At 47.7% G+C, this 135,787-nt stretch overlaps 1 protein-coding gene across 2 annotated transcripts; it reads left to right on the forward strand.

Annotated features, from left to right (window-relative positions):
- The first annotated feature begins 26,272 nt into the window (after positions 1-26,272).
- On the forward strand, positions 26,273-104,826 carry LOC144722955 (MOB kinase activator 2-like). 2 transcript variants are annotated; one of them, XM_078601404.1, is made up of 5 exons: positions 26,273-27,793; positions 79,753-79,904; positions 87,662-87,755; positions 99,098-99,225; positions 100,223-104,826. In XM_078601404.1, the coding sequence occupies exons 1-5, from the start codon at positions 27,756-27,758 to the stop codon at positions 100,483-100,485; spliced, it is 675 nt and encodes a 224-aa protein (XP_078457530.1). In that variant the 5' UTR covers positions 26,273-27,755; the 3' UTR covers positions 100,486-104,826. The 2 variants fall into 2 exon arrangements, with proteins under 2 accessions (XP_078457530.1, XP_078457531.1); XM_078601405.1 differs by lacking the exon at positions 26,273-27,793 and adding an exon at positions 46,974-47,660.
- The last annotated feature ends 30,961 nt before the right edge of the window (positions 104,827-135,787 follow it).

Consider the following 135,787-nt stretch of genomic DNA (forward strand, 5'->3'; position numbering starts at 1 on the left):
ACAACCCAAGCCTGGGTGAAGCCGGCGGTGAATGGATCCGTAAGGGTTGGCCTGGTTTTCCCAGATGTTGTTGACCCGTGAGATCCGGGAACTCTGCACGCAGCAAGGGTGGCACAGTCGGGTTTTTTACAATCGGGTTTAATTGTCTTTTTATATTAAACCCGATCATCTGAGATTGGGAGAAACACGGTTTAATTGGTTTTAATTGCAGAGCCGCACTTCTCAACGATGGGTTTCATCCATTCCAAGCGAAGGAACTCACTGGCGCCCACGATTGTGGAGAAGCTCGTGTTCATCAAGACCAACCTGCCCGCCGCATTCTACGACTACCCCGTGCCCGATGGCCCCGAGTACGATAGTAGCACCGACGAGGAAGCAGCCTAAGCCTTGGATCAGAGTTTCGTATTCATTAAACCAGGTTTTAATTACCCGAAATCTGGTTTAATTGTATTAAACAAAAAAACACGATGCTTGCCGCTGGAAAAATCGGGTTTTTTCCACCCATGGCTCGCAGGCGAATGGACAAGTAGAGCCTCAGCGATAAAGCAGATGACGAAAAGTGTGAACTCATTCAGTGCATTAATAGATACCGCGTCCCACATGAAACAAAGAAATGTAACAACCCAGTGGACATGGAACGTTGGCCCAGTTTTTTGCCTGCTTATTGGATAGAGATGATAATCGCAATCGAAGTAAAACAAATTACAGGGTCGAAGCAATGCTGACTTGATTACTGTACACTCGAGGTGAGCCAGATTTGTTCCACGTTATTTGTAAGATCTATATGTCATAGTAAGGCATGTGCACTGATTTGAAAACGTTCTGCTTGCGGTACATTCCTTATCGTGGTCTGTAATTATATTGCTGCTCTAAGAAGAAACTTTGGCCGTGAAGCCGCCACGCCCTTAACATCCAATGTCTCCAACACAACACTACCACTGTTGCATGCCCACTCCCCACTCCTTCCACCACCCCCACCACTACCACTGTTGCATGCCCACTCCCCACTCCTTCAACACCCCCACCACTACCACTGTTGCATGCCCACTCCCCACTCCTTCAACACCCCCACCACTACCACTGTTGCATGCCCACTCCCCACTCCTTCCAACACCCTCACCACTACCACTGTTGCATGTCCACTCCCCACTCCTCCACCACCCTCACCTCTACCACTGTTGCATGCTCCCCCCACTCCTTCAACACCCTCACCACTACCACTGTTGCATGCCCACTCCCCACTCCTTCCAACACCCTCACCACTACCACTGTTGCATGCCCACTCCCCACTCCTTCCAGCACCCTCGCCTCTACCATAAACAGCCCCACCATGTGTCTGGGGGGAGGTGATGCCTAAACAGGAGGCGGGGCCTATATAAGAAGGGGCGGTCCGATCAAGAAGAGGTGGGGCCTAAGGAGGAAAGAGCGGGGTCTAAGGAGAATGGTGGCCAGGCCTGCAGTCACGAAAGCTTTAAGTCATTATAGTAGTTAATTGGATTACCCTGTATTCGTGTTATAGAACCGCAATACGAAAACACGCGTAACAAAAAATCTAGGATCACCGCCTCTATGGTACAAAAAACCCCTGAATATATGGGAAAAAGAATATCACATTTACAGAATAGGGGGAGAACCGCTGGAATATTATGTAACTGACAAAAACCGGGACTTTAATGTCTTGGATTTTTCCCAGGTCAGCCAACTAAGACAATAGGACGTCCCTGGGAAAGACAGGACAGGTGGCAACCCTACACGACAACCGCCATTCGCCACTAAGTGGCGGTGACCTCACCACGCGGCGCTTGTGCCAGGCTAGATGCACCTTGATGCCAGGTTTAAGAAATGTCGAAGGTTCGCTGCTGGCAGGAGGTCACGGGACAGGCCCAGGCGCCGCATGGGTTGACCGAGATGATTGGCAGATGCAGCGCATAGCCTGGGTCACATTCACTGGAACGCCACACCCAATGACCCAGCGTCGTGGGGCTCAGTGGAGATTTGTGGACATCGAGTCCCTCCCCCCACCCCCAAAGTGGTTTCCCGCAGACAGTGAGTGGATGGCTTCACCACACTCACATTGTCACTCCCTCTCCACTTCTCCTTTCTCAGAACAATGGAGGAGGGGCGTCACTCATTGTCACAGTTTGCCTCCCGGCGGATGGTGGCCATGCACGCCCTGTAGTCCAGCGCCTTGGAGGCAGCAGCGAGGGTCGGAGGATCACACAAATGTTGCGAAACTCCCTTTCCGTGGGCGTCGAGCTCATGCCATACTCTGGCTTACGCTATCCACCTGTCCCATGTGTATGGGACAACATGTTGCTCCCCTAGCACACGTGGGTTTTCTCCAGGTGCACCGGTTTCTGACCATATATCACATTGCTTGACTGATAACACTATATCTTCTTGGTTCTTTCGGTAAAGTCACGTAGAATGGAAATAATAAAATAATAAAAATAAAACATAATTAAATAATTCTCACGACGTTTCGGCCACAACGCAAGCAGCCGTCCTCAGGTGTCGAGAAGACAGAGTCTGAAGACTCTGTCTTCTCGACAGACCTGTTCTCCACCTGAGGACGGCTGCTTGCGTTGTGGCCGAAACGTCGTGAGAATTAGTTAATTATTTTTATTGTTTTTATTTTATTATTTCCATTCTACGTGACTTTACCGAAAGAACCAAGAAGATGAATCCCTGCAGTCACGAAAGCTTTAAATCGAAATGATAACACTATATATATAGGACCGCAGAGCTTGGTGTGGGGGGATTTGCTCACCGCTTGACTGTGGTTTCTCCTCGCGCCTCTGAAACCGTTCTGTCTCAAGAGTGATCGGAAAACTGTCCAGCGGCGAGTTATAAGTTGCAACTGTTATGGTTATTGTATCTTTAGGCCAGACCGACGACTGTTTTGTCAGAAACAATTGACTGGGCTGTGCTGTGTGACCACCACAGCAACCGAGATTCATCCAATCTACTCAGATCTCGGAAGGTTTCAGCCTGGGTAGGGAGTTGATGGGCGGCCAGCATGCACGCAGGTGTTGTAAGCTGCTGTGGAGTTATGTTATCAGCAGAGGGCAGTGCAGGAAAATCCATGTTGGTACTGTACTGTACTTCGATGTTCCCACGTCTATGCCCCTTGCCTTCAACAACTGGCACTGACCAGCATGGTGAAGTATGGTCAACCAGCGCCCACGACCGGCACGGCGTGGGGAGACCTTCATCCAGCAGTGGATTGGCACAAGGGATGTACATGTACTGTATGTCATGTGCAGGAAGCAAGATGGGCCATGTATGGCATTGTGGGACCATGAGCTAGGACTTAAGGAGATCTTCATCCAGCTGTTGATAGATCACGGATGATGGTGGTCATGATGATGATTGTCCGTACTATTTATGCTTTTCCATTAAAAGGTTAATATTCTTACGGAGTTCTGCTTAGACCGCCCACTCACTTGGAAGGTGATTAGTTAAATTCCTGGTCCACGGTTGACTCAGCCCTTCATCATCATCAATCAATCATCCCTTCAGTGCTCACTAGGATTACATCAACAGTGGTCGTCGCGTGGAGAGACTCACCACGTCCATGGGAATGTGGCATTCCTACCATGTTCTGCGGCCGTCGGGAACGCTCTTCCTTCCGATATTAGGAAGCCACCGATGCACTTTTAAATCATCCAGATTGAAAACTAATTTATTTAGAAACTGCTTTTTGTGTTTAGTTTGTTGTCCTTCCCCCACAACTCTGATTCGCACGGTTGGCTACGCACAGTGTAAGTAAAGTTCGATATACCTACAGTACTGTACATACATTCGCTTTGAGCCAATCGACCTAAAATAATGATTATGCACTACATTGGTGGTGGTGTGGTCGGAATCATCACCGCCGGGTTGAAGACAAATGTGGCCGGGAGTGTTACTTTTGTCTTTGTTGGTGCCGCAGTGGTGCAACGGTTAGCACGCTGGTTCCATCTCCCGGCGTGGCAGTTCAAACAATGACATTTTGTTAAATTCCATCTGACCCCCAGCCCCCAACTTCTGTCCATCCAAGCAGTATAAACGTGTATACCACAGTTAATAAATCGGCAGGTGGCCATGAATGTGGGTACTCCCATTCTCCCCCAACACGTCTGGCCAGTGTGGAAGAGTAGGCCAAAAATACTCTCTCTAGAGGGGCTCTCTCGAGAGCTCCCTGGTATGCAGGAGGTCGTGGGGTCGATCCCTACCAAAACGCCTGCTGTATATTTGCATGTTGTATGTTTTCTATCCTTGTGGTCGCGTGGATTTTTCTGCGGGTCTTCCAGATTTTCCCTCCACATTTAGAATGAACATCACGCGTTTCAAGTATTTGGTTGCAATACATTTCACTTCGTTGGGCGATCGTTTGTGGCCAGGTCGCTTCTGAAAAAGGGGCTCTATAGCAGCTCAGTGAGGACTTACCTGGTAAAAGATTTTTTTTAAATGATTTAGTTTAAGCCAGCGGTCGTGTGAACAAGCACCTGCAGGGCTGCTCCTTTACCTAACACAGCCCCACCCATCGCTCATGATGTGTGCACGCAATGCCAACTCTGCCGCCTTAGGGTTTCCTGTACGCAAGTCACGCTGCGGAATTTGCTTCCTGGATAATTATATCGGCGAAGCAGACTTCCTCCTGAACGCCAGCTTACTTATGGTCACAAATAAAACGAAAGCCATGACAATGCCTGTATTTATATTGTCGTCGGTGTAGTCAATCAAGTAGTGCCATGGTTTCTCACTTCCCACTGGTGAAATCAAGTAAAGTATTGTATTGGAAAACACATTGTTGAGTTGCAGTAGTTAGTTGTATCAACTGTGTTATGCCATTAGAATACAAAATGGGAGATGGCCGGGTGACAGCAAATGTTGTCAGAGAACTTGAGCCACGACCGGCGAGATCTCAGTTTCAAGTCTGGGTAACCGCCCAGGATTAACACATTTGTCGGTTAAGTGAGTCGATGGCTTAAGCCCGGTCACCACTGACTGCACAATAAAATAAAGTATAAAATGTGGTTTTCGCATAGCTTATTCTGGGAAACAAAAACAAACACCACTTAAATTATTGAAGTCAATGAATTCAAGATTGAGTTTGTGTTGTATTTGACTGCGGTTCAATGAATAGCTCTGGAGCAGAGCATGTTACATGGTGCGCCACCTAGTGTAGAGAAGATGCAATTGAAAGAATGTGGGTACTTTAAGAAACGTTTTATTCTATAAACTGGATGCTGCTGTGAAATTTCTTGCTGCAAGCTTTCCGTACGAAATGTCTTAATTCTATGACATGACGAAGATAAAAGCAAGTGGAATGTAATGTCATTTTGACGGGGGAAAAATACCCAATAAGAGTTGTTATGTTTTGTATTATACATCATCTGAATTGTGTAGATGTAGAGACGTAAATAGCATCTCTATGGCGTGTACTCCGGCTACACCCACAACTTGGAACACATTCCTGCGGAGGGAGCTGGTAGGAACGTTGGGTTGCTCGGTCAATGGCCAGGGTCAACGGCGACGTGGTGTATTCCGCAAATATGCCCGACTGTGAGGGCGGGCACAAGCCGGCGTGAGTAAGTTAAACGTTGAGTTTTATAAGGGCACCACGGGGTGACCAGCCCCTCCCCACCCAGCCCCACCCCTCCCTCCCACCCCTCACCCAGATCCACCCCACCCACCCCCCACCCAGCCCCTCCCCACCCTCCACCCAGCCCCTCCCCACCCTCCACCAAGCCCCTCTCCACCTAGCCCCTCCCCACCCTCCCCACACAGCCCCTCCCCACCCTTCCCACCCAGCCCCTCCCCACCCAGCCCCACCCCCCCACCCAGCCCCTCCCCACCCAGCCCCTCCCCACCTTTCCCACCCAGCCCCTCCCCACCCTCCCCTCCCCACCCAGCCCCACCCCTCCCATTTTTGGATGCACGACGGACGGACGGACACAATAATCCCCTGTGGGCTGGTGTAACCAGGAGGTTCCTACCACTAAATGTGTACGCTTCTCTCTCTGGTGCAGGCGGAGACATGGTGGAGAAGCCGGCCCTAGAGAGAGCGGGGTCCCGTCGCAGAGAGAGAGCGAGGGGGGACGTTGCCGACACGGGGGTAGTGAAGGGGGCCTGGAAAAGGACACATGACGCTGGCCCCGGTTCCGTCGGGAGAGACCGAGCAGGGGGTCATGGCCGTACGGGCGGAGCGAGGCCACGGATTGAGAGGATCAGAGAGGGACGGGCGCGGAGTAATCGTGGGAGAGGGAACTTCACCGTGCAACGTCGTTTCATTCGGGTCTTTGGTCGTCGGGGAGGTAAGTTACATAGAGACCCGGTTGGGTTTAGGATAACCCAGAGTGTAGTTAGCCCTGTTAGTTGTTGATAAATCGTGGGTGCCTCCAGATCTGTGTGTGTGTGTGTGTCTCGTAAGTCACACTACATAGATATTACGCATGGTTGTCGTGGCGAATTGCGATGGTTGTTGTCGATATCGGTGTGTACTGTAGCATACTTTCGTAGTATTACAGGGATCAATCTTTGGAGGGAATGGCTCTGGCAATGGTGATGTGGAATGTAGCACTGCTGGCTGAATGCCCTGCAAAAAATTAGAGCAGTGAGACACTTGAGTTATGGCATATTGCAGCCTATAAGGCCACAAACAATGATAAGAATGGAGGCAATGTTCATGTAGAGGGAACTGAAGGGAAAGATATTTCGGAATTGACCACGTGCAAGAAAAACAGCGTTATTGATTGATGTTCTTTCTTTAACGGTGGCCCATTCATAAAAAAAACAAATACTTTGCTGATGGTATTCTTTTGAAACTTGCTAAGCATGCCTTGACTTATTATTTGGTTCTTTCGGTTAAGTCACGTCTAAAGATAAAATAATAAATTAAATTAAAGTATTCTATTATTTAATTTAATTTATTATTTTATCTTTAGACGTGACTTAACCGAAAGAACCAAATAATAATTCCTGCAGTCACGAAAGTTCTAAAATTAAGATCATGCCTTGACTGTTTAATCGGCTCACATGCTCCTCTTGCCAAAGGAAATATTCTGCCTCGTGATAATATCCTGCAGTATAGCTGTCGGTTGTGACTTCAGATTGCGGCGTGTGTTGTTCTGCACGATATCCAGCGCTGAAATTCAGTTCCTGCAGAAGCTCACAGCAGGTGGAGCGGACATCAGACATTATCCGGAACGACCACGCAGTAGAATAAAAACACATTCCTGCGGAGGGAGCTGGTAGGAACGTTGGGTTGATCTGTCAATGGCCAGGGTCAACGGCGGCGTGGTGTATTCCGCAAATATGCCCGACTGTGAGGGCGGACACAAGCCGGCGTGAGTAGGTTAAACGTTGAGTTTTATAAGGGCACCACGGGGTGACCAGCCCCACCCCACCCAGCCTCACCCCTTCCAACCCCCACCCAGCCCCACCCTCCCCACCCAGCCCCTCCACACCCAGCCACTCCCCACCCTCCCCTCTCCACCCAGCCCCATCCCTCCCATTTTTGGATGCACGACGGACGGACGGACACAATAATCCCCTGTGGGCTGGTGGAAAATATATCGTAGAGTTACACAGCAAAACAGTGAAAACCTTCGTAGTCATGGATGCTACAGTCTGTATCACCCCCATCAATTAGACGGTGGACTATTTCAATTCTCTACGACACTTTAATTGCTTGGTCGTTTTATGTCGCCCCCCCCAATCACTCCCCCCCCCGGTCACCCAGAATGTGAACAATATCATCAGGAAGCTAAGCAGGTTTGAGCCTGGATAGTGTTTGGATGGGTGACCCACTCGTGCCCAAACAGGTTGTCATAGGGCTTGTGGGGCTGCGTCGTGAGCATCAGAGAGGGAATATTAGCAAAAGCCATTGTTGTACTGTACTTCTATGCCCCAAAGTCTATGCTTCCCAACCACGAATTCGCAATTACCAGCGTGGTGTAGTATGATTATATAACCCCCAAATGACCCACATGGTGTGGAGAAGCCCTCCTCCAGCAGTGGATTGACAAAAAAGTGCTGTGTATGTATGTCGAGCTTCTTTCGTACCGTACGTCGCCAACCGTGATAATTGGAGGTGCTTACCACTGAACCACGCAAAATGGTTCAGTAGCAATCACGTTGACCTTCAGGCTGCCCAGCCAGTCAGATGTTTATGGTAATTATGATCATGAAGAGAACAATCGGTGGAGTAATAGCGCAGTGATTAACACGCTGTGCTAAGAACCCAGAAACATGAGTGCAATTATCATCCACAGTGGCCAGTGGTATATGAATCAGTCCTACCCCTACCCTTCACCACCCTGCACTGACCAGCGTGGTGAAATATGGTTTTAAAAAAACGCCCATAACTGACAAGGCTGTAAACTATGATTATTATAGGTATATACATGTTTGCTTGTGTATGTACTTTATAATCTACATCAGTAGTCCCAACCCTGTGATTCGGGGACCACCACTGATGGTACACAAAGCCATGTAAATTGGTCTGGAGAAAAACTGTTTGCAAACGCTACGATTTAGAGTCGTTTTGATTCAGAAATGTATGTAATTGGTGCATGGTATTCCGCAAACAGCCCCTCCACAGAATCTTGTGTTGTGTAGATGGGGAGGTGTGTTGTCTGCCAATTTACGAGGATAGTCTGCAAAATATTTCCTCCGGTCAATTAAAACATTGAGTTGCACTGGAGTGAACATGAGGATCACACTTTGTGCAGGAGAATCAACAGTGGCCGTCCTGTATGCGGACTGGCCCTATCGTAGGAATGTGAAATTCGTGTTTACTGGATCAGAATTGCCGAGAGAGGGTTGAGCAACGGCCCCGTTGCTGATGCATGAGGACAGGATTGCACTTTGATTGTGTGTAGCTGAACACATAAATGCATGACGCACAAGGTAGCATGCCTGTGACCACAGCGTTCCCGCCAAATCGCGTATTTTACATTTTGGGCTTTCTCGGTGCAGCTAAAGTTACAGTTAAATTGAGGCATGAATTTGCTTCCACACAATGCACTATGTTTGCAGGCGATTGAGGTTACGTAATGTTATTGGTACGTCGAACAGCACATAGTCCGTGTTCACGAATATCCACTAGGGAGCAGCATAGCGCCATGTGTTTTATCTGGCAGGAAACTTACGGTACTTTCACTCGGCAATGTTACAAAAACGTTGTTTTCTTAACAAGACAAGCCTCAACTGAGCCTAAAGACTCATTTGAGGCTGACTGAAATGTATGGCAAATATGTTGGTATTTTCTGTGCTTGAAAGAAACCCAGAGTGCTTGGAGGAAATGTATGCAAAAAGGTGCATACAACTCAAAATCGCATGCAGATATCTCAGAAACCTACTTCCTGTACTACCTCATTTAGATCTTATTTTGCCCTGCTCATTTCTGATGCATAAGGTGGCTACATCCCGGTGTCACCCACCAACCTTTATGTTTCAGAGGCAACCTTTCTTAGGATTCATTCTAGAATATATTATACATACATATATATTTAGTTTCACATACCAAATTGGATTGTCTCGCCGAATTAATTATGATCGTGCTATCAGGACTGCACATGAGGCTTGCTGGATACCGGCGTTTGCTGTGTAATATCTTGATACGACTAACTGGTCTTAATTATAATAGGTATTAGTTTAACGTTCTACTGACTAGAGTATGCATTGCTTTGTTGATGTTCTAAACTCAATGTCTCATAGTATATATGTGTTGGGCAGGGATGTAAATTTTTTTCATATGAAGCGCTCTGACATGCCTTTGTTAATGTGGCGTTCGCAAGATAAATAACGTCCGATTTATGTAGAAGCAAAACAATCATTAAAAAAATGGAATCCATTTAGATACATCATAGGCACTACAACACAACTCTACAGACCACACTATTTACTTTAGATCTGTGGGTGAAGTAAACTGTCAGCGATAAGCCTACTTAAAGGGAAAAATAAAATTGTCACTTTTTGGCTTTTTTTTGTAGAATTATTAGTGACCGAACTGAGACAGATCATGAACTCCCTCCACTTGATAAGGTTTACTCACGGGGAGCAGAAATCCAGATTAAAATTCAGGATTTTAAAGTAAAAAAGTGTCCCTCTGCACAAGTGATCAAGGTGTAGTGCTCATCTTCCCTTGGTTTTCCTCAACCAGTGGTGCATATTTTACGTTCTCATGACGAGTACCCATATGTCCATTGTATGGCGATTTTTGACTGCCCATAGAGTAATTTCATAGAGTAAACATGTGTTGAGTCGATACCTGCGCTGGTCTTGCTTCCATGACCTAACTATAATAATGTGAGTGGATGGCTTCAATCACAGCAACACTCAGCCTGATTAATTGCTCTCACACAGCTTCTGCAAAGCCATACGCAGCAAAGGCCTCTCCAGAATGAGGCTTTAGCCCCAGTTGTTGGAGACAGATGATATGGCTGCGGGCTGTTTTGATCAGAATGAGTCCAGAATAGATTCAAATTAGAGTAGAGTGAAATGCTAGCCTGGGTCAGCCTCCCCTGGCAATATTGCTTGAAACTGTAGCTGATCAACTATGTTGTAAAAAATATACACATAAATCCCGTGACATTGCATGTGTGCACATTATTAAAATATTGGAGTGGTGGATCGTCCGGACCGTTTTGGGTTTCTCAAACTCATTGCGGCAAGCCGTGGAGAAAATCAGTGCCACATGTACGTTCGTGGTGGGGGTGGGGGGTCAGATAAACCACAGGGCAGATTTGTACAGAAATTAAAAAACGGACAAAGATCCTTCGTGTAGCCGTTAACAGATTGTTGGGGCAGGTGCTGTCAGCGAGCACCTATGAAGGCCTGCATGGCGCACAAGGGGGGCGGTGTGTCCAGCACTGCGCCCGGCCACCTTTGGCTCCCCAGTTCTGACGTTTACGCACCGTGGCAAGTACTCGTTAAAGGTTGATTCAACATTTCGACATAAAGGAGCCCCAGAAATGGTTCAATTATCCACCACTGATGTTAGCCGTGACTGGGAATCGAACTTAGGACGCTGGGTGTATAGCACAGTGCACCAACCACGATGCCACCGCTCCACCATTTTTTCCACAACAATACAGACCACAGCAGCTTCTACACTCGCTTAGGCGTTCTGTAAGAGGTTACACATTCAGTGAAAGCACAACACAAACAGCACAGTCACCCAAACATATGCCCACATCTCAGTACTGTATTAGTGACAAGCTATCGATTATGTACTGTTCTTGTCAATCCACTGATGGATGAAAGCCTTCACAGACCGTGTCTATCATGAGGCTTGTTCAACCATTCTTCACCACACTGACCAATGTGGGTTAGTGAAGGGGGCACCTTGAACCGGTTCAGATATCACTTGCCATGGGCAAGAATCGAACCCAGGTACCCCGGGTTGGTTCGTAGTGCAGTGCACATATCACTGCACCACAGCTTCATCAGTATTCACATTTGTGCTTGTACATCACTCAGAGTGCACTTCCTTAATTTTGCATGAAATCATTCGCAATCACGTCAACATCAAATCAACACGTCTCATTGCTCATCGGAGCATTGGGCATTGCTCAGCCTGAGTCAGTGTGGGGATATTCCACATTGCTATGGAGGGGCAAGTCCTAGCAAATGTCAACTAGACATCTGTGAAAAAGAGCATATTAGCTCATCGGATTCCTCCAGTATAAAATACATATTCTGAAGAAAAAAATTAATCTGAAATATTTTGGCGGCCCAGCAGTCATCCCTTACTACCATTCCGTGACTAAAGTTAATTAATTGTATTACCCTGAATGTTTGTTTTTCTTGTGTACCTACTCCTGTTGAACTCCAGGCTCAAGACGTTGCTTTATCCTCTATGACCTCATGTGTTTCCCAGTTATGCCCCCTGCAAGATACATTCATTATTCAGCGAACCTGTTGTGCATTGTTTGTGCACCGCTCTTATTTACATTAAGCCCCACTTAAGGAGCTTCATATTATGAAATTAATATATCGGTTCATTTCACTAAATAAAGGGTGCCACGGTGGCGAGATGTTAACTACCTCGTCCAGTATACAGGAGGCACATGGGTTCGCTCCCGACCCTGATGTTTGTTTATTTGGAATTGGCATGTCTCTCTCTTCCCGTGGTTGCGTGGTTTTTTCTCCGGGTCCTCAAGTACACTGTACACATGTGGTGACATCGGGGATGTCATTGTATGGTGCCGGCCCGGGAGGGCCGTGGCGTGCGATGTTCCTACGTCGCAGACAGCACCGTGTGTGTTGCTGTGTGAGGCCGGCTTGCGCATAGCACACCCCCTAGGCGGGTGTAGTACCAGCCCTAGCGGGGCTTGGTGAGCGCTGGAACAGCGCGGGCACCACGCATAGCGCTTAGTGCGGGCTCCCACAAGGGGGAGAAGGAGAGTGTCAGCCCAGGGACAGGGTTGCCCCGGGCCATGGCACTCTGGTTGACCCCGTAGACACGTGATCTGGAGTGTCCACAGAGAAGGGCCCAGGTGGGGGGCTAGGGGGTGATCACGTGTCCAGGGAGAGCTCTGGAGGGGGGTCGAGAGGGAGCTAGAACGCTCGAGAAGGTGGGCGGGGCCGAGGGCGGAGCGGCCCCGACCCGGGAGGATATAAGGTGGGTCTCTGAGAGGGACCGGGGTCGCTGCATTCCACAAGCTGGAAGCTCCACATCTCCAAGCTGGAAGCTCTACGTCCTACGAGGCATCAACACGTGGTCGGGGACCTGAGTGTGGGTCTGACCCTTCGTAGCTGTAACTCCTACGTATAGTGTAGTTAGCCAGGTGGTCACCACCCCAGGCTGTATCTGGTGAAGGGGCAGTTACCCCTTTGTGTTAACGTGTTGATGTTACAATACAAGTGTTGCCTCTAAAGAGAGACGTCTGCAACTCAATTGGACCCACTACATATATATATTCTGTGCTTGCTGTATGCAGATATAACCAACACTTAATACATATAACGTTTTCTTCACTCTGGGGGAGAGCTAAAACAGCAAGAGGGTTCAGTTTACAAAATGCGCTCTCCACGATTGAGAGTGGCCCGTTTCGCGAGGAGCCATGGGGCGTGGACGGGAACACTGGTGGCACTAATTGCTCGGAAAAAATGCTGAATGCATAGTCGAGGACTGTTGGGACCACGCGTGCGTTTGTGTGTTGCGTGCACGTTGTGTTGTGTGCGTGGGTGTTGTGTGCGTTGTGTGGAGCGGTGGTGCAGCGGTTAGCGCGCGGCGCGCCACAAACCCAGCGACCCAATTTCGATTCCGTCTCGCAGCCAATATCGGTGACGGTGGTGGGTCGACTCAGCCTGAAATGAGTGCCTGGTGCGGTGTACTAAGCATCAGCACTGGGGAGATGAATGCGGCCTGGAATGGTGCAGACCACCACCCCCCCTCCACTCCCGTGTGCTGTGCCGATCTTAATAGGTGCTCGCTATCAGCACTTGCCCCCACAGTCTGTTTAAGGCTATATGGGTGGGGGGGGATCTTTGTCTTTGTGTGTGCGGTAGTGTTATGGTTAGCGCGCTGCGCTATGAATCAGGAGACCCGAGTTCGATTCCCACTCACGGACAACGCCAGTGACGATTATCTGAACTGGTCCTGGGCCTCTCCTCGGTTGACTCAGCCTCAAATGAGTACCTGGCGCGGTGCGTAAACATCGCCACCGGGGAGACAAAGGCGGTCGGGCATGGTGCTGGCCATTCACCCCCTCGTGTACTGTGCCGGTTTTCATAGGTACTCGCTAACACCACTTGCCCCAACAGTCTTTTAAGGCTATACGGGGGATCTTCATCTTTTGTGTGTATGTGCGTGGCTCCAGATAGGAAAAACTTCATCATTTGTGCTGCACTGCAGGCAATGGGCGATGGATATAGGAAACCCAAGTCTCAGCACCACCCATGCTGGCTTGTGGTCACGTTCCAAGGCGGTTCCTCCTCTTCCTCACAGAACAATACAAAAAAAAGATAAATGTCAAACCATCCGGTGGCATGTGCATGTAAAGCGTCTTTGTCAGTCCGGTGCTGATTGTTTCAGTTTCAGTTTATTTGGTATAGCCCTGTGAGCCATTCGGCTCTTGAATCGGGTGCAACCGCAACAAAACAAAAACATGAACAAGAAAACATCTTAAAGTGACTATGCGCAAACAGAAAAATCCAGGAAAAAACTGCAAAGTCTTCCAGAAAAAGCACCGTAAATCAACGCTGTGTGCAAAAATCCCAGTGGGATGCAAGTCAAACAACAACAACAACCACAAGACAACTTAGATTAAAGCCATCAGTCTAACTCCGTACTACAACAAACAAAACATGGCCAAACCAAAAAACTTTTCGAAATTACCAAAATGAAGCCATAAGCAATGTAACAGTGATCATAGGAACTGTGACTGAATTTTTACAATAAACGACATAAAAAACATTTACCACCAAACCCTGTAGCCATAGCTGGCTGCATGAGTCACTCCACAACAGCAGGAGCATCAGTAGGAGTATCAAGATTTTTCAGTGGACCTTTAAGATCAGCGCACTAAATCAAAACACAAGATCATACTTTGCAGCAGTCATACAAATGACAATGGGTAGAATTACAGTCCAACAAATGGATTGTGCCGAATCTTCACTAACCCCCAGCGCAGCCTATAATGACGTGTCATTGCACGGTGGTCGCTCATGCTGGCATTGCCAACTTTTCAAATGTGCTGAGGTGGGATATGATGCGCATCGCTCTGAGACGCCTCGTGTTATAGGAAGGGGCTATATATAGATAAAAAAAACATATCATTACGGACATGTTTAGCTTCCGAGGTTTGATGGAATTTAATACACTTACGGGTGATTTGAGAAAAACGCTAAAGCAGCCAGTTGAGGCTTACGTGAAACAACCGTGGCATGGTAAGCACCGCGTAATTGTGTGGCATCTCTCAGTGGATTGTGAAGAAATTGTGAAACAGTGAAGGCGTTTGTTTGTTTTTTAACCCTTGAAGTGAAACAGCTCCTCTCTTATGTCCATCATGAATGGCTTTCGCCTCCAACGGGAGGCGAAGGCAAAGCAGCAATCGTTGGGCGAACCACACCCTGCTAATGAGACTCGCAGAAGTCAAGACCTGTTTGAGTAAATGCTACTGTTTAAAGCAGTCGGTTTGGAAGACCAATTGTTTTAACGAATTTCAGTAAATGTTCCGGTTCTGGGTTGTATTTTGTCAATGGAACAGACACTTTAGCCGTTCAATTGATGTTAATTAATATACAGTGTGTTCTTAGTAACAAAGGTACTGTACCATGTTACTGCTGTGGCTCGATTGTTGGTACATTATGTTACTCAACAAATATATTTAGCCGCATTGTGGTTTGTCCTTGGAAAAAGCACCATAGGCATTTTCCCCTGGGTTAGAGTGGAACTAGTATTGATTACAATCTCCGTGTTATTTCATTATATTAATTATTTCACCATTATGGAATTATTTAATCAAATATAACTTCATTCTCGATAGCATAATGGCAAGAACATAGCACGCATGAGCATATAACAGTCATATAACCCAATACAAGTACATACACAACTTCACCTAAATAATTTATTTTAAGCTTTCGTGAGTGCAGGAATCCATAATCTTTAGTTCTTTCGGTAAAGTCACGTAGGTAGAAAAAAAATAGATCACGACGTTTCGATTGCAGGTGACTTTACCGAAAGAACCAAAGAGTATTCACCTAAATAGCACGATTTCCAAAACGAAACTGACCACTGCTTGCTGCCGAAAACCAATGTTTCAGCTTCTGCCATCTGAAGTCAAAGTCTTCTATCGTAACTACCATGATGGCTACTGGCTCCAATGAACTTCACTCGTTGATTCCTTCGCCCGTGTTGAGGCCTCGGCAGTCACGTGACGAGTGTGGGGGCAGTGGGTGCCTTGTCCACCCCGCCCACTTGTGGCAAAAGCTATGAGTTGGGGGTTTTTTTGACAACCACCGTGAATTCTGTTTTCAACAACAGTGTAAAATAAGTTTTTAAGTGTGTTGTTATTTTAAAGAACAACACACTTCGTCTTGGTTCTTTCGGTAAAGTCACGTATAATGGAAATAATAAAATAATAAAAATAAAACATAATTAAATTATTCTCACCATGCTTAATTATTTTAGCGAACATAATTAAGCATGGTGAGAATTATTTTATTATGTTTTATTTTTATTATTTTATTATTTCCATTATACGTGACTTTACCGAAATAACCAAGACGATGAATCCCTGCAGTCACGAAAGCTTTAAATCGAAAAAAAACAACACACTTATTTAACACGCGGTTTGGTTTTTTCAATGGAGATTATTAAAGATGTGATGAGGCAAAAGGAGCCGCGATACATAAAAACGTGGGTGCGACCGTGCGAGAAAAACAAAAGATTGGGGCCACACCTGACCGATCGCCGGACGCCTGAGCTCATAATGTCGTTACGACGCCACTGGGATTACCAGGCTGGTCGTTTCACCAACCATATACTGTGTTCGATGACCACACTGCAGGTCACGACACCGTTTCACCAACCATATACTGTGTTCGAGCACCACACTGCAGGTCACGACACTTCTCTGCTTCTCTTTTTCGCACTGCCCGACTTTGTTATTTTCTCTCGCTGTCTCTTTTCCCGAAGTGTTTTTTTAATAACCTTGCTGAATTAACTTAAATATTCACTCCGATAAATTGCCAACTTCAATGGTGCTGTCTGTTGCTCGCCGCTTGGTGTTTGTGCCTTTGGGCCTGCAATCAGCAACTGTGATTGAAAAGAATGTCCGCATATTTAGGGGCGTGCTGGATGTATGTATGTTGAACCATACTTTACCGTGCTTGTTAATGTGATTTGAAGCTTTCGTGAATGCAGGAATCCATACTATTTGGTTGTTTCGGTAAAGTCACGTAGATAGAAAATAAAATAAAACAAAGAATAACATATCAAGACGTTTCGATCGCAACACAATCAGTCGTTCTCAGGCGGAAAAAAATAATCCAGCAGTGGAACTGCTGAACCAGCGAGAGAGCTGTTACAACAAGGTTGTATATGTGGCGATAGGCAAGCAAGCGGGGTCTGAGCTGGAAAGGAATTCCATCCCCAGACGCTTGGTGTACGTGCTCCAGTTCACTGGCTAGGTGGTGTTGGTGGAGATACAGCGGGCCCTACGGTGTAGTGTTTTGATGAGGGAATTCTTCTGGGCCGGATGGTGGTGGGAGTCAGGCTTTAGATAGGAATCCGTGTGGGTGGCTTTCCTGTAGACGGAATGTCCCAACGAGCCATCAGGCCTCTTCTCGGTCAAAACATGCAGGATTGGTAGCTTGCCACCATTTTCCACTTCCATGGTGAATTGATGGATGGGTGTATGGAATTGATGTGCTTGAAAAACTGGTTCAGTGCTGGCTAGCCATGTGGCCAAATGACGAAAGTGTCATATACTTATCTCTTCCACAGGGAAGGGCGTAGGGTGGATGTCAGGATGGCATCTGTTTCAAATTTCTCCATGAAAACATTCGCTGCCACTGGTGATAAAAGATAACCCATAGGGGTACCTTCATTTTGTTTGTAGAATGTACCATTACAGATGAAGTAAGTGTTGGTAAGGCAGTGCCTCACCAAAGTTGCGACATCAGGATTCAGTCCCTGTTGGGCCAAGTCTTCAATGATTGCTATGGTGTCAGGTACAGAGAACAGAGAGACTACATCGAAGCTGACAAGCAAATCATCTGGAGAGAGTGAAATGTCCTTGATTAGAGAAACCAAGTGAGCTGAATTAAGTACTGCTGACGTGGTTTTGCCCGTGAATGGCGTAGGATGAATGTCAGGATGGCATCTGTTTCAAATTTCTCCATGAAAACATTCACTACCACTGGTGATAAGGGAGAACCCAGGACCGGATCAGATATCAATCGCTCACCATAACTGGAACTCAAACTTGGGATAGCAGTTTTATAGTGCATAGTACATCATGGTAATTGATTTAAAGAAACATTATTAACTGCATTATGGGAAGTCAACCAAAAGGCAACATTTCTCTGCTCAAACTAGTATTGTATGGATGTATGCTGAACTGCTTTCGCACCGTACGTAGCCAACCGTGGCAATCGGAGGTGCGGGGGAAGGACAACAGACTAAACACTTCATAATCAACGTTTTTGGGTTTAGATCGCGTTATTTATAAATGTGTCGTAACCCTCCACCACCCGACACGGCCAATCAGCAAAAAAGTGTCACGTTGACAAAAGACAAATAGTTCACTACTTTAGCCCACCGGTGTGTTGAAACGTGAAACCACAACATTTACAATTTGAGTTGTGGTTTCACGCTTCAACACACCGGTGGGCTAAAGCAGTGAACTGTTTGTCTTTTGTCAACGTTACACTTTTTTGCTGATTGGCCGTGTCGGGTGGTGGAGGGTTACGACACATTTATAAATAACGCGATCTAAACCCAAAAACGTTGATTATGAATAATATTGGTCGCGAAAGCCTACGTGTTAAACAGACTAAACACTCCAAGCAGTTCTAAAGAAATCGATTTTCAATCTAGTGGATTATCATCTCTGTGGGTCACCCAAAACAAGTGGTGGAAATTCCACATTCTGTTGCAGGGAGCCGTCTGTGACAACGTGTGACTTCATGGCGCATTGTGGAATTCGTTTTACTGAGCAAAGGTCTATGATTGTGACGATCACGAGGCTGAGTCGATCTTTGCCAGGATCTGAACTCACGGTCCTCACAGTTGAGGGCCTTGCGACTTTTCCCACTGTGCTATATCCAGGCCATCAATTCTTGAGGGAGCGCCCTAATTCCGGCATTCTCCTCGCGGTTCGTGGCTGTTTGAGGGCACGAATCTCAGCGAACTGGCCGTCTGTAACCGGAGAAGCCGACAGCTGGCAGCGGTAAGCAAATCTGACCCCAGTCAAAGTCACCCACACACGCGCAGACGAAGAGGCGGTATTCCTAAACACCGGCGTTTAGGGCCTCGTGTGGAACGTGCCGCGTCGGACGAGACGCACTAAGGTGGTGCCCGGAGTGGCGAAGTTAAAATCTTCATGGAAATTCGGTTTTCCGTTCGTTCTTTGTCTTATTTCATGCGATGTGCCAGAGGAAGGGTGTTGTTGCAAATCGAACGTTATTTTGTTAAGATAACATTGGTCGAGGAAAGAATGGTTTGTCTAAAGACCCCAGTCAGAGACTGGTCTGTGGGTGTGTTGTTAAAAAGTACCGAATCAGAGACGGGTCTGTCAGCCTGTTGTCTAAAGACACCGTCAGAGACGTATTTGTCAGTCTATTGTCGAGATACCCAATTAGAGACAAGTCTTGGCAGCCTGTTGTCTAAATAACTCATCAGAGACGAGTGAGGCAGTCTAATCTATGAAGGCCACATCAGACACCTGCCTATTGGCCTTTCATATGAGTCGATTGCGCGTGGCACGAGGTAGTGTCGACGATTGCAGGCTGAGATGAACCGATATGAAAAACCGCGCCGTTGCCACCTGCGAGTAGCTCTCAAAAAGAACGCGTGTTCTACGTACCGTTAAGGGTCGAGACATTCCTTACGTCCGTGGCAACTGCCCTGCCTTGCAGGAGGTGTGCACACGAGGGTTACAATTTACGCTCTGCTGTGAAGTGAACGCTCGGGAGTGTGTGTGGGATCTCACTTAGCGTGCGTGCAAATCTTCGTTCCAACTCGGCGAGAGAGGCAATGGCTGTCACTGTGTGTGCCTCTCTGATTTGTGATCGACAGGATGTTTATTCTATTTAGGCTGAGATTGTGGTTGTGTTTAATGGACACTCTGCTCCCGCCATGTGCAGTTTTCACCCACTGTCTCATGGTCGACACCACACACACACATAAATATAAGCGCACAGAGGCGGATATAGAAACTTCCCGAGTCGGGGGCATTTTGGAATGTCAAACTTTCGAAATAGGGCCCTACAATAATGAAAAACATTCAATTTATTTATTCTGGTAAATAGCAATACAATCTCCCCCCCCACTACCTACATCGCGAATTCACCACTGTTATCACCGCTACTTTGATCGCTTCAGGAATGAGACAGTTTGGCGCTTTGATGCAAGATCGTTATTATGCAGGTGAGACAGCCGGTAGAGATACACGTCTCTGCTATGATAGAAATTTCTCAAATTTGCAACGGATCGCAAAGCACGAGGGACACGGGGAGCAGTCGAGAATAACCACGAAAAGTGCAAATATGTGCAAAACCTGACAGAACGGCAAATGATATACAGCGGCGCTATCAAATGGCGAGATGCAACTTCACACAGTTTAATATGTCCATGTCAGAGATTGATATATTCCATTTTGCTGAAAGGCCCATCTCGCACGGACGATAAATGCCTGTAAACACTGTGTGTATGATTCACATGCTGCTGTGTCTACCTCGTGTAATGTGCGACTGTGGATGGAGGAGCGATGACATTACACATGTCAATTCCAACCATTTTGCCCAAAGGGCTCGAGCCATCAAGCGTTCAAATTATAGATCTTCATGATTCCTGAACCCAAACAATTGCAAGGATTCAAATGTTACCCTGAATAGGTGTTTCTATTTGATGTGCCATGCGTACACACTATGTAGTTACGTAGGTGTGAAGTCACGTTAATACTAACAGTATTTTTAAATACATTTTACATTCGTAGTTACATTTGGTAGTTAAATTGTCATCCAAGATGTCGCTGGGTGGCTCATGAATCGGAGCAATGAGACATTACTTCTGTGATCCTGGATTCACATCTGGGTTTCAGCCACCAGCAATGAAACCTAATATTCAAGTGTAACAGGTTTATGGTGATTTCTATGCCAAATACCTATACGTCAATTTGTTTATTTAATTTTTGTATGCATATAAATGTTTACCTGTGGCACAGCACGGGAAGGGAAGCAGAGTAAGTTGCACAAAAGGGCAGCAGACAGGGCAAGGTGACCAGGAAAGGGATTGCTGGGAAGGAAGTCCCTAAAGGCAGACGGAGAGGGCACTGCTCAAGATGAGCAGCAGGGAGAAAGAGGAAGGACTGGGCAGGAAGGGGAGAAGGGGGAGAAATAATGAGCGGGCCAAGATGTCGGGGATGAGATGGTGATGCGAGGAGGAAGGGAAGAGAGGGAGAGAGAAGCACGGAGCGATCAGGAAGCAGCGGCACCTCCACTTAGCACGGTTGGCTACGTACGGTGGGAAAGAAGTTCAACATTGATACATATAGTAGCGTCTGTTTTCACAGGGGGCGGGAAAAAGGGGGGTGGGGGGGTTCACAGTAAAGGGAGGCCACACATAAGTCACATAATTCATGGGAGCCTTGAGCTGATTTAGATATATAGATTTGGCTAAATGTTGTAACTGATCATTATAAAATACCAGTTTGACTGTCACAGGACAAACACATCTCTGCAACAGGGCATGGAGGAAACTGCGCCGCCCTCTGTGTCGACAGAAACAAAGGTCACTGGAAGGGAACTCAGAAGCAGTTCTATACACTCTACTTCCACGAGCCGTTCTCTAACACGCAGGCTGATGATGCACTGCTTCACGGGGGCTATGGATTGAACGTTTCATCTCGTAACAATCGGAACAGAATGTTGGGGGCGGGGGGAAGACATCATGAAACAATGCCGTCAAAAAAATGTCATCGAAGGTTTTTTTACGCGTTTTTTTTTATCCCACAAGGACTCTGCAGCGTTCATTCGCATGCCAGCAGAACCGAGCTGCGCTTACGAAATACGTTTTTTTTCTCTCCTTAAATATCAAACGATGTCGACTAAGCAGGCTGGCTCCGTCCAATGTTACCCTCGATCCCGACAGCCAAGGCTGCTGTTTACAAGGCGCGGGTATTCCTCCTCGCTGAGTGAGCCTCTTCAATGCGCGCATTCGCAACCTCCACCCCCCCTACCAAGAGCCCCCTGGCTCAAGCGAACCGAAAACATGTCGACATGATTTTTGGCACGGCCCATGTGGTTCATATTAAAAGTGACGCATTCAAGGGAGGAAAGCGAGTCCGCCGAGGGTGGGGGTGAAGGGGAAAGTGGTGGGGGGGCAGTGCCTTAGACCAATGAGCACCTCTATGCGTTTGCTCGAGTTACAATAACACAACACACTCACACGCCGATTGAGACAAAGGTCTTCCCTTCAGCACTATATTCACTGTACGGGCATCTGCTGTTGGCGAGCGCGTCTATGCGTTCAGGGCAGTTGGGCAGCGCGAGATAGAGTCGTGGTCTGGGCACCTCGCAGTTGTCCAGAGTTCGACCGCGTGTCCGCAAACAACAACGCGGACACGCCGGCCACTGCAATCTGAACCTAGGGCCGGGCCTCCCTCAAGCCAAGTCAGCCTGGAGCGATTACTCAGTGCCGCTCTTCCGCTGCTCCGTGTGCCATGCCGGCCTTCATCGGTGTTCACGAAGCACACACACACCCACACAAAAACAAAGGGCCCCCTTTGTGTAGCCTTTACAGACTGGGACAAGTGCTGTTAGAGAGCGCCTATGCACGGCGCGTTTTCCTCCACCTTTGTTTACAGACTGCACCAAGTGCGTATTTAAGGCTGAGTCGACCTAGAGGAGACACAGGGCCGGGTCAGACACTCGCCACCGTTATTGGACATGAGCGAGAATCGAACTCGGGTCGCCGTTGTTGGTAGCGTAAGTGCGCTAACCGTGGCACCACCGCGCAAACAGAGTTTGGGTACCGTCCCGAGCTTCTTGTTTGTGAGCGGGCGTTTGTTTTGCTGCGATGTGGAATGCGAATAAAGATCAGGACGCCTGTGAGTGGAAGGATTCAGTGTGGACTCTGCCTCGCACGTGGCCTCCCACACTCATGTGGCCCCATCTCCCCTTCCTCTATGCATGCCCTGCTCCCCCTCTCGTCCCCTCTCTCCCTTTACCCACTCATCTCTCTTCTCCTCTCTCCCTTTACCCACTCCCCACTCTTCCCCTCTCTCCCTTTACCCACTCCTCTCTCTTCTACTATCTCCCTAAACCTACTCCCCTGTCTTACCCCGTCAGTCCCTGCTGTTCCATGCTGAGCCGGATCGCTACGTTTTAGAGAAACCATCTGGGCCAAAGGCCCACGCAGACGTTCCTTCACACTTGGTAAACAAAAGTGGGGTTTTACTTGTGAAGATAATTTGAAAGAAATTACGTTATTGGCAAGAGCACTCCATATAAAATATGGGAACCCGATAAGTATGTGCACACTAATGTGTGGGTTGCTTTGCCCTCCACCGAGAAATTCTAGCGCCACTTCAAAACAATGATGATGATAACAGTTTTTATTGCGAGGATGAGAATGGTAATGATACCAATGATTGTTATGAGAATCAATGAAGATTATGGTTACAATGAAGGTAACGATGTCTGCTGCTGCATATGATGATGATCCACAAATCACCAATGCACCAACCCACACCAATCGTATCACTTGGCAATATGTTCCGGAGTTAAGTACCAATGTGGAGGTCTGCTAGCCACGTGAGGGTTTTAGGGGAGAGTTCGTCTGGTTTTGCTATTCCTCCGTTGAAGGAGTGCAGACTCCAGTGATTTACGACACGGTCCATCGTATGCGTTGCATTACCACAATCGAAACCACTGTGGCTTGTTTTTAATTAATGTGCCATTCATGAAGGAGATGTGGGCATTGCCCTGCTGCTGTTCTGATGCGGTTCATGGTTACACCGCCGGTGCCTTCGAGGTATCTCACAGCCGGGAGGTGTCATGTGTGGGTCTCGTGCGAGGTGTTTTTTGTTATTTCGAACGTCCGCATTTGTTCCACTCCGTTTGCTCGTGTTCTTTGGGATCTGGGTGAGATTCTAGCAAGGTGACAGTGCGATCCCAGAGAAGAGGATTGAGATTGGAGTCAGCGGCGAGGTACATTGTTGAGGTATTTGCTGATGATTGGTAGATGGTTGTTGTTGGCAAGAAAGCAATTGAACTCCCTTGCAGTTTGCCAATCTCTGTGGATATTCGGTGGTAGAACTTTCGGCAGAACAGGGAGCCCCAGGGGATTTGGTGTCGGTTTCAGTGTTCTGGTTACGATGCGCATCGCGTTATTTAATTGTGCATCCAGCAGTTTTGTGTACGATCTCCCGTAAAAAAGCTGGAGCGCAGTGACTCTTGCAACTGAGTAGATCAGCGATTGGGTGACAGTTCTCAGACCATCAGACTGAGATGCCCCAAGTGGTCATTCTGCTGCAGCAGGGCGACTCTTGATTTTGTCTTTTCACAGACCTGTTTTATGTGAGGCTTGAAGGTCAGGCGCTTCTCTTGACGATGGGATAATAAGTGCACTGGTCTGCCACGGAAGGACACATCAAGGGTGGGCAGATGCTGGACAATCGTTTTCGGTGGAAAGTGCTTGTGGTGGGTTTGGAGGAATTTGATCGGAGCCTCCAATAATTTGAGATCAACCGTTCTAGTATTGGCAATGTTCTCAAGGGTTATTGTCTCTGAAACATTGCTATTGGTTGGAAGACGGTAGCCTTCTAGAGATGGCCTGCCTGTTACGTGTTTTAATGTTACCTTAAATACGGCTAAATAGGTGAAAAGGACAAGCACATACTGCATCAGGCATCCGTTTAAGTGTATCAGAGCAGCTGTCACTGATGTTAGGGGCACTTACCTCTTACTGGTACAGTATCATCAATAGCAGACACAACGTCAGAGGTAGCAGCTGCAGTAACAGAAAAAAACATCACCATCGTCCTCATCATCATCAACAATGGCATGAATATAGTCGGCACCATCATCATTACCACAATCATCATCACAGGCTTCACCACAATCATTAAACATTCTTCGTCTTCATCATCATCTTCACCATCTTCATGTGTGCGTGTGCCTCCATTGTGACACTCGCTGCAAAGTGCAGACATTATTTGTTGCAAACATTATTTGTTGCATCGAATGGAGGTTCTCATAACAACACACAAATGGGTGCATTGCATGTACAAAAGCTCCCATTATTGGGAAACCACCAGTTCAGAAGAACTACAATGTGGATTTCCGACCTGCACAATTTTTTTTTTCCTGTCGTTGATGTGGGATTCCTCGTCATATGGAGTTGGAATTATTAGGCCGAGGCGTGACTCTGGGTGGAATGGATCGCCACACCCTCTTAGTACTCCCCGTGCCCAAGTCACATGCTGTGATCGTGATTGACAACAATTCCGCACGTTGGCAACACTCTAATCCTGCCCAATTGTTGGTCATTCCACCACACCTCGTGACAAGCGTAGTGACATAATGGGTGTGTCATTATTTTTGTGCGTGGAATCAGCCACCCCGTGAATTCCCAAATGTGGAAAGTTCCCCCATTTGATATGAAAACTATTCCGCCCAAAAAAACTGGCAGAATGACAGATACAAAAAAAATGGTACAGAAATCGAGCTCAGCCAGAGTTCATCCCTGTTCAAACGAGCATTGAGTTCGTCTACATTGGCTAAAGGTGGACATTCTTCATTCTCACGGCGGATGCTAATCTAACCATAGGACAACCACTATCGGCTTTCCACAAGATTAAACTTCTTTTAACAACCTCGAAGACATGATGCTCCGAGTCAACCCCAACTTTAATCCACGATTTTAACCCGCAAACCATCCAATTGTGAGTCGTTCACTCAGACCACAGCACCACCAGCTTTCTCAAATACAAAGATCCCCCGTTTGGGCAAATGACTGTGGGGGCAAATATTGTTCTTTTGAGCATCTTTGAAGACCAGTACGACACACGAGGGGTGGGGGGCGAGCACCACGCCCGAAGTGGCGATGTTTACACATCGCACCAAGTAATCATTTGAGGCCGAGTCAACCTAGGAGAGGCCCAGGACCGATTCAGATATTCGTCATTGTTGGTAGTGAGCGGGTAATCGAACTCGGGTCGCCAGGTTCGTAGCGCAGCGCGCTAACTTTGTACTACCGCTCCCAGGTACAATAACACAGACACACACGCAGATGTATATTATGGATGTGCCAGCATGCGGCAGAAGCAGCAGGGGCTGTTTTTAAAGCAGGAGTGCGGATGGGAGCGAGCGAGAAGGGAGGGAGAGAGGCTGGACTTTGTTGGCTCAGCCATGCTCAGTTTCCTGCGAAAATGTCCCGGAGACCAGGTCGCTTCCTGCGTGCGTTTCGGACGAGGCACGGCAATCCGGCATCACCCCCTCCTCCTCCTCCCCTCGTGCCTGCCTCTCTCCCTCCCTCCCTCCCGCCCCCCTTCCCTCCCAGCTGCTGCCCTCCACAGCCGCCTTCTCTGCACACACACGCTCACTCACACTCACGTCCAGCCTTTCAAAGATCCGAGACGCAGCAATCACCCGCGCGCGCTGGCTGACTGTGACTTCTTCGGGGTGAACTTTCTTGAGAACACACGAAGGAGTGGCATCGGCAGCAGCGGTACAAGGGAGCAGCAGCGGAGGTGACAGCATACGCCAAATGTGCAGCCTTAGTCTTTTTTTTTGCGTCGAATTTGTGTGGCTCTGAAATCGCCAGCGAGGGAGACGCGGGGAGAGGAAGGGGAGAGAGCGAGCGAGAGGAAGGGAGGGAGAGAGGCATTTGCTGCGGCTCGTGGTGCAGATGGCATTTTTCTAAATGTTTATGTTAAAAAAACGTTGCACGTTGCAAGCGGGTACAGTACGGTCTTCAAGTACGAATTAAAGCAATACTTTTCTCAAGCATCGCAGAGTGATATTTGTTAATGATAATAATGATCAGCACGTTAAGAATAGTTTTAATACAAAATTTGTATTGTAATTATATTCAGTGATTGCTTATCTTTTTTCATTAACAATAACAAGTGTTAACAATACTTTTATTTCCTTTGAATATATGTTAAACGAGTAATACATATATGTACAAATATTCCACATTTAAATTAAATGAGGAGAATACATTCATGATTTGGGAATATATATATTTCCATTTGTGCAAAATATTTAAAGCAATAGATTAAATAAATTCTGCAGAAATTTCCGTGACATTTTATTGCAAAGCCCAGTACAAATACGCTTTCAGCGAACATAAAACAGAGGCGAAAAATATTTAACCAATGCCAAACAAAAGTCTAATAAATAAATATTAATTACATACCAGTACCATAAACTGCAAATTTTTCATCTATTGAGCTGAACTCCGAATATAAACCACGTAAAAAAACGGATAATACACGAAGAATTGATTTGAAAGGAGTGTCGGCTTTGTGAAGAAATCCACGCTTGCCCAGCCATAGCTCTTTGGATAAAATCGTCTTGGCAGCACATCTCTCCACAGCTGAGCCGGCCAGCCAGCAAGCCTCTTAGTTGACCAGCCAGCCACACAGCCAGCCAGCAAGGCTCATAATTATCCGCCAACCAACCAGCCAGCCAATCAGCCAGTTACTTAAACAGTCAGCCACAGCCATTACAATTAATCACTCAGCCAGGCGGGCAGTTAGCCGAGCAAACATCCAGACATCCAGCTTATTATCCAGCTATTCGGCCAGACAGCGAATTATACAGCTAACCAGCCAAATCTGACCAGCCAAAAAGTCCACCGGCATTCCAGCCAGCGTAGCCAGCTAACCAAACGGGTGACCAGCCATCTGGTCAGCTAACCAAGCAGCAGCACACTGTTACCCTCAGCCAGTCGACTCGTCTGGGCGCCACCTCTCCGATTGGCGGCGCCAGTCAGGGTGGACGTGGTATTCTGTGCCTCGGTCGCCCATCCATCTGCAAACGTGTGCCCCAAACGCCTCCTGCGGGCCATTTGGGCCAGCATGCGTCTCAAGCGCAATGGATCGTACACGCTACACAGGTGAGCCCGACTTACAACTCCTCTATCCTGTGTGTTTGGGACACAGGGTGCTCCCTAATGGCACAAGAGCCTGTTTAAGTCGATATGGGGGGGATCGTTGTCCGCGTGACGCGATTGTGCTTGAAAGGGCTGCACCGTGATGTGTGTGTTTGGGGGGCGAGGTGGGGTGTGGTGTAGTGGTTAGCGACCCAAATTCGATTCCCGCTCACGACCAATAACCCTGGCGAATATTTGAATCGGTCTAGAGCCTCCCCTAGGTCGACTCAGCCTCAAATGAGTACCTGGGCTGTGCGTACACATCGCCACTGGGGAGACAAAGACGGCGGGGCGTGGTGCTGGCCACCCACCCCCTCGTGTGCCGTGCCGGCCTTCATAGGTGCTTGCTAACAACACTTGCCCCAACAGTCTGTTACAGGCTATACGGACGGATCATTGTCGTTGTGGGACACTGATGTGCTGGATAGCGCTGCAGGATGACCCATAACTGGCGAATACTTGAACCGATCTCGGGCTTCCCCTAGGTAGACTCAACCTTAAATGAGAGTACCTGGTGCGCTTTGTAAACATCAGCATTGGCGAGACAGGTGGCTGGGCGTGGTGCTGACCACCTACCCCCTCGCTACAGCACTTGCCCCCAACAAACTGTTGAAGGCTATACGGGGGATCTTTGTCTTTGTATACGGCGGAGAGCGGGTGGTACAGCGGTTTGGCCCTCTGCGCTTCGGAACCAGCCACCCAAATATCAGTGACGAATATCTGTAACGGTATTGGGTCTTCCCTAGGTCACCTCAGCCATAAAAATTAGTACCTGGTGCAGCATGTGAATTACGTTTGCCGGGTGTGTTGCGAGCCACAGCCGTTCATCATGCCTCGGGTCAGCCTTCAAAGGAGCTCGCTGACTGCACTTGTCCCAACAGGCTGCTGCATGTCTCTAAGGGGGATCTTTGTTATTTACAGTGATGAGGGTCTTTGTTTTAATGTTCAAAGTCGCTGACGCAAGGTCTAGACCTATTGTTACCAGAACACACTGGCTGTCAGCGCTGCAAAGGGCCTACGAATTAAATTGCAAGTGATGTTAATCCATAGACTTTCTCGACCAATACGATTCATAATTGCTTCATCTTGGGCGTGATCGTGCGGCTGAAATGTAACTGTTTTACAACAACCCTCCACCAAGTTTCAAGTTTCATTTATTAGGTATAGCCCTGTGAGCCATTCGGCTCTTGAATCGGGTGCAACCGCAACAAACAAAAAAACAAAAACATGAACATGCAAACAGAAAATCCAAGAAAAGACAGCAAAATATTGCAGAAAAAGCACCGTACACCAACACTGTGTGCAAAAATCCCAGTGGGATGCAAGTCAAACAACAACAACAAGACAACTTAGATTCACGCCATCAGTCTAACTCTGTACTACAACAAACAAACATGGCCAAACCGAAAAACGTTTCAAAAATCACCAAAATAAAGCCATAAAAGCTATGAAACAGTGATCAGCCGACAGCCAATCAAATCCAGTTGTCACGTGGGCAAATACGCCAGTTGATTAGTTTTTTTCAGCTGCAATTTATCACTAACGAAAGATGACACCTAAATATGTACACAAACGAATGTCATCTAGTAGACGTGTACCTCCGGATTAGGAAGCCACTGGAGCTATGCACTTTTAAATAAAGATTGAAGACTCGTTTTTTAAAACTGCTTTTTGTGTTTAGTTTGTTGTCCTTCCTCCGCACATCCGATTAGCACGGTTGGATACGTAGGGTGCGATAGAGGTTCAACATCCATACGCTCTGTGTCTCTGACTGTCATAAACGAATAGGAATGTTTCGTTAGGGTTAATGGACCGAGTGCAACTATTTGCGAAGTGAAACAGTGGTTGTCTTATGGAGTGGCTTGCTCCCGCCATTAGAATATGGAATTGCCGTCCACTGGCTCTGTGGCCATAGACATTGGATAAGCACCGGCCCACGCTCACTTGGGCAGCGAGACACTTTCAGTGTTTTCTTTCACGTTCTTTACTTAACCATTTGACATTCATTATCTGGATTGCCAAAACAAAGCATTTGAAGTTCATTGTCCCGGTGTGTTTATTTGACTCTTTGATATTCATTGTCTGATCAAAGGAATGTTTTTCTTTCCGTTTGACTACTTTAACCCGAAGTGTACCTTTTTTGCGAGTGAGTTTTTTCGCAACGCAGATGATCAATAATTATAATCAGACAAGGGTCCGTGTCATCAAGTTTATAATATAACTTACATTTGTTCTCTGGACTCTCTCTCGAAAAGGAGTTTCTGTGGCATCCATTCGAGCAGGCACACTATTTGACCGGTTTCAACTCCTTGAGCCCCATCGGCCGAGTGTGCTATTAAATTGTCCACACATAGCGACAGTCACGTTGTTGTGATGATTCGTAATTACTCTGCATTAATTTACAGCTCATTCTCAATCCATTGCTGGACGAAGGCCTCCTTGTGCCGTGTTGGTCATGGTGTTGTTTGACCATACTTCACCACATTGGTCATTGAGGGTTGGCGAATAAGGGGGGGGGGTGGGTGGCAGGACTGGTTCAGATATCACTCGCCACTAACATTAGCCTCGGCTAGGAGTTTAACCCATGTAGGCGGGTACATTGCGCAGTGCGCTACCCACCGCGCCAATTTTTTGACAGTTACAATATTATTTATCATTGTTACGGTATTTTAATACTATTTCAGTTGCGATTTGACAAGTAAAGCCTGTGGCCTGTTAGAATGACACAATTGTTTTATTTTGTGAGTGATGATTCGTGTCTTCTGGTCTTTAAAGTCCACTTTAACATTGGCAACTCACTTCGGTAATTTCATGCATAAATGATCAGACGGCCCTCGAGGGTGAGTGGTTCAGTGCTGGTTTATTTGGCTGGGGCATCTGATACTGTTGATCTCTATTGGTGTTTTATTTGGAGGTATGCAATGTTTATATTGACTGTGCCATTATTACTTAAGAATGTCACGTGATTCTTCAAGAATGTCATACGCAAAAAAAGCCCACCACGTTACTTTTGGTGTTTCATTTAATTTGGCTAAATTCCAGCTCTGAGAATGTAAAAATATTGGTTTGAATATCATGCATCAAACATTTCCATCACAATGGGGCACTTAGTTAATGTATGGCCCCTAGTGTGTAGATAAAAGGTCACTTGATCTGAAAATAAGTTCAATTTAAATTAGCTTCCATGGACCATTCTCCAACACACGAGGGGTTGCACTGCTCTCTGAGATTTCCAAATGGAGTCTTCATCTCGTGACGGGATGCCAATGGCACAGTTGTTGGAGGAAAATTGAGAAATGGACAAAACGTGCGATTCTTTCAGAGGTAGCGGTAAACTTTGTTTATACTCTCATTGCAAAATATGGTAGCTCACACAGCAGAGTTCCTTTTATAAGACGTGCTCGCATAGCAGTTAAACTTTGGCCCAGTGTCACGCAACGCAGCATCATACCCTTCTTAACCATAACCATTCGGAGGCGGTGGCAAATCCAGACGCGAATATTTGGAAGAGTCGAACGTTAAAACGGAACAAGACTGTCACGAAATGCGGGGATGCATTAACGTATAGACCCTATCTCAATCTTGGCTACTTGATGCCCTGGACTGTATTATAGAACATCTGCTGCACGGCAGTGATGTGCCACCACTCATAACACAGACACAATCCTGGTGAAAGCTCGCAGCCTCGTTGGGTTTAGCACAGGAATCACGAGGCTCCGTTGAAAGAGAGAATGTGAGAGCGTCTCCCCCATTCCACATCCTCCCACGAGCCCAAGGCAGCATTCACACGACTTCCCTGTGAAATATGTTACTGCCATTATGCACAAGGTCGGACAAGCTCTAACAAATAATGAAGTTTCGGGGAGGTTTTAAAATTCAGGAGGGGAGCGAGTGTAAATCCCTCGTCAATCTTCGAACCGCGCGGCAAAAGGCCGGGGACGACGCTATAAATTTGGCACCGTTGCACGTTGACATTGGCTGTGTGTCGGGTTACGAGAAGGTCATGCCGTGTGGAAGACGTGTCGCTGTGTTCCCTGAAGGCAGGAGCAAGCCAAGAACCGCTCTCACCAAGCGCTGAACGCCGGCTACGTTTCACGCCCCGTGTTCCGACCCTCTCTGCCGCGCAAATGAGAACGCTCCAAGCATGGCCCGTGCTAACTGTCCATTGTGCCGGAGTCCGCTTATGGGATAGAATATTTTAACACGTTCAGGGCCACGTGCATTATTGAGCAGGAAGACACCCTGACTTTGTGCGCATATTCAGGGCACTACTTTAACTAAAAACTTATTTCGCACCTTCGATTAGCACTGTTGGCTACGTATGGTGCGAAAGAAGGTCAACGTACATGCACACATACAAAGTCGATGTGCTTTTTATCGCTTAATAAGGATATAACGTGGCCACATTTTTCAAAGTATCTCAAAGCCCAAATGAGCATTGAGTTGTCACGTCTATACTGGCAGCCTGGAGCCATTGAATGAAAATTCCCCATTCCCATGGTGGAGCCATTCCCTCCAAATGGAGGACAGCTGTTACTAATTTTCGTTCTGCTGGGCCAAAGCTCAAGGGATAAGGTTTCAGGAAAGGGAATTACACCTTTGTTGGGTTAAAGTCAATAAGATCGTAGTTGTTTGCGTGTGGAAGTCTCACTAGCCCCGTTATTGCTACAGGAGGGTTCTGTTCGCCTGGTCCACCGTGCTGTGTTGAGTATTTTTCTGCGACTGAAATGGAAACTGGAGTAGCTGGAGAAAACCTATATAAACCAGGGGATAACTCAAACAAATTTGGAGACGAGCTCGCAAGCACACACACACAATAATAAGATGGCTTGTGTCCATAACCACGCACTTTCGATGGTATTGTCCAGCAGTGGATAGAGGACAGCTGATGGTGACAGCTGAATCAAATTCACGTGCTCTCATCTCACGCTCACGTTTACGACGCTCTTCGCCTGCGAGTGCAGCACGCAGAGGCGGGCAGCAACCCTCATTGAACATTAGAGACCAGAGCTCGCGGGTACGATGAGAATGTATTGAGGCGGGCACAGACAGCACAACACACAGTGGGGTTTGGTGTGGCCAGAAGAACAGGCGACCAGGAACCGGTATGCCGAGGGCAGGGGTCCGCAACTTGCGGCTCATGCGGTGGTGGCTCTTTGCAGAGGTGTGGACTCGAGTCATGTGACTTGGACTCGAGTCAGACTCGAGTCATGAATTTGATGACTTGCGACTCGACTTGGACTTGCATAACAATGACTTTGTCCCACCTATGAGATGTGGACTCGAGTCATGTGACTTGGACTCGAGTCAGACTCGAGTCATGAATTTGATGACTTGCGACTCGACTTGGACTTGCATAACAATGACTTTGTCCCACCTATGAGATGTGGACTCGAGTCATGTGACTTGGACTCGAGTCAGACTCGAGTCATGAATTTGATGACTTGCGACTCGACTTGGACTTGCATAACAATGACTTTGTCCCACCTATGAGATGTGGACTCGAGTCATGTGACTTGGACTCGAGTCAGACTCGAGTCATGAATTTGATGACTTGCGACTCGACTTGGACTTGCATAACAATGACTTTGTCCCACCTATGAGATGTGGACTCGAGTCATGTGACTTGGACTCGAGTCAGACTCGAGTCATGAATTTGATGACTTGCGACTCGACTTGGACTTGCATAACAATGACTTTGTCCCACCTATGAGATGTGGACTCGAGTCATGTGACTTGGACTCGAGTCAGACTCGAGTCATGAATTTGATGACTTGCGACTCGACTTGGACTTGCATAACAATGACTTTGTCCCACCTATGAGATGTGGACTCGAGTCATGTGACTTGGACTCGAGTCAGACTCGAGTCATGAATTTGATGACTTGCGACTCGACTTGGACTTGCATAACAATGACTTTGTCCCACCTATGAGATGTGGACTCGAGTCATGTGACTTGGACTCGAGTCAGACTCGAGTCATGAATTTGATGACTTGCGACTCGACTTGGACTTGCATAACAATGACTTTGTCCCACCTATGAGATGTGGACTCGAGTCATGTGACTTGGACTCGAGTCAGACTCGAGTCATGAATTTGATGACTTGCGACTCGACTTGGACTTGCATAACAATGACTTTGTCCCACCTATGAGATGTGGACTCGAGTCATGTGACTTGGACTCGAGTCAGACTCGAGTCATGAATTTGATGACTTGCGACTCGACTTGGACTTGCATAACAATGACTTTGTCCCACCTATGAGATGTGGACTCGAGTCATGTGACTTGGACTCGAGTCAGACTCGAGTCATGAATTTGATGACTTGCGACTCGACTTGGACTTGCATAACAATGACTTTGTCCCACCTATGAGATGTGGACTCGAGTCATGTGACTTGGACTCGAGTCAGACTCGAGTCATGAATTTGATGACTTGCGACTCGACTTGGACTTGCATAACAATGACTTTGTCCCACCTATGAGATGTGGACTCGAGTCATGTGACTTGGACTCGAGTCAGACTCGAGTCATGAATTTGATGACTTGCGACTCGACTTGGACTTGCATAACAATGACTTTGTCCCACCTATGAGATGTGGACTCGAGTCATGTGACTTGGACTCGAGTCAGACTCGAGTCATGAATTTGATGACTTGCGACTCGACTTGGACTTGCATAACAATGACTTTGTCCCACCTATGAGATGTGGACTCGAGTCATGTGACTTGGACTCGAGTCAGACTCGAGTCATGAATTTGATGACTTGCGACTCGACTTGGACTTGCATAACAATGACTTTGTCCCACCTATGAGATGTGGACTCGAGTCATGTGACTTGGACTCGAGTCAGACTCGAGTCATGAATTTGATGACTTGCGACTCGACTTGGACTTGCATAACAATGACTTTGTCCCACCTATGAGATGTGGACTCGAGTCATGTGACTTGGACTCGAGTCAGACTCGAGTCATGAATTTGATGACTTGCGACTCGACTTGGACTTGCATAACAATGACTTTGTCCCACCTATGAGATGTGGACTCGAGTCATGTGACTTGGACTCGAGTCAGACTCGAGTCATGAATTTGATGACTTGCGACTCGACTTGGACTTGCATAACAATGACTTTGTCCCACCTATGAGATGTGGACTCGAGTCATGTGACTTGGACTCGAGTCAGACTCGAGTCATGAATTTGATGACTTGCGACTCGACTTGGACTTGCATAACAATGACTTTGTCCCACCTATGAGATGTGGACTCGAGTCATGTGACTTGGACTCGAGTCAGACTCGAGTCATGAATTTGATGACTTGCGACTCGACTTGGACTTGCATAACAATGACTTTGTCCCACCTCTGGCTCTTTGTCTTCTCCCCTTGCGGCTCTTTTTGCTGCCCCCTTGTGGGCAGCCGTTTGAAAAAAAAAACTTAAATCTTGAAACATATTTTCACGTAAAGATAATCGATTAAATATGGCAGAGAATGAGGTCACATTGGAATCTCTTGGTGACGATAAAATGTACAAGTCACAAACTGTAGAATAATTAAGGGGGAGGAATTAACGAAAGAGACGCATTTGATTTTATCACAAATTGATTTATTGAAGTCAGAATGTGTTGTCGCTGTTGTCATCTGCTTTATACCCGATGCTGTGTTTGTATACAAGTCTCTCTGCGTGGCATGCGCGGCTCTAGAACTATTTTGGTCAAAGACAAAAATAAAATTAAAATGTCTCTTCTTCTTTGAAAGGTTGCCAACCCCTGGCCCAGGGAAAGCCCCAGAGGACTGATTCGAGATTCCAGCTTTCCACTGATGCTCTGCGTGGCCAGGGATTGAACCCGGGTTGTTGGGATTGTAGCGCGGTGCATGAACCGCCGTGCAAACTAATCCCCAACCAAACGCATACAACAGCCGCCATTCGCCACTAAGTGGCGGTGAAGTCACCATGGCGCTTGTGCCAGGCTACGTGCACGTTGATGCCACGTGAAGTGTCGAACGCCCGCCGGCAGGAGGTCACGGGGCAAACCCAGGTGCCATGGGTCGACTGACTAAGATGACTGACCGATGCATACATACATAACGCACACACACACACAGATAAAGACTCCTCCCTGAAGCCTTTACAGGCGGTTGGGGGTAAGTGCTGGCAGCGAGCACCAATAAAATTCAACACGGCACACGAGAGGGTTGCGTGCCCACCACCACCACCGCCAACCACGCCCGTGCCGCCTTTGTCTCCCCAGTGCTGATGTTGATACACCGCACTTGGCACCCATGCAAGGCGCCGAGCGAGAATCGAACTCTGGTCGCCCGCCAGGTTTCGTGGCGGGTTGTGCGCTCGCCGCTACGCCACCACTGCCCCCCAACCGCCCATACGCACGCACTCAAATCCACGACGGACGGCGCGCGTTTCAATGGCATGGGGACGAGGAATGCGCGACTTGTGTCCGCTGCTGTCGGGCGTTTATTTTTACGGATCGTGCCGACCTGGCCGACATGGAATTCACATTCCTGGTTATTTGCAGGCGTGAGGTCAGAAGCCTGGACATGGCACCCATCTGACGGGCATATCGCCTTTCTCGACGACGCGCGCATGGGATCCGTTGGGGGGGGGGGGTGATAGTGGGTGGGGGAAACAGCTGTCGCTGCTGAATGAGATGTAGGGTCTGTGTGCTTGCAGAGTTTTGTTTGGGGGAGGCCTGGTTGGTTTGGGGGTCTTGGAGCCCGTTACTCATTGCCAGCCCCCCCCCCGCGTCCAGCTCAGCCCCCTCCCCCTTCCCACAGTCGTATTATGGCTACTAGAGCGGCGTTCCGAACAAGAATGTGGGTCCTATTAAAGGAAGCAACTCCTCGGTCATATTCTCACCCGTTAGATGCTGCAAGAGGCTGTCATCGACCAATCTCAATCGACGAATCAATCAGAAAATATATATTTTTTGTTTAGAATACGGTCTAAGCTTGCAAATGCGGTTGGAAATGTAAATGGGGTGCTCCACGGTGGTGAGATGTTAACTACCTCGCCTGGTATGCAGGAGGCCGTGGGTTCGATGCCGACCCTGATGCATGTATATTTGGAGTTTGTGTGTCTCTCTCCCCGTAGTCGCGTGGATTTGTCTCCGGGTGCTTCAGTTTTCCCCTCCACATTTAGAATGATTTGGCTGCTTTAAATTTCCACATGATAACCCACATCTGTTGGAAGGTCGCTTCTGAAAAATAGCTATATTGCTCAGTGGGCCTTAACTGGTAAAAAGTTTAAAGTTTTTGGTTGAGGTAAATAATTGAGAAAAATTGCCACTTTTTAAATATTCGTTACTGAAGGAGGTGGCTGAGAGGTCGAAGCATTGACCGGGCAACGCCGAGATCCTGGGTTCAAGTTCGGTAACTCTCCCTGATGAAACTGGGTTCACGAGTTTGCCGAATTGATGATCTCAGTCTGGCCCCCAATGGCTGCGGTCGCTGCACACGCGCACAAATAAATAAATAAACCCCATCATATTAAATTTAGTTTTGCACTTGATTTTGGATAAATTCCAGCTCTGAGAATGAAACATATCAACTTGACTACCCATACGACGGTCTAATTGCAGAATGAAACGAATCATTTGCTGGTGCTGCATAATTGGCAGTTGTGCACAAGCACAAATAATAAAATACGACTCGACATACCCATCAATAGCACTGCCGAACAAGGATGAGCACGGTTGGCTACGTATGGTGCGAAAGAAGTTCAACGTCCACACAGAGGTGATGTAATGACCCATCATACATATGTGATGTAATCGCCCATCATGCGAAATAAGTTCAACATACATAGGTGAAGTAATCACCTATAATGCGAGAGAAGTTCAACATACATACATACATAGTTGATGTCATGACCCATCTTTGATATCCTATGAAGATGAGTCTTGCCCACAATGCCGTCCAGTATATTTGTGGGGGTGGGGGGGGGGGTTGTCCGTTTAAGGCCACGGTGTTATTGACGAAAGCGTTAAGTTGATAGTTGATTGCTGAATTGCGTGAGAAAGTGCGTCCCCTACTGTGCAAAGGACGCAACAAAACGTTTGCATGAATATTCAGAAAGAAGCCCTCTGAAAAAATGTGTCCGCGCATCAATCTCTGACAAGTAGTGTGTGGCGCGCTGTGAGATCTCTGAATCAATTACCCCACTCGATAGGGCAATTGCAGTGCATCGTATAGGGAAGACAACGAAATTAAAATATGCAACACTTACACGTATGGTACTGCAAATAATACACATTTAAAACAAAACTCACGAAAGCACAATCCAGCAACTTGGCACTGCAAGTCATAACACTGAAGGGTAATAGCAGCTGCGTTCTCGACAATTACTGCCATGCCTTATTTATAATAAGTATAATAAACAATAATGCATTTTCTGTATCTAGAAAAAAACCCAATGTCATTTATGCCGCCATATTATTTTCAAAAGCTTCCCCGCATTTTGGAGATTTGACCAATTCTTTTTTGGAAGGGTGCAAGACTCATTAAGTGCTGCTGCAGTATAATTGTGCATAACAAATTAATATACAAACAAGACGTCAACTTTTAGCCCATGCCAAAACAACATTTTGGTTCACCAGTTCATGGGCTTTCTGGAGCCCTCGGGTATTTGGTCTACCCTTCCACACTGACCACGCGTCTAGGAAGAGGTTGGAGTACACTGTTCCCCAAGCTACAATACCATGCTGATCGAGTCGAGCATAAACCATCACGTGAACTCCGCTCATCCTCGCAGCGGCTTTTAGCTAGCCATCGAACAAAGACGTTCACCGCATCGCGTGCTTTCAGACGCGCGTCTGCGGTCGTCTGAAATGCTCTTCCTTCCGATATTATAAAGCCACTTGAGCTATGCACTTTGAAATTATAGATTGAAAACGATATTCTTGGTTCTTTCGGTGAAGTCACGTAGAAGGGAAATCATAAAATAATGAAAATAAAACAATTAAATTCTCACGACGTGACTTTACCAAAAGAACCAAGAATATGAATCCCTGCAGTCACGAAAGCTTTCAATCGAGATTGAAAACTAATTTCTCTTCAGAACTAATTTTTGTGTTTAGTTTGTTGTACTTCTCTCACACCTCTGATTAGCATGCTTGGCTACGTACGGTGCAAAAGAAGTTCAACATACATACGTACATACCATAGAGCACGTGCCGATCGATTGTGTTGTACCCATGTACTGCATACTGCTGGGTGGACAGAAAGGAGTTGGGCGTCGATTTAAACAACAAAAAAATCTCTCCATTGTTTCAACTGCCGCTTCATAATATGAAATCTACTGGACATCTGTGGAAAAGAACTTCATAGCTCATCAGATTCTGCCAGCATGAATACATATTCTGATCCTGAAAAAAATATTAGAAATCGAACTGCGACAGCTGCTTTCGTTTCTCAGTTTAAAAAGGTACACGTTACGTCGCTTGCGATACATTTCTATATGTGCGGGAAACCGATAACCAGTTTTTACCAGTTTTCTTTGGTTAGCGGCAATGACAAAACAATGTTAACAACCCGAGTAAGTATACGTTTCAAACAACGAACAGAAATGTATACAAATGCACTCGGCCTTTGTGCACTATGCAAAAACCATCAGCGGTTCCTGAAGAAATACCCCGTGGTCCCCTTTGGCTTAGGTCACCATCAAATTAAACTCGAGGGAATTTTGACCAACTGATGGTTTAGTCACCGCTGCTCACCGCTGCAGAGTCTGCCGCTGGGAATCGCAACATGTGGATTCCCACTTGCACACCCAGGGGCCCATTAGCTTGGCTAATGCCAATAATAATCAAACCCATTGAAACAGAAACGTATTTCATACACTGCAGATGTGGTCCTTGGTAGGAATGCGGCGAGGGGTTTACTCTTAGATGCCACGGTGCGAGAGATGCCGTGATGGCGAGATGTTAACGACTTCGCCTGGTGTACAGGAGGTCGTGGGTTCCATCCGAACCGGTCGTGGGTTCCATCCGAACCGGTCGTGGGTTCGATCCCCACCCTAGCACCTGTATATTTGGAGTTTTCCTGTCCGCCCCGTGGTTGCGTGGATTTTTCTCCCCCCATATTTAGAAGCATGCGTTTAGGGTATTTGGCTGCTATAAATGTCCACGTGATAAGCCACTTCGTTGAGCGATCATTTGTGGCCAAGTCGCTTCTGAAAAAAGAGCTCCGGTCCCGTATATAGTTCGGTGGGCCCTCACCTGGTGAAGTAAAAAAAAGTGAATTTTAGTTTAGTGACCACAAGAGGGCGCGCGTGATCAGTTAGAGCCACGATGAAGAGCTCCCGTGTCACGGCGACTGTAAACAATTACAGGAGGCTGTATTACAAATTCCTTGCACTGGAAAGTGAATTTTATAAATAACCCGGTGGTATTTGTTGGCTGTGGCTCATGTATCACTGCAGTATTACGCTTAGCTGCGAGTTCAAATCTCGGTTGGCGATCAAATCAACTTGGATCGATTTGTGGGTGTCATCTGTTATCTTTATGGAGAAACTGTCAATTTACCATGGGAATGTGGAATTCCCAGCATTGGATGAGGGGTATCAACAGAGAAAAGCGCCAGTTAATAGCTCGTTTGAGCAGGTTCAGAGCAGCCAATGCTGAAGAGCATCCACAGTTCCTGTTTGAGCTCCAGGTTAGTTTGATTCATAGCATTTCTCTCTTTGGACACGTCTCGACCAGGTCAGGCTGGGACAAAAATTGAAGAGCGTGGAGTGATGAGTTTTTACAAATGACATTGAGACACAGAAAGAGGAGCACGTGGATTAGAGAACACACACAAGTTAGACATCGCATTGACTGTTCATTTAAATAAATAAAAAAGCAAGTTGGCTTAGGCAGGACATCACGAAGAAGGGATGATGGCTGGTGGTCGAGAATAATGACAGAGCGGCTGCCAAAGGAGAGATCGCGTTGTGAGAGTACGTTCCGCGACAAGAGATGGAGCGATGATTTCAGGTGGTGTGCAGGTGCTAAAGTGGATTGTTACATCACAGGGCTGTGTGAGAGATCGCGACAGCTTGGGAAGGAAATCTCAATTTCGGAGCTTTCGTGACTGCAGGAATAATTTTTTGGTTCTTTCGGTAAAGTCACATATAAAGATAAAATAATAAATTAAATAATAGCATACTACGACGTTTCGAATAATTCCTGCAGTCACCCCCCTCCCTCTCTCCGCCCCCACCCCCTCTCTATATTTAAGGCCTCGTCACAGAAACGACCTCTCTCTTTGTGCTGATACGTGTTCTCTCTCTCTCTGTGTCTTTGTGATGTATGTCTGCTTGTATGTCTGTCTATAGTTTTCTGGTTATATTTTTGTTGCTATTTCTTTTATACCTGATGAAGATTGCTTGTGTTGCAATCGAAACGTCGTAGTATGCTATTATTTAATTTATTAATTTATCTTTATACATGACTTTACCGAAAGAACCAAAGAATAGCTTGGGAAGGCTTTTACGCAGTCGTGAACTGATCGTAGCTGCTGCTGTTGATGTTGAAATGTCCAGTGTAATATAGTAGAACCCCTGTTAACGACTCATCGCTTAACGACGGGCCTCCATAGAGCCCAATGTGAAGTGTATAGTAGTGTAGTGTATAGTAGAGTAGTGTATAGTGTAGTGTATGTTAGTGTAGTGTATGGTAGTGTATAGTAGTGTAGTGTACAGTAGTGTAGTGTATAGTAGAGTAGTGTATAGTAGTGCAACCAAAATAATAAGAGGAGGCATTTTTTTCGAATTGGGTTAAAAAACAACACCCCCTCTCAATATTTCAAGATTCGCAACGCACTGTGGTGAACACGGGAGACGGTGGGCCCCTTAATCCATAACGTCACGATGCACTCGACTATGAATGTTTTAAAAGTAATTCTGACCCAGGAAATGTATTTCAAAGGGACATTCTTTAATTTTGATGTACTGTGTGAAAATATACGTACAGTGTGGTGTATTTCTCCTCTGAAGCGGTTGTTCCGCTCAGCTTGTTTTAGTTTCCCTGCTGGGTTTATTTTGCATTCCTTTGGGGTTTTTTTTTTACCCAGGTCACTCTTGCAAAATGAGAGGACAGTATATTAGGATCTCTCCAGTTCTCCGGGTTTAATCTAAAAAAATCTAACATTTTTGACTACTGTAACTGCAACAGCCAAACCACTCCCCAAAACAAGCATAGACACGAACACAGAGGTCAGCCGATACCTGTTTGACGGGGACCCAGATTAAGGGGAGAGGCGAGGCAGTAAATCCCCGTGCTCTGCGTGGAATGTATTCGGCACAATGCCGACCACGCTGCCTCCGCTTCCTTGCTCACAAAGGGGCAGGAACGGTGGTGAGCCCAAGCTGACCCCGTGGCCTTGCACACAACTTTTGAGCCACACTCGCTCCACGTGTGCACACCGCAGGGGGTCGTGTACCGCTGCGGCGACGGCGTCAGCATTCGTGGTCCGATGCCTGCGTACATGGTCACGTACGTACAGTCAGTGGCGGAGCATGGTTTGCCATGGGTCCCGGTCCAAGGAATTAAATGTTAGCCCTCCCCCCCCCCCATCATCTGCGATCCCTCGAGATCGAGTATGATGATCACCCATGCACAGCGATGATGGTCAGAGCTTGTGGCTGATAAGGCCAATCCTGGAACCACATTTCTTATTGCTGTCACTGCAACCTATACAAATTGACTAATCGTCGCTGACTGGGGACCACCCTCTGCCCCCCCCCCCCCCGTGCGGTCATAGACAGATCTAGAAGCTTTCTAAAGGGCAAACCATCTCAACATTTCCAGCATTCAAACAGGGCCCTACATTATATATTAGGTGGTGACCTTCATATTAGGCGGTGACCTTTGAAAATGTTGCCACACTCAAGCGGCACGCGGCCTCTGCAGCGGTTTCACTCTTATTAGAGGTCATCTAATACACGTGGACGATCACGAGTGAGTCAGTTCACTTGTTCTTACAAGGGTTAGAACACTTGAATTTGGGCACAGTTATAGCTGAGTGTATTGTTTACACTATACAATCCAAAAAAACTTTATTTACGCTTCCAAAAATGACGGTCGACAGGGCAGGGTCACAGCTTAAAGTCATACATGTATTTGTCTTGTATTAAAATACTGTATATGATCCCCCATCATCAGGGAACCAAGAAACCACCCTCCCAGGGAGTTTGAGACTGAAGCCCTGAGAAAGAACGGTAGTTTCCAACGTGTGAGCTGTGGTCTGCAAGGCGGTGGGTAGAACCGTCTTCACGAAACAATATTTTACTGCATGGATGTTGGTCCGTGGAAATATTGAGGGTTGACAGCGATCCTTAGACCCATAACCAAGTGGGGAAAGATTCCTACCTCCTGTTACTACAAAATAAAATATCTATTTAGGGCTGGTTGTTGTACTCGACATGAGATGCAAACAAAACAAATTCCTCTCTTTTCAAGTTTGGCACAGAGCTCATCTTCATTGGCAGCCCTGAACTAGATGTGGAAATTCAACATTCTCATGGCCATGCTCTCCGTGAAGGTGCCCACTGTTGATTTCCCAAATATAAGAGTTCAATGTACTCATTATTTCAATTGTGTTCACTTTTAACTTGGATTTGAATTCGCAACCTACCGCATTTGAGTCAAACAACCTTGATCAGTTGCTGTTGATCAGTATGTGCACTCCACTTGGCTTTGCTGGATAATACAGGCCCTGCCATCGTGCCCAGCTGGTTAAAATCCTTCACGTGAGCGTGCATTGCTTAATATCATTGTCTAAGGATACACGTGCATTTTTCATCCGATGTGAATTACAATGAGCCGTCAAGGGTAACAGCTTGTTTGCAGCAATACTGAACATGTGGATAATAGCAGCTATGTGGTTTGCTTCGGCTAGGTGGCCTCGGTTGGCATTTACGTGATCGCAGGTGGCGTGATCGCAGCTCAGCATGGCGATCTTGCCCGGCCTTCCCCTACCCACAAACCACCTCTCACACGGGACAGTGAACATATCAACTCCTGTGCAATCATCTTTCAATGGACGGAGCCTCGTTTAACAAGGGCTTTGCAGCGTGACCACGCCACCTGCTGTATTGTTTGCAACGATTTATCGCTGTAGAAAGGTGACCGCTTTGGCATACGGAGCCAACCGAATTCGCACGGTTGGCTGCGTAAGGTGCGACAGAAGTTAAACATACAAAAGGAATAATAGCAAAAGCAAGCCTTTCGGAAAATAAACAAGTCTGAACCGCTGCTGCTCGCTGGTGTAATGAGAAACGCAAGCGGATGTCTTTAGAAGGAACAGTAAATACACATATGTTCAATGGGCATTTACCGGTTTTTTGCTTAGAGCAGGGCCCCGTGGTTTAGAAGGAGTGCTCTTGTCAATAACATCTGGTAATTCAGCAGCATTTGTTTAATAATCCTGACTCTGCTGATGAGACTCAGAAGGTTGAAACCAGTCCAAAACATGCTTTTCTTCCTTTAATAAATGCCCGTTTGATCATTGCAGCGCGGAAAGCCAACAGGCTGATGGATTAAAACATAATTTGTATTTATTTTTCACGGACCGGCTTTGTGCTCGTACATATTTGTCCGCTGGGTTTATGGCAAAACAAATGTTCGCCGCCGAAATCCGAGCGCGTCGTTAGCCCGCGCGCTTTCCCCCCGCCGCCGCATTCCTGTGAAATGACTGACACCTGGTTGCACGTTCACAGCAGGATTTCGTGCTCCTGAAAGACAGCCAGGGATCGAGTCTGACAGTGGAATGCTCCCTGGAGGCAAGGGCTGTCTTTCTCTTCCTTTGCAGGATGCGCGGCAGTGGAAGTTCCTGGTTTATGCCGATGGCTAATTGTTTTGTGATTCCCTCTTTCATTCTTTGCATTACCCGCCAGGCAAACGGGAGAATGGTTGATCGCGGGAGAGAAGAATTTGGGTCAGAGCTTTTAATTCGCTGCTTGTGGCTGTAATGGAGAGGTCTTCGGCATGGTGACGGCTGGTGGAGGCTGCGTGGTGGCACGCAACTGCAGTTAATCTGGATTCGGATGGTCTTTCTTAATTTGGAGCTTTCGTGACTGCAGGGATTACTCTTTGGTTCTTTCGGTAAAGTCACGTATAAAGATAAAATAATAAATTAAATAATAGCATACTACGACGTTTCGATTGCAACACAAGCAATCATCATCAGGTATAAAAGAAATAGCAACAAGAATCTAACCAGAAAACTATAGACAGACATATAAGCAGACAGACATCACAAAGATACACAGAGAGAGAACACGCATCGGCACAAAGAGAGAGATCGTCTCTGTGACGAGGCCTTAAATAGAGAGAGGGGGGCGGGGGCGGAGAGAGGGAGGGGGCAAAGAAAAAATTAGCATGTCAATGAAGGGCAGAGCAAATCCCGCATGAGCGCTGCGGGATGGGCCTTTGTGACATCGGCTGAAGGAGGCGTGGTGGCGCATAGGGTGTTGGTAGTGGCTTGGAGTAAACGGGCATGTGGTGAGGATTCATGGGCTCGAACAAAGAACAATGCAGATGGTAATGAGCGGTGTCCGGTTACCGTGGGCAGGTAGGGAGATCGCGTCACCATGATAACGAATCGGATGATAGTTGGGTTGTGGAGACACGGAGCAGCTTTGGTTTGGAACTGCGCCCGTGCCAAGATGCAGTCCAATTGGCCGATACAAATTTAGTGGCCTGTGCACATTGGAGCACTTTGTGGCTGGAGGTTAAAAAAATGTAGTTCCAATGTCAGAAGAATGGCAGCAGCAAAGAAAAAACGAAGCGTTCTTAAAATGACATTTTAACCACATTCGGGTTTAATTGTATGCCCTTTGTTAATACGCTGCTGGATTAAATCTAATCAACGCCACGTCGATCACGGGGGCTATTCGACCACCATACTTCCCCATTCTGGCCAGTGTGGGTTGATACAGGGGAGGGGAAGAGGGCAATGCCAGTGCAGATGTCTCTAGAATGGACCAGGTATATTTACGCATACAGTTTCGCTGATGTGCACGTGTATTCTTACAAGTTAAAAGGAAGTGCCCAAATAATATAGTTTGGGTCCTGAGCCAGTGGTTTAAATTACACATTTGCATCATATTTACAGTATTTATGGCCAGGATATATTTTGGAAATCGCTATTGACTTCCCACGAAGTGTTACCTATGTTATCACCCCATAAGGATGATGGACAGTGAACTACAACCCGTAAATTATTGTGCGTTCATACACAAATAATGTGTCTCAATGTACATTTAAATGTGTATATAATATGTAATGTAGATGAGGGTGAATGCATGCAAGTTGGTGTATTGACACACCCTCGTTTGTCGAATTTAGTCATGGAAGATTAAACCGAGTATTTAGCAAAAATCGAGAACACTTTTTTCAACGATATTCCGGTCCATGTTACAAATACAACGCCTCGCATCGACGGCTCTCCGGGACAAACACACGAAGACATCGGATATGTGAACATCGATGTGCACGTGCATAGTGAGCGGAATAATTGGCCGGATATGCGACGTTATGCTTTAATGATTCACTTAAACCTGATGGTGCATCGTGTAAAGGGGCCGTCCATAAATGACGTCACGCACCTGGGGGGGGGGGGGGAGTCAGACATTTGTGACGATGTGTGACGAAGGGGGGGGGTGTTTGAGAAATGTGACGTCACATCAAAATGCGAAACTTTAAATAAATATAGACAACACGTTCTACTTAATTAAATAGACTTTTAAATAAATGTTTGCTCCTACAACATCAGAGTGCAGCGCCACATTAAATACGCACTACAATGACAATAGTTTAAAGCGATTTGAAGCATGTTTTATTTTCAAAATGGAAATATGGTTTTGGGGGGGGGCAGAGCTTTGTGACGTCATATTTGAGGGGGGGGTCTGACTTTTTGTGACGCCGTGTGACGAGGGGGGGGGGGTCAAAAATCGCGTGACGTCATTTGTGGACGGCCTCTCTGGCGAAAAGCGCCCAGCTCCGGGCAGACAAGAGAGAAAATACCCGCACAGACGGGGGGGGAGTGAGAGAGATTGGAGAGAGGTTTGCGATTGAATGAGAGGGAGGAGAGAGACAGAGAGAGAGGGGAGGGATTAAGGGAGGTCCACAGAGAGAGGTGGGTGGGTCTGTAACAGTACAGTGTTGTGCGTGTGTGTGTCTGCTGTCCACAATACGTTTCAGCGCGGTCTGTTCAAGACACTCACAGAGAGGCACTGAGTCAGACGGCTTCGGGAGAGGCCGCCGAGCGAGATATTGTGATTTTTAAAAAATCGGAGGGTTTCGCGTGAATTGATGCGTATTTAGCTCGTTGTTTCAAAGTAGACCGGGCTCGCCGGTAAGATAACTCAAATGAAAAGCCCCTAACGTTTATTTTTTTTTTAACATCTCGCAGCGAGGTTCATATTGAACACCGCTGAGTTGGTGGTGGGTGAGTGGGAGCTGGTGGGTGAGTGAGTGAGTTGGTGGTGGGTGAGTGGGTGGGTGAGTGGGTGAGTTGGTGGTGGGTGAGTGGGTGAGTTGGTGGGTGACTGGGTGGTGGGTGAGCTGGTGGTGTTCAACCGCACCGCGAGCCGAAGGACATCTCGGCAAGGGAGGAGAGAGAGAGGGCAAGAGAGAGCGAGAGGCTGCTCTGGAACTGCCTGTGCGGGGATTCTTACCCTCCCATGGCACGTGGACTGCTGTAGCCACACGCCACAGTAGTAGAGGCACTCGCGAACGAGAGCCGAGCAAGAAACGCCCGTGCAGCAGCAGCAGCAGCCAAGAGAGAGACAGACAGACAGCATGGTGCTCCAAGCCATGGGGAGGCTGTTCAGATGGTGAGTTGGATCACGGCAGAGGATGGAGGTCTTGTGTCCGCTGTTGTGCAGCCTTTGTGAGTAAGCGGTGTTGTGTCCGAGTGTGAATGTGTGCGCGCGCGTGTGTGTGTCTGTGTGTGTGTTTATCTGTGTGTGTGTCTGTTTATACGTGTGTTTATCTGTGTGTGTGTTTATCTGTGTGTGTTTATCCGTGTGTGTGTGTGTGTTTATTCGTGTGTGTGTGTGTTTATCCGTGTGTGTGTGTCTGTTTATCCGTGTGTGTTTATCTGTGTGTGTATCTGTGTGTCTGTTTATCCATGTGTGTGTATATCTGTGTGTGTTTATCTGTGTGTGTATATATGTGTGTGTCTGTTTATCTGTGTGTGTGTATATATCTGTGTGTGTGTGTATATATCTGTGTGTGTGTTTATCTGTGTGTGTGTTTATCTGTGTGTGTGTGTGTGTCTGTTTATCTGTGTGTCTGTGTGTGTGTCGATCTGTGTGTGTGTTTATCTGTGTGTGTGTTTATCCGTGTGCGTGTCTATGTGTGTGTGTCTATCTGTGTGTGTGTATCCGTGAGAGCGGCCTTCATAGGAGCTCGCAAACAGCACTTGCCCCAACAATCTGTTCAGGCTACACGGGGGATATTTGTCTTTGTGTCTCCCCACCACAGCTGACACCGGTGGCACACAACACAATATTTTTTAAAACGGTGGCGGTCAACCCCTAGGTCGGCTCGGCCATAAATGATCACCACCTAAGTTGAGATGTGTAACTATCAGCAGAGGAGTGACCAAGGCGGTGGGGAACAATGGTATTTTAGGAGTTGTATTGTTGTTGTTGTTTGCTTCTGATGGCTATGCTGTCCAGGTAATGTGTGAGCTGTGTGTGTCTGTGTTTTTTAAGGGCAGCTTATTTGATGTCCACGCGTGTTATGGATGTTTGCAAACACCCACTTTGCCCTACGGTTTATATAACGCGGGGATCTTCATGTGTCTGCATGTGTGTGATATTCTGTACGTGTGTGTATCATTTGTGGGGAGCGGTGGTGCAGCGGTTAGCGCGGTACGATACGAACCCGGCGACCCAAGTTCGAATCCCACCCACGACACGGCCAACACCGGTGACGATTGTCTGAACCGGTCATGGGTCTCCCCTAGGTCGACTCAGCCTCAAATGCATACCTGGTGCGGTGTGTAAACGTCGCCACTTGGGAGACAAAGGCGGTCGGGCGTGGTGCTGGCCACCCACCCCCCTTCATAGGTGCTACTCGCTAACAGCACTTGCCCCAACGGCATGTTAAGGCTATAAGGGGGATCTTTGTCTGTATAATTTGGGGAGCGGTGGTGCAGCGGTTAGCGCTCTGCGAAACGAAGCACGGCGGACCACGAGTTCGATTCCCGCTCACGTCCAATGTCATTGGCAACCCTGAACCGGCCCTGAACCCCACCCCCCTAGGTCAACTCGGCCTTAAATGAGTACCTAGTTGCGATGTGTCAAAATCAGCGTTGGGGATACAAAGGCGACCGGGCGTGGTGTTTGGTCACCCTGCGTGTGCCTTAATAGGTGCTCGCTAACAGCAACAGTCTGTTAAAGGCTGTACGGGGGGGGGGGGGGTCTTTGTCTTCTTGTTACTTTGCATGTCGTGTCTACGTCTGTGTATCAATAGGTTATCGCAAACAGGACGTGTGCTCTCCCTGTGTCGACCTACCTACCCATTCACCTGCAGAGTAAATGTCCTCATCTCACCTGTGGCTCCATACCCCCTGGTGTCGTTCCACACACAACCTACAGTGCTCACCTGCCTTCTCCTCACCTGCCCGTTCACATGGAGGCTGACGCTGAATATTTAATGGCTGGAAAGAATGCCTCGGTTTAAACTCAATTCACATGGAATGATGGATGGGATAGCCGCGACAAATTAGACAACAGCAACACACACTCCCCCATGCCTCCTCACACTCATCGTTCAGACAAATAGCATACATTTAAATGACAGGGTCGATTGCATATCTAGATAATCGATTCGATATTGCATTGTGATAGGGGCTCTGCATTGGTGAGCTGTTAAATCCCTCGCCTGGTATGCAGGAGGTTTGTGGATTCGATTCCGACCCTGACGCCTGCTGTATATTTGGAGTTTGCGTGTGTCTCTCTCTCTCTCTCCACGTTGGTCGCTTGGATTTGTCTCCGGTTTCTCAGGGTTTTTTCTTCCCCCCTCCACATTTAGAATCAACATCACGCGTTTGGAGTATTTTGCTGCTCAACATTTCCACGTGATGATGACAAGCCACTTTTGTTGAGCCATTGTTTTGTGGCCTGGACGCTTCTGAAAAAAATCCACGTAGCTCAGCGAACCTTACCTGGTAAAACAACAAAATAGTTTAGTTTTTAGTTTAGATACAATATTTGACGGGAAACATTTCATTTAAATTCTCCACATGTCTCCCACCAATCAATGGCATTTATCTCATCAGCCATGATCAATCCACTGCTGGGTGAAGGGCCCTGCCCAATCTCAATATTGTACACTACAGAGTTGTGCACCTTTCAAAACTGATTCGCTGTCTCTGATGTGCTCACAAGAGAGGATGGTGTTACCCTGTGCATTGTGCCGTATTACATTCTGTGCAATATACACGTCTTTCCCACTTTTCGGAGTATTTTTTGTCTTCGATATAGATTTTTTTTATAGCAAATACAGTTCTTGTGTATGTGTTGGACTATTAGAAGAACGACCACCAACCCCCCTCTCTCTGTTTCAAATGGAAAATATGCATCAACAAAGGGCTGCGTTTACACACAGCGGCAGCGTCTGTTTACCACGCAAGCCAATGAAGGCATCTGTTAACACACAAAGACAAAGGTCTCCCGTGTAGCCTTTATTGACTTATGGGGGCGTAGAGGGGGTGGAAGGAAGGGGATGTTAGCGAGCACCTATTAAGGCTGAATTGCGTGGTGCGCTGGTGTGGTCAGAAGCGCACCCGGGCCGTGTTTGTCTCCCTAAGGGATGTCTCGAACCGCTTCAATTGAATCACTCAAAATTGAGTTGAGTCGTCGTTTGGAATCGAACTCTGGTTAATGAGTTTGTGGCGCAGTGCGCTAACCACTGCGCCACCGCTCCGCGCACCCTCCACCTCACCCACACACGCACATGGATAGGGTTTTTACTATTATAATACTCGTCTTAGTAATTTGTTTATCTGTGTTGCGTGCGTCAGTTTGCTGTGATTACGACGCTTTAAGTGCAGGCAATCAGCATAAATGTCTCTTCTCTTAGCCAGGTGAGGGCCCGTTGACATTCATTATCTCTCGTTCAGTTGGGAACAAGAGGGCATGTAGGGGCCCTCAGTTGGTGCCTCAATCGTTTTGACTTTTTAAGTTGTTCTTTCGAAATTTGACATTTGAGACCAATAAACACCAGAACACAATGGCCAGCTTGCAGTAAAATGGCGAGTTCAGGTACACATCGCGTTGAGATTACAACTTCAGAACGTGTTTCTTCTGGACTTGGGGTTTTATTTTGTAGCTACAGTATATCATTTTGTGGGCGGTAAAAGTTATAATGGGACATGGATAAAAGTGAAACATTTTAATTGGTGAGACGAGTCATTTGCCCTGCTCATGATTGTAAAACAGTCCTCGCAAACAACAACAATCGCCATTCGTCACTAAGTGGCGGTGAGGTCACCACGGCGCTTGTGCCAGGCTATGTACACTTGAAGTCCTAGCAAAATGCACACACACGTGCGCACTGAAGAGTGGCTCTTTCCCTGGGTCTTAAATTTGCATCGCAGGGCATTCTGACCCAAACAAAACCCGGGTGGGGGGGAAGAGGGAGGCCTTCCCACAATCTCTTGCGCACAACATTTGCTTGACTCCAGCACTGTAGGTTCCTTCATCTTTCAACGGTGGGCGACTTTCCTGTCAATTGCCCCCACGCGGCCACAGTTCCATTGAAGCTCTGTAGCTGGGGACGTGACGCACGCTCCACGTTGGACGCACACGAATCTCATCAGATGATCGACGTGCACTGGATGAACGACGTGCACTCGGCACACCTCCAGGGAGATGGGAGGAATGCGTTTTTGAGAAAAGCTCTGTGTGGCTGCCTCCCATAACTACGTAAACACGAGCGGAGGCTTTGACTCTCAGATAAGCCTCCCAATTAGGATGCTGGTGGGTTATTTTTCTAGTGCACGTCGTAAGCATTGGTTTGGAGTCTTGCGTTGGCAAAAGTCGCTTTTTTCCTTGTCATTACATAAGTGACCCTTTTTCCCCACGTTTTTTATTTATTATCTTGGGTTTCTTTTCCCATGCACAGCAAAAAGAAATTGATTTCACCTCCCAACTAAAACTGGAGATAGTATATCTTTTGTTCCTTATTCAAGGAATTTGTGTGTTTTTCTTTAATCTAAAATTGGCATGCACACACTGTTCAGCTTCTCTTTCTCGCAAATTCCAAAAAGTAGACGCACTTAAAATTGTGCTCACAAAAAACCCGGCGTTACGACGCCTCCGCAGATCTATACAGTACATACAGACAAGCGCTTTGCAACCGGCGCAATGCTACATATGTATGTACGTTGAACTTCTTTCGCACCGTACGTAGCCAACCATGTTAATCCAATTTGCTACGGAAAAGAGCCAGCTGAAACGCCACCGTGTTTTCCGCAATTATGGAAAAGGAAAGAATACTGTTAGGTTTTTTCGGTAAAGTCACGTAGGTAAAAAATAAAATTAAAAGTTAATAAAAGTAATAATGGAAATAAAATAAAATAATAAATCACGATATATTTCGGAGGCAACACAAGTCTCCGTCATCAGGTGGGACCGTCACAGCTAAAATTACTGCATTACTGCATTTATTTCCATTATTACTTTTATTAACTTTTAATTTTATTTTTTACCTACGTGACTTTACCGAAAAAACCTAAGAGTATGAATCCTTGCAGTCATGAAAGCTTCGAGCACAGACGAACTCTCCTCCGTGCCGTTCAATGTCCGATCCAGCCCCTCTCCCCTCCCTAACCCCCAGCCCTCCCCTCTCCATTGGTCGCGACGACGCAGTACCAGCGGCAGACGGACGTTCGGTGTGCCGCGTAGATTGAGCGAGCTCGAAAGTGTGCCGTGGAGTGAACAATGCTTGCGAAGCGAGGGGCTGCTATGTAACAGCATTGTGTCTGTGTGACGTTTTTTTTAGGTTCAATATTACTTCGTCGTACACTATCAGTGATTACTAATGATGCCGCCGTGACGAGATATTTAACCACCTTGTCTGGTATACAGGAAGTCGTGAGTTCGATCCCGACTCTGACCCATGTGTATTTGGAGTTTGCATGTTCTCCCTGTGGTCGAGTGGATTTTTCTCCGGGTCCTCCAGTTTTTCCCTTCACATTTAGAATCGACGTGCGTTTAGAGTGTTTGGCTGCTATACATTTCCACGTAATAAGCCACTTCGTTGGGCTATCATTTGTGGCAATGTCACATCTAAAAAAAAAAGAGAGTGGGCCTTAGTTGGTAAAATAAAAATAGATTTAGTTTAGTTGAGTAAGTAGCCTTAGAACAGATGATGCTGCTTTTCATGCTTTCTGGACTTTGAGAATGCAATATTAATTTCGTTTCCTTATACTGTTCATTGACTAACTAGTTGGTGGGCCCTGATCCATTACTGCTAGAAAATCCACATTGCTCCAGCAGGGTCCACACAAGTAAAACAACACTTCTGTAATGTGCATGTCTTGTTCAGAAAATGAAAACAAAAGATCGGGTGGGTTCATTTCTGCAGTGGGTTCGTGACTTTATGTGGGGGGAAATTTTCTCGAACACTCATTAACCCAACTCCCTTTAAGAGCTCAGTAAATGTTTGAATGCCCCTGTGTTATGATTAACCTGACCGGCGGGGAGGCTTCTGAGGAACATGACAGGGTCCTTAATTTGCATGAAAGGTTATGAGTGGTGATGTTTATTTTGGTTGTTCGTTGTGTGTTTGTATGTGGCTGCTGATTTGTGTGGCCGAGCGGTTGTGTAGCGGATAGCGCACTACACTTTGCACTACGCTTTGCACTACGCTTTGAACCCGGCGTCCCCGAGTTCGATTCCAGATCACGCCACCAATACCAGTGACGATTATTTGAACCGGTCCTGGGCCTCCCCTAGGTCGACTCAGCTTCAAATGAGTACCTGCTGTGATGTGTAAACATCGCCAATGGGGAGACAAAGGCGGCCGGGCGTGGCGCTGCCCACCCACCCCCACGTGTGCCATGCCGGGGCGCGACGATTGCTGCGGTGTGATTCCAATCGAGTAATTTGCGGGCCATTTTCCGAATTTGGCAAATTTGGACCTTGACACTGGCACGCAATGGCCTGCTCGCTTCGAAAGGCGCCAGGGGGTATTTAACGTCCACTGAAGCGAACGGCGCACAGCAGCATTAACCAGGGCGGCCGCAGGGTATCGCACCGCGAACCCCCTGCAACCAGTGGTGAACGCGCGGCCTCGGCACATCGTAGCAACTCGCGAAATTTCCGGGCAGGTGAAAATGATGTCCACCTTGCGGTGAGACTGCAATGAATCATCCACGCGGGTGACAGCTGGCTCAGCATTGGTGTCCCATATGAATGAATGTGGAGGTGAAAAGTTTACTGAAAACAATGGGGCATGAGTCATAACAAATGGGTCGGTTGATGACTGATGACTTACGTCGCAGAGTTATTATATAGTATTATTATATATAGTATTATTATATATAGTATTATTATATATAGTATTATTATATATAGTATTATTTTAAAATCGGTGTCCCCATGTCCAAACGAGCGTTTAGGCAGTGCTCGCCTCCTCCATGGATGGTCCTAAGCAACTGGTGGCAATTCCACATTCGTGTGTCGAGGACCAGTATCTCCGTTGTTGAGAATAACCGCTGCTGACTTCATAGTAAAGAGTGCCGCCTCACAGGGTGGTTCTTATTTTACTGGCTGGGAGGGAATATGATGACAGTGGTGGTGACTGTTTCGGTGCTGATGATTATTTTGCTAATGATAGAAATAAATAAAAGGCTTTACCCTTCCTGGCACATATACAGGTGCTAAGATGTTCAAGCACCAAATGGTTTAGCACTGGCGAGACAAAGCAATGAAAGAGGCTCTCTCTGGTGGAGGCCAATCGGTTTCAAAACATATTTGTTTGCATGTTTTACAGCAAGTGTGTAAGGTTATTGCAGGCAGGTGTCTGTTTGGTGTTTGAACATCTAACGACCTGTGGAAATGCCATAAAGTTTATAGACTTTTTCTTTTTTTTAATCATCTTGATACTGCCCTGGCACAAAGAGTCCCTATAGACATTTTGCTGATGTTTATAAGAATAATGATAATCGCGATGGCTGGGATGATTTAACCCTAACCTAGATTCGAGCTCAGGCGTTCGAATCCATTTCTTCACTCATGAGTTAGAGCGTAATGCCAACTGTGTAATGCCAACTACGTATAGCCCTGGACGTGTATGTTTTTGTTCTGTCTTCAAATGACCACATACTGTCGTGTGCGTGTGCACATTGCCTATATTGTGGGAGCGGTAGTGTAGCGGTTAGCGCGCTTCGCTACGAACCCAGTGACCCGAGTTCGATCCCCACTCACGGTCAACACCGGTGACGGTTATCGGAACCGGTCCTGGGTCTCTCCTAGGTCGACTTAGCCTCAAATGAGTACCTGATGCGGTGTGTAAACATCACCACTTTGGGAGACAAGGACGGCCTGGTGTGGTGTTGGCCACCTTCCCTCTCGTGTGCTATGGCGGCCTTCATAGGTGCTCGCTAACAGCACTTTTCCCAACAGTCTGATGAGGCTATATGGGGGATCTTTATTTTGTCTATTTATTTTCAATGGTACACATTGGCGTGACCACCACAGCTGGGCTAATGGATTCTAATCCAATGAGGAAGCCTCACAAAGAATTAAAGGGATCTCTCCGGATTTGAGAGGTTCTTGATAAGTAGGATGTTCTCTCTTAGCTATGTGTGCTGCCCATTTTACGCACCAATCATTCAATGACTCGGAACTGGGGTTGGTGGGACACGTAAAGACGGGGCCAGATCGGCATTGCCCCCCCTTGAAAATTCAAATGGAGATAACACTTTGGGCCAAATTCACATCTTGACGCAATGGCAGAACGGTCACGCATCGGCGAGTTTTGCCAAAATTGTCCCATTTTTGACAACAACTATAGTTTAGAGTGGGTTCATCACGATGGAAATTGGGCCATGTACCTATTTTTGACGGTGTTATTTTTTATTACGACTAAATTGTGTTACAGAATTACAAAGGAGCAAGTACCAAATCATGCCTATGATGAATACTGTATAAGAGGAAGGCCATGGTCAGAAAAGTCAATCTGCACTACATGCAAAAGGCATAAGGCCAACAAGGGGATTTGATGGCTGGAATCGGTAAAACAGATGGACGAGTTAACCTTTCTCTTGTGTAAATACTGGACTGCATAATGGATGTGACCCTGGCTATAAAATGTCTGACCTCAGAAGGCTGATGTGTGACTAGCTTAGGAATTCCACGAGCCCTTGAGAGCCCCTTCCGTCTTTTATTTGTGTCTCTTTCCCCCCAATCCAATGCAGAGTGCGCTATCCGTGTTGTGTCGTGAAGCAAAGAAGCCGTTCGTAAACTCTTGCAGTGCATTCCAACACCCTGTGCTCGCGAGCAGTCCCACGGAAGTGGAATTCACAGAACTTCTTCTGAGACTCTTTCCAACGACCTCTTAGGGGGGGGAAGTATTTTCCCCAATGCCCTTCTACAGAGTAATGTTCGTCAACTTGGCAAACTTATATGTTTAACTCGCAGAGCTGAAATGCAGAGAAATTAAGCAAAAAACCAAATTTGGTGGGTTTTTTTGGGTGCATCACTGGTTAGGCGATCAACTTGAGGACCCTGCGTTTACTCGGAGGCTGCTGCCCAGATTTGAATGCAGGGTTTCAGCGGTGCCAGCTCAGCACACTGAGCTCTTAGCTCCAAGTTGCTCGACCACGACTGGTCCTCACGTGTCATCTTAAATGCAGCGCTGATTGAGTTCTTGTGTTACGCGATTAACAGTGAGCACATTAAGGTGTGATTTATTTAAACTAGTCTACAGACTTTTTTTGCAACGTTAGACGTAAAAAAATGAGCCCAATGAATAGCTCACATTTGTTTTGTTTTTTAAAGGAGTACATACAAGACAGTTTTACTGGTACGGTCATTACTTTCGTACATTTAATTAACTGTACATTAATACCCTTGAAAAAATATATTCACCCATTGTGGTGGTTACAAAGAATAATGCTTCGCCCCAAGGCTTGGCTTTGGCGGCCAGTGAGTGCGATATTTGTTGTCTGCTGACTGAACACTCAGCTCGGTCAGAAGGCCTTGAGTTCAAATCCCGGTCAGCGGGTCCACTCAGCCCATCATCCCTTCTTTCGAGGGTCAACAAATTGAGCAACTGTATATAACCACTCTGTGGGAAGTCTTAACGCTGGCCGTCCTTTGAAGGGATGAACCCTGTCATGGAATTGTGGGAAATTTCCACTGCTGTCTCAGCACCGCCATTGGAGATGGGTGTCGTGCCATTTATCACTTGAGCAGAGAGATAATTTCGTTTTCTTTAAAATGAAACAGACGGAGAAGGGAGGTTTGTGTGGAATGAAGAGGGCAATCTTCAAGGCCAGAAAGCCTGGATTTGCCTAGCTCTTATACATTGGAGCGTAGCATATGTACAAAAGCAATCTTTGTTAGCGGAATTTGATCTTTTTGGAGCAAACGCTGTTAGCGAGTACCAATTAAGGTCCACAAACACACAAAAAGGTGATTATGTCAATGTGGGTGGACTCCTGGGGCAAGTGCTGTTAGCGAGCGCCTACTGAGACTGCAAAGGGGGACGGGGGTGGTGAGGGGGGTGGCCAGCACCGTACTTGTCCTGCCACATTTGTCTCTCCAAGTGCTGACGTCAGCCACAATAAACACCGCATTAATATTAAGCTCGGTCAACCTAGTGGAGTCCCACACCAGATTCTGTTATGAGAGTGTCTGGAGATGGATGTGGATGCTGCAATTTAGATGTTACATAAATCTGAATTGTAATATACTGCATTGTATGATAGTTGATATGGATCTCATGATTTGTCTCCCTCGCGATTCAGTGAAGGTCCAGATTCAGGGGCACATTTTGATTCAAGGAAACTTTCTTTAGGTGGTGTTGAATGTAGCCAGCACCTATTAAGTCCTGCTCGACACACACCAACAAAGACAAAGATACCCCCCCCTATAGCTTGAATGACATTTGGGGCAAGTGATGTAATCGAGTACCTATGATGATCAACAAGGCACAAGAGGGGGTGGTGTGGCCATCGCCGCACCCGGCCACCATTGTCTCCCCAGAGCAGATGTTTACGCACCGCACCAGGTACTCATTTTAATCTGAGTCGACCTAGGGGAGGGCCCAGACCGGTTCAGATATTTGTCACTCATATTTGCTATGAGCGGGAATCTAACTCGAGTCGCCAGGTTAATAGAAAGGTGCGCTAACCACTGCACTACCGCTGTCCATACACATGCATAACACACACACAAACACACACGTGCAGGACACGCACGCATTCACATAAACAAGCGATCGTGGTATTTTTCTGCCTTTGAGGGTTTATAAAATAAAATCGAGCCGGGGCATTGGACCAGTCCAATTAGGGCCCTTTCTGGCCGCGGCGGCGAGGCTATGCTAACACGCGAGCGACCGGAGCGCGAGTTAGGCGCCAGGCATCCCGCGTCAGCTACGACTGAGCACGGCGGCGCGGCGCAATAAAAACACGGCGAGGCTGAGATTTGTCATATTTTTATTACCTCGGCATTTCGGTCCCGTCGTGTATAATTACGGAGGCGGGCGCGCATGGCGAGTAACTGAAGACGCTTCTCGTTTACCGCCCGACTGCGATTGTGGTTCACGCGGCAGACTGTGGCTCATTGCCTCCTTAAAGGCCGACGCTGCCAATTTTAACGAGTCTAGTTTTTATTTAGATTTGTCAGCCGCTAACGAATCTCCGGTGCTCCGTTTTAGAGTGCTCCGCTCGCAGTCGCAAGGGGTCGCAAGTTCAAATCCCAGCCAGGGGTCAACTCGGCCTATCTTCATAACCAAACCCCCAAGGGGTTGCCACATTGAGGGAAGGCAGCAGTGGTTGTGTCACAGTGGGGTGAGATTGACTCTCGTCAAGGAAATGTGGAATTTTCAAGGACGACGAAGCAGACCAGTGGCGACGACCCCTAACGCTCATTTGAACAGGGGAGACGCTTTACTGTTTTTTTTCTGCTTCGGAAATTAAACCCAGGGCTGCTTTGTTCATTCTCATCCGCTCCGTTTTGCCCTGTCCATCAGTGCGGGCTGGTGAGGGGAGCACATTAGACCAATGACTCGGAGTATAAATGTTTAGGAAACTGGACTGTGATCTCACTACCTGGCGGATGTGATGGGTTTTTTGAAGCGGCGGAGGTATAAGGTGATTATTGTAAATTTACAGCACAGCCGGACAGAACTCGTGAACGTTTTAGCTTGTAGGGTGAAATTGCACTTGCGCAGAATGTGGTTTCAGAGGGTTATGGGGAAAGTTTTTGGCAGAGCTTCTGCAACATTAAGCGCAGGGTTGTATTCTGGGCAACCTTTCTGCATGTCAATGCAGTTCAACTTACTTGCCTTTATTTAACCTCGTGAGAGACAAATCTCATTTAGCAAGTTTAACGTGTTCAACTATCGTTATTGTTTTTACCCTGTGAGTTGCCAGCGATGGTTTAATTCGAAACTCAGGAGAATAATGATTTTCCACTGGGGGTTTTATTCCCCCTAGGTAAGTCCAAATATCCCCCATATCCAAACGAAAATTGTGCAATGCTCAATTTCATTGCCTGCCTTAAGCCAGTGATGGTAAAATTCCCACATTCCTAGGGGGTGGGGGGGGGTCTTGTCTCTTCATAGGACAGCCACGATTGTTGAGCTTCTGCAAAGCGGTGCTCAACTTATTAATCCCAGAGTAATGATGGGGGGTGAGTCCGACCTCTATCAGGGATTTGAACTCCTGACCTTCCGATGTTGAGCTGAGCTCTGTGAGCACGGCAACACCGAGAAACAATTTATTATAGCTTGGTTGCAGCCCTTCCCTTCAAGATGACGATGTGACATGGAACTACGATATGCACTGCACAGCAAGCACTTACACACGCTTGTAAATTGAATGGTGATGTCATCTTGCAATGCAAAGCATGCTGGGTCTGCTATTAATTCCTCCGTAATTTTTTGATATTGGCAATACGTTTTTTTTTGCACCGACTGTACTTTATGAGTTTGAGAATAAGCCGTAAAATGTTCTGTCCAGCCGTTACAGTTCTCGTAAACAAACAATAAGGACGCCAAACCATGCATTTCCCGTACACTTTTGGTAATTCCCCTTAGAAACTGCCAGAGCGGCCATTATTGGAAATTGAGCCAATGCCCGATGAAAAGTGCTCTGGTGCTAGAAAGCAGGCTGGCTCCCAGACATTGTGTAAAATAACTATTTACCTTCTCATGTGTTTTTTTTATTCATTATCACGAGTCGTGGCTATGATTCGAATCGCAAATGAGTTAATTTGTTATTCGCGTTTTTACCACCTCATTTGTGTAATTTACCCACTTTCGTTTGCCCCAATAGCCTGCATGTCACATTGGCATTTGATTTGTGTGCAAGTTGTTTTAAGTCTGAAAAAAATCAATTCGTACACGTGTGATTCGATCGTGAGCTTTACATGACAATTTTCGTCGATGAATTGATGCATCACTACACCCTCTGGCCAGACATAACACCCAGCCAGCTACCATAGCAGCCACTTATATAACCCCCAGTGGTGTACAGTACCCCTAAAGCCCCAGTCGCGACACTGAACCTCGTCACCAACACTCTCCTGGCAGATCTGAGGTGAGGGGGGAGATGACCCCCTCCTTGAGACCTCGAAAATGTTTTTATTTTATAGATATTCACCAAAATAAATACATTAAAAATACTTATTTATTCATCTAAGGCCCTCTTTAAAAGGCTTCAAAATGCCGAGACGCGCCCTCCCAATGGGACCTTTCTCTTGGTTCCACCTCGTGTTTATAATGTACGCTGACCCATTTTTTTCGTTAATCTACTCGTGTATAAACCCGCCTCACTGCTGAACATTTGAAAGTGTATACGGTGTTGCCAAAAGTCAGTCGATGTTGTTTCCCACTCAAATGTACATGGAGCGCGGGGCATTTCCTGTTTATGGTTCTGAGAAAGTGGCACAAGTAGTGACAACTTAATTAATATAAACTGTTATCCGCACTTATCTGTGATTTTACCCACACCGAAAGCGACTTTCTAATACTCGCGATATTTCCACGGATGAGAGGAGTCGTCCTATTACCCGCAGGGCTATCCGCAAGTTGCAAGCGCTATGCCATTACTCCTATTATCCGTGATTTATTTTGGTCACGGATAAGAGCGAATCCCGACAAGTTCATCCTTTCACCCGCTTGGTTATTTGCGAGTAAAATCACGGATAACCCCGTGGATAATAGGATCCGCAACATTGGTCCTCCCCTATCAAAAAGAGTTGTCCTCCCGTGCAATACGGTTTTATACCCGGGCTGTAAGCTTCAACGTTGGGTGCAGCGTTAGAAAACCGAATGAGGGCCACCTTTAAAAAAAAAATCACTCTACGTGCCCTCTACAACAAAAGCTTTCTTCCACAGGCCAACTGCAAGTTTAAATTCATTGGCTGCCATTGATGGCAAGTTTAAATTCATTGGCCGCCTTTGTCTCTCGTTTAAAATTTCCCTCCGCTGGCCGTGCAGTTTGAGCGAGGCAGGGAGGGCAGGGGAGGCAGGGAGGGCCGTGTTGTTCTGGACGTGCCGCCGAACCCTACCACCTCCGGCCGGTAAATTGTAATGCAAATAATCTGGATGGGCGCCCGCCCATATCCGCCACATTAGGTTTTATGCCTTTATTGCTTTTACGCCTGAGAATAAAAAAAAGAGCCGCCTCCTTCCTCACCTGACAATAATTAAACAGCAGTGACTTTGCAAACACCTGGATATTTCTTCCATCTGGAGGGGGGGGGGGGCAGCTTTTTGTCGAGAGAGCGTGCAAGGGAACTTTGTTCCGTTGGTGATGAAGCGTGTTGATGGGTCTCTGTTTGCCTTGACTAATTGCACGGCGGCCTTTATTTAACCACGGGCGAGAGCACAGCGATTGTAGTCGTACGAAAACCCGCATCCAAGACAACGGGGGCTGCTGTTATTGCAAGTCATCATCCTCTGCTATGATCTCTCCACTGCTGGATGAAGTCGGACTCCCCCACCCCCAGCCGTCACCGTTGCCCCCAAATTCTGCGATGCAACAACCCCGCTAAGGTCTCGTTGCGCACGAGCTGATTTCATCGCTCCATCTCCCCCCGGTGGACGCATTTCACCCGTCATTATTTTATTATTTTTGTCGATCAATCATCACTCCTTCTAGCAACGTGTACTGCCCAAGCCCCCTTACTCTATCGTCGCGCTGTGCCATGGCATCTTTGGGTGCTTCTCTGGTTTTAGAACGCATGGCTCACAGACTTAACCTCTTTGAGTTCAAATCCATCATCCCTTTGAGGTCAATAAAAATGAGTAACGCTTTTGCGGCACTCATTTTGCTGGAAGTCGACAGTTATTTTAATTTGTTCCTTAAACGGACTGGTCCCTGCCACAGAAATGTAGAATTTCCACCACTGCCCCACGACCACCAATGGAAATGAGCATCTCTCAGTGCTTATTTGCGTCCAGGAACACTGTGGCCTTTTGGCTTGATCACTATGCTGTGCTTTTTAGATTAAAGTCAGCCACTCAGTTGTTGACATTGTGAAGAGCGCTGGCTTTATGGTACATGAAGCACTTTGGTAATTTTATCAGCATAAATTGCGCTTTCGTAGGGGAACAATCCTTCACGTTTTAATGAGCTCATATCCCTCGGTCGAATGGCATCATCGCGTCCATCGAAACCTAAATCTGCATGAGCATCGTTAAAACACGAACCACGAGTCCTTGATCATCTCAATCCGGATTCACATCTCTTTGTGTTTCGTTTGTTGTCCTTCCCCGCACCTCCGATTAGCACAGTTGGCTACGTACGATGCAAAAGAAGTTCAACAAACGTACATACATGATGACATGGACAGAACACTCCGCTCTCGGCCATTTGCCGCACTGCTGGCGATGGGAGGCATCAGTTTTGTTTTCACCAAAACTTGGCAGGAAGAAAGGTAACAGTGTAGCCTTACGAATGCTTTCTCATGCCGCTGCTGGCAGAAGGCGCCTCCGCTATAGAGAGCTCTGGAGAGCCTCTCTAGTGAAGGTTAGTTTGAGGTGGGAGTTACCCATACTTTATTTGTTCCACCACTTGCTGATTGACTGCGGTGAACCCATTTGTCTTGCTGGGTGGACAGGTAGGAGGGAGGGGAGGGATCTAAGAAACTTGCTCCATTGTTTCAACTGCCATGCCAGTAGATTTCAAACTAAGCCAGAGACCTCTGGATTGCAAGTCCATTTTGTTCACCATTTACAGCACTGTGGCAGCAGCACCCCGAGTCACACCCATAGTCATCTTTGATTGTAAATCGTCTGCTTGTGCATTTTGTAATTGTATTTTTCAAGTCTTCAGTTCGATGGATTTTTTAATCCGGTACTTTGCGATTGTTCAGTTTTTTTGTTCTTGTTCGCCGCGGCCGCTGATAAAAACGTCACCGGCGGCGTTTGGTAACGTGATCGGTGGTAAGGAGCCCGTGAGATGGAGGTCGCGCTGGTGCGGGGAAATCTGGTGGTGCGAGCGAGCGGTGAGCGAACGAGGAAGAACGTCGGATAAATTCTCAGCGGGAACCGCGCAGGTGAACCGCGCAGGTGAACCGCGTGGGTTACCGCTCTTCGTTTGTTGTTAGCAACGACGGGGTTCGGTTGATCGTTAGATGCGTTTAATGCGCTCCCCCTCTCTCGCTCGCATTCCTGTAAATACAAAACCACCGGATCGTTATGGCCACTTAAAAATATATATATGTTTTAGAGTGGCATACTTTGCTTTTCTCTTCTGCTGGGTGCGACGATCGCAAACCCGAGTTGGGCAAGTACCCATCTCGGCTCATCGTAGTAGAAGTTTCACATTTCACATTCTATCCGTAAGACAAACACTGTTGTCTTCCCAGTTTTACTCGAATTGTTAACCTCCTATAGGAGGATGATTGGCTGAGTTAATTGGGATTTTACCTCGTAACTTTGCAATTCCTTGTATGATTTTATTTAGATTTTATTCTCACAAAAAAGACAAGTGAAGACAAACAGTGCAAGTAAAAGAAGGTTAAATGGTGTGCAGGCACTGGAGGAGCCAGTGGGGGTGGTGGGGTGGCACGTGCCCTCCCAATGATCCGATCGAAATCCCTAATTTCGATCGGATCATTGGGGTTTATTAGTAATAAATCGGCATTTTGCGACCCCCACTGCCACTGTGTAGCATATTATTACGTGCCAGGGACTCTATGAGATGATAGGACAATAGTCTGCGTCCGTAATTGGCAATAAGTAACGGCAAAGCAGTTGTAAGTGACTCACAGAATTGTGCGCAGTTGCGTATACAGTCCACGACTTCCCTGAAGGCATTCACCTTCTTCGAACGCGATGCCAATCACACACGGTTCGAATTCGACCCTCGATCGATGGCTGCGCCATCGACGCACACGCGTCAAATAAAAGCAAGGGGCAAGTCCTTACTTACTAACAACTCCTATAATTTTTCATTGTTGGAGGGGTTGCCCTGCCTACCTGAAAATCCTGGCTCCGCCATTGTGTGCAAGTGAAGTTGGAAACCCAAGAGGGCTTTTATGAAAACCAGCAAAAAAAAAGAACAATATATACACAAAACAGATTGTTCAACTGTCGGGTTCCTTGTTGAGCTTATTTTACTGTGATTTTCATCCTTATAAGGTAATGCCGATTTCACATATTTATTATATTTGACACAAGATTACAAGGTTTCCATCCGAGAATGTGTTTTTATGCCGCCATGAGATTTTAAAGCAACGTTCACAAACAGCAGTGTCAGAAGAGTGCGATGTGAAATACCCACAATGCCATGCAAGGCTCCTGAGTTAACTCGCTCAGAAGTAATACTTTAACTCCTTTCAAGCCCTACAAAATAAATTATAGTATCTTCACATATTTTTACCTATATAATATCATCATCACTATTATCAGCAGCAGCAGCCATGATCATTCCACTGCTGGATGAAGATCTCCCCAAGTCGATGCCACCCTCAACGTTCTGGAACAAACCTGCGCAACGCAATGGGAGGGATTTTTATTTAAATGAACGTTTTTATAAAATCGGGAAATCACGGTTTTCTTTACCAGAGTGTGTAAGTGCATCATATATTTTTTTCATTTGTCAGTGCCATCTTCCTCCGTGCACAATGGATGCACAGTAAACAAATCTACACGTACAAATCGGAGCCCTTTGTCCTGCTGCTATAATCTCGTATGCAGGCAGATAAAGCCATCTACAGGAGTGTAGCTTTACGGGCTGTAGGAGAGAGAGAGGGCTGTTAGTGAGCACCTCTCTCCGTGGATTGAGCACACAAGAAGAGGGTGGTGGTGTGGCCAAACACCACGCCCCAATCGCCCTTTGGTTGCCTCATCCTTTGTTTGCAAGAGTACACCAAGCTATTCATTTAAATCTGAGTTGATCTATATGCGGAGGCAAAGGAGATGGGTCAGATAAAGCCTGCCACTGCTGTGTAAGGTTGAGAATTGAACCCAGGTTGCCAAGATCGTAATAGTTCAGTATGTGAACAACTGTCATTTCCCCCACCAACACACACACACAAGGGCAAATCATCCCACATTCACAATTACCATAGAGGTTTATTGGGCCAATCAATGTTAGTGGGCCCCTGCTCAGAACCTATACGTACACCAATAAATGTACACGGTACCGGTCATAGATTTATTGAGCGGTGGTAGACAGGTAGGCGGACTGAGACCTTTAATAAAACCCAGGTGAGGCTATAAGTGTTGTTTTTTTTCCCAAGCGAGACCTGGGGGCGGGATAGAGAATGGCTTTCGGCAAGAGCTGAGTGGGAGAAGAGAGGACCCTACTCGACAGGAATTTCGCTCGCTCACAGGTCACACACCGCCCAGCGTTCAGTGACGTTTGTAATTTTCCCGGCAGGAAAAGGGGACAAACGGACGGACGCAGGCGGCCGCGTTTCAAAAGTTGCACAGAAGCAGCAGCCACCGCTGCGAGCACCATTACGTCATGCACGTGTGGTCCACGGGGAGAATTCATTAGATCCGCTAAGCCGTGGAGAAGAGCGGGTGGGTGAGCGGAGGGTAGGGGGATTTTAATTAAAATGCAGCCGGTGGCAGGGTTGGTGGTGAGATCCATCCCAGCACCCCCCCCTCTCCCCACCCGCCCATCAGTGCCCCCCACCCGTCCTCGCCCCCTGCTGGGATTCGGACAAAGGACATGCGCTGGGGTTAGAGGTGGAAGCCAAGAAGAGGGGGGCGGCTCGGTGGGTGGGGTGGGGGGGTCTTAGTGGGGGGTGTGGGGGGGGTGTCTGTCAGCCAAGGGGACCGGAACAGCGGCCGTGTTGAGTTGCTTCCAAGCAGCTGGCGCGGTGTCGCGGCTTCAAACGCGCGTCGGGTGGATGCCGCGGCCATCTGCTGAGAGGGTCCGGGGCAGGAGAGGGGAGCAGAGACGGAGGACTGCGTCGGTCTCGGGGACGGGCGATGTACACACGGACGCAGCGGAGACACGAGCGTGTTTAGACGGAAGCACGGATGGGCAACCGTGCAAGCGGGTCCAGTTGGACATAGGGACAAGGGCAGGGGAGAACGTGAAGGGAGAGAGGTGGGCAGCGTAAACTCTCAGAATGAGACGCACAGACGTTCACGAGGTGTGCCTACAAAGGCACGGACACGTCGACACTGATCGACGCAGAGTCGTGAATGAAACGCGCAAGACCACTTCGGAGACACAAATAGGTGACATCATCATCATCGTCGTGCTTACGTGCACATTGTCCAATTGCAACACAAACCCAACAATGCATTTCGACATGGCTCAGCTCAAACAATTTGTCAGTTGTGTGCGAGTGAGAGAAAGAAAGGAAGAGCGAGCGTGAGAGAGAGAGAGACACACAGACAATGATGTACACAGAGCCATTGATGAGACGTTTTTGAGACTGAATGACACGTGCAGTGGACAAGTTGAGGACAATAAAGCAAAGTTACTCGGAGGCATTGGTGCATCGAGTGCAACTGATTTCAATGAAGCATTCACTTTAATTTTGACACTAACATTTGTGGTATTTTGCCCCGTAGGGGAATATAGGCAGACGGGAGGGAAACTTGAGTGTGACCAATTTGAAAGTGTAAAATTACACATTCCTATGGCGGGAGCCAGCGTGTGTACGTGTGTTGAACTTCTTTCGCACCGCACGACGTAGCCGGCCGTGCTAATCGGAGGTGTGTCCACAGGATAGCCACTGTTGACTGCCCACATTGTGTCATGCATTTTTTTTTTATCAACGGACGATGGGCAAAGTCAAGCCCCAAATTGCATTGGAACTCGTAACCCTCCGACTGTGAGCCATGTTGAGCTGTCTGAGCGCCGTGCAACCCACGGAGGCGGTCGTCACACTCCTGCACCGCGGTAACAATCCCCATCGCCCGGGTTTCACATGCCGTACGATTCACTGCCGACGTGCCCTCAGCGCGTGGTTAAATTAAAGGACACCTTTCAATTAGCCGAAGCAAACAGAAAGCCATCGCGAATGCTTCACCCCGTTTGAACCGCTCGCTCGCAACACCGGCCTGATCCAGGGCAGGAAGATTGGCATGTGTGAAAATGAAGTGAGGGAGAAGCGGGAGAGGAGGGGATCGGTGGCAGACGAAATGGCTTCAGGAGCGCAGACACAAGTCGATTTGCTTGGCCAGACACAAGGCGTGTCCTCCCCCAGGCACGCACGCACACACGCCACCGTCTCATTACAGGGGGCCCTTTCCCCAACAGCTGTAAGTGTCGCGTGGTTGTTGCCGGAGGGGAGGGCCCCCACGGTTGTTGCTGGGTGCCGGTGGTGGTGGTGGCCGTTGGCTTGCTTTGTGTGGTGGGTACGAAATCTGGCTTTTGGCTGCAGCCGCTCGTGGTGGCACTGGGGTTGTGCCACGAGCCACGCTTTGTTATGGAGATTTGGGAAAGAAGTGGCTTGCCGGACTGAAACAAAAAAAATAAAGGGAACAAGAATCTGGTTTTGCAAAAAAAATGCTTTTCTGGCTGGAACACGGCGAGCTTTCGGGCGAGCAGCTGGCGAAGAGTCGTTAATTTCGTTAGCGTGTTTAAATGTTTTTTTGTTCGTTAAAATAGTCGACGCGCGCGCTAATGTTTTGCGCGTGCACTTACTACAAAAAAAAGCACGCGATTCGCATTCTTTATTTGAGAGGGGGCAGAAATGCAAGCGAATGTATTTTTCGACTGTGTTTATCTCCATCTGAAATATCAGTCTTTTCGAGGAACCCGCATTGCCGAGGTGTCTTGCTTGTGTCGCTCTGCTGTGAAAAATAGCCATTGCCCAGAGAGCATTAGGAGGCAGATTCCCACTGTGGTGAAATCACGAAATACCGTCGCCTGGCTTTTGCCGATTTGCGCTGTTGTTAATAATGGGGGGACATTGGCAAAAAAATTAGCACAAAATATGAAGAAAATCGACTTTGAGTCAAAATAGAAAACCCGTTCTCCAGTTGAAGTATATTTTGTTCGTAACACAGTGGCTGTTAATGGCAATATGTTCATAAAGCAATGTTCAGCTTCTAAGAGAGGCTTACGGTATTAATTTGCACACTGCACTGAGAAAATCCGGTGACCTGAGTTGTCTTCCCGGCCACGGCTGACGTGAGTGAGCGGCGAGAGATATCTGAACCGGTTCTGCCGCTTCTGTCACCAATCTGCACTGACGGACATGGTGAAACATGGTGAAACATCAGTTTAACACGTAGACTTTCGCGACCAATGTTATTCATAATCAACGTTTTTGGGTTTAGATCACGTTATTTATAAATGTGTCGTAACCCTCCACCACCCGACACGGCCAATCAGTAAAAATGTGTCACGTTGACAATAGACAAATAGTTCACTGCTTTAGCCCACCGGTGTGTTGAAGCCACAACATTTACAATTTGAGTACGACGTTTCGCTGGTAATTGCATCCAGCATCATCGGGCAATTCGCCAGAATGGTGAGGCTCTGCTGTGTCTCCCGTTCTTATATAGAGCAGCAGCAGGGTGACGTCATTATTAACCCATTAACTCATCAGGTGCAAAGATTCAAGGGGGGAGTGATTGTAATTATATACTAGATTAGTAATCAGGCTATTGTTACGATGCGAGTTGTAGATTAGTAATCATTTGGAATGTGTTTTATTGTGATTATGCTACATTAGTAATCAGTTAGTGTTTGTTTCCCTTATAAGGAATTGTAATGTATCTTATTTAATAATACGCTTCCAGGCCGCACTAAACATGGTGAAATAATCTCCAAAACAAAAAGGTGTTGTTGGGAAGCAATTGTTTGGCGACGGCTCATCGCGTCGCTGCCTTCCCGCGTCCTTGTCTGTGGATCCTCCTCGCTCCTGTTGAGTCGTTCTCTCCCTACGAGAGTGAGCAAATGTGCACCTTGTTACAAAGTTGACATTATTGTCCATCAGTGGATTGACATTATGGAATGTATTATGATCGCCGCCGCGTTATTTTTGTACGTTGAGTGACTAGGCATTTTCGAAGCAGGGTTCATGCCATGGAGGCGATTGCAAAATCTCTCATGGCTGTTGACCCCTGTGTAAGTTCGGCGGGGTGTCCCGAGCGCACAATAGCAACCGCGCGTGTCTTTCGCGAGCGAAGGCATTCGGAGATTGCGTCTCGAGTCCTCTTAAAGATCATCTGCGTCACCCCGCCAGCCAGACACGTCGGCGCGTCTGGCTGGCGCGCCCCCCACGGCAATCTCGCCGGCACAAAGGTGCCGCCATTCGACAAAAAGCAGTTATCTATATGCCACGATCATCATTTTCTTGCTGCTGCTGTTATTTTCCCAGTTGTTTGACGATGGCGTCCAGTTTATCGAGAAGCCAGTCCTCTTCGAAAAATGCAGTGTTCTTCGTCGTCCGTTCCTGCCGCTTTAGAAACAAAATCAACGCTGGGAAATCGTTGGTGTGTGTGTCAAAGGTGCGTTTGAGGAATCTGTGGTTTTTAAAATGCACGATCTGCCGGAGATTGATCGCACACTGCTGTCACAACGCCAGCCAATAATATCTCTGCCAGAACTTTGATTGAAGTACAGCGTAAAGATTTTGGAGTCATTTATTTGGTGGAAACTGGGTTGGTGGATCTTGTACAGATGGAGCCAACCAGGACATAGGATACCTACCTATAGGGCAGCGATGTGGTGCCCGTGGGAAGGCGGCAGTAGGTCATCGACCTATATACGGGTGAAGTTTACGCACTATTTATGTGTAGGGCTTCCCTGGCTGCTCCACTTTCTTTCCACAAAAAAACAACCCTTATAACCTGGTCAGGCGTTCCCACTTAGTACAGTGTTTTGAAGTAAAAATATATCCATAATCATCAGCCATGGATGAAACCCTCCACTATTGCAATTCCTTTTAGAGGAGTCACATGCTAAGTGGCTGATTACTAATCTATTACATAATTGCAATACCCCCCCACCTCCGCCTCTGATCTCGAAACCTGATGGGGTTCAACAAAGATGACGCCATCCTGCACTATTTAAGACCTTAAGCAGGTGGATTGCTTCACGATTCTGGCAAATCGCCCGAAGATGCTGGATGTAATTGCCAGCGAAACGTCGTACTCAAATTCTAAATGTTGTGGATTCACTCTTCAAACACACCGGTGGGCAGAAGAAGTCACTAATTGGCATTTTGTTACCGTGACACATTTTTTACTGATTGACCACGTCGGGTGGTGGAGGGTTGAGACACATTTATAATAATGCGATCTCACCCAAAAACGTTGATTATGAACGCGTACAAAGTGGAAACGAAACTGCGAAGGGTTTCTTTTCTCCTTAGACGCATTCGAAGCAAATGCTCCACCTCGTAAGTGGGCATTCTGCATGTGTGTGTGTGTGCCTCCTGATAGCGCACCGCCACCCCTGCTGGTTCGCCTCTCTCGAACGTAGCAAATGAATGAGGGGATAAATCCCCATTGTACGGAGCGAGGTGGGGCCACATACATTTTATTTTGTTTTACAAAGAGCTGTTTTACAAAAGGGGTTGATCTCCCAACACTCCGCTCTGCTTTGCTGGATGATGAGGCCCTCCAGGGCCAATGTGCCCATGCAAGACTAAAACGTGTCTTGTATGCGGAGACGCAGGACGGAGTTCTGCTTATAAGTAATCTCATTATCTTGTGGTGGTGATGATCATGATGCTGCGTTGTTAGCACTGGTGCACAAGCACAATTAATAAAATAAAAAATAATTTATCAATAACGCTGTGACTTCCAAAAGAAAACTTATATAATAGGCGACGTTCCTGGAAATGGCCCTTCCCAGCACGTAGAGAGTCCAGAGAGACGGAGTTAAGAAGGGTTGGAGACTGCGGTTAACACCATGGGGCCTGATGAGAATTACATTTTAGAAATGCATTCTCATGACCAATTTTTAAATAGACTTATGAATAAATTTTGATTTAAAGCTTTCGTGACTGCAGGGATTCATATTCTTGGTTCTTTCGGGAAAGTCACGTAGAAGGGAAATAATATAATAATAGAAATATCAAACATTAATGTTTTATATTTCTATTATTTTATTAATGTTTTATATTTCTATTATTTTATTATGAATAGTTTACCTATTCCATTCTTTCAATAGATTAGTTCCCTGCTTACAAGTACTGTATAAGCTTTTACTCATAAAGGATTGGCGAAAGACTGCTTGGTTTATTCCACCCCTCTTAAAGGTCACCTTGAAATAGAGAAAAAAGGTGCAACCCCTAAAAAGGTTTATGTCTTCAGAATTTCCTTCTTCGGTGAACTTAGCAGCAGGAGCTTTTAAGCAAAGCAACTGGCGTACAAAACACCACGGTGCGTTGTTAATTTCACACAAGTTGTCGGACGGGTTTTAGCGCATGCAGGGCCAGTGTCAACAACGGTAACGACAATCTACTCTTGCAGGACGTGCGGATCAGTTTATTTTACTTTAGAAAAACGTGAAATGAAAGTGCCGTCGATGTCTTTTGGAACGTTTAAATATTTATTCGCCGAGAGTTGGGGGGAGGGGGGGGGAGTGCGTTCCGTCGTCGTCGTGTGCGGTGACTCACGCCCGTGACTCTCTGGGTGCCTGGGTTCAAGCCCCATCTGGGATGGACGTAAATTTGTCGTGACCCTAATGTGCGGTGAAAGGGCTTTGTGCGCAAGTGACATTTATGGCGTCGGCATAATCACTGACGACTCAAAAAATGGCAAAGTGTCGTCTCTCCGCTCGAACGAGCAATGGGTGCGGCGGTTATCTCAGTAGCAGAATCAAAACCCTTGGCGGAAACCTTTCCATATTTTTCACACATTGTACGTATGTATCATGCGTCTGATTCAACATGTGTATCGTGAACAATTACTGTAATCGAATCGTATTGAATCGATGTATTCTTACATCCCTACCTGGCTTCATCCACACATGGTGCAAGTCTTTCTTTTTTGTGACAGCCACTGTTGACTTTCCCCAAAGTGGAAGTCATTTACATCAACCCCAGTCTCGTGTTGCCACCTGTTCTGGAGTTTGACCAAGATTTATCATCTGTGTTCGGATGGCCAGAATTGATTTGTACCGAGTTCTGGTACAGGTATTGTGTTGAACTTCATTCCAGTACACTGCACGTTTTTATGATAGGCCTCGGCCGACTGAAAAGTATGTCCGGCTTGGGTCTGCGACAAAAGGTGACAATTCCAGATGGGCCGAGTCTCCCCCACGCCCGGCATCTGAACCCGCGGCCTCGCGATCGCGCGCGCCATCGCCCCAATGGCAAACTCTGCCGGACAACCTCGAGCGATGGGGCTAAACGCAAGTTGAGGTCCGATGGCTCTGGCTGTGGTGCCGTCTCCACCGGACGCGATCGCCCGTGCCCGCGTGTGCCCTGCCCGTCTTGCACTGTACATTCCGCTGAGATCCCAGAGCCGGGACTGGGCTGTCCTTTGTGTGCCCATCTGCCGGTAAGTGCGGTCATTCCCCTCATTCTTTTGTCTCAGGCCTGGGGGAGGGTGGGTCTCGAGAGGGAGAGGGAGGGAGCAGGTGTATGCGTCCGACCCGACAGGAGCGATGGGATTAACTGAGTCAGGGGTGCTGCGGAGATGGGAGCAGAGAAGTCCCATCTGAAAATGCTTTTCACAGTGGCCCGGGTGGCTCAGCAGGATAACACCGCCGTGTGTGTGGCTTGCGAGAGAGAGAGCACTGTCCGGCACTGCTGTGATTGTGAGTGGGGATAACCTGGATCCTCAAGGGTGGTGAGGCGATGGCCTCGGCTTGCTCAGCAATGACTCCAACAGAAGCCTCGACATTTTTGGCTTGCACCCAATTCAGCGAATTTCTACTCGGAGAATCGAAATTTTCATCTTGATCGATGGAATTTGGCAAACTGGACAATGGGTCACTTGAAAAGGTCTCAGTGGTAGTTCTGTGATATCTGCTTCCACGGACCACTCTCCGTTGCAATTAAACCTTTTGCAGCTGTTGTGTGCATTGTTACATCGCAAGATGTTGAAAGGTGGCAGCAGCTTTGGGAGGCCTTCATCCAGCAGTGGAGTGGCCATGGCTGATGATGGACGATTCTCTAAAAAATGTTGGCGGTGCTCTGTTGGGATTATCAATAGTCCATAGCCATCATGAATCCTGACACAAAGCCCCTTCTGGAGGGGTAATTTCCGTGGTGGATTGTATGGTTGGCAGATCGTGCCCCTCACATTAGCATGGGAAAGAGGAGTTTAACTGCAGTAATATGATTTGGTATTGATTTTTACTGAGAGTTTTGTATATTTATTCTGCTTTGACTTGGCCGTACGGTACTAAAGTGTTTTGAGCCAGGACATTCCATTTCACATTTATTCAGTGACAAGGTTACAGTGAAAACACCGAAGTCAAAATCCTTTTACGTAAGAAGGAGATTTTTGGGGGCGATCGTACACCCGTAATTATTATTCGCCAGCATTCCCAAGCCCTGCGTCATTGACTCTGAATTCATGAAGTCGATGGCAGCCCAACGCCTTCAGAGGGAGGAGGGGGGGGACAAATTGACAAAAACCTCAACAGTGATTCATTTCCTCGTCTGCGCCAACCGCCAGTGCGTGCGGCGTTTTTCTGGCCGGCCTCATTTGATTGCGACGCTTGACGCGTTTTAGTGGCCCGCAAAAGGTTTTTCTCGTCCCCATCGCTGCGGCAACAGGCCCAGGATGGTGACGGAGGTGGCGGACGGAGGTGGTTGTAATTGTAGTGGGTGGGGTGGTTGTGGTCGTGGTTTGGTATTTAGTTATTGCATTTGTTGTTGCTAGCTGACGTAGGGTGGTCTTTTTTTTACTGGTGCAATACTTCGTAAAAAATATACAGATTCTCCTTACTTATAATTTTTCAGTCGAGCAAGCCACGTCTTGCGATAACATCTCAAACAGAAACGCTCACTCGTGGCACCTCCACAGAACCGTCAACCCAGCGCCACCACGAACGTGGCAGCCACAATCGGATCTCATACCGTGGTGGCGGAATGTTAACTACCTCGCCTGGTATGCAGGAGGTCGTGGGTTCAATCCCGACCCTGACGATGCCTGTATATTCGGAGTTTGCATGTTTCTCTCCCCATGGTTGCATGGGTTTTTTTCCGGGTCCTCTGGGTTTTCCCTCAACATTTAGAAACACGCATTTCGATTATTTGGCTGCTATAAATTTCCACATGCTAAGCCACTACGTTGGGCTATCATTTGTGGCCAGATTGTTCCTGAAAAAGAGCTATATAGCTCAGTGGGCCTTAACCTGGTAAAATAAAAATAAAAGTTTAGTTTCGAAGTAGATTCGTGATTGTAGCTTTAAATAGGGTTACCTATTATAAGCAGCTAATGGTCAATTGGGACAGAATGTATCTGGTAGTGGAGTCACGGGCAAAAGTTACATTTCTCCTGCTCACACCTTTGTTGGTCGGCCCTGCATTGGTGGTGGAGATTACATATTCCCAAGCAGGAGGTCAGTATTGTCCATAGCTGCAACCACTACTGATTCAAAATAAAGTGCTACTCATTTTATTGGGGTCTTGGAAAAGTTTGATCGGCCGAGTCGACCCCCGATTGGGATTGTCATTTACTTGATACAGCTGTCGTGGCTGTGACGGTACCACCTGAAGACGGAAGCTTGTGTTGCCTCCGAAACGTCGTGATTTTTTATTTTTATTTTATTTTACTTTTTAATGTTTTTACCTACGTGACTTTACCGAAAAAACCTAAGGATATTGTCATTCGCAGTTTTCTGATCGCGAGTCGATTTGTCTTCATACTATTGCTGTTTTATCCGCAAAAAAATAACATGAATCGGAATCTTTATGTCGATTGGAGGAATCCGATGAGCTATGGAGCTCTTTTTCACAGATGTCCAGTATGGGCGGGTCAGCAATAATGCGTCGCACAAAGACGGTCACCCGCCATCGCGCGCTTTCAGATGTGCTTCCGCGGCCGTCTGGAACGCTCTTCCCTCCGATATTAGGAATCCACTGGAGCTACGCACTTTCAAATCATTGGGATTGAGAACTCATTTCTTGACAACTTCTTTTTATGGCATCATCACGTCCATTGAAACCTAAATCATCTGCATGATTATCGTTAAAACACGAACCACGATTCCTTGAGCATCTCAATCCAGATTCACATCTCTTTTGTGTTTCGTTTGTTGTCCTTCCCCGCACCTCCGATTAGCACAGTTGGCTACGTACGATGCAAAAGAAGTTCAACAAACGTACATACATGATGACATGGACAGAACACTCCGCTCTCGGCCATTTGCCGCACTGCTGGCGATGGGAGGCATCAGTTTTGTTTTCACCAAGACTTGGCAGGAAGAAAGGTAACAGTGTAGCTGTCAACATGCGTACATACATACGCATCGTAATGTCATCACGGACGGCGTCCCAGTGAAAAGTGTTTCTGGCTGGGGCAGCGCGGGCGAGCGGGGGTGCGGCATGGCCCCGGCGAGCGTGACCACCGCGCGCTCTTTCCTTTCGCAACGCCACCGCTCAGAATTTGCATCGCCTGACAAAGTCCACGACTTCCTCGCTGCACTTTGAAGTTTGCGGCCAGGTCAAAGGCGGCAATCTCCTTCCGGCTCTCGGGAGAGTGCGTGACAAGGTCTCTTACATGAAAAATAAGAATAGATTTGACCCTTTTTGCCAACAAAACAGGTGTTAAGATGTCCAGCCACCAAATAGAAACCTTTTTGCAAGGAATCATGTCTCTGTTAACCACACGTACTTGTGGTGAACATGCAAACAAACATGTTCTGATAATAACATGCGAATTGTCTTTGAAACTCATTGGCCTATACTCTTTGGTTCTTTTGGTCAAAGTCAATAAAATAAATTTTATTTCATACCTACGTCACTTTACCGAAAGAACCAAAGAGTATGCATTCCTGCAGTCACGAAAGCTTCAAATCAAGATTGATTGGCCTACACCAGAGTCAACAGGGTTCTTTAGGGTCGAGTCTCACCAGCGTCAGACCAGAGAACGCCAAAAGGTGAACAGCACAAGGACAATGCCACACGTATCGGAGCTTCTGTAGCACGCGGTGAGCAGCTACAAAATGGGACCTTTTTTTCAGTATCAAAGTATGAAAAAACAAGGATAAGTTTTACCTCTTACACTTTTGTATTCGGGTCGTAGCATGTGACGTTCCGCACGGTGCCGCGCGTTTCCTGCACCGCGTGCTTGGGAGCTTGTTCAGGAACTGGATTACGTCGGACACCAGCGGCGGCAGCAGTAGCAGCAGCAGGAACTATATCATCATCTTCTTGGTTCTTTCGGTAAAGTCACGTAGAAGGGAAATAATATTATTTAATAATATTATTTCCCTTCTACGTGACTTTCGGTAAAGTCACGTAGAAGGGAAATAATAATATACGTGACTTTACCGAAAGAACCAAGAAGATGAATCCCTGCAGTCACAAAAGCTTTAAATCGAAAAATTAAATCTATATCTTCTTGGTTTTTTCGGTAAAGTCACGTAGAAGGGAAGTAATAAAATAATAAAAATAAAACATAATAAAATGAAACAATTCTCACGACGTTTCGGCCACAACGCAAGCACCTGAGGACGGCTGCTTGCGTTGTGGCCGAAACGTCGTGAGAATTGTTTCATTTTATTTTTTATTTTTATTATTTTATTACTTCCCTTCTACGTGACTTTACCGAAAAAACCAAGAAGATGAATCCCTGCAGTCACGAAAGCTTTAAATCGAAAAATTAAAACTATATCATCGTTTCCTGAATAAGGTCCCAAGTACGTGGAGAAAAACATCGGGCATAACGCTCAACAACGTGCAATATAACACCGAAAACACATCGGAGAGCTACCCTACTCACCCGTTTATAAGGCACACTTCCCCCCCCCACCACTGCGTTTTTAAGAAAAAGTTGGGGGTGCGTTTGTTAATCTAATAGAGACACCTGTGTGTGTGTGAGACCAGATTAGAAGAGCATTATTAGCACCGGGCACAAATTCGGAGTGCGCCCTACTTTCCAGAGCGTCTTATCATGACGGAGAGTACAGTAGACTACAGTACAACCGGGACGCAGTGGGAACCGTTGCGGTTGAACCCCGGTCCACGTGGACCTGACCTCAGCCCTGCTGCTTTGCATTTGCCACTCTGCTGGGTTCACATGCAAATTGGACGGATCGTTATCTGGATCAGGGTTATGGTCAGGTGGTGTGTTGTGCACGTATCCTTTCTGCCGTGCTCTTTATTTAGGCAAAGGTCACAGTGACCCGCCCCCCCCATCCCCCCACCACCACCGCGCTGGAACGAGCGATGCGCACGCAAAATGAAACCGGAGCGCCCGGACTTTAAACTCGCGCGTATTATTTTTAACACGGATCAGCATCGCGTGTCCACATAGGAAGGATTCTGTATCCACGTGCAACGCTTGTTCCCTTTTTCGTGTGTAAAAAAGCGCCTCACTGAGTCTCGGGGGATATTTTTTTTCTGGAGGATCGTGCATCGAGATGTTTAGCTATCGTCTTGGCCACCGTCCACTGGTTGCTAGGTAGTGTTAACTAGAAGCTAGTTAGTGTTAACTAGAAGCAACGCTGCTAACCCAGAGGAGGGAAAGACCGCCCCTCATACCTCCCATAAGAAGCCACCCATAATTGTCCATCTGCTTAGATAACAAGAAGGGCCCTATTCATTGGGCTACCAAAGAAGCAGTGCATTCTGGGAGAAGTAAAAGGGGCGGCCATGGATTATTATGTTCGTAGAGCTGATAAGAGGAGTAATGGGATTGTGAAGATGGTGAAAGACATTGCAACACATTGATACATGCCTTGGCCTATCGCAACGGGATGATATAGTCACAGTTCATTGTTTATTCGAAAAATCCCGTTCACATACATGTCTGGGTAGCTCTTCTAATTTTGGGAGGACACTGGAGTACCCAGAGAAAGCCCTTGTGTACATTTCAATTCATTATCATCACTTAACAAAACTAAACGAAAAACTACTTAAAATTGTTGCGAGTCCTGTTTTGTCCTCCACATGTAGGATCAACGTGCATTCATAGTTTTTGGCTGCTGTAAATTTCCACGTGATAAGCCACTTCGTTGAACTATGATTTGTGGCCAGGTCACTTCTGAAAAAGAGCTACATAGCTCAGTGGGCCTGAGCTGGTAAAATCAAAAGTTTATAATTTATTTTGGCTGCCGCTCCGTTTGCGAGTTCTCGACCGATGGCCATCGATCCCCATCCAGCGACGCGTTCGCCCGCCCAAGCCCCTCGCGTGACCACGATCAACGTCGGTCCTCGCGAACCACCGCCCTGGGCACCGGAGTTACAATTGGGTGATGGCGGCGAGAGCTCCGCGGGGTTTCACGGTAAACGGGCGGAGGGGCGTCCGCTCGCGTTCCGCCGCCCCGCAACTGACTGCCGGCGTGATTTGTCTTCGCTTCGAGCGCAGGTTGAGTGCGGCGCGTGCAGAAAGCGCCGTCTCTCCGCGCGTCGTCGCGGCGGTCGGCTGGTGGTTAACGTTGCGTAAGCGTCCGCGTACGGGTATACGCACGCGCGCTACGTACGTCTGTTTGTGCGTATGTTGGAATTGTGATGCGCGCGCAAGTGAGTGTTGTTCTGTGCTCGCATCCGTCGGTGCTTGCTGAGCCTGTGTCTTGAATTTTCCATTGAATAAAGGAGATGTATGCATCGGCCGGTTGATGTTAGTTCCACCGGTGTCTTTGAGAAGGAAGCGAGGAGGTGCGATGGTGTTTGGGTCTCGAATTAGGTGTTTATTCTGGACGTCTGCGTTGCTCCGCTCTGTTTTTGTTGTGACAACAACGAGTCGCCTGTTGACGTTCGTGTGCCTCGCTGTAAACCGCACGTGTTCCTCCTCACCTCCTCTCGATGGGAGACGCCCTGTGGCGTGGTGGTCACGTGTGACTCGTGGCTAGGATGTGTCACCCTGGTGTGGAATTGCGTGTCCAGCGACTGGATAGAATCGGCGCTTTGTTTTCCAACGACCGCACCCCAATTCTAAACCTCGGAACATCTCCCGCGCTCTTAACGAGCGGTGGAGCGGCACTCACCTCCCCTGGGCCTCCCCTAGGTCGAATCAGCCTCAAATGAGTACCTGGTGCGGTGTGTAAACATCGCCACTGGAAAGACAAAGGCGGCCGGGCATGGTGCTGGCCACCCACCCCCTCGTGTGCCGTGCCGGCCTTCATAGGTGTGCGCTAACGGCACCGTTGTCTTCGTTTTTTGTCCGCTGCGCGAGCAGGAAAAGCAAGAAGGAGAAGGAGAAATCGTCGGAGACGAAGAAGCTCTACCTGGAGCTCGAGTACGCGCGCGCGCACGTCACCGACTGTGACTTCCGCTCGCTCGTGCGGCTCCCTCCAGCCATCGACCGCAACGAGTGGCTCGCCACCTACAGTGAGTGCCGCTCCGCCGGGTGGGGGGGGGGAGACACCGGGGGACCGGTGATGGAAGTGGTGATGGGGGGACGGTGATAGGAGCAGTGATGGGGGGCGCTGATAGTAGCGGTGATGAGGAACGGTGATAGGGGAGTGTTGATGGAAGCAGTGATGGGGGCGGTCAGGCCCTGAGAAGCGGTGTGGGACCTTTAGGAGCAGTGGGGAGTTTAAAGGACGTGAACTCAGATCGAGCATCGACATTGCCTTTGTGAATGTGGACACCCTGCTTGGTGCGGGTAAGATGATTAAATAACAGAATTATAAGTGTCACCGTATTTCGGTGAGCGTTGGACGGTGCCCATCTCTGTTTTCTGGTCACCTCGCAGCCCCCGACGGGATTGAGGGTGTCACAGAGCCATCGCGATCCACCGATCCTTGGCTCCCGAAGCGCCGCATCACAGGACATGCGCCGCATCACAGGACGTGCGCCGCCTCGCCCGGTGGTGGTGCAGGCGTCGGGGGCAGTGTGGGTGCGAAGGATGCTGCCGTGCATTGGGAGGGCAGTCGCCCTCCAAAAACAACAGAGGGCGGAGGAGTGACGCTCACAACAATAAAGCGGGGGCGCTGGGCGGCGAAAATGCAGAAAGTTGTCATCTCGGTCAGTCAACCCATGGCACTTGCTGGGTCTGTCTCGTGACCTCCTGTCAGCGAGACTTCAACACTTCACGTGGCCTCAAAAGTGCACCTGGCTTGGCACAGGCACCGTGGTGACGTGACCGCCACTTAGTGGCGAATGACGGGTGTTTGTTGTTGTTGTGGGTGTGCACCCTGTGATTTGTCGACATCACTGGCGCAAATCAAACTTCCACATTCCTGTGGCAAATGCCAGTCTCTCCCATGAGGCAAGTCTCTCCCATGAGGCCAGTCTATCCACATGACAAGCTATTGTTGACTTCCCGCAGAGTGGCTGTCATGTTTATCGTCGGGGAGGGACGTCGGTCATGGTCTCTGTCCACCCGTGTCCATTGGCCGTCCTGAGTCAATGGAGTAAATTCCACGTTCCTCAACGGCAGACGCCCGTCTATCCATGGCGTACGCATTGTTGACTTTGCGTGAAGTGATCCTCTTTTAATAAACCCAGAGGGCTTATCTTGATGATGAAGAACTTGGTTGAATTCCAAACGGAACGCAAAAGCTCCGTGCGAGTCCCGCGTTCTAACCACAGCGGCGCCGAGCTAAATGATAGAATTCTACACCGAGGAACACCAGCTGAAACTCTGCTCACCGCATCCATGGTGCAGTGTCCCTAAAGTCTCCCGTTGACTGCCTTGAGCATCTCCGATTAGGACGGTTGGCTACGTACGGTGCGAAAGAAGTTCAACATACACACGTCCCTCACGGGGTATCCCCCCCCAGGCATGCTCAGAGGGCCTGGGGAAGCATTGCACCACCACTCCTATGCTCGTTTAACTTTCCACCTACCTGTTGTAAAAGAGATAATGAATCTCTCTGGGCGTTCACCCGGTTTATCAGTCCCCCCAGGCTCGGCGCAAGACTTGTTGCTGCTGCTGTTGTTGTTGTTGCTGCTGCTGCTGGCCTTTGTTGTGTAATTGGTCGATCGTGACAAGGGGAGGGCTCGCCATTGAGTGGAAAATTACCGGAGCGCGCCGCTCTATAGAAACATGTCACAATGGCAAAAACATTTCACGGAATTAACAACCTTTTACGGAAACGCGATCCCAATATGTAAACACTGTTATATATAATGTATATAACAGTGACTGTTATATATAATGTATATAACAGTGACGGCCGCTGTGCAGTTTTTAGTTTAATTGTCTACTTCGTGTGCGTTATTATGTAAGTTGCCGACACAGTTTTGTAGGTTATGTAAGGTGCACGTTTTTGAATTTACATATAAAAAAGACTATCTTTTGTCGTGCCGATCCTTGCGTTCTCAGACACGCCATATTCCGCGGATTATAAGACGCACTATTTCCCACCCACCCCCACCGTGCTTTTTTAAGGAAAGGCCAGGAGACACGCGTCTTTGTAATCCGGAGAATCCGTTGCCGTGTCCGTGCGACGCGCGCTCATGGAGACATTCAGTGGCAGGCGAGGCGGCGACGCACGCACCTCACGAGCGAGAAGCGCCTGGGTTCCACTCGCGACTCGGGAGCCACTCCCCTCGTGCAGTTTGTTTGAGTTTGTGCGGTCTCTCCTCAGTTCTGCGTGGGTTTCCTCCGGCTTCTCTGATTTCTTCCGATGGCAAACAAAAAAAAAACACGCCATGTGACCCGGTGTTGGACGAACATCCCAATGTAGAAAAAGCATCTTCGGACTCGGCGTGGATTTTCTGGGTAAATAATTCATCATCATTATTATTGTAGGTTTCTGATAGCAGTTTGATCATTCTCCTTTCCTGCGCATGGGTTTCCTCCAGGCATCGCTTCCGATTAAAATCTCAAATGAACAGCAGTCCACTGTTTTAGTCACGCCCCATAAATATCTCTGAAATTCACCCCCGCATCTCCCACCTTGACTGAATATCAAAACTGAACATCATCCTGTAAAATATTGCTTTTCTTCAATACATCATCATCATCACTTCCAAAAAAACTATTCATTTAGGAACTGAACCAAACATCCCAAGCAGGGACCTCATAAAAGTAGGACTTTAGGTTGTCCTGGATAAATGGCCTTTCCTGGGCTTTTTAAGTGTTCATCAACGACTCGTATTAACATCATACATATCTAAGTCAGCTCACGCCTTCCGTAAATCACGTGACATCTGTGTGGCCACACCCACATGGAATCCCTCTCCCTGCCGCCTGCGAAAGCAAGACGCTGCTCCACGCCACTCAATTATGCTCGCTCCTTCTCTCCTCTCTTCCCTCATCCCCTCTAATCGTCGTCACCATCACCCTCTCATCCCGACATCTCGGCACGGTCATTCTTTCTCCCCCCATCCTACCCCTCCCTGCCCGCCGCTCCTTCTTTCTCCCTGCTGCGCATCTTGAGCCGTGCCTACTGTCTATCACAAGGCCCTCATGTAGCCTATCCCCAGCTCTACTGAACCTTTCATGGATCACGTTTTTCAATTCCTTTTCCCACTCTTTCTCTTCTCTCTTCCCTTTCCCGTTCCTTTGTCCATGCATTATATCCTACTCCCCGTGGTGAGCCACAGCTAAAAGGTTGTTTTTTTAATCACGAACATTAGAAAACAATTGCCTCGTTGGATGTAGTTTACAAACAAAAGGCTGAATTCGTTTTGCACGTGACGAAAAACATGGCTGTTTGACCCCAATGCGTTTCCTCCACCCTCCTTTGCAGGGCTGTTTTTTTTTTTTGCCCCAGGGGTGTCATTGTCATCAGAGTCACAAACTCGTGAGAATGTCTCTGAAGGAGAAGTGACTCGTTGAAGTGACTGGTTGAGACCGGCTCGTTTTACTCGGGTGTCCTCGCAAGGTGTCCAACTCTCCAGCGCCTATGGGCACGCAGTGACATTTCGGTTGTGCTGTGAGTGCCGTTCCAGCCTTCATAGGTGCTCACTATCAGCACTTGCCCCAACAGTCTGTTACAGGCTATACGGGGGGTCTTTGTGTTTGTGAGTCACAGTCGTTGTCTGTCTGAGTTCCTGTGGACGTGAATCTGCGATCTGTGAGTATGTGATTATTGAAGAGATTTTTGTCTTTGAATTTAGGTAATAATTCATATGCCTGTTTAGAAATCTGGTCACCAGAAGAAGAATGTCTCATGCCTCATAATCCAGAACACGTCTCCTCATCGGTAATACAGATTTGTCATATATCGCCACTAGGGAGACCAAGGTGGCTGGGCATGGTGTTGGCCACCCACCGGCTCGTGTACCGTGCCGGCCTTCATCGGTGCTCGCTCACAGCACTTGCCCCAACAGTCTGCAGTGTAGTGGTTGAGGTGAAACAGACAGTCCGGTAGTCCGAGGGCGCTGGTGCATGCCGAAGAGCGGTGCTGCACTGTTCTTTGAAGCCGTTTACCAGAGTTTTATTCGTGGCCATGGCCAACATATGCGCAGAGAAAATATGAACGGCCTTTCTTAGTGTGTCTGCGCCTAAATGTGTATGCCTTTGTGTGTGTTTGAGTCTGTGGGCATGTTTTCGGGTGTGTGTCTCTGTGTTTATGTAACTCAATGTGTTTGTCGAGTGTAGCGGTCAGCGTGCTGCGCTGCGAACCCAGCGACCAGAGTTCGATTGCCGCTCACGGCCAACACCGATGACAAATATCTGAACTGGTCCTGGGCCTCCCCTAGGTCGACTTGGCCTCAAATGAGTACCTAGTGCAGTGTGTAAACATCAGGACTGGGGAAACAAAAGCGGCCGGGCGTGGTTCTGGCCACCCACTCACTCATGTGCTGTGCCGGACTTAATATGTGCTTTCAAATAGCACTTGCCCCAAAAGTTTGTTTAGGCAATACATGAGACCTTTGTCTGTGGGTCTGTGAGCATGTCTTTTGGTGTGTCTCTATGTTTATGTATCTGAAAATGTGTGTGTGTATGTATGTATGGGTCTGCGGGCAATCCTGGGATATATTTGTGTCTCTGAATGTCTACGTATCTGAATGTCCGTGTCAGTGTGCGTGCGTCTGCTGTTTATGTCTGTTTGTGACCATACCTGCACGTGCGTGTGTTTGTGTCGTCGTACGTCTGTCTACGAAGCTACATTGGCGTGTGTGCCTGTGTCCGGAGTGTGCGTTCGTTGGTCATCTGCGGGCACACCTGCGCGTACGTTTGCGCCCGCATGCCTACTGGCCCGCACGACCTTTGCCCTCCACTCCCCCTATCCCATGCCAGCAATTTGTGTGCGGGCCTCCTGGACGGGCCGGGCCGAGCGACTTGGGTTTCGCCAAGAGAGAGTGCGCGCTGCATCCGCTCTCTGAGGCTCACCGGTGTCTGTGTCAATGGGGCGCCGTGGTGGCGAGATGTTAACTCCCTCGCCTGGTATACAAGGAGATCGTGGGTTCAATCCCGACCCTGACGCCTGCTGCATGTTCTCCCCGTGGTTGCGTGGATTTTTCTCCGGGTCCTTCCACATTTAGAATCAACATCGCGCGTTTGGAGTATTTGGCTGCTATACAATGCCGCGCAATGAGCCAGTTCGTTGGGCTATCATTTGTGACCAGGTCGCTCGTGAAAAAGAGCCTTACCTGGTAGAACGAAACATTGTTAATGGGGACTGCGCTACCACGACGGGGGCTCGGGTGACGTTTCGGCCGTCGCTCCGTGACTCCTTTTGTTGAGACTTCCGATTCCCGAGGCTGTCCTCCCCCCCTCCCCCTCCTGTTCTCCAACCGCTTCAGGGCCACGCTTTTACATTTGTTGGCTCTCCTTCCCGAAGCGGTGAGGTCAAACGTCCAAGGGATTCCATGCTCAATCGAGCATCATGGGGGCGGTGTTCATCTCCGGTTCACGGCCGCGGAGCCAGCAGTGGAATTCCACACTCTCCTGGCCGGGGTTGAGTCTGTCCGTAGGACAATCGCCGTAGATTTCACCAGAGATTGCTGCGAGTTCAAATCCCAATAAGTTCGAGTCGGCCACATCGGTTCTTTGGCCAATACATTTTGCACCGCTTTGTGGTAAATCAGTTGTGGTTGTCGAATGGAGAGACTGGCCCCCACCATTGTAATGTGGAAATTCCATCGCTGGTTCATGACCATCAATTGAGAAGAAGAACATCGCCCCAGCAGCTGCTCAGCGGGGAGTCACTCTGACTTCAGATCATTTCTTTTGTTTTGCTTGTAAAGCTTTAGTAAGTATTAAGACTTTGACATGAGGGTCTGGGCATTAGCATTTTTTGTCAGTTTAATTGTTGAATATTTGAACGTGTTGAATGAAAGTAGATTGCCTTGAGACTCCTCACACCTAAATGTGAAAACATTCAAACGCATGTAGCTCTTTGCCTGGTATGTTGAACTTCTTTTGCACCGTACACAGTCAACCGTGCCGAATTGGAGGTGCAATTATATAATTGATTTCACCTACAGGAGAACTCCCATCCGTAGTGATGGTGGGGGAACATTGCGGATAATAGGGCTAAAATGTCGCACGAATCCTCTTAACAGGTTAAGAAATTGCGGATAATAGAAAGCTCTCCCATGAAGCAAGATGCGATATTCTTCCAGATAATAGGAAAAATAAGGTTTACGGATAATAGGACTTTTTCCAGATCCTAAAGCTCCAGCGGATAATATGAGTCGTGAGTAATAGGATTACGAAGGAGAGGAGTCCTGTAAATCTATCTCAGGCGGACGTCAGGAGGCTTTTAGCGTCCCAGCGGTTGAGCGATTTGACTCGCGCGACAGCTCCATCTCTGGAGCGATCCACCAACCCCCTTGCCACGTCGAGGATTACAGGCGTGGTGGACTCGCCACCACAGCAGGTGTCGGTTATTTATACTCTGCAAATTGAGAAGCTTTGGGCAAATCCCAAAAGCCATTTGATTTAGAATGGTCTTTTTGTTTGACCCTGGAACAAGTAAATCCTTCTAATGCGCTCAACTCGGAGCGGCTAAACGATCCGAATAAAATAAACCTGAGCAGTGGGCAACGTGGCCCAGCGCGCTGGACGGTCCTTAATTTGGCTTAATCTCGCCGCCTGCCCGTTCTCAGGACATTTCCCGTCCGTGCGTGTAGGTTTTTTTCGTGGCTACGCATTGTCCACCCCCCTCTGCCCACCTCCGCCCCCCACCCCCTCCTCCTCCTCACCGAAAAGAGGGGCCAGAGCCAGCGAGTTAGCTACCCGGCACGCAAAGTGAAACGTCGGACATCGTTCCGAACAGCGCCACGGCAGGCACGGGCCGGAAACTTTTCGGAGAGCGGACGTTCCGTTTCGTTCGATGGCTTTGGAGTCCTCATCACCCCGGTGTGCAGTCTAAACTCGGGCAGATATGGGCGGCAGGATTTGTGAGATGTCACACGTACGTACGTATGAGGAAGTACGGTCAAATAGCCCCCAAAGGTGCGTATATGTTTTGGGGAGGGCTGGCTAAGGTGGTGGCTAGACATTGGTAATACAGCAAAATGCATTGTTGTACTCTACTTCTGTGCTCCACACATCTGTGCTGCCCGCTTCCTCAACCCGCACTGACCCGCAGTGGATTGAAAAAATGGATGTCCGTTTACACGCGCGCACGCACACACGCACACACACGCACGTTTATCCATCACGAATGTTAGAGCACCCGACTAATAAATCCCAGGTGGGGTCAACTCTGCTCTTCATCCCCTCCGGGGTTGATAAAGTGCGTGCCGGTTTTTGGAAACCCACGTGGTTGTGCTGTTCGGAGACTGGGCCCTGCCGTAATAATGTAGATTGGCGCACGCACGTCCGATTACCATGGTTGGCTTCGTACGGTCGGAAAGAGGTTCAACATACATACAGAGGCAAATATCCCCCGTATAGCCTGAACGAACTGTTGGGGTAAGTTCTGTTAGTGCGCACACGAAGGCCGGTCGGTGTCCAGCACCACGTCCAGCTGCCTTTGTCTCGTTAGTGGCGATGTTTACACACCGCACCAGATACTCATTTGAGGATGAATTGACCTAGGGGAGGACCAAGACCGGTTCAAATAATCATCATTGGTGATGGCCGTGAGCGAGAATGGAACTCGGGTCTTCGGATTCGTAGCGCAGCACGCTAACCGCTACACTACCGCGCATGCACGCATACACACCGGCCGTGTGCGGGAAGGCAGTGAATGACTGAACTGGGGGTTCACTTTCTTCGTGTCGTCCCATTGCAGCAACGACGTTCTTCAACCACGTCAACCTGCAGTACAGCACCGTGTCGGAGTTCTGCACCAGCACCTCCTGCCCATGCATGACCATCCCTGGCATGTGAGTAGCGTGTCCATGGTGCACCCAACTCATCCAGCACCCAACTCACCCAGCTCACCCAGCACTCATCTCGCCCAGCTCATGTATCATCAAACATTAATGGGACGTAATTTCTGCTCTCCTATTTTTTTTAATCTACATTCTTACACAATGACGATAATGTGCATTTTGAAGTGTAAGTCATACCCTACGATCTCAAACTGCTGCTTAACTATAATTATTTGATCATGGATGACACCTCTGGAAGGCGTGTAGTTTAATAACACATTAATATTTATTTCGCATCTATTCAGACAGATACGGGGGTGGGGGCATAAAAAAAGCACTCCTGTAATGGCGACGTAAACAGGTTGGATCTGATAAACACTTTCGTGTTTTTCTCTGAGTAATCTGTGCACGACTAAAATTAGAGGCGGCCTCAGCGTAGTTATGGGTCATTGCGAGGCTGCATACTTGAAATTGCGATGTTATGTTCACCCTGTTGTTGTCGTGTGCATCTGTTATGTTGACACACATGACGGGGGGCTTTTATTTGCTCTTTATCCACGGAGGTGGCAGATTTGCCAGGGTTCCATGAATTGAATCCCACCTCGTTCCACTCGTTATGCACGGACGTTATATAACAGTTCGTCATTAGTTACTGTTGGAATAGGTCGTGTAGGCATAATGCCAGTTTTCAACACTGGAGTTGAACAAATTATTTAGCGATGCTGCTTGCTGCGTTGGCAGTGGTGCACGAGCGCAAGTAACCGAATAAAGCTCAACACATTCATGATTACCACTGTGGCCTTAAAATTCAATCCATATCCATATCGAGCGTCCAGAGAGATAGTCTCCAACTCTTGTTATCCACTCTCTCTGGTCTCCATTGATGTGCCACGAGGAAGGGCTTCTGGCCAAAACGTCACCAATTTTATATTTGACATTTCATTGTGGTATCGAGGAATGTGTCGAGATGTTCGTGCAGTTGGCTTGGCATGAGCTCGTCGGGATACGGAGATTGGCCTATACAAAAGCGAGGCGCTTGGAAGATGAGAGACAGAAACGAGGTTACGTATTTTGTTTATGTAACGTGTTTGTGTGTGTGTGTGCACGCATGCCAGCACACTTTAAGTAGGCGTACACATTAATGGATTCCTTCGCGGCAACAACCTAGAATTTTCAAATCAGGAATTTCTGAAATGTAAGGCGTTAAATCCTGGTACATTATTTATTGCGTTGGCGTGTGTTGTGTTTCAAGTCCTTACAAAGGGCCTGAGATATGTATTGGCAATACAATTTCTCTTATTTTAATGTAAAAGTAATATTTTTGTACCAAAACATTTTTTTTAGCTTAACTTTTCTACTTTGTAAACCCATCAACAATGATAATTGGTTCTTTACCCTTCTATCTGGCAACAAAACTGACACCTTTTTACAAGGAGTCATGTTTGAATAGACCGCAATACCTGCAGTTTTGTTGCCAGATAGAAGGGTAAAGAACCAATTATCATATTTTTACTGGCAAATGAGGTTCCCATCAACAATGTTTAACATGGGGTACATGTATACTTAAAAACCTCACGCTTAATGAGTTAATTGGTGGATTAGTTTAATAATGCTATCTGATTAATTAACTAATCGATTATGCTACCAGTTATCTGTTCCAATACTTCACTATTCGGATTAACACGGAAATCGTTTAGGAAAAAAAAATACTCATCTCTTCCCGTGTGTGCCACTGGACGGGAGGTGGCACCGCCCGCATAACGCTCTGTGTGGCTTTGCCGGCGGTTTCCGGCCTTTCGCGAGGCAGCATGTGTGAGGCGGCGGTGGCCATCATTCGGAATCAAAATCTTTATTGAGGCTGGAGGGGGAATCTGATGAGCCGAGAAGCTCTTTTATTCACAGAGGTCCAGTTTGAGTGGGTCAGTGAGTGGGTGGGTCAGTGAGTGGGTGGGTCAGCCAGTCAGTGGGTCAGTGAGTCGGTGGGTCAGCCAGTAGGTGGGTCAGTGAGTCGATGGGTCAGCGAGTCGGTGGGTCAGTGAGTCGGTGGGTCAGCGAGTCGGTGGGTCAGCGAGTCGGTGGGTCAGCGAGTCGGTGGGTCAGCGAGTCGGTGGGTTAGCGAGTCGGTGGGTCAGCGAGTGGGTGGGTCAGTGAGTCGGTGGGTCAGCGAGTGGATGGGTCAGCGAGTCGGTGGGTCAGCGAGTGGGCGGGTCAGCGAGTGGGCGGGTCAGCGAGTCGGTGGGTCAGTGAGTCGGTGGGTCAGTGAGTCGGTGGGTCAGTGAGTCGGTGGGTCAGCGAGTGGGTGGGTCAGTGAGTGGGTGGGTCAGCGAGTGGGTGGGTCAGTGAGTCGGTGGGTCAGCGAGTGGGCGGGTCAGTGAGTGGGCGGGTCAGCGAGTGGGCGGGTCAACGAGTTACCACAGCGAACGACACAAAAGCAACGATAGCAATGCAAAATAGAGACAGAGGTAAGCAAGTCACTAAATATAAATAATTGTTTTTAAAATAATGTATTAATGAATGAGTTAATTTATAATATAGGTCTGATCGATCGAGCTTGGGTTAAGGCAGCATAAACGACAACAGAATAGTCCCAGACCACACCAAGATAACAACCACTCATCTCTCAATAAAATGGCACATTATCATTGAACTATCGATACGCAGGTAAGGATCAACGTTACAAATCAAATTGGCAAGCATGACTGTATCCAGCGCTAATTCTATTTTTTTAAAAGTAGGATTTACAAAGTTAAAGGTTGTTCCCAAAACGTTGGTGGCTGCAACGGCTGCAATTATCAAAAAGGAGTGCAGCAATGAAAAAATGTAGCCGATTACAATCTCTTTAAGTTATATAGACCACTTAATCCTCCACAGCTCGACCGCACCATTTTAATAAACCCGCCTCTATAACTCCCCTATGGCCACCTGCAATTACCGTGCATGCCGATTGTCAGTGGTGTTGCGCTGACGTAACGTTAAAAACGACGCGCTGCATTCAATGGCTGGCCACGCCTGCCAACACTTCACTCGCCAATTTTATACGGACAGGAATTAGAAAAAAATACTCGCCTTCATGGCCCTAAATTGTGATTGCGTTAAATAACAAAATAACACTCGATTATATTCATAACAACTCACTAAGTACGTCCTGTTAACGCTTAACTAGAATCACAATGGCATTAAAATCCCAGCTTCATTACAATACACCTCAACAAAAATTGCTGGCTTATTTTCACTAATTGCTCCATAGAGTCACCTTATGACACTCACCTAACCCTGCCTGTCACAACCAATCAACTAATTAATTATTAGATCCACTTGCATGATTGTACCGCATCTACCCAAGGACCCGGATCAGGAAGTGCTTTCACTTGAGATCTAAGCTGATAACCTGACGATGCCGGATGCAGTCTCCAGCGAAACGTCGCGCTCCCCTTTAAAATGTTGCGAGATTATTTTCCAGCAACAAACCGGCAGTGCTGCTAAAGCAGTAATTAATTAGGCCGCTTTTGATTCAAGTGACACTTTTTTTTTTATACTTTCTAAGCAATTTTTTTTCATCATGAAAAAAAACCCAGAATACAGTGGGAATTTCAACACGAGGGAAAAAAAACAACAGATAATGCGTAACAAGCCAGGGCGTAATGCACCCTCGACATTAGGGAACGAATAAACGAGGGCGTCCCGACTCGCGGTAGGGCTAACGATCGGGAGAAATGTACATAAGGGGAGGGGGGGGCGGAAGAAAATGGGAGACAGGGGATGAGTAATAATGTAACTGAACACAACCGAAAATAGAATAACATGAAAGCGATGTCCAAATTTGTCTTGTTATCTCGCAGGAGCAACGATTACCATGCGTTCAGGAGGGTAGCGCAGTACCCAGTCCACCCCATTTTACCGGATATTCATGCCGGGTTCCGCCACGTGAAACTTTTACCAATCGGCGGTGTCGGGTGGAGGAGGGTTTGCAAGACATTTCGTTTACACGACGACCTAAACCGAAAACCCAATTATGAATCACTTCGCTCACATTTGACTCCTTATGTATGAATGCACGCACCATTGAGAAAGATTATTCGTGCGAGTGCAACCGTCAAACTTAAAACCAGTGTCGCCAGATTACCGCCCAAATGTGTCCTTGTTCCGCCCTGGTAACATTCACTATCACATCTGTGCTGTACCGAACCGTGTGTATGTAGGCGAACGGTTTTTGTACGTTTCACTGTCTCGCTCGGACGCTTTCGTTTGATACGCGTAGTATCACGTCTTTGTTTTTGAGCCCTGAACCCCATCGTCTGCGAAAAGGATCGTCTTATTTTTTTGCGCGAAAAACATTCTCGCGGCACCGCGATCCGCGAGCGATGGACGTCAAAAAGCGCGGGCGGCTGCGGGAAAAGTAGCGGCGGCGCACCTGTCAGACGGCACATTCCGCCGTCTGAAAGTCATCACGCCGCACACAAAGGCACTCCCTTGTGTCGCTCGCCCTCTCTCCCCGTCGGGCCTACACTCGTGGGGGGGAGGGATGGGTGGCGTGCGGGTCACAGGTGATTCACGGAGAGAATCGGAAACCGCCGCCGCGTGAAAAAGCCACGTGCGCCTGCGGAGGCAGTGACGAGTTTGGCGGTAACGGCGAGCAGGGTTTTGCCCAGGGTGTGTGCGTGTAGGTAGGAGCTGTTAGTGGGGAGCGGTGGTGTAGCGGTTGTAGTACACGTGCGCGTATGTGTGTGTGTGAACGCCACAGTGAGGTATGTGTCTTTGTGTGTAATGCTGTGAGCGGTAGGTTTCACGTGCTGCATTATGAATCCAGCGGATCCGAGTTCGATTTCCGCTCACAGCCACCAATGCCGGTGACGATTATCTGAACCGGTCCTCCTCCTAGGTCGACTCGGCCTCAAATGAGTACCTGGTGTGGTGTGTAAACATCGTCACTCGGAATACAACGGCGATCGGGCGTGGTGTTGACCACCCATCCCCTCGTGTGCCGTGCCGGCCTTCATAGGTGCTCCCTCGCAGTACTTGCCACAAAAGTCCGTTAAGCCTGTATGGGGGATCTTTGTCTTTACTAAATTCAAAGTGGTTCTCTGTCCAAAAAATAACATCCGGCTTCTCATCAGTTTTTTTGTTCTACTTTATTTGTCAACGTCCGTGTCATGGCGGGTGATTTACAGTACACTCAATAGATGATCAGCAGAAGGGATGCGAATTTCCATTTAAAGCTTTCGTGACTGCAGGGATTCATCTTCTTGGTTCTTTTGGTAAAGTCACGTAGAATGGAAATAATAAAATAATACAAATAAAACAATGAAATATTTATTATGTAATAAAAATAAAACATAATAAAATATTTATTATGTTTTATTTTTATTATTTTATTATTTCTATTCTACGTAACTTTACCGAAAGAACCAAGAAGAAGAAGGGATGCGGTCGAACGCCCTGAGCAGAACCCTCCTGAAAATTAGCCTCAAGACTCGGGCCTCACCCTTCTGGGCAGAAGTCTCAAAGATGGCGTACCTCGTGATACGGTCGTGAATTATCACGGGCAAGACGCTTGTGAAACGCTTATCGACCGTCCCGTGGCGTTACGATTAGGTGGGATTAAGAACAACGTCTCCGTAAATGTTGGCCTCTGAAGTTCACGGTAAACTCCTGCGTGTCGGTATTTGTGCTGTAATTTCCCTGAGGGCCCTGACGTGCGTCCCACACAAAAAGGCTCGGTTCTCATTTTCACGAGCTTCTGTGAAATCGCTTAGCGCAAGGTGCGCCGTCAGCACTACCTCTTCGACTCCTAACCAGAAAAGTTGTTAAAATACGCGCACGGCATTTCCGCGCCCGTGACGAAATAACCCGGAATGCACCCAACCTCGTCGCATCTCGGAAGGTAACCAGGGTTTGAGCCTGGGTGGGTCGTGCTCGGACGGCTGGTCGCCAGGCGCTTAAAACGATAGGCGCAATAGTCGGCGTTGTGGGCAGTCGAGGGCAGAGCGGCAATATCAATTGTTGTGTTCACCAACCCGCGCTGACCAGCGTGGTGAAGTATGGTCAAATATCCTTCATGGCCCACAAGGCGTGGGGAGGACCCCTCATCCAGCAGCGGATTAACAAATCTGGCAGTTTATTTAATTTTACTAAAGTGCCTCGTGTTGCACAAGAAGCAAGTAATTCACATTCTGTTTTTTTTGGAGGGTGGGGGGGGGGAGTTTTTATTTTATGTTTTATTCATCGTACAGTAGTTGTCATGACTGCACTGTATTGTGGGAAGACCGCAGGGGGCATGAGACGAAAGGGAACATTTTTACGGGGAAATAAACTCCACCAAACGAGCTCCTTTTACCGGTAACGAGAATAAAATAGAAGAGCCGACGTTTGAGTGTTTGCGGAACACCCCTGCTGAATGGAAAAATACTGAATTAAAAGGGTGGTGAATTCACAGCAGTGAGCCCATATATCTAAATGTATTAGATTGGAATAGAAGGGTACTTTGTGGGGAGAGAAAAAAAAATACGTCGCCGTAATTCATGAGAAATGTTTAATATGCTAAGAGCCATAAAGGCCATCGTGGTCATGTTTGATGTTATGTGAATGATGCAATATAACATTAAATCATTTCTTATTATTATCTAAGTTTGTAAATCCACGCATTGTTGTTTTCTCATGCACACGTACAATAGAATGTATACGATCAACCAAAATAGTACGATTTGTCATAAGACCCTGCGATGATTCTTGCAGCATGGAGATCATGTGTGAATATACAACATTATTTTTGTATGAATAGAATACAGTCAGAAATAACGATCATGTATGCATGATGAACTTTCGCACCGTACGTAGCCAACCATGCATGCTAATCCTTTTTTCGTCCTTACCCCGCACCTTGGTTAGCACGGTTGGCTATGTATGGTGCGAAAGAAGTTCAACATACATAATCGGAGGGGCGGGTAAAGGGCTACAATTTAAATACCAAAAGACGCATGCAAAAAAAAGATAGGAATGCCCTTTGTTTTTAGACAGGAAAGAGCCTTACACAGTCCCAAGACTCCTTTTTTATTTATATCAGCAGATCACGAGGGCCCTGCATTGGGATATTTGGCCGATTTAATTAATGGGTGATTGGCATTTGGGGGAGAAACTGGAAGTCTCTGGAGAAACCCCCCCCCCCCCCCGCAGAGCTCCGCACAGACAGACAGATCTTAAGAACTCGCCGCTCCATCACCACCTCCTGGCCACCTCGCAGCACGAGCCTATATCACCTGCTATTCCCAAGCCGTCTCCCAACCAAATACTTACCGGGCTCAAAGCCTCACGGAGCTTACCGAGAGCCCGAGAACATGGCGCGCATTCAGGTGAAGTGCGCACAACTTCGCACGTTTGTACGTTTCACCAACGTAATTGCTCCCCATCATCGATTGAGCACTGAGCGGTGTGCATCTCAGGTGGCAGCCCGGAGCCAGTGGTGTAAATTCCACATTCCCTTGGTGGGGCCCAGTCTATTCATAGAACAGCCACTGTTGACTGCCGCATCTTTTTTCAACTACGGGATGATGATGATGAGCTTAGGCGGCCCCCCAATAAGGATCTCAACTCGTGGCGCTCAAAGCCCAGCACCAACCGGCCATGCTTATAAAAGCGTGTGTATGTTGAACTTCTTTCGTACCATACGTAGCCAACCAGGCTAATTGGAGGCGCGTGGGAAGGACGACAAGCGAAACACAAAAAGCGGTTCTGAAGAAGTGAGTTTTCAATCGAGGTGATCTAAACGTGCATAGGCTCCAGTGTGGCTTCCCAATATCGGAAGGAAGAGGGGTTCCAGGCATCTGCAGAAGTGCACCTGGAAGGGCGCGGTGGCAGTGAACGGCTTCGTTCGATGGCAGAGCCCAAAGCAGCTGTCGCTGCGAGGATGACCTTAGCTCACATAGTGGGTTTGTGCTCATTGACGAGATCAGCAAGGTAATCCAACTGGAAGCGACTAAATCCTAAATAAAATCCTTCTTGTCCAGACAACCCCACGCCCGTGTTATGGTCCCACCGTCGCAGAAGTGGGTGGACGTCCACTCTGGAACGAACCATTGCGTGCGAGGGGTGGGTGGACGTCGACACCAGGGAATCTGTGCCGGAGCTCAAGTTGTGGCCCACACTTCACTGGGACCTTAGCCCAGATCTGGGAAGCAAAGGCAGAAAGAAAGAAAAAAAACCTCACAAACCTGCTTTGTGCAACTTTAAAGGGCTATTTATACCACCGGGGTAACATATGGAGCACAGGCAGTGTTGTTCTTGCAGTTACTTGGCCCGCCAGTAGCTGATAATTGGTAATTCAAACAAGGCCCACGTACAAAAGGACCATTGTTTAATACTTGTGCTCATGAGTTGCATGGGTCTGTGTGTGCGTGTCCATGTATGTACTGTAGTTAGGGAGCGGTAGTGTAGTAGCGGTTAGCGCGCTGCACTACGAACCAGGCGACCCGAGGTCGATTCCCGCTCACGGCTATCACCGGTGACGATTATCAGAACTGGTCCTGGGCCTCACCTAGGTCCACTCAGCCTCAAATGAGTACCTGGTACAGTGTGCAAACATTGCCTCTGGAGAGACAAAGGTGGCCAGGCGTGGTGTTGGTCACCCATCCCCTTGTGTGCCGTGCTCACTAACAGCACTTGCCCTAACAGTCTGTCAAGGCTATACGGGGTATCTTTGTAGTTGTTAGCACGCAGCCTCTACAAACCCGGCTACCTCAGTCCACCTGAGTTCGATTCCCGCTCACGACCAAAAATCTGTGAGGAATATTTGAACTGGTCATGGACCTCCCCTGTATCGACTCAACCTGAAATGAGTACCAGGTGTGGTGTGTAAGTGGCACTATGGAGACAGCTGTGGGTGGTGCTGACCACACGATCACTGTTTAGGCCTTCATAAGTGCTCTCTAATAGCACTCGGCCCATCAGTCTGTTATGTCTTACCCTTAAGACACACGCGCACATGTACTTGTGTGCGCACGCGTGTGTGTGTGCATGGTGGCACAGCGGGGAGCGCAGGTGTTGCACCTGCTAGTCATCTCGGTCCATTAACTCGCATTTTGTGATTTGGTTTGAAAACCGTTAACTTTCTATAAATCTGTATTTATTTGCATAATTACAAAATCTAATTTTGCATTACGAAAAAAAAACATCCCCGTAGTGCACAGTCTACGGCAAGACTCGCACGAAGCAGCACCGCTGTCTAAACAGGGCCGCTGTATAAACTGTGGCCGCTGTCTTTGACCGTAACCAGACTCCCTTTGTTATCGAAGTCATTTGGCACGAGCACAAAGCCCCGCGGCCTATTTTTAGTGGCACGCGGCCTGCGCTATCAGGTGGCTGTCCTGTACGGCGCACCGCCTGACCCGGGCGGTCCAGCGAGCGCGCCGTGAGCAGGCGACGTGACACCGTCCAGAAAAGCGCGGAGTTTATCACGGGCGCGCGGACCTGCCTGTGTCCGTCACATCATCAATCCGTCATTCGGTCCGTCCGTCCATCGTTCTGCCGGCCCGTCCATCGGGGACGATTGTGCAGATGATTGTGATGGCAGCGCTTGCTTACGTGCGTGGACACGGCACAGCCCTTTTTTGAATCCGCCGCCGTTTGAGGGCCTCCCCATGCGGTACGGGGTCCTGGGAAGTTTTGTTGACCGTACTTCTCCGTGCCGGTCAGTGCGGGTTGCTGCAGCGTAGACGGGGGAGCGGAGAAGTACAACGGTGGAATTGGTTGCACTGGCCTCTGCTGCCCAGCTGATGGCTTCGCAACCGATGACAACCTCTCGTGCGTGGCCGTGACCGCCCATCTGACCACAGTGCAGGCCCAACCCTGCCTGCCGCGTTTCCTGAGATCTGATGAAATCGAGGTGCATTCCGGGCGATTTGCTCCGGCTCAGGGTGATTCACTGTCGCCGGAGGCCACTCGGTTTATAATTGCACGTGCATATGGACGCTCATGCGCAGCGACAGCAAGCCCCTGTTATTTTCAGGTAGAGGAGCAGACGTTTTGACTTGTGGCATTTTTTCCAGGCTGGGTAGACTGCGGGAGGCCACCTGAAGTGCTGGCAGGAAGCCAGAATACAGACCCAGGTGTTCGAGCTTAACCGACTGAGATGACGGGCAGATGCACCACCTGCACCCTTCCAATATGCCACCTTGCTATGCTTTAGCCACCTGGCACTCTGCCATTTTTGTGAGCATCGCTCGTCTTCCTGCAGTTTTTGTTTTTATGTGAGCGCAAGCTGCCTATAACTGCCCAGTACCGTCCTTCACAAGTCCCCGCCGCGGATGTAAATCTTGACACCGCTGGTTCCAGTCATTAAGTTTGCTCAGCTCCAAGTCCCCCTGCAACACATACCACTCTTATCTCTTTATCCAACGTTTGCGATGCTTAGTTAGCCCCCTCTATCTGGCCAGACACACAAGTGTTTGTTGAGCATTCATTAGTTTGGATTGCAGGCTACATGACCCAGCCAATGCATCCTAGCCTGATGGGACAATGTTTAGATATTTGAAGGATCTGTGAGATTTCTCGTACAGTTCAGCCCAGTTAAACCCAGGATTCCGGTGGTCAAGCCAGATAACTGCGGCAGGAGCAGCGGAGTGTATCGTCGCTGTGATGTCTCCTTTGTGCTTGTGGATCGGGGCATTGTGTCGTTATACGTTGCACGTCTGTTCTGGATGACCACAGTCACGTACTGGAGAGTTTTACATTTTCCATTTGTGCATGTAAATATATGTATGTTGAACTTCTTTCGAATGGTACATAACCAACCATGCTAATCAGAGGTGTATCAGGCATCCGCATCTGCCATGGTTTGCACGGATGCGGTTTATGTTGGACCACGAGCTTCGTGGTCCACCATAAGATCGACAGAAGTCAACAACCACACAAAGGGGGGTAAATCTTGACTTAAAGCTTTCGTGACTGCAGGAATTCATATTCTTGGGTCTTTGAGTAAAGTCACGTAGGTAGGTGCAAAGAAAATCATCAAAAATAACAAAAAACTACGACCTTTCGATCGCAACGCATGCGGTCGTTTTCCTGAAGACGACCGCTTGCGTTGCGATCGAAACGTCGTAGTTTTCTGTTATTTTTTATTATTTTCTTTGAACCTATCTACGTGACTTTACCGAAAGACCCAAGAATACACACAAAGGGGTGTTGCTGTTTAGTTTTTAACGACCAGGCTGAGACCCATCGCTCGAGAAACCTCCCCCCCGGGGGGGTCAGCTCAGTGTCTCTGACCCCGTGAGCCACGTGGCCAACCTCCCCGCCTCCCTCGATGGCGACGTCCTAACGGAGCGAGCCGCTGTCACCCCCCCTCCCCCGCCTCCCGACCGCAGGCAGCTGTACTGGCAGGAGGGCGAGCGTGGCAAGAAGCTCAAGTGCACGGGGCCGCAGTACGTGGACTACGTCATGTGCTACGTGCAGCGCCTCGTCACCGACGAAAAGATCTTCCCGACCAAATACGGTGAGACGCGCGTCGATCGTCGCGATTTTTCCCTTTCCCCGTTTGGCCTGGGTTTCCCACCGTAGCCGTCAATTCGACGGGGGGAAGTGATCGGCGTAGGCGTATTTCGCCTCCGGCTGCGCCGATGAAAATTCCGTGTGTGTGTGTCCCCCCCCCATCCCTCGGCTTTGTGAAGTTCGCTCGTTGCCAAAAAGTCGCGGTGTCCCCACCACGCGCGTCCGGTGGGCACTGCGGCGGCGCTTACATCCATTGCAGGCCTAAGGCAGTGGTGGAAATGTCGCTCTCTACAGGTTGGGGGCTATTCACTAGAACAACTTGCCACAAGGTGGTACTTATTTTACTCGACCCAGAGGGGATGATGGGGCCGAGTTGGCTGACCCCCTGACCGGGATTTGAACTCGCGCACTTTATATTGCTAGTCGGGAAGTTCGAAAACGCGGCGGCAACCGGCCTGAAGGCGTTCGTCGACAAGTAAAGGATAAACCTACCGAATCGCCGAGTAGCCAGTGAAGTCGACGACTCACTGACTAACCAATTGGACGGGGGTGGCGGCGTTGGCCCGAGTGGCAGCGCGTTCGCGGGGTTGTCGCAGAGGTTTCGTTGCTCGAGCCCAGCGGCCGCCCTGGTTAATCCCGCGGACCCGTTCACCAGAGATACGTGGCGACTGCTTCACAGCGGACGGTGACGTTGCCGTGTCGCCGTCCGAAACGGGAAGGCCCGTCACGGTCCTAATCTTGGCAGATTCGAAAATAACTCTCGGCTTTCGCCAATTGTGTCAGACTGCATGGCAACATCGCCACCCCCTAACCGGCCCTGCTGTGAAACCACTGCAGACTCGCCCTGCCTGCGAAAACACAGCGCCTTTGCCATCATCACCAAGCTGCTATAACAGTGGCGCGGCCACCGAACGTACCAACGATTCGATTCTAATCGATTACTCCCTCCCGTCCCCCGCCCGCCCCCCCCTCGTCCGCCCCCCACCTAATGCACCCGGCAGGCCGCGACTTCCCCAACTTCTTCAACTCGTACGTGCAGAAGATCTTCCGCTACCTGTTCCACGTGCTCGCCCACGTGTACTGGGTTCACTTCCGCGAGACGGTGGCGCTGGACGTGCACTCGCACCTCAACAGCCTCTACGCGCACCTCCTCACCTTCTGCGTGGAGTTCTCGCTGCTGCCGCCCGAGGAGCTGGCGCTCATGGCCGAGCTGAACGATGCGCTGCTGCCGGGGCCGCGTGCCCAGATCTCGCGCCGACGCTGACGCCGATAGCGACCGTGCGCGCGCGCGCGCGTCTGTCCGTTCGTGTTACGTTTTTTGCCCCGGCAGGGGAATCCAAACGGGACTGAAATCGTCTTGGCGATAGAATTGCGCGATGAGGAAGCTGACGTAAGTGAAGACGCAAGACGTAGGGAATATAGATGGCCCCGTGTTTTTTTTTTTTGGAAGATGTTGTTGGTGGTGGATGGCGCCTGCTACTGCTGCTGCTGCACTATTGTCGATTGAGGAAGTTTCATGGGATTTTAGCAGAATTCAGACGCACCGGTTCATCACGGTCATCGTCGCCATCATCATTATCGGCGTTAACGCAAAAGCCGTCTCGAGGATGTTACGGTGACTCGAAACGGACTTCTTCTCGTCTTGCTGTTTTGGGCACGTGCTGCCTTTTTATCTTTCTTTTTTTTTACTCTACAAGACAAAAAACATCAGTACAATTACTCGCTTTTCAGTGTATGGAACACGGGAGACGACTCCGAAAAGAAATCTGCTCCAGATTTGTTTCTGTCATTGCAAAATATGCAGCACAATTAAGGCTGGGGTGTTTTTTTTATATATTATTATCATAATAAAAATGCTTTTTTTTTCAACCTTGCAAAAAAAATCGTAACATGAGCAAAATCTTGGGTCTCCCGAGATGAGCTGTTATGCTTACTGTCATTTTTACCTCCTCAACGAAAAGGTCAATTGATAGTTGCGTACGCGTGTGTGTATGCGCGTGTGTGTGTGTTTATATGCGGTATATGTGTTCGTTCATTACTTCTTGGGGACCGGTGCTGCTTTCCCACTGTGGCCTTTGCTCGTTGCGCGACCTTGAAGCGGTCCAGTTCCGTGGGTAGTATATTGAGGAAAGTGACGAGCATGCTGTGTGCGAGTCGATTGGTGGTGTATTTGTGAGCGTTTAAACCTCTGCTGGTGGAACTAATTTAAACATTAAGGCACCTTTTAAAAAAAAGAAACGCAAAATATTTCCTGCAATTTTTTTTTTTGTGAAGCTGCTGCAAGGGTTAGCCATTCGAAATGGAAATAAAGTAATGTTGATATGCAATAGCTTTTTTTATTAATGTCAGTGGATTTCGTTGTGAGTTAATATTTACTTGAGAGGTATAGCCTGTATGTAATGTACATTTCTGTGGTGGTGTTTGCATACAAGTGGGCTGTCTTTAAATGTGTACAACATTCATTTAACAACAGCAGCAATGGTTTTTTTTTACTTCAGCTCATTATGTTAATCATGTATATTCAAATGTCAACGATGTTGTTAAACATTCTAAATTAGTTATCCACGAACGAGGCACCATGTTAGTTAGGTTTAATTTGGTTTGATAGTCGTCAGCATTCGCAAACTTTCTTAATTGTCTCTAAAGCAAGCATACTGTATTATCGTGCAGGAGTTACAATGTGTCGGGTTTTTCTGCGCCTTGTGCAGATGTCACCTATATTTAAAGCGGTGTTCAGAGCCCCATTGAGAACACGAGGAGACGTCTGTGAAATAGATTTGTTTCAAGAAGACCCTTTTTTGTAATTAAATTGGGGATTATGGAAGTGCCTTTTGCATCTTGAGTGTCGCATCTACTATGCAATTTTAAATGTTATTTAAGTAAAGTTCCCTGCTCAGTCAAGCATTGGGAGGTTTGCATTCAACACTCATCTCCATTGGTGGCCCGGAGCCATCGCTGGAAATTCCACATTATTCTCATTACGGGGGGGGGGGGGGCAATTTGCAATGGATATGAATGTCCTTTAGCAAAATGTTGACGTTGGATACCCTTTAAAAACAGATGGTGTCATCGAGCTCAGTAGATGCATTTCACTTATACTAACCCATATGTTGGAAAATGTTTAAATAGCTCAGATTAAAGGTTGGCACATTAATCATTTTAAATATCCATCCACAAAACTCATGTTCCGAATTTGGTCCTCGTTGTGATATTTGGCCATTGCCTACAATTCCAAGAGGTGACTACTCCAACTCTGCAACGACCTACTTGCCGTACTTCCTCGTGCATGTCCCTTAGGAAGTGGATGCCCCATGAATAGCACCGGTGGCGCTCAGCGCTTCAGAGTGATCCACCTGCCCCACCACTCCCAAGCTGCTTGGCCAGGCAGCTCTATCATTGGCACCACACTTTCAGTGGAGTGCATTAAACACATTTTATTTGAATGTTGTAAAATCCTGCAGGATCGTACGGGATGTTGTGAAGTCTATTACCGTATTCTCCGGAGTATAAGACACTCTGGAATAAAGTGATCTCAATCTGGTTGGCTACGTATGGCGGGAAGTGCTTCGTATAGTCCACAGAATACGCTAATATATTATGTAAGGTGGGTAGCCCATGCTTTGACATTGCCTATCAGGGTTGAGTCGCTTTGTTCCGTGTACGACGGTGCTTCGGTCGCGCCGCATGTTTTCGTAGAAAAATAGAACAGCAGCAGTGCTGCTTGCAGTCGTCGTTGATAATCGCTGTGCTGTCACTTGTTGCAGTGTGTGCACGGTCATTTGCTGAGCGGGCGTTATGAGCCTCATTCGCGTGCGAAGTCATCACGGATATTCAACCCCACCTCCGACCCCCACGGTGTTGTATGCAGTAACTTATGTGTGTGTGTGACTTAACGTTCCGCTTCTTCGACGGATTGTCTCACCTTCGGGGGTGGGGGTCACGGTTCGAATCAAGGTTAGACTGCTTTCTTTTCTTGTTCGTGACGGTCACATTTCCATAGAATCGACGCAGGAAAATAACATCGGATCCTGAACGTGCATGGTTCGTGCACGTACGTACGTGCGTGTCTGTCGTGGGTGTAAGATTCGGGTTTGAATCGATGGTGAATCGTTGCGTACCGAGTAACTCTAAAACAGAGAAACCCCCCTCTGATTCTGCATTCAATTCCTACTGGACGTTGTACGCCGTTTTTACGAAAGCCTTGCATTAACAATAATAATAATATATAATGTGACAGGTATTTTTTTTATGTTTTGCCAAAGGAGAATATGGGATCATTTTATACATTGTCAATAGTCGGTCTTATTTTTAATGGGTGGTTGTTGGTTATATTTTTTATGTTGTTTTGGGTGGGAAAAAAATCAAAAATGTATGACTTAAGAAAGCATAATCGTTTAAACCGCTACGCAAGTGCAGAAGTAAATGCTGAATGCAGTCGCGCGGCATTCGGTTCGTGTGAACCCAGTTCCCAGGATCTGCGTTCGTCAGGGGCAGTATATTTTAAGCGGACATTTGTACACCCAGACCAACGGTTTGCCTTGCAACTTGAAAAGAGTAGTGCCTCACTTTGTCACAAGACTCGTCCGATACAATCTGCAACTGTTCTTGGCATTAAACAAAATGAATTGCCTTTCCCGGTTAATAACAAAGTTGGCCCTTTTTCTATATATTGCTGCAATTTTTAGCATGTGCACAAACATTTAAAGTGTCATTTTTAGAAACGTATTTATCCACGTAAGGAATATTCTTTTAGTCGCTAATATAAGCAAACGCTATGTAATCGTATCTCTGGTAGATTTTTTTTTATTTATGTGCATCAATCCATAGCCGCATTTGAAAATGTCAGGTTTAAAAAACAAAAACAGTAGGACAGACAATATAATTGTATGCAAATGAGCAGGACAGCGGTAAGGAGTAGTAAAATGTAAACAGTGCATTTCAAAGGCTACGTCTTTTTCACACAGTGACCTTGCGTCTACTAGAGCTGGGCTTTACGATGATTGACGTGATCGATTGATCTATCGGTTCGTTTTCTCGACTAATTGGGAAAACACGAAAATAGTTGGTAACATCTAAGTTTTCCCCCCGCCTGTTCCCCACCTGTCAGCAGCTGATGGGCGAGGCTTGGTGACGTCATGGCCAGTGGCGTGACGTCACCAAGTGCCCTGTGGTGGTAGGGGTGGGGGGTTTCCCACCTTCGATGGAGGGGGTGGGAAGCCGAATGGGTGGGGTGGGGCAACCACCAAAGAGTGGTCGATTTGCGATCCCCAGACCTCATCGCTTCATTGGCCCAGTTCTTGGCTTGCGTCGCTGACATTAGCTCCCAAAATCACAGGTCAAAGGGCACGCCGTGGTCGCGTCACTTAGAATGGCTCGAGGGTCCCCGTGCGTCGTGGTGATGCCGCTCGTCGTCGTTATTCATTCTGCACGTACTCGGCGTTTCGAGTAATTCTGTCCGTCGTTTTTATCTATTTTCGATTTTTTTTGTTTGTTTTTATCTCTTATAAAATGTTTTTGTTTGTTTTGCGCTCTGAGGTGTGTGTGTGTGCATGGCAGCTAGCTGTGTCATGCGTGGAAACGGATCAATAAAAATTCAATGCGCTCACCTTGCAGTGCGTGGCTTGCGTTTGTCGGAGAACGTCTCCTCGAGAGGCAGAAGATCATCCCCCACGCTCCGTGCGCGAATTGAGCGTCGTTTGTGAAGAGGAGACGAGCTGGTTAAGAAGGATCTTTATTTTCAACGCCAACTCACACCACACTTTCACTCGTCATCAAAAACCGACCTCGGAACTCTCCAACTCCGCTCACTTTAATGTCCAGCCCTTTTATAATCATTCGTTTTCCTGCCCTTTTATAATAATTATAATTTTGCTTGCACTAATTCGATCAGTGTCCTCCACTCAATCGTCGGATTGCGTGTCGTGCACGGCAGTGCTCCCGTGACCCCTGACCCTTAACCCGTGTTTGCGTGTGAAGATGTCCGGAACATCCTCTACATTTGTATTTTGAAAAAAAAACTGGTCATTTGGTGATGTTTGCTTCCGCATTGGCAGCGGTGAACACGCGAGCTTGACAACGAAATTCGGTCCGTTCGTCGATAACAACACTGTGGGGGGCGAATAGGTGATGTTTCAAGCAATGGCCATTCGTATCGTAGCACCTACCTACATCTATGAAGAAGAGCCATTGCACGAAAGGTCACCTGTTATGTAAAAACAAAAATCTGTTTTAAGGCCACAGAGTCAATGACGAACGTGTTGAGGTCTTCCTTGTAATCTTGTTAACAGATTTTAATACAGTTGCAATGTCGCAAATTTCGACTCGGCGACAACAAAGGTAAAGGCGGCTATGTGACCAGGTCGGATGTGCAACCAGCCCTCGAGCATGCCAGTTGCACCGTGGTACACATTCAGCACTTTGTGTGGCTGGTTATTTGGTCAGGGTAGATGTGTAGTAGTCAGATATGCTGCGTTGTACTGTAACTTTTTACGGTGACTCGGTTGTCTGTGACTCAGTACAACAATAATAGGACCTTTATTGTTTTCAATTATGTCGTCTTTTATTATTGTTATGTCCCCAGTGTGCTTTGAGTTCATATTAATCTTCCTCATATTTATAATATGTAGTCGTAGGAGCTGGGATGTGCAACGCTCAGCCGAATAACTTTTTTTTCGGTTGTGCAGCTCGATCCGATAAAAAAATCACTCCGCTCGGGATTAAACCACGAGTGGCTGACGCCCAGACTTTCAACGCAGGATCGACTTCAGAGCTCTGACGCATCCATTATGAGCCTCCTTGGGCCACCCAGCCACCTCCGATAAAAACATTTCTTAATAGAGTCGACACGAAAAGTCACAATGACTTGGCCATAACAGCGATAGCATTGTCATGAAAAAAAATATGGTATCGGATTATCCTCATCAAAGCTGATACGTTGGGGTGATTGTAAGAACGTGTAATGTCTTGCGCTATGCAATCTCATGATAACTGCACCTAGGTCAGTTCAGCCTGAAATGGAACCCAATATTCACTGTGGTGAGAGGTAATTCATTCCTAAGAGCAGCACTGGGAACGGTGACGGCCTGGCGAAGACGACCGTGGTCACAGTTTTACCATCGACGTTTACCAAGAAACATCCACCACCAACATTCACTACCAACATGAGCCCAGTGCACCAACAAAAACATGGCCCCATTCTTACTCAAACGACCACTGGGCATTGCTCACTTATATCGGGGCCGTCCTAATCTACTGTGGTGAAAACACGTCCATCCATAATGTCCACAGCATATGACGATAGCAAATAATGTATCATCATCAGACATGATCTTTCCACTGCTGGATGAAAGCCTCCCCAATCCACCACCATCTGAAACTGAACTATTTTATTTTACCACGTAAGGCCCACTGAGGTTTATAGTTATTTTTCAGAAGCGACCTATCACAAATAATAGCTCAACGAAACGGTTCCTCATGTCGAAATGTGTCTCAACCAAATACTCTAAACGCATGATTCGAAATGTGGAGGGGAAAACAAGACAACAATCAACGTGCAAACTCCATATGTACAGGCGCCAGGGTCGGGATCAACAACAACAACCTCCATTCGCCACTAAGTGGCCGTGACGTCACCACGACGCTTGTGCCAGGCCATGTGCACATTGTGGCTACGTGAAGTGTCGAACTTCTGCTGGCAGGAGGTCACGTGGCAGACCCAGCAGGTGCCACGGGTCGACTGAGATGACTGGCTGATGCACCACCTGTGCCCCCTACTGTGCTAACTTGCTGTGCTTTAGTCACCCGGCGCTCCGCTCGTTGTTGTGAGCGTCGCTCCTCCGCCCTCCGTTGTTGCTGGAGGGCGACTGCCTCCAACTGCCCAGCAGCGTCCTTCACGAGCCTCCTCCACTGAGGCCGATCTTGACACCGCTGGTACCAGTCATCGGCAAGTCCACTCAGCTCCACGTCCTCCTGTACCACATCACTCCATCTCTTCTCTAGCCGGTGGTCATGGGTCCGGGATCGGACCGATGACCTCCTGCATACCAGGCGAGGGAGTTAACATCTCGCCACAGCGGCGCCCCATCTCAATCTCTCGATGCAACGATCCGTCTGAGCTCGTGCATACGAGCCGATCGCATCGCTCCCATATTCACGGCGGTCGTCCTCTTGGGCTGGAGAGAGGGCTCACGTTACCTGCGAAGAAGGATCAAGTGGGCTGAGGATGGTAGTCCTCTTAAGCGTACTCTTCCGTTCGGGAATGTGGACATTACACATAGCTACGGCGGGGAAAAGTCTATCCATAGGACAACCACTGTGGACTTCCTCACAAAGCGGTACTCATTTTATCGTACCTGTTGAGTCAACACTCCAGTGTTTGTAATGACAGCACTGTGTATAATACTGTCCAAAGAAAACTCTTAATGGGGATTTGAACTCGAAATCAATCTGCAATGCTATTGTGGTCGGAAGCAGTCATGCCCAATCTTGCGTTCGTCTGTGCTCCCTACCACACCTACCTACAGACCATATATTTTAAATAAGCGTACATTTTTCCCTACAATAATCTACATATTTACATACGTTACTGAGAAGTATAAACTAATTTAAGGCTTACTACATGTTAAAGTTGCATTAATATGTAATTAACAAATTAGATGTTTTAATTCACAATTAACAAACTTAATAACGAAGACTTAATCGTGTAGATATATTATACCGGTACCCAATATACTTTAGACTTGCGCAGTGATGATGATTGAATAACGATATTCATGATGATGGGGCACAGACAGTGCAGTAGTAACGACGTTATCAGCTCAGGGGGTGCGGCAATCGGTTCGGTGGGGCCCCCCAATATTTGATTTGTCTCGCACGGTGTCACCCAGTGGCTCGAATATATCGCGGCTCCCCTGGCCCAATCGTATCGTTACGCTCACGGTCTCGAACATTTGGTGCTGTAAGGGGAGCTCCGTCTTCGCAAAATGCAGCAAACTGCAGCTCCGTGGTGTGGTGGTTGTCGAGTAGGGCCTCAACTCGTAGCTTTGGCTACCGGGAGGGCAGGGAGGTGGAGGGGGCAAGGGACCCCCTGCCCCCACGCTAGTTACGCGACTGGCCACGGAATTTGCCAGCGCACTCACGCAGAGCAAACAGTGATTAGTAACCCCGCGTGACCACGCTCTGCGTGACGAGCGGAGTTCTGTACATTTGTCACATCTGGATTTGTCACGCGTATCCCTCGGGCGTGCGTGCATCACAGGCCCTGCGGAAATGCAAACTGCGGCTTTAGATTTGCTCACAAAGGGTCAAACAAATACCTCTTGCAAAAAACACCCTAATCAGCATACCGGTCAGGCAGCCAAGCATGCAAACCTGCACCGCATCCTGTTGTTTAAAAAAAAAAGTATATTCTATCGATCAAAGTGCTTCCTTGCTCGAGCAAATTTTGGATAAGGCAGTTCTAGTTTAGATTTGTACACGACTAAATAATGTCTAAGACATTCTCACTGGGAACTGAAAATCGGTGAAGAAACCAGTTGGACCCGGTTTCTCGCACGAGTCCACCATGTGCACGGTGGAAGATCAAATTTGGAGAAAGTAAAAAATATATATTTTGTTTTTTACCCTTTTATCTGGCAACAAAACTGACACCTTTTTTACAAGGAGTCATGTTTGCATTGACCACAATACCTGCAGTCGGAATGCAAACAAAAAACATAACTCTGATAATGTATGCACTGTCCTTGAAATTGATTGGTCCACACCCGAGACAGCTTTCCTTAGAGCCTCGTCTCACATGGTGTTGGACCAGATGACGCCAAAAGGCGCACAACTCAAAGACAATGCACCATCAGAGTATGAGAGCTCGGGGTAAGAATTTACACCATTGGAACCTCAGTTTTGTTGCCAGATAAAAGGGTAAACAAACTATTATCATATTTTGCTACTGGCAAATGAGGTTCCAATGGTATATATATATTTAGTTTAGGCTATTCCATCAACAGCAAGAAAATGGTCATCTTCATCATCGCCAGCGACGATCGATGCACTTCCTCCTGGATGAGGACGGCCCTCCCCAAGCCGCCACCGAAAGCTGTCATCGTCTTTCACGATCCTGCGATGACGACAACATTCGCCCAGCTGATTTCATCGCTCCATCTCCACTCGGGCTCGTTGTCAGATGTCAACAATTGTTTAGCGATCTTGCGAGCTTTGTTTCGCTTGATGATGCTCTGGTTACGATGGGGCACAGATTTGCACACCGATGGTGATGATGATTTGCGAGACAACTTGGCACACTTAATCGTGAACTAATTATTTCCACGTGACCTGTAGTTTATTTTTAACCGACAAACAGCGTGGAAACACCACCCAGAGACAAAGATCCCCCGTATAGCCTTTAACAGACTGTTGGGGCAAGTGCTGTTAACGAGCACCTTTGAAGACCGACACTTAACACGAGGGGGTGGGTGGCCAGCATCACGTCCGTCCGCCTTTATCTCCCTCACTCATTTGAGGTTGTGTCGACCTAGGGGACGCGCAGGACCGGTTCAGAAAATAATCGTAACTAGTATTGGCTGTGAGCGGGAATCAAACTCTGGTCGCGGGGTTCGTAGCGCAGCGCGCTAACCGCTGCACCACCGCTCCCCACGTAAGAGAGAAACACAGCCACATGATCCGCACAAACAAACGCGTCACGACTGAACGCTCAATTTATGCGTTGTCAAGGCTCGCACAGACGCGGATGGGACACTAGATAAGGGTTTGCGAGCTGAGAGTTAAACCCACGAAGGTGAATCGTGTTTGAGAAACCCAGACTTGATCGAGGAAGTGCTGAATATGTCGACGGACATTAACTCTGAAATGTCTCTCAAAGTCATGAATTAAGAAATGGCCCCAAAATAAAAAAAACAGCAAAAAATTGTATCACAGCAAAGAAAAATGTTTGGGATGTTTGGCCAATTTTTATGAATTTTTGATAAGTGAGAGGAAACCAAGCACCTGTAAAAAAAACTCATCACGCATACGAGGGGATAACACTCTAAGCTCTGTACAGATAGATTCAAGAATCCACTGATATATTGTCATCTCCTGGCCACCTCGCAGCTGAGGCCTGCAGCGCCTGGCATTCCAATGCAATCTCCCGGCCAAGTACTCACCAGGCGAAAATCAGCGTAGCTATAGAAACCTGTTGAGATCGGGCACATTCAGTCGTTTGATCTGTACTGTATTATCAAATGTCAAGAGGTTTATTCATATTGTAACGCAGGGTTTACACGAGTAAATAAGATAATCCACACCGTGAATTGAATACGTGAACTGGCTCAAACGGGTGGCTCAATAGTTGCAGCACTTGACTCACAAGCCGGAGGGTTCCAATTCCCAGTCGAAGGTCAACTCAGCCTTTTATGGCCCCACGGTCGATCTGCGATTATAAAGATCAGTACCATCTTGTGGGAAGGCAAGCATAGGTCGATGGGCGTAGATTGCCACCACTGGGATCACGGCTGCAAACGAAGATCGAGAAGGGGGAGAGACGCGTTGCCTCGAAGCGTGGAAATCCATGCGGCCTTAACCGTGCTTGCTCTGTGAATATTCATCCAGATTTAAGAATCAAAGTGCGTTTAGAGTATTTGGCTGCTATGAATTTCCACACGATAAGCCACTTCGTTGAGCTATCATTTGTGATAGCCAGGTCGCTTCTGAAAAATCGCTACATAGCTCAGTGGGCCTTACCTGACAAAATGTAATTAGATTACATCAGCATCACGTGGAGACTGTTTTGTCAGTCTCCACGTTTCGCCAGGTGAGTCCAGTGTCTCTTGGCCGACTGGACGGTGCCGTGCGATGGAGACGGTCGAAGGTTGTTTCCATTGCCCGAAATAAACACAAAGAGTGAGGTGGGGGGAGGTGCTTTGAAACGAGTAATAAGCACCAGACGTCGTTCACGTTGCGTGGCGCCACGGGGTTGGTGTGCGGGGTGGAGAGCGCATGGTTGGGTTGTAATCTGCTGCCCTCTGTTGCCCATGCAGCAACATCGTGACGCCAAAGCGTCTCCTCGCTCAATTGTCAACGAGTCGTTTCGTTTTAAAGAAGCACACGAGGGACCATTCGGCGGGGTGAAAAATCGCCACGAATATCACGGCACGAGGGAGGCCCTCGCCCAGGAGTGGCTCGACAAGAGGGCTCTACACAGTGGCGTAACCACGTAATCAGCTCAGGGGGTGCGGCAATCGATCACGTTGGGGCCACAATTTGTCTCGCACGGTGACACCGAGGCTAAAAATCGCGGCTCATCTTGCCTATAATTAATCAAATATTTTAATGAAAATTCATTTTAAGCGCATTTAAAATACGTGTTTATTCTTTAAGCTGTTGAAAACATCTCACGGTGGTTGTCTCGGAGGCCTCAACTCGTAGCTTTGGCCACCAGGGGGGGCAAGGCACCCCCCCTACCTGACCCCACGCTAGTTACGCTGCTGGCTCTAGATCTACAAGAGAGCCAGCCCATTGATACTCAAAGACTCCTCTGTTGAGACCAGGGATACAAATACACAGGAAATGAAAGGAAAGTGCAAAAAAAACAAATAATGTAAAAACAATGCAAAACTATGATGGCATTGGCAGCCCTGAGCAAGAAGTGGAGATTCCACATTCCCAGATGAGCACTGTTGACTTCCCACTAGGGGTCGGCACGGTTTGAACCGACTCAAACTGGTTTCAAATTGAGCAATCCAAACCAAACCAGCGACGACTGAACCAAACCAAACCAAAACCAAACCAAACTAAGCTAAACCAAACCTCTTAAGTTGGCTTGAACCAAACTAGTTTGAGCCGGTTCCACCCTGTCCGAGCCAAACCGAGTCGGTTTTCGTAGCCCCAAACCAAACCGAACCAGTTCAAACAGAGCCAAACCAAACCGATTTGGTTCGGTTCAAACCGCGGTTTGGTGGTTTGAGCCAAACCGTGCCGACCCCTACTTCCCACAAAGTGGTACAGTACTTGCATTCGTGCCCCCGAAGAGAATGAAGGGGCTGAGCCGAAGCCGAGAATCGAATCAGTGGGGGACCATGTGCTTTGATGGGGGCCCCAGTGCAATTAATTAAATGGGGCCCCGATCCAATTAGCACCTGGCACCTGGGCCCTGGCGTATTTTCACCGCTTACACACTTGATATCCCACGCCACCAGCTCGAATTCACAGCCTTTCCGATTGTGAGTCAAGCGCTTTGCCGCAATGCCACCGGCCTGGGTTACACGATGAGGAATTTGGCGCGTAATGCAACGCGGCCAATCATAAATCAAATGAAAGATGTTAAAACCACTCGTTGAGTTGCATGGGAGCCATGCATGCACAGTATTTCACCCAGCCTCACCGAGCCGCAAAACAAAGTATTTTTTAAAATTATTTTTCAAGTGGCTCGTTCGTATGTATGTCTGTGTGTTGAACTTCGTTTGCACCGTACGTAGCCAACCGTGCTTATCGGAGGTTCGTCACTGGAACCTGCGGCTCTGGGGCCGCATGCGGTGACTCTTTAAGGGTTGTTTCGTGGCGTTATTTATGAAGGACACATGTCTCGTGTTCACACGCATTGAGGTTGTGGTTTTTTGTTGCCGAATTCGAAGAAAATTGTCTCTTCTTGTTTTTGGTTTGCCGACCCCCTGGTTTAAGCGATTCCTATTTTTTTTTTACTCGTGTGGAGGAAGCAAGATTGATAGAGCAGGGTTAAGCTACACGCGTGAGCAAAGAACACGTGTAAAGATCCACACACATAGCTGCCTACTTGCTCTGGAGGGCAGTGTCACCCACATGATCTCAACATGATCCACCAACCCTTGATCCAAGTCACTAAGAGATCGGTCGACCTGGTAAGCCAAACTGCAGTGTTTAATGTAAAATAATAAATATAGCCAGCACTTTTATCAATACACTGCTGGATCAAAGCTTCGCCACACCTTTTACTCACGTGGGAAGCTTGACCATACTTCACCACGCTGGTCAGTGCGTATCAGTGAAGGGGTTGCCCAGGACCCATTTAGAAATAAATCGCCTCTGGTGTTAGTTGTGTGCCGAATGTGCAAACCACTGTGCCACCCCACTATAAACTACAGTGTCGTACACAGGGTATGTACAGCATTTGCATTTGTAGCGTGTTCTAATGTGTTTCCTGCTGGACATCTGTGAAAAAGAGGTGCATAGATCATCGGATTCCTCCAGTCTAAATAACGATTGTGATAATGTGACGTTTAACACGTAGGCTTTCGCGACCAATATCCGATTGTAAGTGTTGTGGCTTTGCTCGCAAACACACCGGTGTGCTGTACTAGTAACGAATTGGCATGTTCTGTTTACTAACAACCCTTACTAATTGGCTGTGTCGGGTGAAGCGGGTTTAACGACACATTTATATATTTACGTGATCTAACCCAAAACATATGGGTATAATCTAATGTACAGGAATATTAAAGGTCATCTGTTGTGTTAATTGTCTCCTCAAGGTGGCGCAGTTTCCAAACGATTTGGAAAGACATTTATTTTTTGTAGAATATTTTTTTCATGAAGTTGCTCTTTGCCAACAACGCCTTCGAATCCAGCGGTATCTGGGCAACAGGCCTGGCTCTGCTGGCGAGAGCCAGGAAGTCAAAAATAAACAGGGGTTGGTCTTCTTAAAGATACTCTGCTGAATTAACTTGCGTCCAGAAGACACATCGACTGATTGACCAAAATACATATACATGAGTGGGAACACATACACGGCTATTTAGCTCTTTATACTGATAAGAACCTCCTGGTTACACCAAGCCCACAGGGGATTATTGTATTCGTCCGTTCGTCGTGCATCCAAAATGGGAGCGGTGGGGCTGGGTGGGGAGAGGCTGGGTGGGGAGGGTGGGGAGGGGCTGGGTGGGGAGGGAGGGTGGGGCTGGGTGGGGGGTGGGAGGGGTGGGGCTGGGTGGGGAGGGTAGGGTGTTGAGGGGCTTGGTGGAGAGGGTGGGGAGGGGCTGGGTGGGGAGGGGAGGGTGGGGAGGGGCTGGGTGGGGAGGGTGGGGCTGGGTGAGGGGTGGGCTGGGTGGGGAGGGGCTGGGTGGGGTGGGGCTGGGTGGGGAGGGGCTGGTCACCCCGTGGTGCCCTTATAAAACTCAACGTTTAACCTACTCACGCCGGCTTGTGCCCGCCCTCACAGTCGGGCATATTTGCGGAATACACCACGCCGCCGTTGACCCTGGCCATTGACCGAGCAACCCAACGTTCCTACCAGCTCCCTCCGCAGGAATGTGTTTAATCTGCGCTATTGGCATCTGTGTGTATCTAGGCTGAAACAATCCTCGACCCAGTTTGTCTCATTCCTGTGCAAGTGTATATATTGCTTCTCCAAACTGATCACTGACAAAATTGAGCAGCCATATTTTGCCCACAGCAATGGATAAGGGGGCACAAGGGCCCCAATGCTAACCAGTGGTGGAAATTACACATTCCGATGACGGGAACCAGTCCCCTCTCCCTAAGACAACCACAGTTTGCGTCCTACCAAGTTATGCAAACATTCATCACGCGGTCGTCAATTTACTGACCCCGAGGAGATGACAATGGCGGTGTTGATGCGATTGGGATCGCTGGTGTTTTACCGGCTCACGTATATATGGACCGCACGATAATCGACACACACGACCCCCTGCAATATTGTTAATATGCATTCCATGCACGGCGTTTATTCAAAACAGGACGTTTAAAACAGGACGTTTAAACATTGCTTACAAAACATATCGTTAAAGAACCATCACCAAAGTAAATTCTCGTCGTAAGTCAACGCGCATTTGAGCACGGAGTTGCGTGTGTGGTTTGTGCGTCGAGCAAATATCAGAGTCATCGAAGAGACAGAGGCGTCTTCTTTTTCTTCCCGTTCAACCAAGAGAGTTCGATGATGCACGACTCCATTGGCGTTGCTGAGGCAGTGGTGAGAACAAAAACAATCTACATTCCTATAGCAGGGGGTGAGGATGGCCACTGTGTAGTTGCTCAGAATTACCGAGTTGATCGTCCTGTTCATTAATGTGCGAATCATTTTGTAATTGTAAATAGGAATAAAAATAATAATGCCCCATTTAACCATCTGAATAGGTTTTTTTTTTTAAAGAGACTCCCTGTTTTGGGCAGTTTCAGCCAATTTCAATCGTTAGTATTGGCACGTGGAAAGAAATCGGGGAACCTGGGGAAAAATACACACATATATGGGGGGGATAACAACACTCCGCACAGATTGATTCAATAAACTATTGCAATGCAAACATCTCCTGGACATTTCGCAAATCCAAGCGTCCCAATACACACCTGCAATTACCAAGCAGTCTCTCATCCAAGCACTAACCAGATTAAAATCTGCTTAGCTTGTGAGGTTTGACGAGGTCGGACACATTCAGGGATATTTGGCCACATGTCGTTTGCTTTCCCAGGAGGACGATGGGCTGAGTTGACCCCTGACTGGGGTCAAGCTCTCTAAACACAGTGCCACCCGACCGGATAGCAACTGTCTCAATAACTGCTTGCATCGCCATTTCAGCTGTCGACCTATTGCACAGTATAATACGCTATATTTTTATTGGCTGACATTTGGAATAAGCAAAAAACAAAACCAACAGTCTCAAATCATAAAAAAAAAACTTTCAAAACCACGTGTGCTTGCTAATATAAAGAATGTGTTACTATTGGAACCTCATTTGCCAGTAAAAATATGATAATTGGTTTTTTACCCTTCTATCTGGCAACAAAACTGACACCTTTTTACAAGGAGTCATGTTTGCATAGACCACAATACCTGCAGGTATTGTGGTCTATGCAAACATGAAGGGTAAAAAAACAATTATCAACGTGTTACTATTTTATAACTTGTGCACTTCGACAACATTCCACTCTGTAATCTCTGTGCGGCTGGCAGTGAGATGAGGCCGACGTTGCTATTGCAAATGATGGGGCTGTCGCCTCAATATTTTTTGGCTCAGAAATGGACCACACACAGTCCGCGGGAAAATAGCCTACATCCTATGCAGTAGGCCTGGCATTATTTTCCTCCCAATTATATCTCAATCGTGCTATTGCCATTTACACCATGAGACGAAGACATTTCCATTTGGAGCCTCTCCAGAAATTCAGTGTTGTTACCGCATATTAGAGACCGATATATGGAAAATGGCACGACAGAATTAATTCTGAGGTTTCTAAAGTTCCTTCAAGTGCATATTTTATGTACGTGTCACTTTTTTCACTTGTTAATATGATGGGATGTTTGTGTGTGTGTGCAGTCATTGGCGAAGGAGCTGAAGCCATGAACTCCCTGACGTTCGAGAAGTCAGTTTGAACCCAGGATCCCAGCAGAGTCAGCTCAGCCCTCGAAGCCACCACGCCACCTCTCCCAGCCATTAACATAAACAAGCGAAACATGTCTAACTCACTCCAGCAAGGAGATCGTAACGAGCCACCACCACCACCATCGTCACCAGCGTTCAATTCCCTGGCACGGTTTTAGTCCCCCAAAAGCCACCCAGTGGGCCTGTTAGTGACGCTTAATTGTGAAGCGTGAATTTCGTTCTCTTGACAAGGGCCCTTTGGTTGTCCGCATCGTAGCCGCCGCTGCCGTGTCGCGGTCTCGCGCTCACTTCCCGAACCCGTTGGGGTCGCGGGTGTTGTGCGTGGTCTCCCCGTCGTTGCGGCCCAGCTCGTACAGCAGCTGCTTGAGCTTCTGCACGCCGCACGTGCCCAGCACGCAGGAGACGCGGCGCGCCAGCGGCATCGCGGGCCTCGCCATACCGCCCACCAAGTGCGCCCTCGCGCCCCGGGAGCCGCGGCCGCCACGGGGCTCGGCCCGGACCGCAGACCTGTTCGTCACCGCGACAGCAAAGGGGGGCAATTTGCTATTACGTAAAACCCACCGTGGCGGTGACAAGAAATGATGCGACAAAATGTGTGTGATGCCGGTTGTGCCTTTTGCCCATTGTGTTGTTGTTGTGCCAGATTTGAATTCCATCTAGATCGCGAACAGAGCAGAGGCAAGGGCCCACAGAGGTGGATGTTACTGAACTACTTTTGAGATCCCTTCAAGTGATCCGCCACCAGTGTCGTGAGGAAGGAACTGCGCCTTCACCATTGGTGAGTGGGCTGAGACCATGAGCTCATTGAACCCAAAACCCCAGTTTAATCGAGAGGCGGGCTGCCTTCATTTGTACGCAGGATCTCAGCTCGTGCCAGCGCACAGCAATCTGCCCTCCGAATCACCTGACCAGGTCCCAGGATCCAGCAGTATTTCATTTATCGAACGAGACGGTTCAACCGCAGCATGGAGATTGTAGTCACCGCCATCAGCAGTCTAAAAATGCCGAGCTCACGAGAGGCTAACGTGGCCCCATGAGACATTGGGAAGTGTGTGGGTGGGAAAAGCAAATGTGGTGCACAATTACGTGTACGGCTCGATTTACACGGTGCACTTTATTTGTGTTGCCCCCTTCTAATCTATACTACAAATCCTGCCATTGGTGTCACGCCACGTGAGACGGATACAATTCCCATTGCGAACTCTCGCAGAGAGGATCAGGGGTGACGTTACCCCCATCGTATGGAATGGGCCCTGGAAGACGAGGCCGGTCTACTTGTGGAAATCACTTGCACACTAGGTGGCAGCGCACCCCATCTCTCGCACGCCCTGCCAGTGGCAATAAAACTTGGAAGCCGGCAGTAAAGCAAATGAGCCGGCTCATTGTCGGGAGCAGGCAATTGTAAACGTGGTTGTAAAGTTAACATTCAACATGGAGACACACACACACACACCTGTAATCATGCTCCAGCACTTTCGCGACAGATTGGTGAGTATGTACAGGGTAGTCCAGATGTCTTGTGGCTACCCCCTCCCCCCCCCATGTAATTCTCTTCAACTTATATTATTTTTTAAATTAAGGTTTATTCAAAATAGAAATTAATATGCACTGGGAAAAAAAGTAGGGGTCAATTAATTGGGGGTCGCAAGACATCTGGACCACCCTCTACAGAAATGCATGAGACTCCCGATTTGATAGACAATAAAATTGCCTTCGTGTGGCAGGATTGGCCATGGCTGACGTTTGTGGAAAGTAATATCTGAACCGGTTCTGGCCTCGCTCACCACATCACCAACCCGCATTGAAGTATGGCCCAACAAGCACCATGATGCAACACACGGCGTGTATTGGCAAAGGGCTGCAACGATTACACTTGAATGTATCAAAGTAACAAACGTGCAATGACAATTGTAAGTGAGGCAGATATTCAGGTATGCATGTTGAACTTATTTCGCACCGTACGTAGCCAACCGTGCTAATCGGAGGTACAGTAGTTAGTCCATTCCATTTCAAGGCCTACTACATCATGGGACATCCAGATTTGCAGTCCATCCACCAAACGCCCTGCAACAGTCTAGAGTAAATTATCCTAGTTCCTTGTGCGTGTAGGGGTACAGCGCATTTTGTACATCCGCCACCTCGGTGAGGGTCATGACGGATATTTCACCAAACTTCACCAGGCTGGTAGGTGTCAGTTGGTGAAGGTGGAGAGGAGTGCAGAGCAACAATTGTATGTCTGCTGCATCTCCCTCTACCGTCCTATGGCAACTCTTTCTCTTCGCACATTGGTGGCGATCACAAATCCTCACGGCAGCGGCTTTTGGCTGCTTGCCGTCGAACAAAGACGGTCACCCGCCATCGCGTGCTTTCAGGTGCGCTTCTGCGGCCGTCTGGAACGCTCTTCCTTCCAAAATTAGGAAGCTACTGGAGCTATGAACTTTTAAATCTAGATTTTTTAGACCTAATTTTTGTGTTTAGTTTGTTGTCCTTCCTCCGCACCTCCGATTAGCACGGTTGGCTACGTACGGTGCAAAAGAAATTCAACGTACGTACGTACAAGCACTACCGAGGCTCAACCCCACTTAGCATCCTAGGTCTTGACAAGATCAGATGCATTCTGGGTGATTTAATGGACATCTGTGAAAACAACTGAACATTTGTGAAAAAGAGCTTCACAGCGCATCCGATTCCTCCAGAATAAATAAAGATTCTGATTTGCTCTGGCGGTGTTAGAATCAAACACAAGGCCATTGCAATGTTTCCGTATAATCCCCCTTGGGGTGGATTGAACGGCTATCGCCAGAGACGCTGCACTCCAGATGTGGCGACTGTCTTTTTTTTCGACGTGCTCAGATATCTTTGACAGCTCGGTGGGTGTTGCTAGACTCACAAGAGGATGCTTTTGAGTTCGGAAATCAACCAAGTCCGTCATGATCATCATCATAGTCGTCGTCGTCGTGATGCCTCTGGGTTGATAAAACAATGAGTAATCAAATTTTGATTTAAAGCTTTCGTGACTGCAGGGATTCATATTCTTGGTTCTTTCGGTAAAGTCACGTAGAAGGGAAATCATAAAATAATACAAATATAAAACAATAACAAATTCTCACGACGTTTCGACTGCAACACAGGTGATGATGATTGCTTCAGGTGATGATGATTGCTTGTGTTGCAGTCGAAACGTTGTGAGAATGTTTTATTGTTTAATATTTGTAATATTTTATTATTTCCCTTCTACGTGACTTTACCGAAAGAAACAAGAAAAATTAGTAATCACTTCGTGAGAAGGCAACCATTGCTCGTTCTCTGGAAAGGCTGGCACCTGCCATAGTAATGTGAAATTCCCAATCAGGATCACCCTACCCAACACTGGTTCGAGTATGGGGATTTTTACAAAAACACTTAAAAGCACATGCATTACTGGCATTTAAGACGGCAGATTTGTAAAAAAAAAAATTGTAACTGTCACTACATTATGGTCTCCGATGGAGAAGCGATCATGAATCTCAAGAGGTTGTCAGATACTTAAATAAAGGACGCGTCTCCATCAATCACACGTCTCCCCGAGGTGACGTAAAATGTACTCATGGCAATCACGATTAGGCGAGTCGTGTTCGTGGCGCTAACTGCAGCATAATTTGTTCTAACCACGTGAACATGTGGTCTCGTAAGCCTCGTCCATCTTTATTTTATATATATATCGATATCTACACGTGCTTTGGATGTGTAGATATCGATATATATATAAAAGTCCTGGTTCCGGGACGACTGTCCCGTGTCCCGCAGGATACAGTCCCAGTTTAAGAATAACAAACCTGTTAACCCCTTACCAGTGCCTAACTTATTACAGGCCAATTTAGACCTTATTGGTCACCCGTGGCCCTTATAAATCTCAGTTCATCTAACAAAGTCCCATCACAAGGGAGAAACACAAACAAATAGACAAAAACATGGGCCCGTATTGAAACGGCACACCGTATGGACCTGAAAACTAAATTTCCATGTACAAGAAAACGGACTAAACCGTATGGTTTGACATCTTTGTGAGTGTCTGTCTACCCCCCCCCCCCCGTTCTCGAGTCACGATACGGGGCAATGGAGCAAGAGCTCCCTGAGTCGTCGTGATCGCGGTTGGCAGAGGAGTGGGCTGGCTCACTGATCTCTATAGGTGGGGGTCAACTTCAGAAAGAGCAAAGGGAGGACCCAACTCGGCTCTTGTTGGAGGGGTTTGGGGTCGTGTTTGAGTGGGCTGGACTGATTGAGGGTTGGCTTCGTACGGTGCGAAAGAAGTTCAATATATACATACAATTCCCCATCGTACAGGGGTTGGCGAGGGTGCTCTTTGTGTGCTCACCTGTGCAGCTGCTTTGCCTCCGTCTCGGCCTCCAGTGCCCAAATGAAGAACCACGCACACAGGAACATCGACCACAGGAGCATCCGCATGTCGCTGTCGGCTGCAACAACAGCCCCAATTAGACAGGTTGTGGGCAAGATGCACCTAACGTCGCCAACAACAACAACAACGGTAAAGTCACGTAGAAACAACAGAAATTTACAAACAATTATGTTTCGATCGCAACACAAGCAACGATTGCCTGTGTTACGATCGAAACGTCATAGTTTTTTGTAAAAAAAAAAAAATTCTACGTGACTTTATCGAAAGACCCAAAGAATATGAATTCCTGCATTCACGAAAGCTTTCAGTCAAGATGAATCAACAACAACAACAACAGTTTATAGCCACGTTCAACAATAATAATAATAATGCATGCAGGCGTTTGTCCGTGAAGGCCTCCCCACATCATGTTGGCCATGGGGGTTGTTTGACCATACTTCACCATGCCGGTCGGCGCAGATTGGTGAAGGGGGGGGGTACATTCTGACTGGTTCGAATATTGTGGCCGGGAATCTAACTCGGGTGAGAACGCCGAGCACATTTGTCTTGTTATCGTGGTAATATCGTTACAGGCGCCGTACACGGTCCTCTGTTTCATGGACATATCACGGGTTACGGGTAACGGGATGAATTTAGCACCTCTGTGAGACCACTTCCATGTGACTCCTATCCACGGGTAGATGTTTATTACAGGACTTTTTGCAAATCGATTCGGGGATAATTAATAGGATGGAGTACCGTCGGTACGTGGGTCACGGATGAGAGAGGTTCCACTGCATTTGTTTACTCTCAAGGGCTATTAATACGTTTTAAAAGGTTTCCCCGTGCTTCAATTAGTATTGGGCAGAGGTCATCTCTGCTCGTGATCCTTGGGCAGTGGTGGAAATTCCACGTTCCCATGGCAGAGACCAGTTTATTCTTAAAGCAGCAACTGTTGACTTCCTACATAGCTATCAAGCAGTGCTCTCATTACTGTCCCATGAGGGCCACAATCATGACGATGATGGTAATAATGGGACTAAGTGAACCCTGACCGGAGTTTGAACTCATAATCTCATTCTTGAAACTCTGTTGCTCTAGCAACTGCGCTATTGCCCAATCACACGCACGCATATGGTATTTGGCAGGGATGGCCAAGTCGTGGCATGCGCATAGCTCCCAGGCAGTTAAAGTTTGGCTTTATGAAGACGCAGACCATATATATAACATTTCATTTACAAATTTAAACAATAAAACCCCGCGGAAGCAGGAGCGGTCTGGGCACTCGTGCTTTGGCTTGCGCAGCCGGGGAAGAAGCGAGCACACGCGCTCAGGGCGCTGCCGCAGATTTCTAAAATTTCAAATCTTCCGCAGCCAAAGCTGCGAGTCGCCCCGCGTCACACACAAAGACAACGATCCCCCGTATAGGCTTAACATACTTTAGGGGCAAGTGCTGTTAGCGAGCACCTATGAAGGCCGGAACGGTACACGAGGGGGTGGGTGGCCAGCACCACGCCCGACCGCCTTTGTCTCCCCAGTAGCTATGTTTACACACCGCACAAGGTTCTCATTTTAGGCTGAGTCGACCTAGGGGAGGCCCATGACCGGTTCAGATAATTGTCACAGGGCGTTGGCCGTTAGCGGCAATCGAACCCGGGTCGCCGGGTTCATAGCGCAGCGCGCTCACCGCTACATTACCGCTCCCCCACACACGCACACCCACACACGCACGCACACACACGCACGCATACACACACACGCGCACACACACACGCGCACACACGTGCGGCTCTGAGCAACGTGGCTATAATGGTCAGGAAGCTTGACACACCCCTCGTGCACGGTAATGCGGTCACATTTCTAACCTACACGAATCCGCAATGTATTGTCAAAGTCAAGGTGTCTCCCTGCTCAGATGAATGTTTTCCGCCGCTCATATCCGTGGTGTGATTCTGTGATGATGGATTTAGTGGGGCCACCAGTACGCCCAGGTGCCGTCACATGCATCGTAACGAAATCCATGATCACAGAATCGCACCACGGGTATGAGCACCTTTCATCTGAGCAGGGCGACACTTTGACATTGATTATACTCTTTGATTACACATCGATCTTGATCACCAGCCAGGTTCTATCCACTCATGGTTGAAGACTTCCTATACCTAGGCCGTCGCCAATTCTCAGGATCTTCCGATGAAACATTCCATCGAGCTCCTTCACACGAGCCGATTTTATACAGCGATGTAATTTGTATTTTGAATACAATTCTTATTCAACCCTAATACAGATCCTATTAAACTCCAATAACGATCCTATTAAGCTCCGAGAGCAATCCTATTATCCACGCCCGTTTTTTTTTGTATGAAGATGCATCTCTTTTTTTATGCCATAGCAGAAACTGCATATTTTGATATGTGGCAATCTAAAGGCTTTAGATTGTCACATCGATAACTCGGAACGCGCATTAATATTCACAAGTGCATGCGACAGACTTGCAATCCTAAGCCCCGCGCCAATGATGGAATAAATTAATTGTGCTCCTGTATTTGGGCATGCAAAAGCCGTCATAACATTTAGCGCCTATTTATATACAAATAAATTCCTTCATTGTGATGTGTTGCTGTTTTTTGTTATTTCAGAAATTACATAAAGTATCAACTTCTATGGCAGAGCACAGACGATGCTGTTTTCTAAAATGGTATGCAGACAGCAAAGCCTCAAATTATACCTGGCAATACCAAAAATCATCCCATGCTTTAAGGCCCTATCTGAGCACAATTTCTCTGGAGATGACCAAGCGAGTCACTCTCTATGTCTGTCTTGCAAAAAAAGAAGTTTACAGAACAGTTTGCTGCGAGTAGCAGTGGCTAGTGCACTGTCCCATAAATCCAAGCGACCTTGAGTTAGATTCCTGGCCACAGCTAACATCAGTTTGAAAGTGATTATCTGAACTGGTCTCAGGCGCTACTCTTAACTATGCTGCACTCACTAGCGTAGTGAAGTATGGTAAAACAACATTCTAATTCCGACTGATTTGGGAAGCCCTCGTCTACCAGTGAATTGGCAAAGGGATGTGCATTATTATAATTCGTTAATTTCATAATTTGCACTAAAGAAAACTGTCACTATAATGCATGTGTTTGTGTCCAGTCATTTGCGACTGGGCTGAGACCATCAACTAAGAGTCTTGGTTTAAATACGAGTGGCTGACACCCAGATGCTAATGAATATCTCATTAGCGACTCTGATGCCTGTATATTTGGAGTTTGCATGTTTTCCCCGTGGTCGCGTGGATTTTTCTCTAGTTCCTCCTGCGTTTCCCTCAACATTTAGAAACGTGCGTTTAGAGTATTTGGCTGTTATTAATATCCACATGATATGCCACTTCATTGAGATATCAATTGTGGCCAGATCGCTTCTAAAAAAGAGCTATCCAGCTCAGTGAGCCTTACCTAGTAAAATAATAATATATTTTTGAGTTTTTATAGTGCTAGCGCAGTGCTCTGACCTGACCATTATCAGCCTCCTGAGTCTACCAGACATCTGCATCGCCAGAATAATTTACTAGAGCTGTCAGTTTTGCACGCAGCAGTGCACCTACCGAATTATACATTCGACCTCTAATTTAAACATTTTAAATAGAATAATGAAATACTTTGGAGCAAGAGACAAATTGCCTCCATGTTCAAATGAGCAAGAGGTTGGTGCTCATATCAGTTGGTGGTCCTGAGCCAATTGCAGAAATTCCATGTTATTATGGCAGGGGTCGGTAACTCCAATATACTATCCAAACATATACAGCACAACTGCGAAACATTTTTAAAAGAGCTTCGTTCTTGGATATCAATATCAGGCACACATAATCACGTACTAACACTGCTACGAATAAAGCTCTTTGCGACATGTGAAAATGCAACGCACGTACACTTAGTTTAGCTTATTTAAATGGCAATGTAATGCAAGCAGCCATGCGTCTACGTACCTTTGAAGAAAAGCTTGCGGGAAGATTTGGTTTCAAGGAAAAGGTAAATGACTATTGACAATCTAAGCACCACCACTGCACAAGCTGAGGGTGCTCCAACAGGGATTACTGCTCCACCTGTGCACCTTATGTATGCAACTGCTTCACCTTTTAGGGTGGGAGGGTGGGTGTTTTTGGGGGGCCCAGGTGGGGGGGGGGGCGGCAGAGGCTGTAAGCGGTCAATGGGATCGGGTGTGGTGGATGGACGCTGCTCACGCCCACTTTGGGAATGACGTTAATACAAAAAAGTTAAAAGATTTTGATTTTTTTTTCTCTCTTGAAAGCCGCCCCCCCCCCCCCCGTTTTTTTTGTATGTTGGGCGGTCGTCAAAACAAACGCCGCTCAAACAGAAGGGGCCCATTGAGGCAACCGCGTAGCTCGCGGGAAATGAACGATGCCAATCCAACACCTTCACTTAGCAGCGAGAGAAGTCCACCCCCACTCCCCCGAAGCCCGAGGGGCATAACAGAGCCAGCGCATGGGAACCACACGCACTGCCGTTTTGTCACAACATTGAAGCTTGCCTTCAAAAATAATATGTATCAGAATATGTACGTATGACGGGAGGAATCCCATGAGCGATAAATCATTTTTTGTTCACAGATGTTCAGTAGGGGCAGGTCAGAAAGGTTACAACAAACAAAAACACGATAGGAGTGTAAAGTATAGGAAAGGTAAACCAATCACTTAAAGCACACACACATATATATACAAATACAACTCAATTATGTTTAATGTTACCAGGTTACGTCCACTGAGCTAGTAGCTTCTTTTTAAGAAGCCACCTGGCCACACATGATAGCTCAACGAAGTTGCTTATTATCGTGTGGCCAGAGTCCCACACGAAGAGCGGTCGTGCCTCCTCTGACAGAGACTGGCCCTCACCAGGTGTTTGGCCTCGAATGAAACTCGACGTGAGACACGGGGCTCAAAAACACCGAAATGACTTCCAAACTTGATGTTGTGCAGTTCATTTGCATTATTCCATCGCGTGACAGCCGATTAAATTTAATAGCGCAAGTCAATTAAGTTAAATTTATCCGGGGAAAACTTGGGAACAAACATTGTTTGCAGAAAAAATACAGGTGACATTGGGTGTAAACACTAACAGTGCCAATCAAAACGTTGTATGCAGTGTATAAGGTGGAATGGTGCAAGCCTGCAACTACTTGCTCATGTCACTGCTGTTTAAAGGGCCTCTGCGTTTGGGAGATCTAGAAAACAGTATTTAGCCTCGTCTTTCACGCTAGCCAGAGGGCTTGAAAGAGGTTATCGTACTACATGAAATATTGTTTAAAGTTTTGCTGGCTGGACGCGCGTTATCTACTGCTTGTCTCTGAGTATCCTATCCCCTGTAATGGTCACGCCCAAAAGAACGGTCACATCCGAAGGGAGGAAAGCACGGACAGGCAGGCTGTCACACGCAAAGGATGTACAGGCTGCTGCTAGTACAATATATTTATAAAATAACTGTGTGATTATATTTCGTGTGAAAACCCACCATAGAAATGTGGTATTTCCACCACTTGCTCAGGGCTTCCAATAGAGATATCGGCAATAGTTCTACCCCATCTATTAATTAATCAGGGAAGCACCGTGACCTTCCGTTTACTTGTAACATTTTAGCCGACGAGGCAGCGTGTGATCAATCCCGTGTTTGTCCCTCGTTTTTTCAATGTATAACCAGAACATTGTGTATTTGTTTGGGCATATTACAGCATAGAAGGTGAATTATTCTGACAGCGCTAAACATCAGTCGAGTACACAGCGATGCATTATTAACAAAGTGACGTGAGAATTGGTCGAAGCAGGCATACGCTTGCATTTATTCAGCTCGGATTTCCATAACGCTCTTTGGGAGTGTGTACGCTGGCAAAGGCGATGGTGTTTTCATGGGAAGGTAATTGGGGCCGGTTTGGAATAAGAAAATGTGCCCTCCTGCATAAACAAACACAAATGCCACTTAGAGGCCACAGAAGTGCATGGGCAACAGCCACATTTGAAACATTGAGACTTGTCATGCCAACCCAGCATGAGTGTCACTCACCTCAGGTGTTGCTGTCCTTTTAGCCAGTGGTAAACATTCCACGTTCCTATGATATGGGCCAGTCTGTCCACGTGACATCAATCGTTAATTTCTCACAGAGCAGTTCTCATTTCATTTAGAGAGTATGGGCTGTTTGTGACCCCTGACTGGGATTTGAACTTGAGACCTCCCAATTGGTGAGCTGAGTGCTTCTTATAATGGATTACGAAATGTCTTGCGATCGATGTAACGCAAGAAAGCATTGCCATGTTGGGCTTTAGCTTGTGATACAGCCAATTATGAATCATATTGATTCCAAAATTGCCAGGCAATGCCAGGGATAGCCATTAGCTACATGAGCCAACCATATAATAATAATAAAATCCTTTATGTTTATATACATATATAATATAACCAGGACTGCATCATTGACCCTTAAGACTTTTTTGGGGAGGGTCCTGAATTGGCATGTTTGGCCAGTGTTTGGTAGGAGAGAGAAAGATACGCACGTATGCAAGGAGATAACACTCAAAAGCTCCACGCAGATGGTCTGAGGGATTACTTGATGTACTGCCATTTGCAGGTCACTTTACAACCCTGATATGGCCATGCAGTCTCCCATCTCAAGTACTAACCAGGCTCAACCATGCTTAGCTTCTGGGATCTGATGATATTGTGTGGGATCTGATGATATTCGGTGCATTCGTGCTGATTTTATCGCAACAATTAATAACAGCACCGGTGAGGTGGGACTTTTGAGTCGTGTTTGGTCTGACTGAGCTCTAGATGTCTCGATTGCAGTGCCTTTATATTGGTAGGAACCTCCTGGTTACATCAGCCCACAGGGGATTATTGTGTCCGTCCGTCGTGTAGGGAGGGGCTGGGGGTGGAGGGTGGGGCTGGGTGGGGAGGGGAGGGTGGGGAGGGGCTGGGTGGGGAGGGTGGGGAGGGGCTGGGTGGGATGGGTAGGGCTGGCTGGGTGGGTGGGGGGTGGGAGGGGTGGGGCTGTGTGGGGAGGGACTGGTCACCCCGTGGTGCCCTTGTAAAACTCAACGTTTAACCTACTCACGCCGGCTTGTGCCCGCCCTCACAGTCGGGCATATTTGCGGAATACACCACGCCGCCGTTGACCCTGGCCATTGACCGAGCAACCCAACGTTCCTACCAGCTCCCTCCGCAGGAATGTGTACCTGTTTTCATTCTACAACCTTCCAGCTTGCTGGAAAACTTTGCGGCACACCGAGGCAGCTGCGCATGCGCGACCGAGGGAGTTGGGAGACCTGGGGGTGGAGACTGACGGCTGTCTGCTGGACATCTGTGAGAAAATAAAATAAAGATTCTGAGCCGTGACCAATGTAGAAGGGAGGGCGGGAGGTGGGGGTGGGTGGGTTGGGGTGTAAGGTTTTCCCCTCCTATGTATAAACGAAAAGATGTGTTTGGTTTGTTGTCCTTCCCCCTCCGATTTGCAAGCTTGGCATACAATCATCACGTCAAATATGGACGGCCCCTAATCCAGTACATGTGTAATAGGCGTTGTGGGCAGTAGAGGGCAGTGCAGAGAAAATGTGTTACTGTTCTGCACCCACCCCACCACCTTCAGAACCCCACACTGCCCAGCGTGGTGAAGTATGGTCAACTCTCCTTCACGTCCAGCTGTAGAGTGGCAGAATCGGGCGCGCCGTATTTGAGCGTGTGCATTGGAGCACGATACTGCAGCTGCAGGGGTCACAAATCGTTGGGGTTGTTGCGTTAGGGGCCGTCCATAAATGACGTCACGCACCAGGGGGGGGGTTCAGACATTTGTGACGATGTGTGACGAGAGGGGGGGGGGTGAGATATGTGACGTCACATCAAAATGCGCAACTTTAAATAAATACTAGCTTTACTACCCGGCTTCGCCCGGGACTTGGATTCTCGACGCCCGGCCGTCTTTGTCTCCCCAGTGGCGATGTTCACACCACGGTTACTCGTTTGAGGCTGAGTCGACCTAGGGGAGGCCCAGGACCGGTTCAAATGATCGTCACAGGTGGTGGTAGTAAGTGGGAATCGAACTCGGGTCGCCGAGTTCATAGCGCAGCGCACTAACCACTACACTACCGCTCGCCCCACACACGCGCCCCCCGTCCATAGGTACACATACACGCGCTCACCACTCACCCTCAACACTCACCCTCACCACTCACCACTCTCCCTCACCACTCTCCCTCACCACTCTCCCTCACCACTCATCCTCACCAATGACACGCTCACCAATCACCACTCACCCTCAACACTCACCCTCACCACTCACCACTCTCCCTCACCACTCTCCCTCACCACTCTCCCTCACCACTCATCCTCACCAATGACACGCTCACCAATCACCACTCACCACTCACCCTCAACACTCACCCTCACCACTCACCACTCTCCCTCACCACTCTCCCTCACCACTCTCCCTCACCACTCATCCTCACCAATGACACGCTCACCAATCACCACTCACCACTCACCCTCAACACTCACCACTCACCACTCTCCCTCACCACTGTCCCTCACCACTCTCCCTCACCACTCATCCTCACCAATCACCAGAGGTGGGACAAAGTCATTGTTATGCAAGTCCAAGTCGAGTCGCAAGTCATCAAATTCATGACTCGAGTCTGACTCGAGTCCAAGTCACATGACTCGAGTCCACACCTCTGCCAATCACACCCTCAACACTCACCCTCACCACTCACCCTCAACACTCACCCTCACCACTCACCCTCACCATTCACCCTCACCACTCTCCCTCACCACTCTCCCTCACCACTCATCCTCACGAATCACAGCTTCACCAATCACCAATCACCACTCACCCTCAACACTCACCCTCACCACTCACCACTCACCCTCACCATTGACCCTCACCACTCTCCCTCACCACTCTCCCTCACCACTCTCCCTCACCACTCATCCTCACCAATCACACCCTCACCAATCACCACTCACCCTCAACACTCACCCTCACCACTCACCCTCACCATTCACCCTGACCACTCTCCCTCACCACTCTCCCTCACCACTCATCCTCACCAATCACACCCTCACCAATCACCACTCACCACTCAGCCTCAACACTCACCCTCAACACTCACCCTCACCACTCACCGTCACCACTCAACCTCCCCTCACCACTCACTAATCACCACTCACAATCGCCACTCACAACCGCCCTCACCATTATATTTTTGCCCCAGTCAACGCCGGATATTTCCCATTCGTAGCAGTTTATATCAACTCTATAAGCAACTTATATTAAACAGGAAGCGCGATCCTAAAGTAATTTTCAACCTTCGATTAGTCCTTTGTGCGATTCAAAGAATCGATTCCTGGCATGTTGGGGGTTTACATTTTGAATGATAGAGTTTCATTTTCATTGTTTTTTAATTTTTTCAGGAGTTTTTAATTACATTTTTGCCCCGGTCAACGCCGGATATTTCCCGTCCGTAGCAGTTTATATCGACTTTAGGCAACTTATAGTAAACGGGAATCGTCCGAATGTAAAGGAATCTACAACCTTCGATTCCTTTGCGCGATTCAGAGAATCGATTCTTGGCGCGTCGGGTTTAAAAGTAATTACACAGTTGTTTTTTCATTGGTATGTAATGTTTGAAAGTTTTCATAAGATTTTAAATGTATTTTCCCCCCGGGCAACGCTGGGTATATCGAGTTTATACCACAAATGCGTGCGCATGTTTTTAACGGGAATTAAAAATGGCGTCCACCCGGCAGCGAATGCGTCGCTACCCGTTGCCAGGGGCAACCGCCGTCCAATGAAACTGCGTATGGTCCGGCGACACACAGACACACACACAGACAGACAGACAGATTTGCGATTTTATATATATAGATAGACAACACGTTCTACTTAATTAAATAGCGCCACATTAAATACGCACTACAATGACAATAGTTTAAAGCGATTTGAAGCATGTTTAATTTTTTTTTGGGGGGGGGGGGGCAGAGCTTGTGACGTCATATTTGAGGCGGGGTCTGACTTTTTGTGACGTCGTGTGACGAAGGGGGGGGGTCAAAAATCATCAAAAATCGCGTGACGTCATTTATGGACGGCCCCTTATAACAACTGCCATATACCATCAGGAGCTGTCCTAAAGGAGTAACTGACACTCGTGCTGCTGGCTCTGGGATGCCATCGAAGATGATTATCCCGGCCACGCACGCCGGGTTCGTGTTAGCAGGCGACACTTTCACGTGGCTGCCAGTGTCGTCCATCCTCGAATGAAATATCGAGTGCACGATTGTACGTACAATACGTTAAACTTAAGTCGCATCCTACGCAGCCAACCGTGCTAATCGGAGGTGCGGGGGGAAGGACAACAAACTAAACACAACAAGCAGTTCTAAAGAAACGAGTTGTCAATCCGGATGATTTAAAAGTGCACAGCTCCAGTGGCTTCCTAACATCGGCAGGAAGAGCGTTCCAGACGGCCGTGGGAGCGCATCTGATAGCGCGCGATGCGGTGACCGCCGTCTTCATTCGATGGCTCGTTCGCCGAGTGCGCGCAGCTCCTGCGACGTGCGGCGATGTGGAACGAAGAAGGGCCTTCTTCAAATCTAGATCGAAGAAGGGCCTCTCACTCTCGAGTCCGCGCGCGTGAGGTGTGCTCGGAGAGGGCACGGAAATTAAACATTGAAAAAAAAAACGAAATCCCCCCCCTGCCTTTAGCTGAAGCCCGAGCGATGCATGCACGCATGCGTTGCGTGCACCTGAACGCGGGCGCAGTGCACGCGTTTGCTGAGTTCATAGGAAATCATCTAGATTTGAAGTTCATAGGAAACGTTTGGAGAGTGGAACGTTCGATGGTTTTGGTGGCGCGGTGGTCGATGCGCACTGCGCAGTGGCTTGAGTTCGATTCCCGACAAAGGCGAACATTGGTGGCGAGCAATATCTGTAACTGGTCCTGGGCACCACCTTCACCAACCCGCACTGACCAGCGTGGTGAAGTATGGTCAAACAACCCCCGTGACTGACACGTGACGTGAGGGGGCCATCGTGCAGCTGTAAATTGTTTCATTATTTTCAAATTAGTCGCTTAAATATAAGCTTTTGGCAATAGCCTTTCTTCATAACATAACCTGTTCTCCACCTGAGGACGGCTACTTGCGTTGTGGCCGAAACGTCGTGAGAATTATTTTATTATGTTTTATTTGTATTATTTGTATTATTTTATTATTTCCATTCTACGTGACTTTACCGAAAGAACCAAGAATATGAATCCCTGCAGTCACGAAAGCTTTAAATCGAAATTTGACCAAAAGTCGTTAATTAATTAGCATACGCCTATTTGAAATAATCTACGCCTCGAGTTTCCTGGCTGGCTGCTGACTGGGCTCCTGTCCACCCCAACACTAACGCTGTTGTTCGTGGCTGCGGTCTGTTGTCACCAAAACAAGCTGGGTAACTGGATATGCCCTTTTGTAAATCCACCGCTGGATGATGGCCTCCCCACACCGTGCAGGTCACGGGGGTTAATTGGTCATGATTCACCTTGTTTTGGGGGGTTGGTGAAGGTGGGGAGCACAGAAGTACAATACAATACATTTCGCAGGACTCTGACCCCTGCTGACCACGATGTAGCACTGCCTCGCAGCTGCCGATGACAACTTGGCATGCGTGGAGGTCACCCCCATTCAAGCACTATCCGGGGTCAACCAAGCTTAGATGCTGAGATTGGGCACCTCCCGGTTTAGTAGGTCAGAGGCAAGTCATTATTATTAAATACATGTTAATTTACCATAAACGGCAAGTATGTGTGTGTGTGTGCATTCATGCTGTTGACGAATGTGTTGGGTTTTATTCTTTTTTAAAAGCCGACAGCTGAATTGCATGGTGTACTTGTTGATGCGTTGGTCTATTTTACAATTAAATGCAAGGCGGTTTTTGTTCCCTTAATGTGGACCAAAACCCAATGTTTAATGAGGAACTCAAAAAGGAAATGAGATCTTTTTGCAAAGATGCCTGACCATTTTCTACATAATCCAGTTAAATGTAACTGTGGTGCATGCACAGAAATGTGCATGAAAATTACCGTACATGGTCACGCACCTCAATTTTGTCACTCCACTGCTGGATTAGGGCCTCGTCACGCCGTCGAGGACCATGGGGGTTATTGACCATACTTCACCGCACGACTTATGCTATGCTAATATAGGCAAGTCACTGTATGTGGTCACATGACAATCGTTTGCATTGTTAACCATTCACTTACGCGCGTCATCCATGTGACCAGTAGCAATCCCGTTGAGGTTAATGACCTCGTTTGCAAGGGAGATCTGAGAATAAATGGTAAAAAGATAAAGGTGCAGCCCTTCAATTGCTTGTTCAAGCCACTGCTAGCGAAAGGGGCCTGTGCTACAGGAAGCTCTAGAAAGCCCCTCTAGAGAGTATGTTGGCCAACTCTTCTATACTGGCGAGACATCTTGGGAGCACCCACACTTTATCCCACCACAGGGAACCTACCGATCGATTGATTGTGCTGTACTCTTTTATTTTGCTAGGTGGACAGAGGTGGAGGAGGGGAGTTCAAACTTGCACCATTGTTACCACTGCTGCCCTGAAAGATTGACCTCTGGATTGCAAGTCCAGTCATTACCCCACAGCAGCATCCCATTGTATAAACCTGAGCATACTAATTAGAGTGGGTAAAGCCACAGGAAAATGAGCACCACCTGGTCATGATTCAGTGCCTTCAAGAAGTCAACAGTGGGTCTATTCTGCGGATAGACCGATCCCCGCCAGAGGAATGTGGAGCTTTGACCTCTGACCCAAGACCACTGAAAGAGATGGGCACCGCCAAAGTCTCAGAAGAGTGCAGCGGTCGTTTGATCTTTATTGGCCATGGTCTCGGTGATGTCACCATCGTATCCGGTGAAAGCACACTGTGACAGGACATCATGGGACAGAAGTAGACATTGCTTTGCAGGCGACAGTTATTGGTGCCAAATACATTTCCTGTCACCTCTACTTTCGCCATTTGCTTGCTGTTGCGAGTGTTGCCGCTCTGCCTCCTGTTGTTGGTGGAGGGGAGCCACCACCAGCTGCCCAGCGGCATCATTTTTCAGCTTCCTCCACAGATGCCGATCCTGACACTGGCGGTCCTGACCGTCTGTTGCAAGGCTTCCTGTAAAATATCTCTATTCTGCCAGGGCACGAACAACGCAGTTGTGACAACAGTTTCTCAACCGCCACCATCATCACCGTCAACATCACAATCAATAACACAAACAGCACCGTCACCACTCCAACTCTACCATCACCACGGCCACCACCATTACCACAGTCATGAACACTACCATCATCACCGGTACCATTACATCATAACTACCGCCATCAACACCGCCATAATTCCATCATCACGACCATCACTATAACCATCGCCTTCAGCATACACATACCCCATCTCCACCACTACCTCCAGCATGGAGATTGCATAAATTAAAATGGTCATTCTGCAATGGTATTGGCACGTCCACGTGCATCACGGATTTTGGTGCGTCGCTCCACCCCAGCTCTGTGCCAGTAGATGCTTGGTCCCCAGAAGTGACAGCTGCTGTGGCATGTGATAGCGGGGCACGCTGGCCACATAATCCGGGCCATGTAGTCCGGCCAACCGCAGCCTCGCCTGCCTGACGAGCTCGAAATGTAGGCTTGCCAATAAAGCCATGTAGGACAAGTCGAATGTGCACTGGAGACCCTGAGGGGGAAGGCTGTGATTATGTCCCCTGGCCAAATCCCCATCTGCGGGAGCCACGGGACAGAAACCCAAGCCTCTTGAGTGCCTCCAGAAGCAACAGCGACTGGTACGGCCACACACAGAGCAGCACAGAGGCACACGGAACCCCGCAGATGCTGACAAATATCTTGTTAAGGCCATGCAGACTTTTGGGGAATATGCTGTGAGGAATCATAATGTCAGCATCTGGTTGCTTTTGTCTACCCACCGCTAATGGTGCAAAACACGAGGTACTCATTTTAGGCCAATTGTAATCCGAGGGGGCGGTTACAGCGGTTAGCACACCGCTTTATAAACTTGGTGACATGAGTGTGATTCCTGATCATGGCTAACATCACTGGTAAGTGATATCTGACCCAGTACTCTACCATCTGCAGTGACTATTGTGGTGAAATATGGATAAACAACACCCATGACTGGCACAGCAGGGGAAGGTCTCATCCAGCAGTGGATTGCTAACGGAATTGAAACTATCCGGGTAAATTTTTGAAACAGAAATATTGGTATTTGGTGAAAGGATTTAAACATCTGCAGTCCACTGCTTAAATTGGTGTAGAGGGTAAGTGGGCATTAACATATCTGTAAAGATACACACCCCACATACTGTACATACCACGGTGGGTTGAAAAATATTTGTTCTGATATGGAGCTGTTTTCTTTATGTTCATGTTCCATTGAGGTACAATGCACGTGATGTGTTGTGCTTCTCACCCGCTTGTTTACTACACACGTGATCAATTAATTATCACTCAGCTATTACTTCCCCCACAAGTGATACTTTGACTGTGGATACACGTCCAAGTCAATGGAAGCCAAGCGTGATGAGAATGGGGTTGATTGACAAATGCATTAATATCGGGCATGATGAATTGCAGCCACCACAATTCAGGGCTTGTAGTCGCCTAATTTCTCCCGTTTCGTTTGATTTAATTCTGCAATTTTATTTGTGTGATAATACCTTGTGATGATGCCTCCTAATTTCACATTATAAACTAGGATACAGACA

This window comes from Lampetra planeri, chromosome 16 (genome assembly GCF_965212315.1).
Source record: "Lampetra planeri chromosome 16, kcLamPlan1.2.h2, whole genome shotgun sequence".
Lineage (NCBI taxonomy): Eukaryota > Metazoa > Chordata > Hyperoartia > Petromyzontiformes > Petromyzontidae > Lampetra > Lampetra planeri.

Bases quoted from the DNA above. Each gene is read 5' to 3' on its own strand.
- LOC144722955 (XM_078601404.1), top strand. From the start codon at position 27,756: ATGCGTCTCAAGCGCAATGGATCGTACACGCTACACAG. The intron at 79,905-87,661 runs GTGAGTGCCGCT...GTCCCATTGCAG, and splicing joins CGAGTGGCTCGCCACCTACA to CAACGACGTTCTTCAACCAC. The intron at 99,226-100,222 runs GTGAGACGCGCG...TGCACCCGGCAG, and splicing joins GATCTTCCCGACCAAATACG to GCCGCGACTTCCCCAACTTC.